Genomic DNA, 132,220 nt, shown 5'->3' on the forward strand with positions numbered 1-132,220 from the left:
AAATGAAAGAGAATGGACGCTCTCCACCTCAATAGACTGTCAGAAAATGAGGGCGATGCATGTGTTACACGAGATGGTAGAGAGTGACTGGTTTACACTCTCCAATCAACTCCACGTGAGATGATTGGAGCGGCTGCATTGATCCGTAGTTAGTTCTCCCTGTTTTTAGACATACTGGGTATGAAGGCTCAAATTAGCTGAAAGTTGGAAGCATGGACTTGAAAGTCCATGACTTCAAACCCGATTATTTCTTCTGGTCCAGATGGTGTTGATCCATCGGTTTCCTCTCCGACGAAACTCGTGTGTCAACACCAATATCTGGGGTCTTCAATTAGTTCGCAGTTGGAACGCATTCAACAGAGACTTCATTAGCTGTCCAGAGAAAAAGAAAACAACAGACTTGCAAGAAGCAAGAAATTAGCAGCACCTCCCCGGTTTATGTTAAGGAACAGAACTGATGTTGTTGAGATTATGCTGAAAAGGTGAAGTGGCTAAACTACTGTACAGAAAGACGCACTTGTTACTTGGTTATTGTGCAATATCCAATTTGCAACAGCAGTACAGGATGGTTTGGAAGGGTGTGAATTTTAACTTTACATACTCAATGCCCACAAAAAACCTCTATGACAACAATATCCAAGGGACAGGAATGGAGGCGATTCCCATCATGCATCTGTGTATTCTAATCTTCAGGTGAAATTCCACAGCTCATATAGAATAAGCTCGCAAGTCACGCTTTCATAGACTGCCGGTGCAAACCTCTACCTTTGCAGAGCCTCATCGAGTTCCGGAGTGATATCACCTCTGCAGAGCCTCGTTGAGTTCTGGAGAGAAATTAGAACGCAGCGCATCAAACAACTTTGCATCAGGGTAACATACAGAAAAATCAGGAGGTACGTAGTTGATTAACAGAGAGGTAGAACCAAATGAGCAAAACAGAAATCAGATTCAACTGAGGAAACTACATTCACAATCGTCCAGTTACGTGCTGTTGAGACGAGATCATGTGTTTGAATCTTCCACCTGCATCAAAACTTCCTCAGGATACTCCAGTTGGCCAGCGAACCTTCTTCTTCATTTTGATTGGTCTCTGGTATCGAATTTGAACTTCCTCAGCCAAGATATCCAGTCCCAGATAAATCGTGTGCTAAAATAATTCCATGACAACAATAGGATCAAACAGGATGCAAACTAATTAGCAAATTCTTGTGCTCCTCGCCCTAGCTTGTTCCACAGAACCGGCAAAATATCATCAGAAGTATGCAAAAGGTCATCAACCAACCAGGAAAACTTAAACCTTTTTTTTTGTGTGTGTGTGTGTGTGTGTGTGGGTTTGGGCTCAGTTTCTCGTACTTGCTGGGAATCCATGCTAGAGGGAACAATAAGAAAGTTGACAGGGTTTCCAATCACCACTGAAGAATTTAAAGGCGTTTGTCCTAAACAGGATATCTGCCATTAGTCAAATTTGACACATAAATGAGCTGACAAAAGGAATTTCAAATGGTGTAGGATCTTTTCAAGGAAAGTACTAGATTGGGACAAAGCTAAAAATCCGATCTCGGCGCAGTTACGGTATTGAGTAGTAGGAGATCATTAAGTCTCCACAGGAAACTTTGAAAAACTGGGTTTACCGAGAGGGAACTGTAAATCACTAAGTAATTATTGTTTACCTTTGCCGATATCCTCATTGCCTCACAAGCTGCTACTCTGCCTGCAACAAGAGCTGCAAATGGAAGGGCAGCTGAAAAACTATTGCCATGATGCAATCAACAGCATGTATATTTAGACAAATCCAGATCCAATAGATACCCAGTGTCGATTTTACCAGATGACCAACGCCTTCTAATTGCAGGTATTTGGAAAGTACAGAAGCCTGTCAAGGAAAACCTTCGCGTCAAAAGAAGATAGTGATCGAAAAGTAGGTTATGAATCTTGGAAGAAAAATTATTTTCTACTAGCTTTCCTCTTACCTCTGTTATGGAAACATGACTCTTCTCACTGTAATGATATGGCTACAAGTATTATCACATCATCATTACCGCAACATAATCATTTGAGGGACATACTTCTTTTCGTAGACAAGTTCACGTCCCCCTCTTTCATTTAGTCTGGAGACGTGTGATATGGCTGATGCCGATATTGTTTCTGCTGAGTCATCTCCCTCCCCATAATGTCTGAAGACGTTTGTTCCTGGTAATTTTGGTAACGTTTGCAATGAGTCGCACCCAGAGATATCCAAAAAATTTAAATCCAACTTTTCCAGTCCTTGAAGCTGAGTCAGTTTCTTGCAATCTCGTACCACTAGAGATTGTAACTTCTCACATCTCGACAAGTCTGGCAAAGTCTCCATTGATTTGCATCCAGCAATATCTATGTATGTTAGAGATCTTGATTTCTCTATCCCAGGAATCTCTGTAACACTATGCGAATAACTCAGAACGAAGTTCTCTAAGCTTTCAAAGTTCGACAAGTCTGGTAGTTTCTCTAGGGATATGCACCCTGTAATGTATATGCTTCGGCAAGACAAGAATCTCTCGAGAATCTCAACATCACGTAGATCGTGACAACAATTGATGTTCAACTGTTCGAGGGTTGCAAAGCATGATAGGTCTGGTAATCTTTTCAATGGCCAACAATGAGAGATATCCAACGCCTTTAAGAACTCTGCCCTATCAAGACCTCGAATTTCCACCAGATTGTGGCAACGGGTAACAGAGAATCGCTTCAAACACTGTAATTCTGGAAGGATCAGGCTTTCAATGGACCCACAGTGGTCTATATCTATGTTCTCCAAGAACTTTAAATTATCATGGCTCTGAATTTCAACTAGATTATCGCAATTCCTTGCATGTAATGTTTTAAGAGTATATAATTTTGAAAGGTCCAATCTTTGAATGGAATTGCAGTCATCTATTGACAACACTTCCAAGTACTTGAATCCATCAAGCCTTGGCGATAACAGCTTAGGAAAATAGTCAACATAAAGGTTCACTAGTCTTGAGGGAAGCTCCGGGATGTATTCAAGGTGATGGCATCCAGTAAGAACAAGTAACTCTAGGTCGATTAGGTAAGAAAGCTGTGGCAACCTAGGACCGTTAAAAGAGAGAACCAGAGATTTTAAGGAGGAAGGAAGCTCTGGCAAAGATCCGAGCTCGTGACAGTACCTTAGGCTAAGTTGTTGGAGAGAAGAAAGATTTCGGAAGCTTTCTGGCAGGTCAGATATTGGTCCACCGATTTTGAGAATCTCAAGGGAAAACAAGTCACCAATTTCACTTGGAATTTCCTGCAGTTCACAATATTGCAGATTTAGCGTTCGCAGTTTTTTCAGCCTTCCAATAGCACTGGCTAACTTTTCAATCTTCGAATAACTCATGTTCAGGTGTTGCAAATTTTGTAAATCCCCAATTGAGCTGGGGATTTCTCTCAATGAATCACAAAGGCTGGCACTTAGTATCTCCAGCTTCCTCAGAGAACCAATTGACGTAGGAATCTTAGTAATACCGGCACGATCTAAAGTGAGTTGCTTTAGTTCTTCTAATTCGCCCAGTTCGTCTGGCAGCTCCTTGAGGCGGGGACAGTTAGTCAAGTCCAAGGAAACGAGGCTCTTAACTTTGCCAATAGAAGGGTCGACTTGCTCCAACTTGGAGCAGTTTTCCAAAATGAGAATCTCCAATTCTGTTAAAGCCGAGAGATCCGGAATACATCTAATATCACAACAAGATCTAAGGTCGAGAACTTTCAGCCGCTTTGCCGCCTATACAAAGGAGAGTAAGTTATCAAAACATGAGTAGATCAACAACAGCGGCAAAACAGACAGAAAATCACAGAGCATGTCTTTTCGAAATCTTACCTTGATTGAACTCCATCCTCCCCAATTTTCTGTGATCGCCTCGTCAAACAAATGCAGCACCACTAACTTCGGCAGATGCAAATTGGTTGCCGAAAAGGGCAAATCGTTTTTAATGCCAAACCACTGAAGCCATCTTAATTCAGAAAACAGCTCGACAAAGTCTCCATTTAGATCCGCCCGCCTCAGTTGGTGGAACCTTAAGGTCCGTAAGTCTTTAAACTGTTCATTTGTGTATGTCTGGAGGTCAGCACGCCCGTAATCCAATGATGGGTCTTGGCGGCGAGAATTAGGGTACTTGTCGAGACAAATTGCCTGGATCCTTTCGGTTCCCTGATGTATACAACATCATAAACCAAGTGTTAGAACCGATTTGTAGCGATGCCCTTCAGTGGGCATCACTACAAACCAGTTATAACTCCTATGGTATAAATACAAGTTTCATTTTCGACCAAAAAAAAAAAAAACCTCACACTCAGTTTTTTTGTAATCTTTTGAAATTTGAACAACATTTCAAGTTTTGACATCAACGTAAAATTAAAAATACTTCTTGCTTTGAAAAATGTAAGGCAACTACACCTCAAAGTTTTGCCTTTTGCATTTTTGGAATTTTGTAGAGCTTGACTTCTATTCAGGGAAAAATACTTGAAACCTTTTACGACATGCACATGTCGACTTCTAGATTTTTTTTTTTCTCATGAAATAGCATAACTTTTTAAAAGAATTGGTTAAACATTGCCCAGGGGTTATTTTTTAAAGAGCACAGGCAGAAAGAGTATTTAGTTTTTTAGAGCCACCTTTTGTAATTCTTGAATTTCTATAGTGGATTTTGCTTATCCTCTTTCCGTGATTTTTCCCACAAGGGTTTTTATGTAAATCTTTGTGTTCGTTTCTTCTTCTCAGTTTTAATTTCGTCATTGTTTTCCACATAACAATTTTGAACCATGAAATCTTCATTTAATTGATCTACGATGTCTATACTTCATCTCTATAATATTTTATCTTTCAGATAACCAATATTTTAAACTAGACATGAAAATTACATATTTCATTAAACAAGATTTTATGTAGAATTGTAATTGAATGATCTTAAATTGATTATATATTAATTTTTGGCAGATTTTATTTATATTAGTGAATTTGAAATAAATCATATAAGTTTTCGAGCCTTGGAGTATCTATAATACAACTAGCTGTCACAATTAATCTGCGATGGACATAATGGATGTTTAAATATACTTATTCTCAAAAAGCAGGAGCATTTGTTTACACTGGAAAAAGGCTTAGAGTTGATCAGATTAAAAGGGAAAGAAAAAGGAGTGCCATGCATTACCTTTTTTTCCATTAGTATCTCGAATGCTTCCTCGCTGTGCCATAGTCTGCTACGTTTCTCTGTTGATCCTTCTTGGCAAATAATACTTCTTCCAAGATCTCTTAGTTGATCATGCATCATAAACTCACCATCATCTCCAATTTTTATTAAGCACCTCAGCTTTAATTCTCGAATTCCTTTACTTGCATAAAACCCACAGTCGTCCCACATGTACATGGCGAATTTACTCTCCTTGCCAATAAAAAAACAAGCAATGTCGAGAAAAATCTCCTTTTGTCCTTCTTCTAATGCATCATAGCTTATCCTCAATATCTTCTGGACATCTTTATGTGGTTTTTCTTTTAATTGGTTCAGGACATCATTCCAAACTTTTTGATCTGTTTCTCCATACAAGTATGAACCCATAACCCGAAGAGCCAAAGGAAGCCCACCCATGGTGGATATGATATCACGAGAGATAACCTCAAAATCACTAGAAGAATGGTCCATACGGAATGCATGTCTTTTAAATAGAAGCAAAGAATGCACCTCATCTAATTCTTCCAATTCATACTTGTACTCTACCTTGAATTCGGATTGATCAATAACAGCTTTATATCTAGTTGTAACAATGATTATACTTCATGTCATGAACCAATTAGGCTCTCTAGCCAAAGCATTTAGTTGATTCTGGTGATCAACATCATCCAAAAGAATGAGAACCTGTTTTCCTTTAAATCTAGATTTGATCAAATTAACTCCATCATCAACTTTACAAACTTGATGCTCATTTGGTTGTATTTCCTTAATTAGTTGATTTTGCAGATAAGGAATACCTTTGTTGCGAGCTGTTTCTCGAATATCCGGAAGAAAGCTACGATGCACAAAATCATTTGATAGCTCATTGAAGATGACCTTGGCAAGAGTCGTTTTGCCGATCCCGCCCATGCCATAGATTCCAATCATTCGAGCATGATTGGAAGGAGTGTTTACCCAACTCCTAATTTTGTTCACAGGATCATCAACTCCAACTAAGTTTTTAGTAACATCAAGCTGAAAATCATGTCGCAACTTGCTCAGAATAGTTTTGATAACTTCTTCCACTAATTCTCCTTCATGCCTGTCAAACAACAAAACTAATGATTTTACCAAAAAAGAAAAAACCAACAAAACTAATGATATCTTCGACGTTATAATTGATCTCATCAAAAGACACCCAGATATTTGTGAAGGATGGATGGGGCCAATTAACATGCAAGATGTTTTGGTTTTACAAATGACAATGGAGCCTGATGGTGTAACAGCCATTTCAATTTTTCCCCTTCCTTTTCTGCCAATATATAAACCTTGTCCAAGTAAAATACGGTGGAGCACCTGGCGCATTAAGATTCTTTAGAAGTATAATGTTTGTTATAAGGCTTAAGGTTCCTGCTAGTTGAAGGATAGGAGGCTGATTTATTTGGTTAAAAAAGTTTAGCAGAAGGGGAGGTTAACCCTCTAAGGCCAAGACACCCCCCAGCCTACATTGAGGACTTCGATGTAGCGGGTATCAAGCATAGACATGGTCAATGTAAAGTGTCCGATCTTTATGAACTGAGCCAATTTTATCTGGGGTGATCAGGCTTTCCAAGACTGAACATTGGAGTCCTTTGTAGGCATCCTGTTCGGTGACTGATACAATTCGCTGGAAGGGCTGTCGTTTCTGTGTTTTTTGCTTTGTACTGGAGAAAATTGTACAATTCTTGCACAGTTTGGTTTTAGTTATCGTTGGTTTAGTTTTCTGGCGCATCTTGGGGAGTACTAGTTCTGTTGTCTTTGGACCATTCCCCATTTCATCGATCTTGTGTGAATAAGAGAACTTACGAAAAAAATAAAGTGGAGATCGAAGTGACGTACCCATCAGCAAATTTCTCAGATTCCCATCCATTTAAGTAACTCACTTCTGTAAGGGCTCGTTCAACTTCTTGAATATCCTTCTTATCAAAACGCTTCTTATGACGGAAGGCCTCCCCAAAATTTCCCTTTAGATACCGTACATTCGAAGGATCCACTTTGTAAAAAATGGGCACCACCACGTGTGACATGCTCTTCTTGCAATCCATGATACGAACAAGCTCGCGGAGGCACCATTTGCTTGAAGCATAATTTTCAGAGAGGATGAGGATCGAAATCCTTGACCGCGTGATGGCATTGAGAATCTCTGAATCAAAATCCTCACCAATTTCGAGGCTGTTATCGTCCTTGAACACAGAAATCGGTACAGTCCCAGCATTGACCAGACTGCGGTAGAGGTGATCGGTGAATCCCTTGCGAGTGTCTGAGCCTCTGAAGCTCAAGAACACGTCGTATTGATCGCTACCTCCTCCCGTGGATATCGGAGGGACGGACGAAGGAACGGATGCTCCCTCAGTGCTCGCTTTGTCTGCACTCTTTTTCTTCTTCTTGAGATGATTGAATACAAGCACAGAGATAATAAGCGGAGCAGCGACCACTGCAAAGGAACGGCCTGAAACGAAACGGCGCATCCCTTTGTTTCCCTTGCTCAGACTTTGCCCTTTCTCCATGGGAAGTCTGACAGGCAAAAATGAACAGAGGATGCCTTCCTGCTGCACAAAGAGATTATAAACAAATGAATAGGCTGGATAGAGAGCACATGCTTTCTGAACGATTCCAAATGCAAAATGTTTAATGAACGAGTCTTTTTAGGCGGGCGTCTATCGGCAAAGCCAATAGCAAAAGTCATTGACTTGGAGCAGTAACATGAACATCTTTCTCTTCTGGGGAGAGTATCAAAAGTTTCAAATATATTGTATTAGTGCTAATTTAATCCTAAACTTTTCATTAGTGTCAATTTAGTCCTAAACATTTTGTATTTGTATCAATTGAGTCCATCCAGCCAATTTTAGTGGGAAATAGTTAACATAGATGTCGGCCGTCCTATTAGATGTGACCGATGCTGACGTGGAATTTATTTATTTAATATTTTTTAAAAAGTATTTTTTTGATAGTTATTTCAATTTTTTCTTTCATTTTGGCAGGCGAGGACCTTCGTGGCATTGCTCACGATCGGCGAGGCCGCAATGACCATGGGAGAGGGCCTTCACGGCCGCAGACGATATAGCCCTCACCCACATCCGGCGAGGGCGTTTTGGGACCTCGTAGGCCAAAAAAAGAGGAAAGAAAAAAATAATTAAAATTTAATTTATTTAAAGAATATATTAGAAAATGTCCATATCGGCGCCGGTCACGCCGGTTAGGAGGGATGGCGTCACACTTCAACGATTTTCTATCAAAATTGACCTGATCTACTTAATTAGCACAAGTACAAAAGGTTTAGGTCTAAATTGACACAATCGAAAGGTTTAGAATTGAATCGATACAAATACAATAAGTTTAGAATGTTTTTGGTACTTTTTCCTTGTCGTTCCATGGAGCCCGCCCTCTAGTCAAGGCAAATATCTGGGGGTTGCGTCCGCTCACGGACAACAAGAAGATGGCCAATCTTTATCTCTAGATGCTCGCTCTCTAGTCAAGGCATGTCATTCAACTTTGTTGGCATACCATTCAACTATTGGAAAATGAGTAAGCAAGTGGGAAAAGGTAGTATCTAAAAAATTTGCCAGACATTAAATGATGGCAAAGGGTCAGAAATCACCTAACATCTTCCCCCCACATCTCCATTTTTTCAATTGCAGCACGCCAAGTTTGGAAGAGGAAAAAAGAAAGCTAAAAGTCACATGTGAAGACGAATTGGAGTAGTTTCCGGTTAAAGCAAAGGTTCTACACGACTATTGTAGAGTATAGACTAGAATGATTGATATTTGGGAAAATCTAATTGTGATCTGTTCTTCTAGAAACATTAATAAAATTTTCTGCAACAATTGAGCATTTTTTTTTAATGTTTCACGGCATTAAGTAACTTTTTGACCTCGCATAGGGCCCAAGGACCCAGGATCGGGTCAAGAAGGGCATCGTAATTTTCTATCTGGTGGACTTCTTGGCCCGAGTGAGTTTCAGTTTAGCCCCTATTTAAAAGAGTGCAATTACTGAAAAAAGAGCAAAAATTTATTGCGTGGATTGGAAGGAATATCAATGTTATGGCATGGGAAGTGCTTTGAGAATTAAGGATGAAAAGTTAGACCATTTTATGGCATCTTACTTTGGATCAAGCAGTGAATGGATTTTCAAGTTGGTTGCTATTTTCGACGTGCATCGAAAATGTTTATGCGGGTAAATTATTTCGGCAAGTTAGATTGTGATATACGGATAGTGGATTTGGGCTCAAGGTAAATCTATGTATTGAGATATAAAACATGTTCATAGACTAGTTCTATTCCGGGGCATCATCATAACCGATGTAATTTTGAGCTTAGCTATAGCCGTTAGTTTCTAGACCTTATTACTTGGCATAGCGTGATGCGATGATTAGGCGACCCTAGCAAGCTTGGTCCCATTATTTAAAAACAAAATTAAAAGTATGTGCGATAATTTTTTTTAAAAAAACTAAAATTTATGATAAATATGTTGGGAAAAAAAAAAACACTTAATCGAGCTTTAACAAAGATTACACTCAAAGACTGTATCCCTCACCGAAATTGGATAATATGGTGTATTCATCGTCATCGACGCCGGTTATTATAAAAAAAATTAATCTGAGAATAAGTAAAATAACTTTTAAGAAATAAAAAAATAATGGGAAATTGGTTGGAAAAAATTAATGAAAAACTTCATTCATTCAACCAAAATTGAAATACAAGTACATCTTGAAATAATGTGAAAAAAAATTACACTTAATGGTGCTCTAATAAAGATTACACTCAAAAGACAATATCATCCATCACTATGATTAAGAGTGGCAAAAGGACATTAAGAGTGCTAATATTTGTGCACGATGCTCACTTCGTGTCAATATTTTTTTTTTTTGGAAAACTTAAATGCTAATTTTTTTTGAAAAACTATTATTTCAATGTCAACTCCTATGAGCTTCGCCGGAAATCTGACGTGGCATTTATGTGGCTTGCCGGATCTTCCAGGTTAGCAATAAAAAAAACCAAAAGTTAAGAAAATTTAAAAACAAAAAAATATGCTAAAAGAATAAAAAAATAAAAAATAAAACTGTTTAAATTGTGAGGACTTGAAACCCTTGTCACTGCCGCCGCCGTCGCCCACCCTCGCCGACAATGCCCTAATGGGGCCTCGCCGTAGGTGGACAAGGTCGGCCTCGCTCGCCCACGGCGAGGCTAGACCTTGCGGACCTCAACCTCGCCTAGATTTGTGACGACGAGGCCTTGCCCGTGGTCGATAGGGGTCGCCGATCACTTGGCGACCTCCGCCACCCATCCCTTACCCTTGCTGGGGTGACGACTTGTCGGCCTCGCTCTACCATAGCGAGGCTAGACCTCGCAGACCTCAACCTCGCCTAGATTTGCGATGGTGAGGCCTTGCCTGTGGCCGATGGGGGTCGCCGATCATTGGGCGACCTCCGACAGCCATCCCCTATTCTTGTCGAGGCGGCAGGAGCATTGCAACACATGAATTTCATTCTCTCTCTTTTTTTTTTTGTATTTTTAGTTAATTTTTAAATTTTAATTTAATTTTTTAAAAATATTTTATCTTATTTTGTAAAAACAATATATTACACGTGGTGTCCACATGGACTGATTTTTAAAAAAAAATTACACATAATATTAAAAAATTAATAAAAAAAAATGCCCCGTGTCTTGTTTAGCCAGAATTGACACTTAAATAATCATTTTTTACTGGAATTACCATTTAAGTGATCGTTTGAGCATCATACACAAATATTAACACTCTTAATTTCTTTTTGCTGATTAAGAGTGATACAATGTAGTCGTTGCCCTCATGTTCATGTTGGACATGTACTTCTAGAGTCAATTCTTTTAAAAATCAATCATGCCCCACGAAAATTATTTCCAAATCTTTTTGTCAAAATAGGGCCCGATTGCTTAACAAATAATTCCTGGTGTTCAAAGCATGCGTCGCATCACTGAAAACCAAGTCCCTAAAGACTTCACAAAACCCCTCCAATCTTGTTGTCACCGGTATAGTAAGTGTACTTTACAACAGCAGAAAACGAAATGAGACATCCAAAGAGTCTCCTAAAGCCTAGGTTGCGTAGGCATGTGGGTGGCCCGTCGCGCGGATGAACCAAACCCTTTAATCAACAAACTGCAATGATCATTCACAGCATTGCGGGCGAATTGTATCTGCTCTCTGCAGCACCGGCCTTCGATTTTGGCCTCTGTGGTTGGTTTTGAAAGAGGATCAAATCTCAAGGTCATGGGCTCAGGGCATGGTGAGGGGAGAGATAGAATATAAGGCTGCAGCACTCCTGAATAACGAATTTGATGCAGCAAGTCTGCCAACCTACAGAAGCATGTTTTAGACTAGATTTTAATGAACATAATCAATAATCATAATGTCTGTTTTATAAGATAATTAGCATGACAAAGCTGTTGGGGAGATAAAAATTTTCTTCAGTACAAGTGCATAATACTTCTTATTTTCATAAAACAAAAAGTAGTATACCATAGATCAAACGGAGAAGCATAACGCGTTATAGACAATAGCACATGCAATGCGGTTGAATAGAGAAGATGCTGTTTGTCTTTAGGAACAGAGCTGATGTTAATAATCTTATGCTGGGTAGCCGAAGTGCCTAAACTACAGAACAGAAAGATTTACTTGTTTATTTCACTATATCCAATAAGTAAAATCAGCAATGCGCGATAGTTTGCAAGGAGGTGAATTTCAACTTTACAAATTCAACGTCGAATACATGAGAACTGAGCTTATCAAATCAGCAATGTATATGACAGCATCAAAAGGATATTATCACACTAATAAAGTGATAGAAAATGGAGGAGATTGTCATCTTGCATCATCGTGTACTTTTTCAGGTGAAATACTAGAGCTCACATAGTATAAGCACACAAGTTAGTCTTTCATAGTTGTGATATGACTGGCATTGCATACCTCCCCTTGCAGAGCTTCATCGAGTTCGGGAGTGATATCATTAGAATGCAACCGCATCAAACAACTCTGCATCAACGTAACATATGGAAAAATCAGCAGGTACATAAATGTAATAGAGAGGTAGCACCTAATGAACATCAGAAAGCAGATTCATTTGAAAAAACTACATACACAATCATTCAGGTATGGGCTGTTGAGACCAGATCAAGTGTTTGGATCTTCATAAGCACCAGAACTTCATCAGGACACTCCAGTTGGCCCATGAGCCTCTTCAAGGTCAACGTGATACAACCTTAAAAGATAGTGAGATCTTCCCAATAAATTTCTTAAGGGGATTTTTGCAAGAGGAAAGAAGACAAAAAAGAGAGATAGAACTAGTTGAAAGAGGGGTTTTTTCCAAATCGAAAGGGAGAAAAGCATATTGAACATTGGTTTCCTAAATCATAAGAGCAACACAATACATCCGGCCATACTAAAAAACACGCACACCTAATAGGACTTTGCTAGCATAACAGTCTTTGGGTAAGTGTGGTAATAACAGTTCGTTATGAGGCACAAATTCTTAAAAGAATGAAACCCACAATAATTTTTAATTAATTATTATTTATTTTTTTGGATCAAAATAGATTGTTAGCATAAAAGCCACCACAGACTGTTATATAATGAATTCCCAACATGATAATGTGAAATTGACACCTTTTTTCTTTTCAATGCTACTGTGTTGCTTAGTTATTAGTTGTTACAATTGGCACATATTATCTATTATTTCTTTGAACCAAGAAATCTTCATGTCTATAATTTTTATACTCCATGTTTATATTATTATGGTCTTTCAGATTATAAATAATTTCAACTAGACATGAAAACTACATACTTTCAGTATACAAGATTTTTAGTGCAGAAGTGTACTTAAAGGATCTTGAATTTATTGTAGATTAGCTTTTTGACATATGCAATTTATATCAATGAATTTGAACTTAATTATATAAATTTTTCATCCTTGGAATATTTATGATTTAATTAGCTGTCATAATTAATCTGCGATGGACATCAATGAATATTTAACTATACTTCTCCATAAAAGTAGGAGCATTTGTTCATGCTAGATAAGATTGGAAAACATTGGATTAAATATTTGAAAATTTGAGGGATAGAGAAAGAAAGAGGAGTTCCATACGTTACCTCTTTCCATGAGTGCGCTGAAGGCTTCCTCGTAATCCCATATTCTGCTACATTCATCACCCGATTATCCTTCACAAATAATGCTTCTTTCAAAAATCAAAATCTCCCAGCTGATCGTGCATCACCATAATCTCTAATTTTTACTAAGCACCTCATCTTCAACTCTTCAATTCCTTGATTTATATAAAACCAACCGCCGTCCCACATGTACGAAATAAGCAATAAAGAAATATTGTGTTCTTTCAAGGGATACAAACAATCACTTTTAGAGAAATTTTTTTCAAATCATTCATTCGGTTAAACAAATAGAGCCTTACAGTTTTTTCATTTCCCAAAAACTCTCACTAAAAGCTTAACTAAAAGAAGCATAAGGTACAAATGGAGACAGAGGCTCAGCAGCGTTTTCAACCGTCCGATAGCACTGAAAGGATTTTCAATGTCAAAATAACCTTGCGAAGCCTGTAAATCCCCCTGAGCGGCAGCGAAACCTGTCAATGACCCACGAGAACATAGATCAAGGTGTAGGAGAGAAGAAAGATTCCCAATTGAGCTAGAGATTTCTCTCAATGATGCACAACCATGCAGGCCAAGGTATTAGAGAGAAGAAATATTACCAATTGAGCTGGGAACTTCTCCCAATGAATGACAATACTGCAGGTTAAGATGTAGAGAGGAAAGATTTCCAAAGCTAGGGATTTCCCGTAATGACCCACAACAATAGGCACTCAATTTCTCCAGCTTGCTCAGAGAGCCAATTGACATAGGAATCTTTGTAACACCAGCATGATCTAAAAGAAGTTCTTTTAGTTCTGCTAATTCGCCCACTTCTTCTGGTAGCTCCTTGAGACCGTGACAGCATCTCAAGTCCAAGGAAACGATTCTCTTGAGTTTGCCAATAGAAGGGTGCACTTGCTTTAGTTTGAAACAATCTTTCAAGATGAGAACCTCCAACTCTGTGTGAGTCGACAAATCATGAGTACCTCTTAAATTTTCGCAACGTGTAAGGTCGAGAACTTTTAACCGTTTTGCTGCCTATAATAAGGAGAACAAGCTGTCAAAACATAAGTTGATCAACAAAACAAAATCAAACAGAAAATCATAGAGGGTGTCTTTTTTCCATCTTACCTTGATTGAACTCCATCCTCTCCATTGCTCTGTGATCTTTTCATCCGACAACTGCAATACCACTAAACTCGAGAGAAGCAAACCGTTTGACGAGAAACACCATTTACTAAATATTGCCAATCTTTTGTTCTTCTTTTCAATTCCAAACCACTGAAGCCACCTTAATTCAGAGAATAGGTTGTTAAAGTCCCCACTTAAGGCCACCCTTCTCAATTGAAGGAACCTTAATCTCTCTAAGTTCTGAAACTGGTCACTTGTGTATGTCTGGTGGTTCACGGAGCCTTTAAATAATGGGCGGTCAGGGTATTTGTCGAGACAAATTGCCTGCACCATATCAGTACCCTGCGTATCAAATCAATCAATTGAAGTTTCTAATGATGAACAATTCCCTCTTTAAAAAGAAACAAGCACGAATTTATTACTATTTTCTGGTTTGACATTGATGAATTATATCTATACAGAAAGTAGTAGCGATTGACAGTGGTTCACTTTTAAGAGGTAAATGATGAAAATAACCCGTGAATTCATTTAAAACTAAATAAAAATTTGTTAGCAAGTTGATTTTGAGGTAATTTAGGTGGAGAGACTAAAAGAGAAATCTCTACCTAGAGAGTAATGTCAAAGGATATATGTGGCAAGTTACGGAGGAGACAATTGATGCATGTGACAAATAACGCATGTGCAAGTTACGCGCAGATGGCCTTGAAACGTGACAAAGTGAAGCTTATCGCCAACAACACAGGAGTTTCAGACAGTGGAGCAAGCCTTACCCATGGCCAGTTCTACGAGAAACCGAAGGACCGACAAGAGGCATTAGTATAAAAGGGTTGTTCCAGGCAAAATCAGAAACGCAAAACACAACAAAGTCTATCAGGCTATATTTACTTTCCTTGTAATTTTGAATTGGCATGAACATTGACAATTTAAGTGAAACATAAACTCTTTCAAAAAATTGGCTTCATGCTTAAAAATTTATAAATAAATAGAAAGGTATCACGTTCGTCTAGCGGTTTTTGGCATAAAAGGGCATTGTCGCATGATATATATGTGCGTGTGTAAAACATAAAACAACTTGGAGAGGAAAGAAATGTTTATTAGAAAAAAAATGACAAGAGAAAGACAACGGCAAGGAAAGAAACAAAGAAAGAAAAATCCACTCTTCGCCACACACTTGACCCAAACCAAGAGATGAACAAGGTCAACGAGATACGATCTTACAAATATAGTGAGATTTCCTTAATATAATTCTTAAAAACATTGGTTTCCTAAATCATAAGAGCACCACATTACATTCGGCCGTACTAGATAGCATGCACACGTGATATGTGTTCCACGTTACTGTATAATTGGCACATATTATCTATTATTGCAGTCTTTCAGATTATCAATTTTTTATACTAGATATGAAAATTACATCGCTTTATAGTGTGGAGTCGTTGTTAAAGGATCTTTAATTGATTGTGGATTAAATTTTTGACGGATGTAAATCATATCAATGAATTTGAACGAAATAATATAAGTTTTCATCCTTGGAATATTTATAATCCAATTAGCTGTCACAACTAATTGGCAATGGACATGAACAGATATTTAGACAAACTTTTTCCTAAGAATAGGAGCATCTGTCCATGCTAGATAAAATATGACAGTAGATCAGATGAAATATATGAAAATATCAGGGAGAGGGAGAAAAAAGGGCGTGCCATATGTTACCTTTTTTCCCATTAGTACTTCAAGGGCTTCCTCGTAGACCCATAATCTGCTGCGTCTCTCGGGCGATCCTTCTCTGCAAACAATGTTCCTTCCAAGATCTCTCAGTTGGTCATGCATCCCTAACTTACCATCATCTCCAATTTTTATTAAGCACCTCTTCTTCAGCTCTTCAATTCCTTGACTAGCATAAAACTCGCAATCCTCCCACATGTAAATGGCAAAATTGCTCTTTTTGCCAATAAGAAAACAAGCAATATCGAGAAAAATCTCCCGATGTTCACGTTCTAATGCATCATAGCTTATCTTTAGTATCTTTTGAACATCTCTGTGTGGTCTTTTTTTTAATTTCATCAGGACATCGTGCCATATTTTTTCATCCTTTTTTCCATACAAGTACGAACCGATAACTTGAAGAGCCAACGGGAGTCCACCCAAGGTGGATATAATATTACAAGATATATCCTCAAAGTCTCTCGGAGGATGGTCCATGCGAAATGCATGTCTGTTAAATAAAAGCAAAGAATGCTTATCATCCATTTCTCTCAATTCATACTTGTATTCTACCTCAAATTCAGATTGATCAAGAACGGCTTCATATCTAGTTGTAACAATTATCAAACTTCCTGCCATAAACCAATTATGTTCTCTAGTCAAAGCATCGAGTTGATCCTTATGATCTATATCATCCAAAATAATGAGAACTTTCTTTTCTTTGAAACCAGATCTGATTATATTAATTCCATCATCAACTCTAGACACTTCACTTTCACTCAGTAGTACATCCGATATTAGTTTACTCTGCAGATACTCAATACCGTGGCGTTTGACAGTTTCTCGAACATCTTGAAGGAAGCTAGTCTTCTCAAATTTATCTGAGAGTTGATTGTAGATGCACTTGGCAAGAGTTGTCTTGCCTATACCGCCCATACCATAAATTCCAATCATTCGAGCACCCACAGAAGGACTATCTGCCCAATTCATAATTTCCTTCAAATGACCTTCAATTCCAACTAGTTCCTTGGGAACATTCAGCTCAAAATATCTCTTTAGCAAGCTTTGAACTTTTTTGACAACAATTTTTATCAATTCTCCCTCACGCCTGTCAAGCAAAAAAAACAATTAGAGATTATGAAATTAGACATAATGCAAAGTGTCGGATTCTTATCAACTAAGCCAACTCCCTTCGGCAACAGGAGGCCGATTTTATCTGGTGGTGATCAAGATTTGGAAGACCGAGCATTGGAGTGCTTTGTAGGCATATTGTTGACCGATGTATACTATTGGCCGGAGGGGTTGTGTATCTTTGTTTTTCACTCTGTATTGGAGACTATTATAAAATTCTTGAGCACTATGAGATACTTTTGGTTTTAGTTGTTGCCTTAATTGTCAGGGGACATGTTGAAAGTGCTAATGGTTGTCATCTTTGGGTCATTATTGTTGTTCATTGGGACATTTGCTCTATGTTTTTGTAAGCTAATGGGGGAAATAGTTCATCCACATTTCATCCATTTTGCATAAATGAGAAAACTCATGGAAGCAAAAAAAAGAAAAAAAAAAGTTCAGGTGGAAGTGAAGTACCCGCTAGCAATATTCTCAGATTCCCATCCGTTCAAGTTGCTCACTTCCTTAAGTGCTTGTGGCCCTTCCTGGACATCCTTCACATCAAAATGCTTCTTATGTGAATCGAAGACCTTCCCAAAGCTTCCTTTTAGATACCGGACATCCGATGGGTTCACCTTATAAAATATGGGCAACACCTCATGTGACGTGCCCTTCTGACAGTCCATCATATGAATGAGCTCGCGGAGGCACCATTTGCTCGAAGCATAATTTTCGGAGATGATGGGGATCGAGATTTTAGATCGTTTGATGGCATCAAGAATCTGTGAACCAAATTCCTTGCCAATCGGAATGCTGTTCTCGTCCCTGAACACGCAGATCCGTATCCCTGCATTGGATAAACTGTGGAAGAGGTGATCGGTGAATCCCTTGCGTGTATCTGAACCTTTGAAACTCAAGAATACGTCATATTGATCGCCATCTCCTCCTGTGGGTGTGGGAGAGACAGACGAAGACGAAGGAGCGGATGCTCCCTCAGTGCTCTCTTTTTCTGCACGCTTTTTCTTTTTCTTGAGATGATTGAATACAAGCATAGAGAGAAAAATTGGCGCAACAAGGACCGCAAAGGAACGACTTGAAATGAAACGGTGCATCCCTTTGTTTGCCTTGCTCTGACTTTGCACTTTCTCCGTGGAAGTCTGATAGGCAAAAAAATGAGAGAGGACGCCCTTCCTGCTGCACAAAAAGATGTAAATTAGCAAATCAAAAGGCTAGATGGCGAGCACATGCTTTCTGGACGATTCTGAATGCAAAATATTGAATGAACAAGTCTTCTCTTTCCAGTGAACCTCGCCCTCCAGTCAAGGCAATATCATTGGGTTGCGTCCGCTCCTGGGCAAGAAGAAAAGGCTAATCTTTATCTTGAGATGCGTGCCCTCTAGTCAAGGCCAATATTCGTCGGAGAGCACATGCTTTTCTGAACGATTGCGAATAGGAAAACATTTGATGAAGAGAAGGTGCCTTCACACTGCACAAAAAGATCAAAATAAACAAGTGAAATGCTGGATGGAGAGCACATGCTTTATAAACGATTCACAATACAGTCTGTTTAATGAACGAGTCTTCCTAGGCGCGTGATTATTGATTAATCCAAAGTTATCGACTTGGTGTAGTGTAATGAACATCATCTCTTTCACATGGACCACGTCCTCTAGATGTGTGCACTTTCCTAACTGAGGACATTATTGTTAACTGTCTTTGATTGGTTGGTTAAAAGTTAAATACATCGTTCACATGTAAAAACTAAAGTTAAAATGTTGATGCCTGTATTTTGTGAGATGTTCTTATGTGCTATATGTGCTTAATGCATTCCAACCTTTAAATTATGTGGGTTTCACATGAGACCCAATAACAATAAAGGTTCAGATGCATTGAGCTCACACGCACCCATGTCCTCTAAGAAATTTTCCATATTTGCTCCCAATCATGCCTTTGATCAGTGGTTCGGTCTAAGCATCCATTCGAAAGCACATGCATACACGTTTATCTATGCCTTCATCAAGCGCTGATTACTGATATTCATATCGAATATTTTCGTAATTGATTAAAAAGGAAATAAATTACTGAGAAGGACAATCAAATTGTGTAAATCGTTAAATAAGAAATTGTCATTTAAAAAATCGGAAAAGTGAAGAGTCGAAAACGTAAACTCTATCTCTCTAAGCATGTTCGCCAATTCGCTCAATCTCAATGAGTTAGCTCTCCCCTAGCAATGGTAGCCTTCCTGAAAAATTCTTGCTAAATGTTATTGACATTTTGGTTGAAAAAAAAACAAAAGTGTTCTTTTTTTTAATTTTTGTCCCACATGAGAAAGACGGGAGAGTGTGAGCCTATATATAAGTGAAATGCATCTCTACTCTTTCAAATGAAGGCAATGGGCTAAGCAGGCTGGCCCTCACTATATCCGTGTGTGCGAGTGCGTGAATAATTTCGTGATTTTTGCTGCACTTAGCACGCTTGCGCAGTCATCCACTTCTGTTTTTTTCTTCATTTTCCCAACCGTTTTCATGTGTATAGGTCAAAAGACTACATTTATTTTTTGCACTACATGATATCATGTAAGGATCTTAAGAAGTATAATACTATGGATTTTGGTAGGTTTGATATTGCGATGATTGAAACTATCATGAGCTGAGATCAGGTAAAAGATAACATTATAGTTAAAAATGCTCGAACCTCCACTGTACTTTTCTATTCCTCATTTACTTCTTGTTATCAGGTAAAGAAATTTTGAAGCTTTGAAGGGAGATAATGAGTTAGAGGTGAAAGGGAATATACTTTTTAGGATCATCTGGTCCAATAATTCCAGGAAAACATAATATTACTTGTTTGGAATGTTCTATAGGGAGGTAAAATTGTCAAAAGAAATCTCATCAAAAGGAAGACTTACTTTCTGGGTGATTAGCTTTAGGATGGGTAAGTTCTAGATCAAGAATCTAGAACTTACCCTGTCAGGATCGGTTACTAATTTTTGAAATCCAGAAGCGAACTAGTCGACCCTAGAACCATGAAGAAACAAAAAGACTCCTCAGCTATTCAGCAGCCACCCACATCCCCGATAGGCAAAAAGGGTCCGGAACAGAACACACTAGTTCAGCTGATTATTCCAATAATGAATCGACGGATCAATCGAAGACGACGCGCTAATAAGAGATGGAAAAATGCGATTACCTTCCGCGAGCTGAGACGCAAAGAGAGGCGCGAGATCGGAGAGAGAAGAACCTCAACAAGCCTGGGCGACAACTTTCGAGAGAGGAAAGATCAAAGAAAGCGAGCGAGGACGATGGTTTCGAATTGTCCTGCAAGCGAGAGGCCCAAATGCGAGAGAGAGAGAAAGAGAAACGAGGGAGCGAGAAGACCAACCAGTAGACGTGAGTCTCGTATTGTTTACTGATTTTCTTTTTCTTTTTTTTTGGGTCGGAAAATTATTGACTGATTGACCGGTAGCACTTATGTTGTTTTGAGGATTGGTTTTATATATATATTGGACCAATTCTGTTCATATCTACTAGTGGTCTATGAAGCATCAATACCTTTCGAAAGCTTCCGTTTCGTATCGTGTTTAAGACATTCTTCGATATGCGACCGACAGGCGATCGGCGCTCCGTAAATGCCAGCAATATGAGAGTCCAGCATCCCGATACACCATTTTAACACTCACGTAATCAATTTTAAGCATTCCCAATAAATTAGGAGTCAAAATGTAAATTTATCAAAAATCTATATACTTAAGTCATATACTCATCCACTCTAAAATTAATATACCTAGCTAGCAAAAAAAAAAAAATCTAATCATGAATCCTAAAAGAAGAAGAAGAAGAAGAAACCCGTCGCCGATATTTTTATATATGCATAATAATTTAGCATGTATATATAAAAATACGCATTTAATATATAACGTGTCCAAACATATTGAAATTTTCTATTTTTTTTAGAATGACGTGTCGTATGGTGTCGTGTCACTTGTAGCATGTCAATATCGGTGCTACTTTTATTTAAAGGAAAATTCAAGATTTGAAAAATATTTTCTAAGAAATGATTGATTATATCTCTTAAAAAAGCTAGTCAACCAAAACTATTTTCTTTATAGATAAAAATCTATGCCTAGTTATTTTTATCGGTCATAAAAATATTTTACATTCATTATTTTATTTATGTGATACAAGCGATTATTTTTTGGAAAATATTTTTCAAATCTTAAGTTTTTCTTGAAACAAACGCACCCTTAAAAAAATAGATAAATGCGGCTCTAACCTGCTATGCTCAAAGACGTTCTTACTCCTATAAACTGCTACATTCTCTCTCACCCAGAACATTACATGCACGTTACTAAGATGACTCCTATTTTCAGGTTCCAAATCATTAACGTCAATACTCCATCGCACGTTCATGGATAGGGATTCGGAGAGGCGGTTTGTTTGCACAAACCACAATGCAAACCTATAGTAGCAACGAGGCTGTTAAATCACATGAAAACCACACTTCTTGACGAGTTTCTCTCGTCCAATCCACAAAGATAATGTAGAAATTGCCCGCACATTAAACTACTTTAGAGTATCTGCACTAAACTTAAAGACGTCACTTATTTCACATGAAGTCGACAATATATCTCCTAGAAATGCAATAATGGATAGGGGACCATCCCATGGTTGAACAATCTACCATAGAGCATTCAAATTTAATCTTTAAACTGATTTGAGCTTGATGACTTTTAACCAAACTAAATTAGGGGGAGACTGGAGGGGACATTGCTGTTATTCACAAACAATGACAGATACCGGAAAACTCGGTTGTCTATATACTCTAAGATGATGACATCTCTCTCTTGATTCGGCAATCATATAAAGCAGTTTTTTTTTACTTCGAATATTGTAGCTCGCAAAGTCATGCCACAGAGAAATTTTCAAAATGACACCATTTCGGTTGGAAGGATTAGTAGATGGAGGTGGAGAGGCGACTTGTCTTTCCATTAAATTAATAGCGAGGGCATTAAAGAATATCGAAAATAAAAGTAGCTGAGTGAAATTTCCTGAAAGTCAATGGAGACTTCTCGAAGCGCAATGTGGGTGATGATGATGGTTGCAAGGAAGATAGAAGCATCCTAGGGCAAATTGTGTGCCGACACTTTTCATGCCATCACATTAATCTTCTTCTCAAAAAGAATCACCGTGATTATTATTTGAAATTAACATTTTAACCGCAGTTAGTAATGTGAATAGAACTTTACGCGTTTCAAGACACACGAAGGCTCTAAAAGTTGATTTGATCACGTGGCGGTTCCTCACAAGACAACGGCCTTAAACTGGTGGTACTTTCTGAATGTTACCTGACAAATTATATGAAGAGGGGAACAACGCGAAATGTTGTGAGTTCTCTATAGAAAACCAGAATCCTTATAATTTCACAAATCTTCGATGACTAGCTTCCAATTTAAGCTAATTCTTAGGGTGCCCATGTATGTGCAATACTTAATCCACATCACACTAAGGGATTATCCAATGGTCACGTTAGCTAGATTTGATACTAGAGAGAGTTAATTAAACATTTTTTGTAAATATGACTCCATCAGAAATATAAAAACTATAGGGACTTTATTAAGAAAAATTATGGGGATGAAAGTCTCCATAAATTTAGGGGAAAAATCCAAAAAAGTGCCTAAAGTCCTCTTGTTTTTTCAAATTAGGGCCCCAAGTGAACTCTGTTGCAAATACGATTCGTCATTTCACATTTTAATTTTTTTGTTCTTTTTTCTTTTTTTTCCTTTTTTATTTATAATTTTTTTTTAAAAAAAAAGGAAAAAAAGCCGCACAGGCAGGATGGCCGCCCCTCCCGTTTGTGTGGCCGTCGGCGCATCGCTTATGGGGGTCAACGAGGGCGGCGAAGGCCGGCGTCACTAGCCAAAGGCGAGGGTTATCGAGAGAGGGTCGGGCCCTCTCCCGGATCTGTGTGGGATCGGCGGCCCCTGCCTGTGTCAGGGGCCCGGGATCGGGTAGGGGTCACCTAAGCAACGACATGGCCTCGGGGCGGCGGTGGGTCGCGACTACGAAGACTAAGGGTGGTGTCGAGTCTCGTAGAGGGCAACCGTGGGGTCCTCCGGTGGCGCGACGGCTCAAGGTATTGGGTCGGGTGCAGATCCGAGCTTCTCGGGCTCGGATCCGGTGGCAAGGGGAAGGCGGGTCGGTGATTGAACGGATGGCTGGTGGCGCGAGGTGGAGTTGGTGGTTGAGTGGGTGGTTGGTGGCGGTGACAAGAGAAGGAGATAGGGGTCGGACCTCACCGAGCTCGTGGGTCTCTCGGCCTCGGGTGCGGGGGCTCAAAACGGTGGCGGCGGTGGTGAGAGGCTTAGACCGACGGTCGAGTGGCGCGGCTGTAGGTGGGTTGAGGTGGATGGTCGGCGGGCATCTATAGATGGAGGGGTGGTCGTGAGCGGCAGAAGGAAGGAGAAAGAGAAGACGAAGACGAAGGAGAAGAAAGAAAAGAAAGAGTAGGGGAGGGCCAGGTCGCATCAGGAAAGAGAGAGAGAGTGAAGGGAAAAAAAGTGTAAAACAGATAAAAAAATTTAAAAAAAGAAAAAATCAAAAAAACAAAAAGACGAAAATGCCCTTAAAATCGGGCCCTTTTTTAAAATTTTATGGTCACTTCAAGCTCTTATTTGAAACAATATTCACTTCAGGTCCTTATTTAAGAAAATGAGGACACTTCGTGCCTTTATTTAAAATAGAGATCATTTTGGGCCATTATTTGAAAAAACAAGAGGATTTCAGGCCCTTTTTTGGATTTTTCCCTAAATTTACAGATTTTTATTGTTATGAACCAATACAAGTTTTGTCAATTTGTATGTAAAAAAATGGTGCTGTGGTAGGATATGACCACGTGACAAGATTATAGGATACCAGATTCGTGTAGCCATTCTCCATACGTATTAGTGAGGAGGTAGAGATGGCAAAATGAATCTAGAACCCATATTTTAACCCATAATTAACAGTGGTGGGTCATAAATGAGTTGCCTTGAATTTTAAAAACAAGTTTAAGTATGTCATAAATGAATTACTTAAAAACTTAATATATCCTAAATGGGTTGCCTTCAATTTTGAAAACTAGCTTAAGTAGGCCATAGAAACTTAATGGGTCATAAAGGGATTTTAAATGGGTCACAAATGGGTAACGTAAGATAATTATCTTAATTGGGTCATAAGTAGGTTTTCTAAATATTTTAAAATTTTTGAATATTTGAATATTTTTATTTTTGATATTTTTTCTTTTTTCTTTTCCTTTCTTTTCTTGCTTTTTCTTTTGCCTCCTACCTTCATCACCACTAGCCGGCAACGGCCACCGGTGAGCTCATGCTTGCCTGGATTGGTCAAGCCTCGAGCTCACCTAGATCGACAGAGCCTCGTGCTTGCTGGCCTTAGGCGAACTCCAACTTGCTAGGATCAATTGCATCTATGGATTGTTGTTGGGCTGTCGGCCATCGCCGAGGCCCTTTGAGTGGACAAAGGAGGAAGAAGGAAGAGAAAAGAAAAAAAAGAAAAAGAAAATTAAATTTTTTTTTAAAAATTATAATTTTGATGAATCTAGGCACAGGCGCTGAGGACACAGGGCTCGGCCTCGATATTACCGGGCTTGGCGTTTCGGCTTTGGTATTACCATGAAGCCCTCCGGCTTTAGAAGATAAAATAAAAAATAAAAATAAAAAAATCAAAGTTTTTTTAAAAAAAAAAATAAAAATTGTCCACAATGTTTTAGAAATATTTTTTTTTCAAAAATGAACAAGAAACAAATTTTCTTACTAAAAATGCAAATTTCTTAACAATATGGTCATGAATCGGGTATGAGCCACAAGATTTGTATTGTATGAAAAAGAGTTAAACTTAGTTTTTAATTTTTGGTCAAAGAGTCAAATTTAGTTAAATAGGTTAATTTGAGTCGGACTATTTTCAACTCGACCCACCTAACAGTTCTACGAGGAGGCAAGAGAGCTGCGCTCCAGGTACCTATTTTAGGATGTTGCCAACATTTTCCAAATTTCTGACGAACTACTTCGTTCCATGTACCTAATTGAACCTTCGTGTCGTCGCGCCACGCGAGGATTGCTTGATTTGAATCCAAATAAGAACTTCAAGATCTTATATCCTTCATAAAAACAAACAGGCCTTAGCGTGATGGGATTGGGATAATCTGAAAACGAATAAAATAAAAGGCGAGTAGTGCTCAAGCATGTGGTACTCCTCTTGCTTTGCCCAATGACGAAAGCCATTGTTATGAATTGGTGTTAGAATTCAAATCAGGGTCATGCACAGAAATTTGAAATGAGTCCACGTTACAGTCATTAGCATATCAGATCGACCAGAGTACGAGTAAATAGGCAAATTCCTTGCATCAACGTGCACAGTTATAATAAGCGCACTCTACACCTGCAGAAAACGAGCCGAGATGTTCGAAGAGTCTCCTAAAGCCTAGATTGCGGAGACTCGTGTGCAGCTCGAACCACTCCCGTCAATGCTTGGCGCGGATGATCCAAATCTTACTGGCCTTGTGGTTGGTCTTGAAAGAAGAATCAAATCTCGCGGTCATGGACTCGAGGCATGGCGAGGGAGAGCAACAGTATAGGTCTGCAGCACTCCTGAATAACGAGTTTAATGCAGCAAGTCTACCAACCTACAGAAGCATGATTTAGATTAATGCATGAAATCAGTAACCATGACGTTGGCTGTGAAAAGAGCCAGGGACTTGCATCAAGAACCGTTCTTGATAATTCTCAAGGAGTAATCACAGAAGCAACATATATGATAATTAGCATGAGAAGCGATTGCTGCAACAATCAGAGGAGAATACCAACTAATATGCGAAAAAGTGACTTGCATAAGAACTGCTGTTTTTAACACTGGTGATGATATAAATGTGTCATCCACTGCTATAGCTGGTCCTCCAAAATAAAATGAAGTCCTTAGCAATAGCAAAGGAAGTGCAGATTAAAGATTGACTTCAGCCGAGAGAATTCTTCCGACTTTGAGCATTTTAAGCTCAGCTAGCAAGATTGATCCCTAGCGGAGCTTCCTCTGGAGTTTTCCAATTTTCAAGCTCAGTCTCTCACAAACAATACGACTTCTGAACAATGGCAAATTCTGCTCCTGCTTCCATCTTTCAGCACCAATGCTGCATCATCAGAGTTTCGACATTGGAGACAAATGCAATGCTGTTAAACAGAGAAAATGTTGTTCCAAAATATAGATTGAAAGCGAAGCAAAGCTTAACTTCACCTACTCATGAGACTCGATCGTCATTGCTACAACCATGACTGACACAAAGAAAATTGGCTCTGCTGGGAGACTCTAGTGGTCCTGCATGTTCTATACAGAATGAATAGAGAGAAGATTAGGATTGATTACTAAATTTGAATAATGTGTATCTATCTCAATTAGTCAAGAAGATACCTTATCTGCGAGAAAAATAATTTGTGTTCACCTCCAACTGATCTAGATCCAGATAGATCATCCAGGAGGGACCTTAGAAATATATCACAAAACAAAGCTTAGGAGAAAAATGAGCTCAACAACACAGCGATTGGCGACAGAAGAAAGGATCTTCAGGTTATCCATATATGTTGGTGAAAATCATTCTATTGCCAGTCTGAATGCAAAGCAGGTGCCTGACATTAAACGGAAACACCTTGAAGTGATCGGCAGAATGGTCGCTATAAACCTATCATTTGTAGGATTAATCAGCCTGGGAGCAACATGCTCCATATTCTACACACAAGGAGTAAATTTAATGATCTAGATTCCCCTTATTCTATTCATAATATCGTGTTAGTACACAGTAATTACAGAGAGACCCATTGTACAAGTAGAGGAACTATTACCCTCTAACTCAGACTTACAGAAGTCTCTCTTTAACCTACAACGTTCATGACTTGACTTGCAAAATGCAAGAACTAACCTACATAAGCTCTAACAGGCTTTAGCAGCAATTTTGTCGCCTCCGCAAAACAGACACGATTAAGCATGTCCTTATGATGAGGATAAGCATGAAAGGAAAAGAAACTACAAATAGCCTCCTTCTTAATTAGCACAAAAAGTATATTTGCTAATGAAAATTTAAAGAGAATGAGCTGTCATTCCCACTTATGTTAAAACCAGAAACAGAGCAGGCTTCACATTTCTAAGACAGGTTTAGCAAATAAAACCAAGGAACTCCGCAGACAAGTAACAAGATTCAGGGTTCCAACTTTTGTAAGCCTACAAACAAATCGTGAGTCTCTTCTGATTTCTGATAGCTATGGCCATCATTCAGCACTCACGGCCATCACACAATATGCAGGGAAGACAATTTCAGCCGCTAATCAGCCTTCAAAGAAACCATACAAAACACAAGAAGCAAAGAAAAAGTATGCACTGGACTTACAAATTCTAGAAATGGAGGAACTTGCAATTTCTAGAAATATGAGCCAATGAGATGCGAAAGGTGAAAAACCTGCAAATCAAGTCCAAGCAGAGGAAATATGAGTAAATCACAGTTAGAGACGTGAGGTCGCAGCAGAGTGTACACTAATGAACACTTTTATGTTTGATTGTAAAATCTTCCAAATGAGAAGCTATTATCTTCTTAGAAACCTTTTCATTCAAACTTTTGCCTGCGATTGACAAATTTTTTGCTGATTCCACGACATTTGCCTTTTCCATGAAAAAGAAAGTTTTTCTTCCAGTCAGAAAATTGTAGCTTGAAGTGGACATCTAAACTGTAACCTGTTAACAAATCACACTTCATTCTGAAAAGGTGGAGTGCCTCAACAACAGAACAGAAAGATCTACTTGTTACTTAGTTAATTTCCCAATATCTAATTAGAAAAATTAGCAGTACAGGATGGCTTGGTAGGGGGTGAATTTCAACTTTGCAGATTCAATGCCACATACATGAGAACTAGGCTCATCGAATCAGAAATCTACATGACAACATTCAATGGATATTATCACGATAATAAACTGACATAAATGGCGGAGATTGTCATCATGCACCCTAGTATATGGAATTTCAGTTGAAATTCGATAGCTCATACAGCATAAGCACACCAAGTCTGTCATAGTTATGGTACGAGTGGCAGTGTATATTTCCTTCTGCAGAGCTTCATCGAGTTTGGGAGTGATATCATTAGAACGCTACCGCATAAAAAAACTCCGCATTAGGGTGACATGCAGAAAGATCAGTAGGTACATACTAAATTGACAGAGAAATAAGCATACATAAAGCAGATTCAATTGGAAATGTGTACACTCACAATCATTGGGGTATGTGTTTTTGAGATCAGATCAAGTGTTTCCATCTTCAAGAGCATTAAAAACTTCCTCAGGACACTCCAGTTGGCCCAGAAGCCTCTTCAAGGTCAGCACACAAGATTGCCCTCAGCTATTTCTGATTTTCTCTCGGCAAAATCCCTCCTCTTCATTTTGATCGGTCTCCGATATGGAATTTGTAGTTCCTCAACCAAGTTAGCCAGACCCAGATCGATCATGTGATAAAAGATAGGATCAAAAGGGATGCAAACCAATTAGCAAATTCTTGAGCTCCTTGCCCCAGCTTGTTTCCCAGAGCAGGAAAAAAATTGTCCGAGTTATGAAAACGTCACTCATACAGCTTATTGAATGGAAGTCCAAAATTAAGCCTTGATCATTACATAGATCAACAGACCTGTCACAAAAGAAGCACCAGTTCACCTCGCTTTATTATCTTTCGAATTGACAGTCTGGCTACTGGTTACAGAAAGCTGGTCTATAATCATGTACGATGGACTATCTACTTCTCATTTACTAACTCCCCCACCAGAAAAACTTGAATCGTGATTTTTATTTTAGCTCATTTCTCATACTTGGAACTCATGCTAGAGGGAACATGAGAAACCAACAGGTTTCCAATCATCACGGGAAATCGAAAGGTGGCTGTTCTAAACAGGATATCCGCTATTAGTCAAATTTGACAAGTCAAAGAGCTCAAAAAAGGAATTTAAAATGGTCACAGATTTTTTCAAGGAAAATAGAAATTTTACTCTATGCGTTCACGGTGACTGTCAAAGGATGAAGAATCTTGCTAGATGACCGATGCTTGCATTGAAAGTAGACTCACATTCGGGTCCACATTTTGATCTTTGCTGGAGCACCATGGCAGCCTCTACGACTAGGAATTTAGGAATTTAGGGAAGTGCAGAACCCTGTCAAGGAAAACCTTCTTGTCAAAAGAAGATAGTAATGAAACGTTGGTCATGAATCTCCAAAGAGAAATGATGAGTTTTCATGCTTACCTCTGTTAAGGAAACACGACTCGTCTGACTGTTGTGACGTGGGTATAAGAGCAATCACATCATAATTACCGCAACATAATACTTCGATGGCAGTTTATCCTTCCATAAATAAGTTCATATCGTGATGCTTCATAATGTCTAAAGACGGTTGTTCCAGGTAATTCTGGCAATGCTTCCAATGAGTAGCACTGATTAATATCCAAATAAATTAGATCCAACTTTTCAAGTCCCCGAAGCTGAGTAAGTTTCTTGCAGCCTTCTACCACTAGAGACTGTAACTTCTCGCACCCCGACAAATCTGGCAGAACCTCTATTGATTTGCATCCGCTGATATCTATGTGCGTTAGAGATTTTGATTTCTCAACCCCAGGAATCTTCGTGATACCATGCGAATCCCTCATCGTGAAATTCTCTAAATTTTCGAATATCGATAGGTCTGGTAGTTTTTCTAGGGATTCACACCCTCGTATATTTATGCTTCGGCAAGACGGGAATCTCTCAAGGATCTCAACATCACGTAGATTGTGACAGTTATGGATGTTCAACTGGCACAGGGTCGCGAAGCATGATAAGTCAGGTAATCTTTCAATGGACTCACAATCAGAGATATCCAGCTCCTCTAACAATTCCGCCCTATCGAGACCTCGAATTTCGACTAGACTGTGGCAATAGTTAGCCTTTAATTGCATCAAACGCCGTAATTCAGGAGGAACATCCTTCGTATGGACCGACAGGCATCTATAACAATCTCTTCCAACAACTCCAAATCATCGTGGCCCTGAATTTCAACTAGATTACAGCAACCGCTAACGTGTAATCGTTTCAGACGATTTAATTGTGAAAGGTCCAATCTTTCAATGGAACTGCATTGTTGTATTGACACCTCTTCCAAGTACTTCAATGCCTCAAGATTTGGCAATATTAGCTTATGACAGGATTCAACCCAAAGACTCGAGAGTCTCGAGGGAATCTCCGGGATGTATTCAAGGAGATCACATTCATAAAGACAGAGTTCTTCTAGGTGGATTAGGCAAGAAAGCTGTGGCAACCTGGGACACTCACAAGAGACCGACAAATTTGTTAAGCTGGAAGGAAGCTGTGGTAACGAGGGGTCGCCGATTTCACTTTTCCCTTTCAGACTAAGGGCGATGAGATTTAGCCTGCGCAATTTTCTCAACCTTCCAATAGAACTGGGTAACTTTTCAATTGGAGAATTATCAAGGTTCAGATGTTGCAAGTTCTGTAAATCCCCAATTGACCAAGGGATTTCCCTCAATGACTTGCAACTGCTGGCGGTCAGTTTCTCCAGCTTCTTCAGAGAACCGATTGACATAGGAATCTCCGTAATAGCAGCATCACGTAGAATAAGTTCTTTTAGTTCTTCTAATTGACCAATTTCCTGTGGGAGCTCCTTGAGTTTCCAACACTGGATCAAGGTCAAGGAAACGAGGCTCTTGACTTTGCCGATGGAAGGGTGGACTTGCTCCAGTATTTGGCAGTTATCCAAGATGATGATCTCCAACTCTGTCAAAGCTGAGAGATCAGGAGTACATTTTAACTTATAGCAACGTTTAAGGTGGAGAACTTTGAGCCGCTTTGCCGCCTATACAAATGGGAACAAACCGTCAAAAAATGAGCCGATCGACAAAACAAAAGAAACGAAAGTCACAGAGGGTGTGCTTTCTCCATCTTACCATGACTAGGCTCCATACTCTCCGGCACTCAGTGACCCATTCGAGTGACAACTCCAGCACGACTAATTTCGGCAGATGCAAATTGGGCAACTGACCGTTTTGAATGTCCCACTGGAGCCATCTTAATTCCGAGAACGGTTTGTTAAAGCGTCCTGTCAAAGCTGCCCATTTCAATTGGAGGAACCTTAAGCTCCCTAAATTCTCAAAATCTTCATTTGCGTATCCCGTGGGACAAGGACTGCTTTCTTCTTGATATGGGACTTGATAGTATTCGTCCAGATGAATTACCTGGATCCTATTAGTTCCCTGCATAATCAAATCATTCGACTAAGTGTTTGGATTGGCTTTCAATTTCTTTTTAATTTTTACCTTTTCAAATCTTGGACTCGCACGTTATAAGTTTTCTACCGCCCTACTATATAAATGTGTACACGTGAATGATTTTTCTATCACAATTACCCTGTAACGGACATGAATCACAGAAGGAAGTTTTTTTTTTCCCCCTAAAAAGTGGGATCGTTTGTGCATACGAGATAAAAGACTATAATTGATCAGACTAAATACACATGAAAATATGAGGGAGGAGGAAAAAAGTTGTGTCATATGGTACCTTTTGCCCCTGTAATACTTTGGAGGCTTCCTTGTGGATCCATAATCTGCTACGGCTCTCAAGCGGTCCTTGGCAAACAATGCTTCTTCCAAGATCCCTAAGTTGATCGTGCATCATGAACTTACCATCGTCTCCAATTTTTATTAAGCACCTCAGCTTCAACTCTTCAATTCCTTGACTTGGATAGAATCCACAGCTGTCCCACATGTACATGGCGTATTCGCTCTCTTTGCCAATAAAGAAACATGCAATGTCGAGAAAAATCTCCTTTTGTCCTTCTTCTAATACATCATAACCGATCTTCAATATTTTTTGGACATCTTTATGGGGTTGTTCTTTTAATTGCTTCAGGATGTCTTCCCACACGGTTAGATTTGTTTTTCTATATAAGTATGAGCCTATAACTTTAAGAGCCAAAGGAAGCCCACCCATGGTGGATATGATATCACGAGACATACCATCAAAATCCCTCGGAGAATTGTCCATATGAAATGCATGTCTGTTAAATAGAAGCAAAGAGTGCACCTTACCCATTCCGTTCAATTCATACTTGTAGACTACCTCAAATTCAGATTGATCGAGAATGGCTTCATACCTAGTTGTAACAATAATCATACTTCCTGTCATAAACCAATTACGTTCTCTAGCCAAAGCATCTAGTTGATCCTTGTGATCTATATCATCCAAAAGAATGAGAACCTTTTTTCCTTTGAATCTAGATTTGATCAAACTGATTCCATCATCAACTTTACGCACTTCACATTCATTTGGCTGTATTTCCTTTATCAATTGATTCTGTAGATGAAGAATACCATTGCGGTGAACCGTTTCTCGAATATCTGCAAGGAAGCTACGATGCATAAAGTTATTCGACAGCTCATTGTAGATGGCCTTGGCAAGAGTCGTTTTACCGATGCCACCCATGCCATAGATTCCAATCATTCGAGCATCACTGGCAGGAGTATCTACCCAATTCCTAATATTGTTTATATGATCATCAATCCCAACTAAGTGCTTAGTAACATCAAGCTGAAAATCATGTCGCAACCTGCTCTGAACAGTTTCAACAACTTTTTTCACCAATTCTCCTTCACACCTGTCAAACAACAAAGCTCACGATAACTTCGTGGCTATAAACTAGAAGGGAAATAGGAGGTCATCAAAGACACGCATCTATGTAGATGGATGGGGCCGACTCATTTCATTGTATTTTCCTGACGTTTTCTGCTAATAGATTGGTCTTGTGGTAATAAAATAAGGTGGTCCACTTGGCTCGTTAAGAACGCGTTTATTATGTGGAAAACCTCATGATAAACAAAAATGTTTTCCATAAAAAATAATTTTAGAAAAAAATAGTTAGTTTTTTATTTATTTAATGGTTTAGAGAAAGCGATTTCTTCCTTACTAGAAGGGAAATACGTTTTCCCCTAATCCAAGCTTGTTGTTTTTAGTTCATGAAAAAGTTTTCCAAATTAATAAGTTTATCGTCATCCAGACACCGGAAAATCGGAAATCGATTTCTTCCTTACTAGAAGGGAAATACGTTTTCCTCTAATCGAAGCTTGTTGTTTTCAGTTCATGAAAAAAGTTTTCCAGATTGATTAGTTTTCCGTTATCTAGATACTGGAAAATCGAAAATCGATTTCTGGGAAAAATTATGTTTGTTATAAGGCTGCTGCTAGTTGAAGCGATTTCTTCCTTCGAAATACGTTTTGCCCTAATCCAAGCTTGTTGTTTTTAGTTCATGAAAAAAGTTTTCCAAATTAATTAGTTTATCATCATCCCGACACTAGAAAATCGGAAATCGATTTCTTCCTTACTAGAAGGAAACACGTTTTCCTTTAATCTAAGCTTGTTGTTTTCAGTTTATGAAAAAAAAAATCCAGATTGATTAGTTTTCCGTCATCCAGATACTGGAAAATCGGAAATCGATTTCTGGGAAAAATTATGTTCGTTGTAAGGCTGCTGCAAGTTGAAGGATAGGTGGTCACTTTTTCATTCACATTTCATCGGTTTTGCGTGGATAAGAAAACTTATGGAAAAAAAGAAAACAATATCAGTTCAGGTTTAAGTGAAGTACCCGGCAGCAAATGTCTCGGATTCCCATCCATGTAAGTAACTCACTTCTTCAAGTGCTCGTTTCCCTTCCTGGATGTCCTTCTTGTCAAAACGCTTCTTCCGCAAATGGAAGGCCTTCCCAAAGTTTCCCTTTAGATACCGAACATCTGATGGATCCACTTTGTAAAAAATGGGCAACACGATCTGTGAGGTGCTCTTCTTGCATTCCATAATATGAATGAGCTCGCGGAGACACCATTTGCTCGAAGCATAATTTTCGGAAATGATGGGGATAGAAATCTTAGACCGTGTGATGGCACCGAGAAGCTGTGAACAAAATTCCTCGCCAATTGGGATGCTGTTGTCGTCCCTGAAGACGCAAATAGGTACGGTCCCCGCGTTGACCAGACTGTGGTAAAGGTGATCGGTGAATGCTTTGCGTGTGTCTGAGCCTCTAAAGCTCAAGAACACATCGTATTGACCTACTCCTGCCGGTATCGGAGAGACGAAGGAAGGAGCGGATGCTCCCTTAGTGCTGTCTTTGTCTGCACTCTTCTTCTTCTTCTTCTTGAGAAGATGGAACGCAAGCATAGAGAGGAGAATCGCGACAAGCACTGCAAAAGCAGAGTCCGAAACGAAACGGTGCAACCCTTTTGCTTTGGTCTGAATCTGCCATTTGTCCATGGCAATCTGAGGGGGGAAGTTGAAACGAAAGTGCTTTTCTGCTGCAGAAGAGGATTTATGACTAGTCTCTTTGAAGAAGAATGAACATGAAATCATTAGCCGAGCAAGGAAAAAATAAACATGAACTCTTTACTTAGTCCTTGCCTTGTCTTCTTTTGGACCTCACCCTCTAGTCAAGTCAAATTTATATGGCTTGGTCCACTCTCGAGTAACGTGTACGTTAAGCATATGTTCGGTTTATTTATTTATTGAAAAGTAGAATTTGGTAACTCATTTTAGAAGCTGACAATCGAGTTGAATCGGAATAGGAAATGTGTGAAAGATGTCAAAAAAAGAACCGCGCTAGTGATAATAATGGGATAAAGTACACAACAATCGTCAAAACTCATGTACGGCCCTCAATTTAGTGCCAAAACTTTCAAAAAAATATTTTATTGCCAAAATTTATTTAAAAACACTCCCATCGGTGCCAACTCTAATTTGAACTAACATGGCTCGTTGGAAATCCGACGTGGCCTATTCTTTTGTTAATATTTGAGCCGACGTGGTTCGCTAAAGTTGGCACCGAAATGAGCGTTTTTCAAAAAAATTTGACACTTAAGTGATCGTTTTGAAAGTTTTGGCATTGAAGTAATCGTTTTTCAAAAAAATTGACACTTAAGTGATCCTTTTAAAAGTTTTGGCACTAAGTGTTGCACACAAATTTTCACGGTTGTAGTGTACTTAAGTCAATAAAAATGAATGCGATTCTACACTTTAATTTTGTTAAAAATTTTCATTTTCTAAATGAAGTGGTAAATTCACACTGCCCCACATGCTATTCAAATAAATAAATAAATCTACGTGAGTGAATGTACTTTAGATTAATATGATATTACCAAGCTATAGGGATAAGAATGGGCGCAACATGCCACGCAAAGGAACGACCTAAAAAGAAATGGCGCATCCCTTTGTTTGGCTTGCTCTGACATTGCCCTTGCTCCAAAATTGGAGAGACGATGCCTTCCTGCTTCACTAAAAGATGTGGATAAACAAATGAAAAAGGTCGATGGAGAGCACATGGTTCCTGAGCGACTCCGAATACAAAATGTCTAATGAACGAGCCTTCCTAGGCGGGTATTGAGTAATCCAACGTCAAAAGTCATCGATTAGGAGCAATGCAATGCACATTTTCTCTTTCCAGTGGACCTCGCCCTCTAGTCCAGGCAACATCATTGCGTTGCGTCGCTCATGGACAAGAAGAAAATGGCTCATCTTTATCTCTAGATGCGTGCCCTCTAGTCATGGCTAATCTTTCGATGGAGAGCACATGCAAGCAAATGTCAATGTGAGCATGCTCAAACATTGAAAAGAGGAGAGAGAAGTTCCAGCCCGAGTTTCAACGACAGCATGCTTCTTGTTCAGTACGTCAAGCAAAGGAGAGACAAGAAGAAGCCCGCTGTTTCCTTTTTAATTTTCCAGCCGGACATGTCAGAAGACATGTGTCGCAATTTAAGTGGACCTTTTGATACTGATTTTTGTGGCCATAACCTCTGCAATTTGCTTGATCTCCTAGCATGACCTGACTTTTTTTCACATGAAGAACAAATGCTTGCTAAATCTAGAGAGACCCCAAAAACAACAATTCACGATACCTCATTACTGAGAATGTAGCTTTGGTTGATACAACTCTTTCTCGTTTGCGCTCTAATTACAGGCTAATAAGAAGAAGAAACAAAAAAAAAAGGAGCAATCTTTTTCATCAAATCGCCAACACGAATAGAAAAAAGAAATGACAAATCAAGAAAAGAATGAACACATGAAATAATCTCTGTAACAGCTAGAAAGCGAAGAAGGAAAACACTAGCTTTTCCGGCTTCGGGTTCACTCACTCCTCTCGCGTACTCTTTGGATTTTTGTTATCGCTTACTAGTGGTAGCTCCACATGTTTGATGAACTCGAAAACATGCATTTAACAAGCTAAACCCTTCCCGTTCTTCATTAAAGTCAACCGGATAAATTCATCCACCTAACTCCCTCGATAAATTAATTACTTCCACCAAAACTACTAAACAATATTGAATATTTTTCTAAAACGGGTAACCAAATTCTACCATGGAACATGTTAATGATCGAAACAAATGAACGTCAATTTTCCTAACAACATTCTCTATTAGATATTTACTGGATACTCAACAACACCCCCCCCCTCCCCACCCCGCACACCCCCCCCAACCTCCAAATCAACTTTCTTGCTTTAGATATTATCCTTATCTTGGACCTTTAGTCCTTAAACTGCTACATCTAAGAGATTCCTTAGATGTAAAATGCTTAGAGGGTATTCCCTGCCTATAGAGACGAAAAAGATATGTTTGGTAATTGAGGAGATGACGATAGGAAAAGTAGACTTTATGTCAACTCCAGTTGGCCACTACTGGATAAGGTCGTATAGAAGCATCTCGCGCCTGGGATGAGTCATTAGAACTTCGATTCCAACGTTGTCGGCCCGCGCTTCGCACAATGCTTGTTAACCAGGGCAACATAACCCTAGTTAATAAGCATTGTTATCCCGTTTAAAAGATTATTAAGCTAGTCATAAGTCTGTTTTGTGATTTATCTTGCGAAGTACATCATTTTTCTAAAAATGGGAAACTAAATTATACTATTGTACATGTTTATGATTGAAAAGAATGAACTTTAATTTTCCTACCTACATTATCTATTAGACATTTGCTGAACACACCCCCCACTCCGTGCAGCAACTTTCTTGCTCTAGATTTAGTCTTCTTTTGGACCTTAGTAAGTCTTTAAACTGTTACATCTAAAGCCCATTTGGACCTCAAGATCCCTTAGATGTAAAACACTCAGAGGCCATTCCCTGTGTACAGGGAAGAAGAAGATATGTTTCGCAATTGGAGGCGGGTAACGTTGGGAAATGCAGATTTCACGTCAATCTAGTTGACTACTGCTGGGTAGGGCTGTGTGTTCAGCAAATATCTAATAGATAATGTTGTTAGGAAAATTGAAGTTCATTCTTTTCAATTATGAACATGGACCGTGGTAGAATTTAGTTTCCCATTTTACAAAAATGATGTATTTTACAAGATAAGTCACAAAGCAGATTTATGACTAGCTTAATAATCTTTTAAATAGGATAACAATGCTTGTTAACTAGGGTTATGTTGCCAATAAGCTGGTTAACAAGCACTGTGTGAAGCACGGACCAACAATGTAAGTCTTTATAGTATAATTGTGGAAGTTTCGATGACTCACCCTGGCGCGAGACGCTACTACATGATCCTACTCGACAGCAGACAATTGAAGTTGGCGTGTACCTGAAGTTAGAAGTTTTTCATGAGACAAAAAGTTTAGAGTATAATTGTGACATGACCTAAAGTTGATTTTTTTTATGAGACCAAAAAAAAAGTTTAGGGTCTAATTAAGATTGGTCCTAAAGTTTGTGGTTTTTTATGACACAAAAGGGTAGAATAGGGATAAGATATAAAGGTGAAGGTTTTTTAGGGTATTAAGCTAATTTGGCAAATTTTAGTAATAATTTCATTTTTTATACTTTTTCAAGCCATTATGAAAAAGGCTTGGAAAACCGGAGACGGGCCTTCCACAACTGGTTGCAAACATCTTGGCTTTCGATCCAAATTTGAGAATTCAAAACGCCTCCTCATTCGTGTGTTTTCTCCCGCTATGTTTTGGTGTCATCTTCTTCATGGCATCCCTGTGAGTGGTTCTCCAAAAATGCAATAGAACTCGTATAAAAGATGTGGAAGAAGTCTTTGACATCGATTGGGAACCCAAAACGTTTTTGTCCAAGTTTGCCCGCAGAATGGTCAATGTGAGGTCGAATCAACCTCTTGTCCCGGGATTCCTTACAGGCCGCGATGATCTCGTTAAGTATGGACTCACATGAAGTATGAACGGCTCCCACGTTGTTATGAGAAAAGTGGCCACTATCATAAGGCTTTGTTTGTTTCGTGAAAAATAAACAATTTTGATAATATTATCTTTAAAATGATTATCTGTATCGCTTGAAATAATTAGTCAATAATTATTACTTTCATTTTTCAAGAAAATATATGTCGAAACACTTTCGTTTTACGATGAATTTATTTTTTATTCATTTTTGTAAACTATGCAAATGTTCATTTTTCAAAAAATATTTTTTTGACTAATTTATTTTTTGTGAAATAAATGAAGCCTAGATATTGTGATAATAGCCTTTCAAATTTTGACCTTAAATTGTCGTGTTTTTGGACCTTGGAGGGCTGAGGTCCAACAGAAGTGGTCCAGGCTGGGATCTTCTTTATAGTGAAACTGTTCCGGTCGAAGAAGAGGAAGCCACTTTGGAAACCTATGATAAGCAGGAAAATCAAAAAAGCCTTAAACCTATTATATTTTTATAATTCAATCATAGATCTTTTAATTTTGCTAATTGAATTCTAAATATTTTTACGTTTTATCAATTTTGGTTGGAAATCATTAACGTAGACGTTGGTCATTTTACATGACACGGCTGACGCTAACATGAATAATTTTTAATAATATTTTAATAATATTTTGAATTTGTTGTTAACTTTTCTTTTATTTTCCTTCTTTTCTTTTTTTATTTTTTATTTTCTTTTCTCTCTTCTCTTTCCCTTTGCCAGGCACTCAGCCTCGTTAATAAAAAGAGAAAGAGAAAAGAATAAAATAAAAATCAATAAAAATTTAAAAAATATTAAAATATCATTAAAATTTACTCATGTTAATGTCGGCCATATCATGTATGACAGTCGGTGTCCATGTCGGCTATTTCATTCCAAAATTAATAGGATTTACTCAATTAATATAATTAAAAAGTTTAGAATTGAATTGACAAAAATATAACAAGTTTAGAATTTTTGAGATAATTTGTTCTTCAACAAGTTTAGAATTTTTTGGGATAGATGGGGCCTCCCTAGTGGACAGTACAGTCGTTTTGCATCAGTCTTAGGCCACAATTTTGACGCAGCAACCTGACACTGCGGATAGCGGTCAGAACAACTCAGCTTCATCCATTGGCAAAAAGGTATTCCTAGATTCAGACAAATTCCCCGTCTACTTGGACCGTGGGAAAAATTCAAGCTCGGGTGGCTAGCGTTAATCAGCCACCGCAGATGCCTTAATCAAGTGCTGGGCAACTCCCTTAGCAGTTCAAGAGTTTAGGAACTTTTTATTTCAGGAAAAGCTCGGTATGATCTTTCCCATGGAGACTAAACGAACTAGTAACGGAGTGGAAGGTGCTTACAGGATTTTGAACTTAAGAAACTGGGTGATTAAAGATCCTAGGGATTTAGCTCTTTCGTGGGTGATCATTTGGATGTGTCTGTATAGTAACAGAGCTGAAGGTGTTTACTGGATTTGAACTTAAAAAACTGGGTGATTAAAGATCCTAGGGATTTAGCTCTTTCGTGGGATGATGATTTGGATGTGTCTGTATGGCGGTCGTAGATAATTTAATTGATACCGTTGCCTGTAGCCATGGCTAGGAAGGTTTGATTAGGATTACATCATCTATGCTCCATGGAGATAGCAAGACCAAGTTGTCTCATGGGACCGGACCAGGCACTTATGATACCATGAGTTTGTATTTGGGGACTTCAATGGAATCCCTCCATCTGTGGGGAAAAGGCAAGTAGAATGTTTGGCTAACGCCTGACGGTACTGATTACACCTTCAGGGAACTTCCTGACGATTGTGCACTAATGGATATTGAATTGAATGGCCGTAAATTCACTCGGTCAAATAATAGGGATGAAGAAGAAAATACTCAAGAAGGAATGACCCTGTCATACTTAATTCTGACGGGAGGATTAAGTTCCCCAATGCGGGGGCCTTTCCTGCCTTTGGGTCGGATCACAAGCCGAATCTTCTCTCATTCAATACTCCGAGCTTGCGACGAAGAAAACTATTTTGATTTGGGGCCTTCTAGGCTGAAGACCCAGAATTTCTACTATGGTGAAGAAGAGTTGGGAAAATGAACTGATTAGACACGACACCTCAGTCTTCAAAATGAATGATGCGGCCCACAATTTGACGAAATGGAGCAAGAAAAAAGTTCAAACATGCTGGTTCTGGGATTTGACAAATCAAAGGCCAGTATAGTTGCTCTTGCTCATGCTGGTCATAACCAGTATTGGAGTCAAGAGGTGAAAGATGTGGCAGCAGCAAATTCAAGCTCTACGGAGGCAAAATGAGTTGCACCGGGGAAGGCCTTCAAGGATTAAGTGGCTGTGCCTCGATTGCAGAAGACTCGTGTACGGCTCAAACTGCTCCCTTCAATGCTTGGCGTGGATCAACCAAACGCTTATATCAACCAACTGCAATGACGACCGTTGCCATTGTAGGGAATGTTTGTCTGCAGCACCAGCCTTCTTACTGGCCTTGTGGTTGGTCTTGAAAGAAGAATCAAATCTCGAGGTCTTGGACTTGAGGCATCGCGAGGAGAGCAACGATATAGGTCTGCAGCACTCCTAAGTAACGAGTTCAATGCTGCAAGTCTACCAACCTACAGAAGCATGATTTAGATTAATGCATGAAATTTATAACCATAGTGTTGGCTATAAGGGAGCCGGGGACTTGCATAAGAACTGTTCTTTATAATTATAATTCTAAAGGAGTAATCACAGAAGCAACGTATAAGATGATCAGCATGACAGGCGATTGGAAAATAAAAATGTCGTTAAGACAAGCGCATGTCTGATTTTTGAGTTCCTATTGCTTGCTTCATGTTTTCAGAAACAAAAAGAAGTAAAACACATTACAGACGTTAGCACATGCATTACACAAACAATCAATACATGTCATCACCTTCACTATAGCCATGAGATATTTCCTCAACTACATATTCTGGACCTTCATCAAGAGTTATTTGTTATCGCAATTCCTTTATGACAAGCATGCTAAATCCATTACATCGAAAACCAGAAGTTACATTGTCCTCCATTTGTCCTTGGAAGTAGGAATGATTGCCGCAACAATCAGAGGAGAATACAAGCCAGTATGCGAAGAAGTGCCAAGCCAGAAGCAATAAAACGAATGAAGTATCAAAGAAAACGAGCCAAGGCGCAGACATAATGTCATGTTTCATTGTCATAAGTGTTTTTACCTCCGGTGATGACGTGATTATGTCATCTACTGCTATAGTAGGTCCTCCAAAAATAAGTAAAGTCCTTAGCAATAGCAAAGAAAGTGCAGATCAAAGAATTGACTATAGCCGAGAGAATTCTTCTGACTTTGAGCATTTTAAGCTCAGCTAGCTAGATTGATCCCTAGCTGGGCTTCATCTGGAGTTTTCCAATTTTTATCTCGGTGAAACATGTGTCCTGAAGTCTCTTACAAACATTAAGACTTCTGAACAATGGCAAATTCTGCTCCTGCTTCCATCTCCTTTCACCACCAACACTGCATCATCATAGATTTGCAACAAAAATTTCACCAAAACAAAAAAGAGTAAAGTACTTCCATAAATAAATTCAACATTGGAGACAAATGCAATGTGGTTGTACAGAAAGATATTGTTCCAGAATGTAGATGGAAAGCAAAGCAAAGCATGACTTCACCTACTCATCAGAATCGATCATGATAGCCACAACGATGTCTGACACAAAAAAAACTGGCTACACAGGGAGACTCTAGGGGTCCTGCAAGGTCTATACAGAATGAGTAGAGATAAGATTAGAATGATTGATTACAAAATAGGAACAATGTGTATCTATCTCAATCAGTCAAGAAGATACCTTATCTACAAGAAAAAGAATTCGTGTTCACATCCAACAGATACTTCATCTAGATCCAGATCGATCCATCCATGAGGAACCTTAGAAGGATATCAGAAAAAAGGGTTAGAGAAAAATGAGCTCAACAACATGGTGACAGAAGAAAGGATCTTCTGGTTATCCATAAATGTTAGTGAAAATCATTCTACGGCCAGTCCAAGTGCAAATCATTCAGTCGCTGATCTGGCTTGAAAAAAAAAAAACATACAAAACACAAGAAGCAAATAAAAAGTACGCAATGGACGTACAAATTCTAGATATGTAGGAACTTGCAATTTCTAGAAATATGAGCTAATGAGACGGGAAAGGTGAAAAACCTGCAAATGTAGACGAAGCAGAGTGTACACTAATGAACACTTCTATTTTGTGTTCTAAATTCTTCCAAATGAGAAACCATTATCCTTTTGGAAAGCTTTTCATTTAAAACTCTCGTGTGACTATTGGGTCCAGACTTGTTGGCGACATTGGCTCTGAAACTAGTATTGGATGATCTTGAGCCTCTCTCACTCCAAAAGCAAGCTCAAAAGATGAAGCTTTCTTGCACACTCGAAACTAATCACCAGCCCCTTCGACAATCGATATGGGATAACTCCAACAAGTATTAAACAACACAGGGCACATGATAAACTCCTATGGTGTTTCCATGATGTCTCATGACATTGCTCATTCCAGCCTGCATCTCCATCCTGTGGTGTTTTGGGACTTTTCCAGATTTCATGAAAGCAGCTTGAATCTACAACAAGAAGGATAGGATCAGATAATTATCAATAAATGAAGATACTTAAGGCCTTATCATTGCAATTTACCCCATGAAAGATAAGGTTCAAATGCATAAATGTCATTTGCACCAACACCAAATTCTGGGGACATACTTTGCTGCGACCCAGGTATCTATGATTAGTTCGAAGTCAGACCACAATTAACAGAGACTTCATTAGCTGTCTGATGAAAAAGGAACAACAGACTTGGGAGAAGTAGGTAATTAGCAACACTTCCCTTGTTTGTGTTTAGGAGCAGAACTAATGGTAATGAGATTATGCTGAATAGATGAAGTGCCTAGACTACTGAACTGAAAGATGTACTTGTTACTTGGTTTTATTTGGCAATATCCAATTAGCAAAATCAGCAATATGAGGCAGTTTGCTAGGAGGTGAATTTCAACTTTACAAGTTCGGCTTTGCATAGACTGAGATTCAGGAACCTACATGACAACATTCGAAGGATATTGTCACACTAGTAAACTGATAAAAGGTATCATGCATCCCTCTATACTGATTTTCAGGTGAAGTTTCACAGCCCACATAATATAAGCACACAAGTTACTTCAATGCATTTCTCCCTCTGCAGAGCCCATCGAGCTCGGGAGTGATATCATTAGAATGCGACCGCATCAAACAACTCCCCATTAGCGTAACATTACAGAAAAATCAGCAGGTACGTACTTGATCAACCCAGAGGTAGAACCTAACGAGCATACCGAAAGCAGATTCTATGGAAAGAACTGCATTCAGAATCATTCGCATATGTGCTGTTGAGACCTGTTCAAGTGGTTGGATCTTCAGAAGCATCAAAACTTCCTCAGGGCACTTCAGCTGTCCCACAAGCCTCTTCAAGGTTGAAACGCAAGATGGCCCTCAACTGTTGTTGATGCTTTCGTCTGCAAAATCCCTCCTCTGCATATTGATCGGTCTCTGGTATGGAATTTGAACTTCCTCAGCCAAGTTAGCCAGAACCAAATTGATCATGTGATGAAACGACTCCATGACAACAATAGGATCAAACAGGATGCAAACTAATTATCAAACTCTTGAGCTCCTCGCCCTAGCTTGTTTCGCAGAACCAGCAAATATTTGTCCTAATTGTGCAAAAGGTCATCCATACAGCTCATTGAATCAAGGTCCAAAAGTAAGGCTGTGATGATAACCAAGACCAACCAGACCTGTCAAAAAAGCAGCATCAGTTTACCTTGCTTGATCATATTTCAAAACAACAGTTTGACTATTGGTTACAAAAAGCTGGTCTACAATCATACAGGGCACAGACTAGCCGAAACTACTTATCATTTTCTTTACATCAACGACTAGACAAACTTCAACCTTGATTTTTATTTTAGCGCAGTTTCTCATACTTACCGGGAATTCATGCTCATCTTGGAAGGTTCAAGAGGAACATCAAGGGAACAAAAAGAAACTTGACAAGGTTTTCAATCATCATGGTAAACCAAAAGGTGTTTGCTCTAAAAAGGAAATCTGTCAATAGTCAAATTTGACATGCAAGAGAACTCGGAAAGGAATTCCGAATGGCCAAGGATTTTTTCAATGAAAGTATTGATATGAGACGGGGGAAAATGGATCATGGGCACAGTTTACCATCTCGAGTAGCCGAAGATCATCAGCCTCAAGATGAAAAATTCATATCCTGGGTATACCAAGAGGGAAACTGTAAAATCGCTAGGTAATTCTTATTTAACTATGTTGTTATTTTCATTCGTTGCCTCACGAACTGCTAATCTGTTTGCAGTCTACAAAAGCTGACAATGGAAGGATAAATGAAGAAACATTTCCATAATGCAATCAATAGCAAATATACGCAGGCAATCCAGAGCTTCCAAACTCATTCTTGAAAAGTATAGCTTCGAGCAAAGTACTACTCTATTCGCCCTCACAGGCTGTTAAAGGATGAAGAATCTTACTAGATGACCAATGCCTTCTATTGTATGTAGACCGGCATCTGTGTCTACACTTCGATCTTGGCTGAAGCATCAAGTCAGCTTCTAAGACCAATTCCCCTACTCCTTCAATTATGTAAGACTAGGAGTTTAGGAAAGTACGGAACCCTGTCAAGGAAAACCTTCTTGTCAAAAGAAAATATTGATGAAAATTAGGTCATTAATCTCAGAAGATAAATGGTAGTTTACTGCTTATTTACCTTTGTCAAGGAAACATGATCGTCTCCTTTCTGTAATATGGGTATAAGATTCATCACATCATTATCACTGCAGTATAATATCTTCAGACTAACCTTCATTTTGCACCCATCCATCATTTCTAACGACTTCTCTTCCAGACAATTTCGGTATAGTTTCCAATGAGCCGCACATCAAAATATCTAAATAAATTAGATTCAACTTTTCAAGCCCCTGCAGCTGAGTAAGTTTCTTGCAGCCTTGTACCACTAGATATTTCAACTTCTCACATCCCGACAAATCTGGCAAAGTCCGCATTGATTGACATCCTACAGTGTTATGACTTTTAGAGATCTTGATTCTTCAATCCCAGGAATCTCTGTAACACAAAGTGAATCCCTCATCGTGAAATACTCTAAATTTTCAAATTTCAACAGGTTTGGTAGTTTCTCTAATTGGCACCACCAAATGTATATGCTTCGGCAAGAGAATAATCTCTCGAGACTCTCAATACTGTGTAGATTGCAACAGCCATGGATGATCAACGTCTTCAAGATTACATAGAAGTGTAGGTCTTCTTTGAATACACGTACCATAGAAATCCAAAGCCTTCAATAAATTTGCCTCCATCAAGACCTTGAACTTCTACTAGATTGCCGCAAAACTTGACGTCTAATAGCTTCAAGCAATGTAATTCCGGAAGGATCACCCTTTGAAGGGACCTGCAGTAACGTATACTTATCTTCTCCAAGGACTCCAAATTATCATGGCCCTGAATTTCAACTAGATTGTCGCAATCCTCAATGTGTAATCGTTTCAGACGATTTAATTTTGAAAGGTCCAATCTTTTAATGGAACCACAGCATTTTATTGACAGCTCTTCCAAGTACTTGAGTCCGTCCAGCTTAGGCATCAGCTTATGACAGGACTCAACATTGAGTTTTAAGGGTCTTGAGGGAAGCTCAGGGATGGATTCAAGTAGATCGCATCCATCAATATAAAGTTCTTCTAGCTTGATTAGGCAAGAAAGCGGTGGCAACCTGGGACTGTGACAAGAGACCATCAGATATGTCAAGCCGGAAGGAAGCTCTGGCAACCACAAGAGCTTGTTACAATACAATAGGTTAAGGTGTTGGAGAGAAGAAAGATTCTGGATGCTTTTTGGCAGGTTATATATCGGTGCCTGAGTGATTTCGAGAATCTTGAGCGAAGTCAAGTCACCAATTTCACTTGGAACTTTCCTTTTCAGGCTATGGCATACTTTGAGAATCAAACTCTGCAGTTTTTTCAACCTACCAATAGCATTGGGTAACCTTTCAATTGGAGAATAACTAATGTCCAGGTGTTGCAAATTCTGTAAATTCCCAATTGAGTTAGGGATTTCTTTCAATGACCCACAACCGCTAAGGTTAAGTCGCTGGAGAGAAGAAAAATTCCCTATTGAGATTTCATTCAATGACTCACAGCCCCTTAGGTTAAGGTGCTGGAGCAAAGAAAGATTCCAACTTGAGCCGGGAAATTCTTTCAAAGAATGACAATCCCTTAGGTCAAGGTATTGGAGAGATGAAAGATTTCCAATTGAGTTAGGGATTTCTCCCAATGATCGACAGTCCCTTAGGTCAAGGTGTTTAAGAGACGAAAGATTCCCAATTGAGTTAGGGAGTTCTCTCAATGACTCACAATCCTCTAGGTAAAGGTGTTGGAGAGAAGAAAGATTCCCAATTGAGCTAGGGAGTTCTCTCAATAACTGACAACCACTTAGGTCAAGGTGTTGGAGAGAGGAAAGATTCCCAATTGAGCTGGGGATTTCTGTCAATGACCAACAATTCAGGTGAAAGCATTGAAGGGAAGAAAGATTCCCAATTGAGCTAGGGATTTCTCCAAATGACTCGCTCAATGGCCTACTCCATAACTCAAGGTCCTCGAGAGAAAAACGACTTTCTCGGATGTGGTTTTCTATCCATGACCCACTCGATAAGCTAAGATGTCGGAGAGAAGAAAGACTCCCGATTGAGCTAGAGATTTCTCTCAAGGACCAACAATTATAGGCACTCAGTTTCTCCAGCTTCCTTAGAGAACCAATTGACATAGGAAATTCTTTAATACCAGCACCATCTAAAATAAGTTCTTTTAGTTCTTCTAATTTGCCCACTTCTTCTGGTAGCTCCTTGAGACTTCTACAGCCAGTCAAGTCCAAGGAAATGAGGCTCTTGAGTTTGCCAATAGAAGGGTGGAGTTGCTCGAGTATGTAACAATGTTTCAAAATGAGAATCTCCAACTCCGTGAAAGCTGAGAGGTCTGGAGTAGATTTTAAAGTGCAGTTTGAAAGGTCAAGAACTTTCACTCGCTCTGCTGCCTATACAAAAAACATTGAGTTGATAGACAAAGGAAAATAAACAAAAAAATCACAGAGAGCGTCTTTTTTCCATCTTACCATGATTGGACTCCATCTTCCCCAATGCTCTGTGATGTCCATTTTTGACAACTGTAGCACCACTAATTTCGGTAGATACAAATTGGTTGCCGAAAGGATTGTTTGTCTTTTCTCCTCTTCAATGCCAAACCAGTGAAGCCATCTTATTTTGGAAAACAGTTTATTAAAGTTCCCACTTAAAGCCACCCGCCCCAATTGAAGGTACGTTAAGCTCCGCAAGTCTTTAAACTGTTTATTTGTATATGTATGGAGATGGCCACCGTCTTTCTTGAGACAAAATGCTTGGATCCTTTCAGTTCCCTGTGTATCAAATTAGTCAATCAAATACTTAAATTGGCTATTAATTTTTTAGTGTTTGCTTTTTTAGATCTTGGACACGCACAATTTGTCATCTTTGTATATTTGTAGTATATAAATGTTGACACATAAAGTCGCGTTTAATTTTTTAATAATCTTTTGAAATTTGAGCAATATTTCAAGTTTTGACATGAAAGTGAAAACAAAAATACCTCTTGCTTTAGAAAACCTTAGACAAACACTCCAAAATATTTTGTGTATTTTGCTTTTATTGAATTGTATTATGTATGTGTTTCGACTTTTAGCCATGGTGAATTACATGCAACCTTTTAAAACTTATAAATATTGACCTGTAAATTTTCATAAATATTTTAGCAAGGGTGGCTTTGAGAGTTTAAGAAGAAAGAAATGTTTAGTAAGAAAAGTGAAAAGGAAAAGGCAGTGGCGATGAAAGAATCAAAGGAAAGAGAAATAAGAAAATCCATTCTCTTATCATACACCTAACCTAGTCCACGAGATGAACAAGTTCAACTTGATACTATTACTACCTTAAAAACAGTAATAAGATTTTCTTAATTTGATTCTTTTAGGGAATTTACTGAAACAAAAAAGATATAACTAGAAACTAGAAAGCAAGCACACGTGATCAGTGTGAATTTGAGGCTTTTTTTCAATGTTGATGTTTTGCCTAATTATTACTTATTATAATTGGCACCTATTGAAATCTTCATTTATTTGATCGTCAATGTTTATACTTCATCGCTATTTATTATTGTAGCCTTTCATATTATCAATATTTCAACAAAATACGAAAATACATACTTTTGGTAAATGAGATTTTTAGTGTAGAATCACACTGAAGTTAGTTTAAACATTTGTAAATTAAACTTTTGAAGATATAACTTGCATCAATGAATTTGAATAACATCCTATTTGGTAACCGTGCAAGATAATATAGCTTTTTCATTCTTGCATGTATTATAAAATTAGCTGTTAACAATTACTCTATTGTAGATATGAATCGTGAATGAAATGTTTTTCTTACATGTAGAAGCATTTCTTCATAGTAGATAAAAGATATGAATAGATCGGATTAAATATATGAAAATATGAGGGAGAGGGAAAGAAAAAGTAGTGCCTACCTTTTCTCCCATCAGTACTTCATAGGCTTCCTCATAGAGCCATAATCTACTACGTCTCTCGGGAGGTCCTTCTTTCTGAACAATGTTCCTTCCAAGATCTCTCAATTGATCGTGCATCCTTAACTTACCATCATCATCAATTTTTATTAAGCACCTCAGCTTCAGCTCTTCAATTCCTAGACTTGCATAAAACCCACAGTCCTCCCACATGTAAATGGCGAATTTGCTCTCTTTACCAATAAGGAAACAAGCAATATCAAGAAAAATCTCTTTATGTGGATTTTCTAATGCCTCATAGCTTATCTTCAATATTTCTTCAACATCTCTATGTGGCTCTTTGTTTAATTTTCTCAACATATCTTCCCATACTTTTCGATCTACTTTACCATACAAGTACGAACCTATCACCTCAAGAGCCAAGGGAAGGCCACCCACGGTGGATATGATGTTATGAGAGATATCCCTAAACTCCCTTGGAGGACGGTCCGTACGAAATGCATGCCTGCTAAATAAAAGCAAAGAATGCTCCTTATCTATTTCATTCAATTCATACTTATTGTCTACCTCGAATTCAGATTGATCAAGAACGGCTTTATTTCTAGTTGTGACAATGATAATACTTCCTGAAGCAAACCAGCTACGTTCTCCGGCCAAAGCATTTAGTTGATCCTTGTGATCTATGTCATCCAAAAGAATGAGAACTTTTTTTCCTTTAAATCTAGATTTGATTATGTTAATTCCATCATCAAATCTAGATACTTCAATTGTGCTTTGTACTATATCAGATATTAATTGGCTCTGTAGATACTCGATACCATGGCGACGGGTCGTTTCTCGAATATCCGGAAGGAAGCTGGCATGCATGAATCTTCTCGAAAGTTCATTGTAGATGTACTTGGCAAGAGTTGTCTTCCCTATCCCGCCCATGCCATAAATTCCAATCATTCGAGCATTGACTGAAGGACTGTCTATCCAAGTCATAATTCCCATCAGATGACCATCAAGTCCAACTAGTTGCTTAGGAACATCCAGCTGAAAATGTTTCCGTAACTCGCTTAGAACAGTTTTGACCACAAGCTTTATCAGTTCTCCCTCATGCCTGTCAAACAACAAAAGAAATGAGAAATTAAACCTAGACATGCTCAATACCAGATGTTTGATCCTTATCAACTGATCCAATCCTACGTTGGCAATAGGTCAATTTTATCTGGTGGTGATCAAGCTTTGGAAGGCTGAGCATTGGAGCCTTTCGTGGGCATATTGCTATTGGTTGGAGGGGTTGTCGTGGTCTTTGTCTTGTGCTCTATACCAGAGACGATTGAAAAATTCTTGGGTACAATGGGGATATGTTGGTTTCAGTTGTTGTTAGTTTAGTTTTCAGGGGACATCTTGGGGATTTTTCTGAGCTTGCAGTGAAAGAAGTTCGTCCATGTTTCATGGCATTTTCGTGAGTAAGAAAAGTTACTTATAAGGAGAAAAAATTCTGGTGGAAATGAAGTACCCGTTAGCAATTTTCTCGGATTCCCATCCATTCAAGTAACTGACTTCTTCGAGTGCTTGCTGCCCTTCCTCGATATCTTCCCTATGAAAACTCTCTTGACAGGAATAGAATGCCTTTCCAAAACTTCCTTTTAGATGGCGCACGTCTGACGGGGCAACTTTGTAAAAAATGGGCAAAACCACTTGTGACTTGCTTTTCTTGTGGTCCATGATATGAATGAGCTCGCGGAGGCACCATTTGCTTGAAGCATAATTTTCAGAGATGATGGGGATCGAAATCTTAGACCGCGAGATGGCATCAAGAATCTGTGACCCAAATTCCTCGCCAATGGAGATGCTGTTCTCGTCCCTGAACACGTGAATCGGCATAATCCCTGCATTGACCAGACTGTGGTAGAGGTGATCGGTGAACTCCTTGCGAGTATCTGTGCCTCTAAAGCTCAAGAACACGTCGTATTGATCGCCACCTTCTCCCGTGTGTATCGGAGAGATGAACGAGGGATTGGATGCCGAGATGCCAAAGTTGAAACCAGTTTCCCTCTTCACTCCAATGGCGAAGTTGAGTGCTAACCGACCGGAGCTGCTTGGAAACAACCGGGACAGACGCTGCCGGGGGGGTCCAAATGGATGGCCGGGACTGGAAGATGCGTGAACTCGGACGGGACGTCCATGGCGGGAGCGCTTGGGAGGAAGGCAGGAAGGAAATGGAGGGGAAGGAGAAGGAAAAAGGAGTGGATTTGGAGAGGGAAGGAAAGCGACCGCCATTTCTTTCGGTCGAGAGGGTGATGAAGAAGATGGAGACGGTGGTTGTATGGGAGGATTATCTTTTTCTCTTCCCTTCGCACTCTGCGTTCTTTCAATGGCAATCACAGATGGGGGGGCGTATTTAAAACGAAGGATGCTTCTCTGCTGAATAAAAGGAGGACTGATAAATAACGAAAGATGCTTTTTCTGCGAATGCTGTTAGTCCTTGCCTTGTTTTCTTTGAGACCTCGCCCTCTAGTAAAGTCAAAACTTGTTGGACTAGTCCACTCAAGAATAAGTCAACAATTCTATTATCGAAAATAATTTCTAAATAAAAATAATTTTTTTTAATTCTGTTTCGAGAAATAGAGAAGTAGATTTTTTTTTGTTTCTTATTTCTATTTCAAATGTGCTCCTTACTACTGATCTATTCTCAAAAAAAAGAAAAACTAATTGAGGCTACCAAATAGATTTCTGTTTTGTTTTTTTGTATTTTTTAAAATAAAAGAGCGTGAATGAAAAAAGGAAAAATACCACCAAAAACTCCGAACTATGCCCATGGCGACACATTTATTATGAACATTTTTGTTTTGTGAAGACAAAAAATCTCAAATTATGTCCACTGTGATACATTTACCTTAAACTTTTTCTTTATGACATCAAAAACCGCAAAATTGCGTTTGTGCGACATACTTACCCTTCGTTAGGGTTATGTCGAAATTGACCATTAAAAAGCCAACATGAATCCGGCGTGGTGCTGATATGGCGCCATGCAACCGCCACATGAAAAAAATATGAAAAAAAGAAAAGAAAAAGTAAAGGAAAGTTCGAAGTTATCGTTCATTATCTTCAACCTGGTGAGATCCTCTGTCGCTACCCACTTCTATCTAGAATCTCGCGGCCTTCATTTGCCCTTGCTTGACTACATCCATCGGACCTGATCATGGCAACCGCAAGCTTTGAGGTCTGATTTAGGTTCGAAGCTCGCAGCTACCATGACCGCTCGAGCTCCATGCCTAGTTTGTGAATTTCGTCCGTTTATGCGTATGTTGCATCCATTTCTGGGTATGTGTTATTTCAGCCCCTTTCTTCGAAAATTCGCCTGCACAGGTTGCTTTCAATCTGGAATTTGTCTATCTGAATTTGATTTACCTTTTTTGTATTTGCATATTGTTTTCAACCTTTTTCGTAGCTCCGCACCACTACCCTCACTATGTGCCCCTCTTACGAGTGCGTAACCACCATCTCCGCCTCTGCTGCTGTCACCACCCCACCCCTCGCGAAAAGGCGAGATCCGCAAATCCATTCCCTTGCAAAAGCGACGAAATCCACAGACCTTAGGCCAAGCTTCAATCTTGAGTGGCCATGGCGACTGCAAACTTCGAAGCCAAATCCGAGGTCGAAGCTCGTGGCCGCCATGACCTTATATGAATGGTGGTCAAGTAGGGTTGACGAACGTCGCCGGGAGATTTAGGTGCCAATGGACAGCAACGACAGCACTAGACAAGTTTTGGCCGAGTGATCTCTAAGTCGAAGATGATGAATAGTAAATTTCATTTTTTTTATTTTAAATTTTCGTTGTAACTTTTATTTACATGGCGCTGACATGGCACCATATCAGATTTTTATTGAAGATTTTTAACGAAATCTCAACGGAGAATGTATCGCAAGGTATAAATTTGGGATTTTTTATGTAAAAAAAATATTTAGGATAAATGTATAATAGTGTGTATAGTTTAGGGTTTTTGACGTCACGAAAAAAAATTCACAACGAACATAATTCAAGATTTTTGGTGATATTTTTTTCTAAAAAACAATAAGAACATTGTCAAATAAGCCTTTAATTTCTCTTCTTGGGTATGCCGAAGAAGGCTGGTGTTTGTTTGAGAGAGAGAGAGAGAGTTAAGGAGAGGGGGGGGTGGGTGTGTGACGGCGGGGGGGGGCGTTGTGACGGGCCACATCAATACCTTGTCAGAAAGTCAGGAGCCGGACCAGAAATCGTGGAAAGCTACACCAGACTGAAGAAGTAATTCAACGTGAAGTCGAAATGCCAATTGACTTCCCTTAAAGCGCATATTCGAGCAACTACATAACTTCATCCACATGCCTATGCATTGGACAGGCTAAGATAGAAAGCACATGCTTTCTGAACGATGCCGGATACAAAATGTTCAATGAACGAGTCTTCCTAGGTGGGTGTCTATTGATTAGTCCAATATTAAAAGTTTTATTGCCTTGGAGTAGTGCGATGCACATCCTTCTCTTTCTTGTGTACCTTGTCCTCAGGTCAAGGCATTGTCATCGGGTTGTGTCCGCTCGCGGACAAGAAGAAAATGGATATTCTTTTGTCTTTAAATGCGTGCCCTCTGGTCAAGGCTAATCTATCAATGAAGAGCACATGCCATCCTGAACGATTAAGAAAATAGAAATATTTAATGAGAAGATGCCTTTTTGTTGCAACAAAAAATGATGTAGCTGAACAAGTGAAAATACAGGGTAGAGAGCACACACTTTCTAAACGAATTCCTAACACACAATGGTTAATGCACGAGTCTTCCTAGGGGAGCGCCTATTGATAAATTCCAATATCAATAGTTATTGACTTGGAGTAGTTTAACATGGGGTAACATTGTAATATTTGGCCCTTGTTTTGACTAGGTCAAACAAGGTGGTGGATCTGTAAGGGAATCAATTCAAAATTCAAATTGTCCTCCGTAATTTCAGCCTTTCTCATTATTGTTAATAGCTGTCAATTAGTCGAGATTTTCTAGATGTCAATTAGTCGAGATTCTAGCTGTCAATTAGTCGAGATTTTCTACCTGTCATTTAGTCGAAATTTTCTAGTTGTCAATTAGTAAGATTTTCTCTATATCTTTTAGTTATTGCCATACTTGTATATGTACTATAAATATCTTAGGAATACAGCAATGAAAGTCATCCTAGAAAACATTATACAACAATGAAAGTCATCCTAGAAAACATTCTCTTAATCTCTCTCTTTATGGTATCGGAGCGAATCTGCTCCTAAGAGCCTTCTCTCTTTTTTAAAATCTTTTTGCCTCCCTTTTAATCTTAGTCATGTCTATTGCAAACTTTGCTTCTGAAACAACACTCCCCGAAAATTCTGCAACCATTTCAACTGAAATTCCTACAACCACTTCAACTGGACTTATTGTAATCTTTGCTGGTGCGCAGCTTCCCATGAAGCTAACTTTCACCAACTATGCTTCTTGGCGGGCTCAATTCATGTCCTTGCTAGTCGGATATGACCTTAAAGGATTTATCAACGGAACGCGTCCTTGCCCACCGGAAGAAATTACCCGCGGCAATCAAATAGTCCCAAATGCCGCCCACCTTCATTGGATTAGACAAGATCGACTCTTACTTAATGGGATTTTCGCTTCCACTTCCGAAGCCATCATCCCCCCTATTGTCTCTTGTGTCACATCTCAAAGTGCATGAAACAAACTTGCAACACTTTACGCAAGCAAATCCCGATCCCGCGTCATGCATCTCAAGGACCAATTATCAACGGTTAAACGCAACTCTCGTTCCATTTCTGATTTTTTTACAGTAACTAAAATCTATTCCATATGAGTTGGCAATGATTGATTCACCTCTCCATGATAATGACCTTGTCATCCACTCTCTCCGGGGATTAAGGCTGGAATACCGTGAAATCGCAGCAGCAATTTGTGCTCGTGAAAATACAATTACTTTCGAGGAACTTTACGAAAAATTAGTTGCCCATGAAATGTTTCTTCAACATGAAGAAATGGCAGTTGAAGTCCTACCGATAACAGCCAATTTTAGAACTCGAAACACTCGAGGTCGTAGAGCTCCATCCCGATGGAACGACTACGGCCGTTCGGGACAGCTCACTGGAGACTACAGAAATTCTCTTGACACCCGCAATTCAGACCGGAGGAGAGATCACAGAAGCGGTGACTCACAATCTCCAGAGTACAACAGCCCCCGACCCGTTTGTCAATACCGTGATCACATGGGACACCTTGCCAAAAATTGTTTCCGCATTTGAGATGCAATCCGTGCTTCGGTTGCAAATGTTGTCACTGGCCCAAGTTCAACCCAAGAAGAGGGTTGGTTGATTGATTCGGGAACCTCACATCATGTTACAAGTGATCTCGCTAATTTATCTTTGCATAGCGAGTATGAAGGCCCGGATGAGATAGTTATTGGCGATGGCTCGGGTTTGAGTATCACTCACATTGGTTCTACTACATTAAATTACCCGCATACTTCCTTGCAATTATCTAATGTTTTACACACTCCTCACATAGCCAAAGATTTAATTTCGGTTTCGCAATTTTGTGGTACTAACCAAGCCTCCATTGAATTCTTTGCCACTCATTTTTTGGTGAAGGAACTTTGCACAGGGGCGACGCAACTTCAAGGAGAACTTAGATGTCACGCCCCGACTCTCGAGCTCGCGACATCCCTACCTTACTCGCCTCAAGTCATGAATGATAGCGTCCCATGTAGGCTATCGACCTACGAAAATTTTGGCGCATACGGAACGTGCAAATCTCTCAGACAATCAAAACAGCGGGATAGTATAGTAGGAAAATTAACACAATCAATTCACAAAACATAACTTCATTCAAAAGCCAGAACAGACGAATCTTAACCCTACTAAGTTACAATAAATATGTACAACCCCATACTTCGGGGAGGCTCACTAGGACCTCAAAAAGACACCGGGTCGGGTAAAGTTAATCCCTCGTCTACTCTCAAAATCCTACCACAATCCTCTCGGTTCAACATCCACGGCCTTCAGCACTACTTGAAAATTGTTAACCACGACGGGGTGAGAAATTAATCTCGGTGAGCCAACGCCTAAGCCCGATTAGGACGTTGATTCGCTCGAACACCCTAAAAATTATCACATCAGCATAGAGCAAATATTTCAATCACAGGAAAACTTACCCTCCAAGCCACACATAATGCAATGCGGACTCGACTCAACAGTCCACCAACCAAATCAATTCAGCCCACCGCAAAGCATCAGAGCACTTACATGCATAGGACACCACACGTAGTCCATTTATTATCGGATCGACCCGTAGGTCCAGCACACTTGTCGGTTGGTGCTCAGCATACTAGTCGGTTGGTGCTCTCCTGGCATGACCAAGCATCGTCTCTTACTTGCGACGACGGCGTCTGATAGTCCATGTGACTCCGCTTGACCAACCATAAGACAATGATTGTCGACACGGTACGGAGCTAACGGGAATCCTAAAAAAGGTTTCGGCCCATCACAAGCTGCGACCGGCAAACGTACAGCCAGAAGACAATGACCGACGCGTATCCAGCAACTAGAAGACAATGATTGCCAGGACCGATCGACCGGAAGACAACGATCGTCGGAATTATCCCATTATATGACTACTCGGGCACTTCGACAACCAGCCGGTTTATTTATTGGATTTAGGTCGAATGCTCATACTCGCATGTTCAAATACTTGGCCCAAGGCCGTTTTCGTGCGAAAAACATGCAATTTTATCTCATACGTGGGTACATGAATGCGTAATTAAATTGACCGACACACTAGGCAATTTGGGGTGGTTAACCTCTAATCGGACCCTCACGGCAATCAATAGCCAAACTAGCACTCACTGCCAACAATTCAATAATTCAATTAATCAATTGCAGCCAGTCAATTATTAATCCCAATTTCAATTCCAATTGCGCACTCGTCTCTGACCTATCGCTCGCTCGTGATCAATCAATTTAATCAGTCAAATCAATCAATCTCATCTTATTAGGCATAGAATCCTAACTAATTAGACTAACTTAACCAATTAGGGCCATTGAACCTAAACCAAGTTTCTAACCTAAACTTGCCCTAATCGAGCTACCTAAATACCTAATAATCTAATTAAACTAATCTGAACGCAATTAGCGTCCTAACCAAGAGTTAGGGGCTAACTCACAATTTAAAATTAGCTCGGGCACTAGACTTCGGATGAAGCCAATACTGTGCATGGGGGATCGGTACTGTTCACCCGTACTGTTCACCAGCACTGTTCACCCGTACTGTTCACCGAACACTGTTCACCCAAACGGAAATCTCGACTCCACGCTCTCGGGAAGACGGCGGGGCTGCGATTCCGGCGGCCGGGACACCCAGATCTAAAACCATTACATCGAAAACCAGAAGTTACATTGTCCTCCATTTGTCCTTGGAAGTAGGAATGATTGCCGCAACAATCAGAGGAGAATACAAGCTAGTATGCGAAGAAGTGCCAAGCCAGAAGCAATAAAAAGAATGAAGTATCAGAGAAAACGAGCCAAGGCGCAGACATAATGTCATGTTTCATTGTCATAAGTGTTTTTACCTCCGGTGATGACGTGATTGTGTCATCTACTGCTATAGTAGGTCCTCCAAAAATAAGTAAAGTCCTTAGCAATAGCAAAGAAAGTTCAGATCAAAGAATTGACTTTAGCCGAGAGAATTCTTCTGACTTTGAGCATTTTAAGCTCAGCTAGCTAGATTGATCCATAGCTCGGCTTCATCTGGAGTTTTCCAATTTTTAGCTCAGTGAAACATGTATCCTGAAGTCACTTACAAACATTAAGACTTCTGGACAATGGCAAATTCTGCTCCTGCTTCCATCTCCTTTCACCACCAACACTGCATCATCATAGATTCGCAACAAAATTTTCACCAAAACAAAAAAGAGTAAAGTACTTCCATACATAAATTCAACATTGGAGACAAATGCAATGTGGTTATACAGAAAGATGTTCCAGAATGTAGATGGAAAGCAAAGCAAAGCATGACTTCACCTACTCATCAGAATCGATCATCATCCCCACAACGATGTCTGACACAAAGAAAACTGGCTCCACAGGGAGACTCTAGGGGTCCTGCTAGTCCTATACAGAATGAGTAGAGATAAGATTGGAATGATTGATTACAAAATAGGAACAATGTATATCTATCTCAATCAGTCAAGAAGATACCTTATCTACAAGAAAAAGAATTCGTGTTCACATCCAACAGATGCTTCATCTAGATCCAGATCGATCCATCCATGAGGAACCTTAGAAGGATATCACAAAAAAGGGTTAGAGAAAATTGAGCTCAACAACATGGTGACAGAAGAAAGGATCTTCTGGTTATCCATAAATGTTAGTGAAAATCATTCTACGGCCTGTACGGTTGCTCAATTCTATCTTTCTTTTTTTTATTATTCTTTATCTCTTCTCCTCACCTCATCATGCGAGATAGAGGAACCATTTGTTATATTATTAGGGTAATGATACATCAACCTGCGAGTTCTTTTTATAAGGTTCTTTTTATAAGGCACAAACGGGAGAATTTATCCTGGAAGCAGAAGAAATACTAAAACTACGCGAAACCATCACAAGAGTTTATGTACAAGGAACGGGCTTGATAAAAAAAACATACAAAACACAAGAAGCAAATAAAAAGTACGCAATGGACGTACAAATTCTAGATATGTAGGAACTTGCAATTTCTAGAAATATGAGCTAATGAGACGGGAAAGGTGAAAAACCTGCAAATGTGGACGAAGCAGAGTGTACACTAATGAACACTTCTATTTTGTGTTCTAAATTCTTCCAAATGAGAAACCATTATCCTTTTGGAAAGCTTTTCATTTAAAACTCTCATGTGACTGTTGGATCCAGACTTGTTGGCAACTTCGGCTCTGAAACTAGTACTGGATGATCTTGAGCCTCTCTCACCCTAAAAGCTAGCTCAAAAGATGAAGCTTTCTTACACACTTGAAACTAACCACCAGTCCCTTCCACAATCGATACGGGATAACTCCAACAAGTATTAAACAACACAGGGCATGTGATAAACGCCTATGGTGTTTCCATGATGTCTCATGACATTGCTCATTCCAGCCTGCATCTCCATCCCGTGGTGTTTTGGGACTTTTCCAGATTTCATGAAATGCAGCTTGAATCTACACAAGAAGGATAGGATCAAATAATTATCAACAAATGAAGATACTTAAGGCCTTATCATTGCAATTTACCCCATGAAAGATAAGGTTCAAATGCATATACGTCATTTGCACTGACACCAAATTCTGGGGACATACTTTGCCACGACCCAGGTATCTATGATTAGTTCGCAGTTGGACCACAATTAACAGAGACTTAATTAGCTGTCCGATGAAAAAGAGAACAACAGACTTGGGAGAAGTAAACAATTAGCAACACTTCCTTTGTTTGTGTTTAGGAACAGAACTAATGGTAATGAGACTATGCTGAAAAGATGAAGTGCCTAGACTACTGAACTGAAAGATGTACTTGTTACTTGGTTTTATTTGGCAATATCCAATTAGCAAAATCAGCAATACGAGGCAGTTTGCTAGGAGGTGAATTTCAACTTTACAAATTCGGCTTTGCATAGACTGAGATTCAGAAACCTAAATGACAACATTCAAAGGATATTATCACGCTAATAAACTGATAAAAAGTTTGAGGAGATTGTCATCATGCATCCCTCTATACTGATTTTCATGTGAAGTTCCACAGCCCATATAGTATAAGCACACGAGTTACTTCAAAGTATTTTTCCCTCTGCAGAGCCCATCGAGCTTGGGAGTGATATCATTGGAATGCGACCACATCAAACAACTCTCCATCAGCGTAATATACAGAAAAATCAGCAGTTACGTACTTGATCAACCCTGAGGTAGAACCTAATGAGCATACCAAAAGCAGATTCAATGGAAAAAACTACATTCAGAATCAATTCACGTATGTGCTGCTAAGACCTGATCAAGTGGTTGGATCTTCAGAAGCATCAAAACTTCCTCAGGGCACTCCAGCCGTCCCACAAGCCTCTTCAAGGTTGCCACGCAAGATGGCCCTCAACTATTGATACTTTCCTCTGCAAAATCCCTCCTCAGCCAAGTTAGCCAGACCCAAATCGATCATGTGATAAAACGATTCCATGACAACAAGAGGATCAAACAGGATGTTCAACTAATTATCAAACTCTTGAGCTCCTCGCCCCAGCTTGTTTTGCAGAACCAGCAAAAATTTGTCCTAATTGTGCGAAAGGTCATGGATACAGCTCATTGAATCTAGGTCCCAAAGTAAGCCTTTGATGATAACCTAGACCAACCAGACCTGTCACAAAAGCAGCATCAGTTTACATTGCTTGATTGTCTTTCAAAACAACAGTTGGACTATTGGTTATCAAAAGCTAGTCTACAATCATATATGACAGACTAGCCAAAACTACTCATCATTTTTTTATCACCAAAGTTTCTCAAACTTACTGGGAATTCGTGCATGTCTTGGAAGGATCAAGAGGAACATCAAGGTAAATAGAAAGATGTTTGTTCTAAACAGGAAATTTGCCATTGGTCATATTTGACACTCGAAAGAACTTACTAGATGACCATTGCCTTCCAATGTGCATAGACCCATACGTAAATCCGCACTTTGATCTTTGCTGAAGCCTTAGTCCTTCCATTATGTAAGACTAGGAATTTAGGAATGTACGGAACCCTGTCAAGGAAAACCTTTTGAGAAAAGATAGTGATGAAAAGTAGGTCATGAATCTCAGAAGAAAAATGATACTTCACTGCTTATTTACCTCTGTTATGGAAACATGACTCGTCTAACATTTGTAATATGGGTAAAAGATTCACCACATCAATATCACTGCGACATAGTACCTCCGAAGTAACCTCTATAATCACCTTTCCACAATTCCTGATGACCTTTGTTAAGGTAATTTCGGTACCATTTCCAATGAGTCGCACCCCGAAATATCCAAATAAGTTGGATCCCACTTCTCAAGCCCCGTAGCTGACTAAAATTCTTGCAGTCTTGCACCACTAGAGATTTCAACTTCTTACAGCCTGACCCTGACAAATATAGAAAAAGCTTGCACTGATTTGCATCCTGCGATATCCATAAGCAAATACCTCATCGTGGAATACGGTAAAGTTTCAAATTTTGACAGGTTTGGTAGTTTTTCAAGGGATTTGCACCCTTTATGCATATGCTTCAGCAAGGCAACAATCAGTGGCGGTTGTCAGCACCAGACCCATGTAGATTGTAACAGCCATAGGTGTTCAATGTTTTCAGGGTTGCGAAGGATGATAGGTGAGGTAATCTTTCAATGGACTCACAATTAGAGATATCCAACACCTCTAAGAACTTTGCCTTATCAAGACCTTGAATTTCTGCTAGACTGCCACAAAAGTTAACCTTTAATATCTTCAAGCACCGTAATTCTTGAAGGATCAGCCTTCGAATTGACTTGCAGTTACGTATAACTATCTTCTCCAAGCACTCCAAATTACCATGGCCCTGAATTTCAACTAGATCATCGCAATCCTCAATCTGTAATCGTTCAAGATGATGTGATTGTGAAAGGTCCAATCTTTCAATGGATCTGCATCTGACTATTGACAACACTTCCAAGTACTTGAATCCATCAAGCTTAGGCATGAGCTTATGACAGGAGTCAACATAAAGTTTTAAGGGTCTTGAGGGAAGCTCCGGAATGCATTCAAGGAGATCACATTCATCAAGAAAAAGTTCTTCTAGGTGGATTAGGGAAGAAAGCTGTGGCAATCTGCGACTGCGGCAAGAGACCGTCAAATGTATTAAGCCAGAAGGAAGCTCTGGCAGCGATCGGAGATTGTTACAGCGCCATAGGTTAAGGTGTTGGAGAGAAGAAAGACTCCAGATACTTTCTGGCAAGTAATATATCGGAGCGTGAGTAATTTCAAGAATCTCGAGCGAAAGCAAGTCACCGATTTCACATGGAATTTCCCTTTTTAGGCTACGACAAAATTGGAGAATTAGCCTCCGTAGATTTTTCAGCCTACCAATAGTACTAGGCAACTTTTCAATCGCAGAATGACTAATGTCCAGATCTTGCAAATTCTGTAAATCCCCAATTGAGCTAGGGATTTCTCTCAATGACCGACAATTCCATAGTTTAAGGTGCCGGAGAGAAGAAAGATCCCAAAATTGAGCTAGGGATTTCTCTCAATGACCAACAATCCCTTAGGTTGAGACATTGGAGAGAAGATAGATTCCCAATTGAGCTAGGGATTTCTTCCAATGACCGACAATCCCCTAGGTAAAGAGATTGGAGAGAAGAAAGATTCCCAATCGAGGTAGGGAGTTCTCGCAATGACTCACAACCCTCTAGGTTAAGGCATTGGAGAGAAGAAAGATTTCCAATCGAGCTAGGGAGTTCTCGCAATGACTCACAACCCTCTAGGTTAAGGCGTTGGAGAGAAGAAAGATTTCCAATCGAGCTAGGGAGTTCTCTCAATGATTGACAATCCCATAGCCATAGGTCAAGGTGTTTGAGAGAAGAAAGATTCCCAATTGAGCTAGGGATTTCTACCAATGACCAGCACTCCGCACTCAGTTTCTCCAGCTTCCTTAGAGAACCGATTGAGGTAGGAATCTTTACAATTTCAGTAGAATTAAAGCTGAGTTCTCTCAGTTCTTCTAATTCACCCACTTCTTCTGGAAGCTCCATGAGGCTGTCACAGTCATTCAAGTCCAAGGAAACGAGGCTCTTAAGTTTTCCAATAGAAGGGTCGATTCGCTCCAAGCTGGAACAACCATTCAAGATGAGAATCTCCAACTCAGTGAAAGCTGATAGATTAGGAATAAATCTTAAATTACGGCAATATGCAAGGTCGAGAACTTTGAGTTGCTTTGCCGCCTGTACAAATGAGAATAAGCCGTCAAAAATTAAGTTGATGGACAAAACCAATCAATCAAAAAGATCACAGCAGACGACTTTTTTCCATCTTACCAGGATTGAACTCCATCCTCTCCAATACTCTGTGATCTTGTAGTTTGACAACTGTAGCACCACTAGTTTCGGTAGACGCAAATTGGTTGGCAGAAAAGACCCTTCGTTGTATATTGTCCACATTTCCTGCTCTTCAATGCCAAGCAACTCAAACCAGTGAAGCCATCTCAATTCAGAAAATAGTTCCTTAAAATCTCCAATTATGGTCATCCGCCTTAATTCAAGGAACCTTAAGCTCTGTAAGTTTTTAAACTGTTTATTGGTGTATGTGTGGCGATGGCCTCGGCCTTCGTAGAGAGAAATTGCTTGGATCCTATCAGTTCCCTGCATGTCAAATAAATCAATCGAGTGTCTAAATTGCCATTTAATTTTTGGTCTTTTCCTTTTCAGATCTTGGACGCTCACAATTTGCCATTTTCTATCCTCGCCATATATAAATGTTGACACGTAAACGCGTATTTAATTTTTGTATAATCTTTTTAAATTTGAACACTATTTCAAGTTTTGACATGAACGTAATAAGAAAATTAATTATTGCTTAAAAAACCTATGCCAACCGCCCCTCAACATTTCATCTTTTGCCTTTTTTGAATTTTGCAGCTCATGCGCTTCGAGTATTATCAGCGGACTACACGAATCCCTTTTAAAACACGTAAATGTTGATTTGTAAATTGTCAAATGTATCTTCCATAATTTTTTTTTACAAGAATTTGCTAAAGAGTGCCCATGGGTCACTTGTTAAGTGGCTAATGGAGCATCCGATTTTCAATTCATTAGAGTACTCTCGGTAAGAAAGAGACATGATGACGTTCGTTAGCAATACTCAGCGAAAAATTTTGTTCTCAGAACAACTGAAATTGAACTACTTAAATTCCTCTCGAGGTATTAAGGTTAGATTAAGCTTTCTAACATGTGGGACAATAGGGTTGTCGATTCTGGGCAATATCTTTTAGCAAACTCTACCATTTGAAAAAATACATATGTCTGTTTGCAAAAGATTGGCACCCTTTCTTGTTGCATCTTATAAGTCAAAACACACTGTTTAACTTTCCTGCTGGAACAGACCATTAATTAGTAGAAGAAGGTGAAAAAATCATATATGGTTTGATTGACTTTATTAAAGAAATTTAAGGCATAGTGAACGTCGTTTCACTAAAAGATGAGTAAAACACACTCTCTCTCCCTAAAAAAACTACCTTTCTCCCCTTACTTCACAACATGGAACTAAGGGGAGAGTTACCAAAAATGTCCTAAACTAATTGCAATTGTGCTAATTCATTTCTAAACTTTTTTTTTTTTTTTTGCCAATTGAGTCCTAAACCTTTGTAATTGTGCTAATTCAGTCAACTTTACCAGGTGGCGCTAATGTGGCGGGGAGCACGTCGGCCACGAGAGAAGTAGGAACTAGAAAGGAAAAAAAAAAAAAAGAGAAAAAATAAGGGAAAAAATAAAAAATATATATTAAAATATTATTAAAAATTATCCATGTCGGTGCCAGCCAGCAAAATAAACCGAATTGGCACCAGCCGGCAAAATAAACTGCATTGGCATAGTTACAAAAGGTTTAAGACGACTCAATTGGCAAAAAAAAAAAAAAGGACTGAATGAACACAATTGCAATAGGTTTAGGACTTTTTTTATTATTTTCCCTTGAACTAAGAACTAATTCAAGAATCTGTGTACTACTGTTAACAAAACAAATGAAGGGAAAATCACGAGGATAGACAGAAAACTAAAAGAAGAGTTTGGCTTTGCGTCGAAAAGAGGTGTGGATCTGAGGAAGCCAAATAAAAAGAGTTGAGCAAGGAATCCTGTAAGTTCGGTGCAATCGCCAGACCCAGCTTTGTTCGAGTATAACTTACGTCAATGAATTTGAATGACAATCTATTTGGTAACCACATGAGATAATATAGCTTTTTTATCCTTGGATGTGTAATAAGATTAGCTGTTACAATTATCCTATGATGGGCATGAATCATGAATGGAACTTTTTCCTAACATGTTGGAGCATTTCTCCATATTGTATGAAAGATTAGAACAGAACGCATTGAATATACGAAAATATGAGGGAGAAAGAAGAAAAAGGACGATATGTTACCTTTTCTCCCATCAGTACTTCGGATGCTTCCTTGTAGAGCCATAATCTACTACGTCTCTCAGGCGGTCCTTCTTTATGAACAATGTTCCTTCCAAGATCTCTCAATTGATCATGCATCCTTAAGTAACCACGATCATCAATTTTTATTAAGCATCTTAGCTTCAACTCTTCAATTCCTAGACTTGCATAAAACCCATAGTCCTCCCACATGTAAATGGCGTATTTGCTCTTTTTACCAATAAAGAAACAAGCAATATCGAGAAAAATTTCCTTATGTTCATCTTCTAGTACATCATAACTTATCTTCAATATCGCTTCAACATCTCTATGTGGCATTTTTCTTAATTTCCTCAACATATCTTCCCACACTTTTCGATCTGATTTTCCATACAAGTATGAACCTATAACCTTGAGAGCCAAGGGAAGGCCACCGGTGGTGAGTATGATATTACAAGAGATTTCCTCGAACTCCCTTGGAGGACGGTCTATACGAAATGCATGTCTGCTAAATAAAAGCAAAGATTGCTTCTTATCTATCTCATTCAGTTCATACTTGTTATCTACCTCGAATTCAGATTGATCAAGAACAACTTTATTTCTAGTTGTGACAATGATAATACTTCCCGAACTAAACCATTTACATTCTCTAGCCAGAGCATTTAGTTGATCCTTGTGATCTATATCATCCAAAAGAATCGGAACCTTTTTTCCTTTGAATCGAGATTTGATTGTGTTAATCCCATCATCAACTTTAGATACTTTGTCTTTGCTCTGTAGTATATCAGATATTAGCTGGCTCTGTAGATACTCAATACCATGGCGACGGGTAGTTTCTCCAATATCCGGAAGGAAGCTAACATGCACAAATTTATCCGAGAGTTGATTGTAGATGCACTTGGCAAGAGTTGTCTTGCCTATCCCGCCCATGCCACAAATACCAATCATTCGAGCATTAACAGAAGGGCTGTCTATCCAAGTCATAATGTCCTTCAGATGACCATCAAGTCCAACTAATTCCTTAGGAACATCCAGCGGAAAATGTTTCCGCAACTCACTTAGAACAGTTTTGACCACAAGCTTTATCAATTCTCCCTCATGCCTGTCAAACAACGGGGAAAAAACAAACAAGAAGGCAATCAAACCTAGACATGGTTCGACCAAAAAAAAAAAAAAACTAGACATGGTCAATATCAAATGTTTGATCCTTATCAACTGATCCAACCCTACGTTGGCAATAGGAGGTCAATTTTATCTGGTGGTGATCAAGCTTTGGAAGACTGAGCATTGGAGTGTTTCGTGGGAATAAGAAAAGTAACTTATAAGGGGAAAAAAAATTCAGGCGAGAGAGAAGTACCCGTTAGCAATTTTGTTGGATTCCCATCCATGTAAGTCACACACTTCTTTGAGTGCTTGTTGCCCTTCCTCGATATCCTTCTTATCAAAACGCTCTTGCCGCGAATAGAAAGCCTCTCCGAAGTTTCCTTTTAGATGCCGCACATCCGATGGGGCTACTTTGTAAAAAATGGGCAAGACCATGTGTGAAGTGCTCCGCTTCCAGTACATGATACGAATGAGCTCGCGGAGGCACCATTTGCTTGAAGCATAATTCTCGGAAATGATAGGGATTGAAATCTTAGATCGCGAGATGGCATCGAGAATCCATGAACCAAATTCCTCGCCAATGGGAGTGCTGTTCTCATCCCTGAACATGCCAATCGGCACAATCCCTGCATTGACCAAACTGTGGTAGAGCTGATCGGTGAATCCCTTTCGGGTATCTGAGCCTCTAAAGCTCAAGAACACATCGTATTGATCGCTACCTTCTCCTCCGCTAAGTATCGGAGAGATGAACGAGGGATTGGATGCTGAGACGCCGAAGTTGAAGCCAGTTTCCTTCTTCACCGCAGCGCCGAAGTTGAGCCCTAGCCGACCGGAGCCCCGTGGAAACGACCGGGACAGACACTGCCAGGGGAGTCCAAATGGAGGGCCAGGATTGGAGGACGCGCAAACTCGGAAGGGGTGTCCATGGCGGGAGCATTTGGGAGTGAGGTTGAAAGGAAGTGGAGGGGAAGGAGAAGGAGAAAGGAGTGGATTTGGAGAGGGAAGGAAAGCCAGCTCCATTTTTTTTTTGGTGGAGAGGGAGATGAAGAAGATGGAGGCGGTGGTTCTATCAGAGGATTATCGTTTTCTCTTCCTTTCGCGCCCTGCGTTCTGTCAATGGCAATCTGAGGGGGGGAATATTTAAAACGACGGATGCGTTTTCTGTTGAATAAAAGGAAGATTGATGATGAATAACCGAAGATGCTTTTTTTTCTGCGGATGCTGCTAGTCCTTGACAATGTTTTCTTTGAGACCCCGCCCTCTAGTCAAGTCAAACTTGTCGGACTAGTCCCCTATTTGATAACAATTCTATTTTTAAGAATAATTTTTAAGTAAAAGTAATTTCTTTCAATTTTGTTCCCAAAAATAGAAAAGTAGTTTTTTTATTTCTTATTTCTATTTCAAATCTGTTCCATGCTGCTGATTTGTTCTCGAAAATATAAAAATTAATTGAAGTTATCGAATAAATTTCTGTTTTTTTTTTCTGCTTTTTAAAATAAAAGAACATGAATAAAAAAAATAAAAACGTTATTAAACAACCCGTAATTTCTCTTCTTGGAAATGTCGAAGAAGGTTCGTGTTTGAGAGAGAGAGAGAGAGAGAGAGAGAGAGAGGGGTGTAACAGGGACACCCCCAGAAAATCCACATCAATACAAAATGTTTAATGAACTAGTCTTCCTAGGCGGGTGTCTATTGATTAGTCTAATATTATAAGTTCTATTGCCTTGGAGTATAGCAATGCACGTCTTTCTCTTTCCAGTGTACCTCGCCCTCAAGTCAAGGCCTTGTCATCGGGTTGTGTCCGCACTCGGACAAGAAGAAAATGGTTATTCTTTTGTCTCTAGGTGCGTGCCCTCTAGTCACGGCTGATCTATCGCTGAAGAGCACTTGCATCCTGAATGATTATACGAAAACCCAAATATTTAATGAGAAGTTGCCTTCCTGCCGCAACAAAAAAACCAAACGAAAAAAAGGTGTAGCTAAACAAGTGAAAATGCAGGGTAGATATACCACATGCTTTCTGAACGAATTCCTAACACACAATGTTTAATGCACGAGTCTTCCTAGGCGAGCGTCTATTGACAAATCCAATATCAGTAGTTATTGACTTGGAACGGCGTAATATGGTGACGATGCATTATGCTACGGGAGACATTATTAAGTGTGCAGGTGCCTAGTGCATCCCAACCCTTAAATCATGCGGGGTTTTGTACGAGACCCATAGATGTTAAGGGTCAGATCGATGCAATGGACTCTCATGTGCACCCAGATCAGCTAAGATTTTCTATATTTGCTCCAAACATGCCTTTGATTGGTTTAAAGATGAACATTGTCGTGTCTTTGGACCTAGGATGAGGGCTGAGGTCCATCGAAAATAATCCGGCATAGGATCTTTTTGACAATAAAGCTGCAGTGGTTGAAGAAGAGAAGGAAACCGCGATGGAAACCCATGACATGCATATAGTTTCCTGTCGACGGAATGCTCAAGGTTCACCTTCCCCGGGGGGAAGATCTAGGAAGAGATTTGTCCTGAGCAATGAGAAGGGATAGATGGTGCCTCCCTAGTGGATCGTACAGTCCATTTGCATCAGTCTTAGGCCACAATTTTGACGCAACAATCTTGACGCTCTCCGTGTGGCCTAACGATTCCCAAGACACAATGTTTAATGCACGAGATTCGATAATCAGCCATCAATTGAGCTATGAAGCTGTAACGAATCTGTTCTTGTGAAAGGAAAGAGTTATAACAAATTATACCAAGTTGATCTATTTTTTAGATTTGCATTGAATTGTAATGCTTTGTGAGTAATTTTATTTTCAAGTTATGTACCTATCTTTTAAGTGAAATAAAAATTTCATTATGATCCAAAAATAATAATAATAATAATAATAATTCCTTGACACTCTCAGTATTACTAGGATAGGGGTCAGGACAGCTCAGCCTCATCTGCTGGCAGAAATATATTCCTAGATTCAGACAAATTCCCCTTCTACTTGGGCTGTGGGAAAAAAAAAAAAAAAAAGTCCAAGGGCTTTACCTTCCCTTAACTCTGACAAAGGGGAATCCATTTTGAATCCCCAAGTTAAGTCCAAGTTGTGGTTAAACCCATCTTTGAGCCCAAATTTGGACAAGGATGGGCCCCTCATATAGCTCGGGAAAAAAAAACCTGTGGAGGCCCGGCTTCAAAATGAGAAGAAGAAGAAGAAGAAGAGTTGTTAACCGTAGAGTTCCCTTGGCTGCATGAATCAGCTCTCTCAGATGTCGGAAGCTGAATTTCCTAATCAAGCTCGGTGGCTAGCCTTAATCAACCACAACAAATGCCTTAATCAAGTGTTTGTAAGCCGCGAAAACGGCACCCCAAGATCACAATAATTCTAATTTAGAATACAATAATGAAGGAAAAAGGGTATTTGTGTACCTGAATTTGAATTCATCACTCTTAGTGCGAAACAACGACCGTCCATGACTCAAGTGCTTCTCCTCTATTGCCCTCTATATCACTGGTTCGATGAGACTGGTTCGATGAGACTGCCTCTTATGAATCTTTTTTTATGTGAGGTTAATTAAGTATCATGGTTAGAGGAGAGACTTGAGCATTATCTATAAAGTTTTCAACCACGGATCCTCTCATCACAGATTGAGCCTTACTCATCCTACACAAACTACCCTCATCTTAGAGTGATTAAGAATATTTATATCTTACCCTCGGCCGGACGGCTTGAATGGTATATTATATATTCAAAAGAGTTGATATACGATCAGAGAAAGTTCTCTCTGAAGAGACCCAACAACTGCTTCTATTTGGTGCTCTTGACCCACTATTTTAATCGGATGCACATAACACTTTGTCCCCAAACCTTAACCTCGATAATATGTTCGTTGTGGAAAGAAAGTGCTTCATCACTTAGGATGCGCAGAAAGGCATATGACAGAGCGGAGTGAGATTTCTTGGAGGCGTGTTTGAAAACAGGTGGGCTTTCATGACAAATGGATCTCTTGGACGATTCAAAGTGTCGTGAATGTTTGCGAACATTGCTATCCACGTTGAAATTTTTGAGGATGATCTAAAGGGGCAGCGAACCTTCTTGGGAGCGGCGGAGTCTCCTGGTGGGAAGAAACTTGTTAGCTCCTCATATCCTGATGTGGCGCCAAACGAGCAACAAAAATAACAACTTAGGAAACCCTAATTTGACAAATTATGTTACAATGGGTAAGCAAACCACTTAATTGCGCAAATGAAACAAGCTATACGACTTGACTGAGTAGATAAAACTTGGAGGGTGAAATCGCACAAGTCAAGAAAATATGATGGCCTGATTGCACACAATGAAAGTCAAAAACCAAATCGCAAAATGGTAAAACTCAAAGAGTGTACTTAACCTGAGCCGAAAAATCATAAACGTTCTTACTCCACTAAATTGCTGCATTCTCTCTCATTCAAGACAATACATACATGGCGTCAAATCCATCGTAGTTCAGTACCTTTCTCTTGCATACATGCATATCATACACAAAGTTTCATTTTGTCTAGTATATGAAAAAGCAAAAGTTATGTCTTTGCTATAAACCGTTAAATCACATGTAGACCACACATCATACCGAGTTTCTCTCGTCCGATCCGCGAAGATAAGGTCTACCTAAAAATGGACCACGCATTAAAACTACTCTAGAGGATTTGGACTAAACTTAAAGAAAGTCACCTACTTCACATGAAGTTTCATGACGTGTCCTAGAAAAGCAAATAATAGATAGGGGGGACCATCTCATGGAAGAACAATCTACAACAAGAGCATTTTAACTTAATCTTCAAAATCGATTGGAGCAAAGAAGAATTTCAACCAAACTAAATTGGCGGGAGACTGGAGGGGCGGCATTGCTGTACCACGAGTAATGACAGTCTTCACCTGCAATTGTCAAATAGGTATCAAACGAAAAACAAAAAAAATATAAAGCAATGACTAATTCCAAATTGCGTGCCTCTCCAGTCAAGAATGGTGGGTGCCTTATCTTTTCCAAGAGGGTCTCGTGCCATCAATACGGACCATATAAAGATTAAGGCCCAAGTTGTTTTAACGTTTTTATCTTTTGTGATGGGATTTGTCCCCCTTGTCTGAAGTCGCAAGAAAAGCACTTGAATCATATTCTCAGCACTTTGCTGTTAATTACAAAAAGATAAAAGAGAAAAGCCCCGAAAATAAATAAGTAAATAAATGAAAAAGGACACGTTTCGAATCTTTAATTGGTGTTTAGAAAGAAAAAAAAAAGGAGCATAGCTGGGAATTTGCTCGCATAAAATATATCATATGTCAGTAATTACATATTAGCGATTAGAGTGATTGTGAAATTTGTAAAATTTACAAAATAGTTGTGAAGAGCACTCCGCAAATGTGATTAAACTTCGCACTACATTCGGCAATCATATAAGTTCCATTTGTTTGCGAAAAATAATTAATTTTAAAAATATTTTCTTAATATGATCACTGGTATCAAATAAAAAAGAACAAACAGGAAGCAATTTCATAGTCAACGTAAATATTTAGACATAAATTGTTGTAGATAATAAAAATATTTTTCATTGACTAATTATTTCAGCCGATACAAGTGATAATTTTTAGGAAAATATTTCTCAAATTATTTATTTTTCGCTTAAATAAATGGAGTGAAAGTGTTGGTTTGTACTTCAGGACTATAAGTCGCAAACTCATGCCGTTGAAAAAAAAACAAAAACTTTCAAAATGACACCGTTTGGCTTTACAATAAGTTGATAGTGGACACCTGTCCCAGTGCAATGTGAGTGATGATGATGACGGCAGCGAAAACTCCATTGCAAGGAAGATGGAAGCAGCCACATCGAATTGGATACCCGTTCTTTTCGTGTCATCACATTAATCTTCTTATCACAAAAGAATCACGACGATTTTTTTTATTTTTTTGGGGTCGTTGGAAAGTACTTCAATTTTCAAATTTTAACTCAATTAATAACGTGAATAGAACTTCACGTGTTTGAAGACACATGAAGGCTCTAAATTCTGATCTGATCCTAGGTAATTTCTTCAATTTTCAAATTTTAATAAAGGGACGGCGCCGTTTTACAAACCCTAGGTAATTTCTTCATGATCATACCAAGATGTGGGATGTAATTTTTTTCCTTTACGAAAAAGAGCACAAGCAAGCCTCGTTGTGGGCATGCGGGCGCCTCTCCACTTTTCATCTTAGAAGTTGGCACATCGGTAATCTCTGTAACCGCCCATCGAGAAGCCGTCGGTGTTGCTACGAAACCTCAACATCATTTGAATAGTCGGAATGAAAGAGTCAAGAATCGAAAGGCACGTTCTTTTGATCACATTATCATGTAGAAGCTGTGGTCCGAAAGGGTTGAATTTAATTGAAAGCATCGTGATCTCGCCGCCTCGTTAATCTTGCGATTAATTACAAACTGTCCTAATTAATCGATCTCTCGTGTCGAATGTTGACTACGGCCGAAAGGACATTACAAAACGATCGGGATTGTTCCGAGAGAAGTTTAAGTTTACTCAACGGATGTGTGCCTAATGATAGTATTGATAATAACAATAAACATGCGATGCATCCGAGAAATTCTAGAAAAGAAGACGGATAAATCCGGAGAATACTCCAAAGTTGAATACAAAACCAAGATCTCCATTATCTTATATTGTCCGAACGAATGATGCCTCTTGACCCAGTCAACAACGCGGACCAAGAATGGGTCTATCTCGTCGGTGTCTCTCGGATTATTAGGGAAGACCTTTGGAGTGACTATACCAAGCTGTGTGCCCGCTATGAGGCCACAAATAAGTTGCATAATATATGTAAGAGCATTTTTGCGACATACATAATGTGGCGCACTAGAGGAAAAGAAGAATAATTGTTCAAAAAATCTTAAATTTATTGGAAAGTGACCAACTCAATCCTAAATTTTTTTAATTTGGCCAATTTAACTTTAAATTTTCTAACTTTAATCTTTTCAATTTGACCAACTCAGTCATAACAGCAAATTTTGACCATAAATTAGTAACACAGATGTCAATCTTCCTATATGGCAGGTGGTATTAACTTGGACAATTTTCATAATTTATTTTTAAAAAATTAATTTTTTTCCTTTCATTTTTTACTTTTTTACTCTCTTTTTTTTTTTTTCCTATTTCCCAATTTCTCTCTACCGATTGCTGACCATAGGCAGAGATTGCCCTCGTCGGCCTTGGGTGTGGGGCTTCGCTAACCTTGCCGCCTAGCCCATTGCCAATGCCCGAAGACTATAGGGAAAAATAGAAGCAAAAGAAAAGAAAAAATTCAGCAAAAATCTATAAAAACCAACGCTGGTTGGACTGCCAAAATAATAATTTTGTCCCAAAATTGATCAAAAAGAGTACATTGGCAATTTGTTAGAAGGTTCATGACTAAATCGATCAAATTGAAAAGTTTAGAATTGAATTGGACGTCCTACAATATATTTAAGATATTTCGAAGAATTTCCATAGAGAAAATAAAAAAAGCTTCACAAATGACTATAGTATGTGCTAACGACATGATGATGTCAACGTTCTTTCAAGACTAAAAGCCAAAGTAGTTTCCTTCATCGATCCACTAGAATTGTTCAATTAATTAAACAAAAAGGATAATAAAATAAATGGTTCTTAAACTTTGACCAAATATGCATTATGATCTACGAACTTTAAATTTGTTCGATATGATCCTTGAACTTTAGCATAATATTCAACATGGTCCCTAAACTTTTAGTTTGTTCAGCTATATGTTCAATATAGTCTTTGAACTATATGAAAATATTCAATGTAAACCTTCTATTAATTTAAGATCATAGACAATAATGAACATCCTCATATGGTCTGAGGATTAAATTGAACATGTACTAAAAGTTCGAGAACTACAATGAACAAGTTAAAAGCTTAGGGACCAAATTGCATGTTGGGCTAAAGTTTAGGGACTACATTTAGCAAATCAAAAGTTCAGAAAACACATTACATATTGGGCCAAAATTCAAGAACAATTTGTGTCATTTTCCCTAAACAAAACTATAGACTGATTAGTGATTTCCAAAGCATTTGATGAAATATCTGAAATGATCCCTTCATAACCAAACCATAAAAAGGTTGTTACTCGAAAACCAGACTAGCTCAAGCTTAGCTTAGGCTCAAGCTCAAACTGTACGAATGTCACATGCTCATGACAGAAACCCCAGTCTGCTTTTCATTAACTTGGCTGTTGGCCATGCCCCAGACTCACGGGCCCCATGTAGAGACAAAAAAAAAAAAAAGGAAACTAAAGTACATGAAAAAGGAAAAAAAGAAAAACAAAACTAAAGAATCGGCATTTTACAAGTTGAGAAAGCCGTGAACGATGCCAGCTACGGTGGAGGAAAAAAGAATGGAGCTTAGCGGCAATTAAACCGGCGGGCGAGGCGGTGCACCGTTCGATGTAGCCGCCTCCGTCCCACCCTGCTGGGAACCCAAGCTTCCTCCGTCGTCATGGGCTGCCGCCACCCTCGGCGACCTCAACGATGGTGCTCTCGAGAACATCGGCGGGACTCTCCCGAAGAACCATCGGTCCGACTTAGCTCCGCGCTCGGACCGGTCCAGCCGCTGGACGCCGAAGTACCTGCCGAACCTACTGCTCCCTTCTCCGGCACCGGCCCGATAACCTCTGCGCGAGCTGCCTTCCCTGGGCAACACCACCATGCTCATCGCCCGGCTCAGCTGCTGCCGGTTCACAATCTGCTTCCTCACCTCGGCCGGCAACCTGAGCGTGAACCGCTCCGTGTCCTCCCCCGGTTGGACCAGCGAATGCCCGGTCGAGTGGGACCTCGGGAACAAGAGCCTCCGCGCCATCCTGCTCGATCGCGACCCTCCGCGTGTACGGTTCCGATTTAGCGTCTTGTTCAGATCTACCACTTCAGGTGGTGGCTCAGCCGCTTGGTGGTCCACGGCGACTTCAACTTCATCGTCTTCGCGCTCCAACGTCGCAATCGCTCGCTCCAAATCCCCATCCCCATCCCGATTTCGATTCTCCTCGTCCTCTCCGGCGTGCTCCGACTCGTGAGTCAACTCAGGGAGCTCGAACGGAGTCTCGCCGGGCTGAGGCACCAGGTTCGCGCGACACACCGGGCAGGTCACGTGAGAGGCCAGCCACGCGTCGACGCATTGCGGGTGGAACACGTGATCGCACTTCGGGATCAGCCGGAGCGTCTCGTCGTCCTCGAACTCGTTCAAGCACACCGCGCACTCCAGCGCGCCCTTCCCGATCTTGAGGCCCTTCACGTCGGAGTACACGAGCGTCGGGAAGGTCTCGATGACGGCCGGGTCGAGGCCACGGGAGGCCCCGCCGCGGCGCGACCGGCCAGTCCCGGCCGGCACGCCGAGGCGGATGCTGGCGGAGTTGGCGTCGGCGCAGTGGCGGATGTAGATGGAGAAGAAGGCCATGAAGAAGAGGGCGGCGATGAGGACGACGATGATGACCGCCATGGAGGGGCTGAAGCGGGTGTAGCTGTACGGGTTCTGGCTGTCGGTCGGCGTGCCGCTGGGCGTCTGCGCGACGGCGCACGGCGCGGAAGCGCAGGACAGCAGAAGCAGGAGCGCGAGCGACAAGCGCGAGGGAGACAGATTCTCGGAGGAGCTCATCCCGAAGAGGCCGAGCGTCGTCGTCTGTGCGCCCGTAGGTGGTCAGTCGGAGTGCGTTCGCTAACTTGGGTCGGAGAGAGCGCGGCAGTTGAAGGCCGCGTGCGGCGGCGCAGAGAGAGAGAGAGAGAGTTGTGGATGGTCCGTGCGACTGCCTTCCTGTTCTGTCAGCATATAAACGACGAAGAGAGAGACGGGGCGTGTTGAACGAGAGCGGAGGAGGAGAGAGAAAGAATGTTGAATTTTTGGCATGTGGGGCCCGGGGAACAGCTCGTGGTGTGAATTTCTCATTTTCGTATGGAGTTGATCCCCAAAAGTGATGGGTCAGTAATGATGTGCCACGTGGGCTCGGGGAGGGGATGCTGCGGAAGGTTCCAAGTGAAGACATTAGACATTATAGGTGTTTTTTATTATTCTTAATTTATACTTTTCCAAAGTGAGGATCGAGTGCTTATTCGGACTTGTAATTACGCCACCTCTGTAACATATATGTTTTTCGAATTTTTCTTCGGCTTAAATATTCCACTTCATGTAACGGTCAGAATTGGGTACATCCGACAAGTTTTTTAGCTTAGATGTTCCCAAATTATGGGTCTATTCCCGTTAGTCCTAATCCTAAGTCCCTGTTATAAAAAAAAAAAAAAAATGCTCCATGTAAGCGATTTTTCATTGAAAAAAAGAAGAAGCTTATAATACACTGTTTTTCTAACAAGTGGATAGCATGAGAAATAAGGTACAAACATATTTTAGGATGCGCAATATCGGATTTAGGACGTAATCGCTTGTCTCGATAAAGGTTTTAATACTTAATTGAATGACCAAAAAGTTTAGGACTTAATCACGCTTCTTCGTTGTAGTGAAATCCTCTTGTTAGATGGTAGTTGATATTGGAGTTGAAAAGTTTAGTGGATTTGAAATGCAAAGTTGTCCCCACAAGGCATGCTTCCTTGCGGTCAAATTGGGCCATATTTCATTTGATATACTGACTCGCGATCTTCAACAATGTGCCCACTTCTGGAATGAGAGAACTCATAACTTACTTGCAAAAGAAAATAGTAATCACATGTTACAGTATGTCCTATGACATATCCTTTAAATTATTAGACTTCACATATTATTAATCTCATGTTACATTATGTCCTATTTCAAAAAAAAAAATTCCCTATTTAGAACAAAAGCAATCTCGGAGTCCCTTTCCATGATAAGAAAGAATTTTGACAAAAATAAATAAATAAACATATATTCCCTTCAATAACGGTGGAAAAGTCAACAATTTTGGCTGACTTTATGGAAATGGAAGTATCAAGAGTCTCCAAGATAAGCCCCATCTAGAAGAGGGTGGGACCCTCTCATCTACCACACGATTCAGACAGGTCGATGCGCTGTGGATCACTTCTCGGAACATCGCAGCCGCTGCGATGGACCACGTTCGCCGCCGCCGCCTAGATGAGCCCCCCCACAATTTTAGCCGTCGCTAATGAATGACAAATTCTCGTTAAAACCGACATGTTGTGTTTCTCTCTCTTGTTCTTGATGGTCCAATGGATTCCCTCTTAGAAAGTATTGTTGAGCCTATGGTGGGTGATCTTGATTTGGGTTTTGAGTAGGTTGCTGTTTTCGAATTGATGAACTGTATTGGTTGGAATGTCTGCCCCCTAGTGCTACAATTAATGTTTTGGTTGATGGTGGAGCACAGGTTAATTAAGCCCGACACATTATTGAAATGAAGCTTACGATTCTCTTAGTGAGAAGCTTGGTTCCACTTTAATTACGGCCGACAAGTGGGCATGAGAATTTCCGCGTCTGGTTGAATGTTTTTCCTCTTCCTTACGGTCGAGCCAATTCACTGATATTGAAAAGCAAAGCGCCTTTTGAATCAAAATAGCGGGGGCCTTGCTCAAATGGATGATTGATAGTTTTCGATAAGAAGAAAGGTGTTGATGTGTAATTAGAGGGATGGTGTCGGGCTTAATTAACCTACGCTCCACCATCGACCAAAATATTAATTATAGCTCTATATATAGCCGATTAAAATGACATGAACAAATGTATTCGAGTGAGACAAATGATTTCACCTAACAAAGAAGTTCGTCTAGGCCACAACCGCAATATCGGGAAAATTATCCAAAAAGTCTTAAAAAGGTTTGGAAAACTATCCAAAAAAGAAAAGAAAAGAAAAAGTGGAAAAGTAGAAAAGGAAAGAAGGGAAAAAAAATTAACAAAACTCGAAAAAAAAAACGTTAATATGATATTCAGAATAGTCCACATCAACACCGGCGGTGCCACGTCGACGACTTTCGGCTAATTTGACAAAATGTGAAAAGATTTTGGACTCGATCAGCAAAAAAATTAAAAAGATTTAGGAATGAACTGACAAAAGAGCAATAAATTTAAGACTTTGTGGACAATTTCTCCACCACAAAATCCAATGCGACTACTGAAAATTGTAAAAATAAATACCACACTAATCGGAACCGATGTCGAAATTCAAATTTTCTCTTGCTAATAAAATAGATTTGATGTAGAGTTTCAAAGTACGTGTCTATATGTGTCCCTTTGTCAACGAATCGATGGAATCATCCATAGCAACGCCTAATTTTTTTTTCTTGGGTCCTCTCCTAACTTTCGGCTTTTGGGAAGTTGGTGCGCGTTTGAAAATTGGGGAGACTTTCACATGCAAATCTCGGTCAACTTATTGGATGGTTGAACAGTGAACACATTGATACAAAAGATATATGATAAGAGCGTGGATAACCAACACCAAAAAGATGTTTGTGTCCGAATGCAAATAAACAAGTAGATGCCACATACGACCGTGGTACAAGTTACAACAGGAAGAAACCAAAAAGGAAAGTACAAAACATGGGTTAACTCCTGTAGATGACTCCTTCCGAAAAAGGAAATATACGTAATAAGAACTTGTTATGCGCGACATGCCGATTGCTCACTATTGGGAATCGGGGGTGCTGTAGAGTTTTAAAAAAATAAAATAGGGAAAACCGAAATGACAATTTTCTATACTGCAAATCTATTCCTTGGAATACGAGAAGAACTTTATCATTGAACTACTGGATTTAGGCGATCGATGGAGAGTGAGAGCTTAACTCTCATAAGCAAGGCTCGAAAAGATCGGTGACTTCTATATGATAAACCGATGGTGTAAGAATATGACACTCAAAGCCGGGTTAAGACACTTGCATGTATATGATTTCTACTTTGATGACTACATTCATATTCCAAACCAATAGTAGAGAAGAAAGTTCACATTTCAATCTCTCTACGTGTTTTACATATTACAAAAGCAATCACATTTATCTCTCTCTCTCTCTCTCTCTCTCTCTCTCTCTCTCTCTCTCTCTCTCTCTCTCTCTCTCTCTCTCTCTCTATATATATATATATATATATATATATATATATATATTAATCATATTCAAAGGCATAAGCGCAGAGATCCGACTACATGGAGTTGTGTAAAGTATTCACAACATTACATTTGATTGGGTATGATAAAAGTATACTTCAATAGTTGCCAAGCGAGACTTTTTCCATTGCCTTAGCATATTTTCTTCCTAACATTACTATAGCACCTGTGTCATTCGGGTTCGCATGTCCAACTTGTCATGGGGTGCTTATCACCTATTCTATTTCTCTTTGAAGCATGAAATAGTCAGCTTATTATTAGCACAAAGCCATCTTAGTATGTATTTTAACCATTGGATGTACAACAATAGTACAAGGTGGACCAAAGAATTTATTAACTTGAAGGGAACTCTCACGTGAACACTTCAAATATGGTCGGCTCAAGGACCCCATGCCTGCTGAATACTAATTCACTGAACAAGAAGTCCAAGATTGCATGGAGTAGAATAAGTGTAAAACCATAAAAATTACCAAAAAATCAAAATATTATTAAGAAAAACACCCACATCATCGTCGGCCGTGCCACCTACGACGGTTAAGGCTTCCACATTAGTGATTTTCGGCCAATTGACCTGATGGACTCAATTGGTACCAATGCAAAAAGGTTTATGACTGAATTGGTCAAACTAAAAATTTTATGATTGAATTGGTACTAATTCAATATATTTATGACCATTTTTTATATTTTTCCCCTAGAGGAGACGATGTGACTTTTCTACCATTGAAGTACGAATGAAAATTGAAGGAACCATGCATAGGCTGTCATTGCCATTGGATTTGTTATCCTAACGAGATGCTATTAATAATGGTAAAGGATAGAAAAGTAAGTCAATCATGCCTCCTACATCTTAAGTTCATAGATTATCTCAACCTCATCTTACTTGTTTTAGCTAATCTTGGATTAAGTACACAAAAGCCCCCGTGTCGATGATGGTACTTGCGGCTAGAGGCAAAGGATTGGTGAGATGGTGGCGATTGCGATGATGGAGGCAGTGGCGAGTTCAACTCTGTGCACACAATATGACGTTAGGGTTATCGTTCATTACCAAAGAGGAAAAACAGAAAAGAAAAGAAAAGAAAAGAAAAGTGGTTGGTATTTTGTTTGTAAAACAAATGAAGAGGTATCTTCTTCCACTTTGGCAATTACTTATTAGTGGTTATTTCAGAAAGAAGCAACATTTGAAATGTCGTTTCCATTTAGATATAACTCATTAACCTTCGAAATGTTGTGTCTATTCTGACATAACTCCTCAACCTTCGAAAAGTTATATCTATTCAAATATTTTCTTTATATATCACTAAACTTTTCTATTCAATTTACAAGAACTTCATCTTCCATTTTTTTTTCCTTTCAAGAAAAATATAACCACTCTTTCCAATTGTTTCCCTAGATAGATCCTGAAGAAATATCAGAATTGCTATTTGCTATTCTCACCGAGACTTTGTTGTATCCTGAAAGATATTTACCAAAAACTATTAGCAACGTTGTGGGGCAAATAAATCCTTAAAGAGAATGTTGTCACGCCTCAAAGTCTGATTCCATTGTTCATCCCATTCAATGATATTTTCCCAATAAAAGTGAAAGAGAATAGAAGAAAGGAAAGAAATAGTAGACTTGAGCCATCAAACTTAGGTATACTTACAGTTTTAAGATACGAATACCCCGAAGAGTCCATTCCTTATATTATCAGTCTTAACGTTGAGGAACCTAAAGTTCAATGACTTAAGGGGATCTTAGATGCATTTTCCCCCTCAAAACCTTTGATCTATGAAATATCATGTAAGCCAACAGCTATAGGTTGGCACTTTTCAATCTCCATGTTCCCATGTTGCATACCATAGTCCTTATTCTATGATATTCTCTAAAGTAGTAAAATAAATGGTGGCACGATCAATCATCGGACGTTATACCAAAGTTTTAGAAGACAACCTCGTGCACATCTAATTAAGTATCTCAATTTGCCATTTCGATATAGTAGCAGAAAGTCTCGAGTTCAATTTTCGTTGTTAAATTGTTTCTTATGAACTTTAATTTCTTTACATCATAGTTTGAACCGACTACAAAATTCATAATTTCTTTACCACAATCCTTCATCTATTATTCATAGTCAATGTGATTTTTCACATTATTTTCTAGTCATTGACTCAAAAGGCCAAGCCTGTTTCCACGAAGGGTACCCAACAAACAAACCCCCTCGAAATGACGAATGCCCCAGTCTTCTGGTCATGAGGTCATCCATTACCACACAAACTTTGACTAGACGAGCTTGAAGAACAAGTCAAGGAAAAACAAAGCAAACGAAAAGAGGGTCTCCGTATTGCCTTTTTTGATCGGTTGCCCACCAAGGGCTTGAAGTCCAAGGAAGCTCAAAATATTGATGTGGGGGAGATTCAATTTGGAAAGTCAAAACAGGTTCTGGAAACCAACATCTCGAACTTGTTCATCGACCTTGACTATGCATATTACAATGTTATACAGAGAGAGGACTTGAGAACTCCTCCTTTGGTACGTCTGGACTGGTTTTCGCTCATCACGACTGATCCACCTTTCTGAGTAATCTTAAAGGGTGCACTCCTTACACCGGCCTAGTATATTCAGGAATTTATTGATTGGTCTTAAGACCGCAATGAGAGGGACAAACTCTTTTGCCATCTAAGCCAACACCTTATTGGTAAAAAAGAAGAAGAATTAACTACAAAGGTTCCGTTTGTTTCAAGAAAAATGTAAGTGTTGCTAGAAAATATTTTCTCGGAAGTCGTTTTCTAAGAAAATAGAGATGTTTTCCGGTGTTTGGCTGAAACCTGAAAATGAATTGGAAAATATTTTCCGCCGTTTGGTAAGAAAAATCAATTTCTGTCGCACCTAATTTTCTTTATTTTTTAAATAATTTCTTTAGTTATATTTTACTTTTTTCATTTTTTCGATTTTTTTTGTTAATCTTTTTAATTTTCTTTTCTCTTTCTTCTTCCTCCTTCCTTCCTATGCTGCTGCTTCATCCTCCCCTGCTGCTCCTTCCTCCTTCCTTAGCCCGTCATCGACCATGACACAGGCGGGCGAGCTCGAGGCTCGGCTGGTCCCAGTGAGTCCCGAGCTCAAACGAGCGGCCACGGCGGGCGAGTGAGGAAGTTGAATGCAGAGGGAACCTAGGCGATGGACTCCACAGCGTCGAGGAACGGCTCCACCGGCACCCGCTCGTGGCGGCGGACGAGGCCAAGCTCGGGAATGGCGAGGTGCCGGATCTAGCGAGATCGTGGCTCGCCTCACCCGGGAGGCGAAGATTCCAGGTTGGGAAAAAAAATTTGGACTATGACATAATGTGATTTTTAGAAGTCAACCTTTGGGGACAACACGAGAGAATTCCCCAATGTTGGTTCAGCTCCGTCGAGGATGGAGGAGAGAGAATGGGGATGGAGGAGAGAGAATGTGGATTGAGGAGAGAGAAAGGAAATTTTTTCCAATTTCCTGAAACTTACGTGCCTAAAAGAAGCTTGAAATGGTGGGGGAAAATGATTTCTGCATCTCAAAATGAGGAAATCATTTTCCTCAGTTTTAGAAGGTTTTTTTTGTTGACCAGAAATTTTTTTCCATGGAACATTCATTTTCCGCCCCCCAAACATCGAAAATTGGGATAAATATTTTCCGTGAAACAAACGGAGCCAAAGAGAGAATAAGTTTTCCATAAGGAGGGCACACTTAATTTCTTTTTGATAATTCAAAGGCACGAGCGTCGAGACCCTATTATCGGAAGACTTGTGAAAAACGCGGCAAGTCTCGGGAACCGGTTAAATCTAGACCTTTAGCCTTTCCATTAGCCTTTGGGCTTTGCATGTGGCATTGGGCTTTGCATGTGCTATCGAAACGAAGAACTGCTGACTACTAGAGAGGCAATGTGGTTTTTCTACCATCAATGTGCAAAAAAATTGAAGCTATCATTATGAGATGCTGTTAACAATGTCAAAGGATAGAAAAGTGAGTCAATCATGCCTAATTTTATAGAAATCACAACCTCATCTTACTTGTTCTAGTTAATCTTGGGTTAAGCACATGAAAGCGGCTGTGCCGATGGTAGTAATGGCGGCTAGGGGCAAAGGATTGGTGAGATGGCGGCGGTTGCAACAACGGAGGCAGCGGTGAGTTCAGTTCTGTGCACGATATGACGTTAGGGTCATTGTTCATTGCCGAAGAGGAAAAGTAGAAAAAAGAAAGTGAAAGAGAGTAGAAGAAATGAAACAAATAGCACACTTGAGCCACTGAACTTAAGTATACTTACAGTCTCGACGTTGAGGAACCTAAAGTTCAATGACTTGAGGGGATCTTAGATACATTTTTTCCTCCACGACTTAGGTATGAAATTCCATGTAATCCAATATTTGGAATCTCAATGTGCCCATGTTGCATATTGATGTCCTTACTTTACGATACAAAAACATAAGTTCTGTCATTCTCTACGATTTTAAAGTAGTAAAACAGACGGCGGCATGTTCAATTCGGCATGATACCAAAGCTTTAGAAGACTGCCGTGAGCATCCACTTTAGTATCTCGATTGCCATTAACGATATCGTAGTAGAAGGGCTCAAATTCAATTTTCGATCTTAATTAGATTCAATCGCGGATGTGCTTTCTTGCTATTTAGTTTGAACCAATTATTTCACCTATTTCATAAGTTGGTCATCTTATCACCGTTCTCTAACGTATTAGACTTTTGCGACAAACACTTATGTGCTATATGTAACACTATTGTTTATCTATTATCATAATTAATATGATTTTCATGAATTTTTTTTTTCCCAAAGGCCAAGCTAGTTTCCCCGAATAGCACCCACAAGCCACTCGAAAGAACAGATATGCCCTCGTTCTTCTGGTGATGCGGTCACCCATTACCACACCAACATTGACCACGCGAACTTGATGAATACGTCAAGGATATAAAAAGAAGGAATAAAAGACGAAAAGAAGGTGTCCATATTGCATTTTACCCCGTTTACCTACCAAAGGCTTGAAGTTCAAGTAAGCTCGAAGCATTCATGTGGGGAGATTCAATTTGAAAAAGTCAAACAGATTCGTCTTGACTATGCATATATTACATGTAGAGGACTGGAAAACTCCTTTTTGTTATTATTTGTGTAGCATTCGGATGGTGTCTTGATCAACTTTCGCGAATCTCGTGTGGTCCACCCGTCTGGATGATCTTGAGGGCGCACTCCCTATCGTCGGCCCGACGCATTCATGATTTTGCTCTTGGAGTGCTCTCGACAAGTTTTGAACTCGAGACCACGAGAAGAAATAAAAACTTTCTCTTCACATCTATGCCAACTAATTATTGGTAAAAAAAAAGAAAAGGAAATTTGAAAGACAAGTTAAGTTTTCATATAAAGAGGGCACATTTTACTTCTTTTGATAATGCAGGAGCATGAGCGTCGAGACCCTTCTACCTAGAGACCCTTAGAACACCCTATAAATGTTTTCACAGACTGGTTAAATCCAGGCCTTTGCAGATGACTCTGACACGGAGTAGTCTGCACGCAATTGGTGAGATTCGAATAAGTAACCTCTAGCTTTTAAATTGAAAATTTCTTGGCATCCCAACTATCCGCATCAATCCTGTATTTACTTTATTTCAATGTAATGGGAGTAAGAACCTTTGCGCACATGAATCGTAAACTAGTTTACAGCTTATCCTTTTGCCACGGAAACATCACATCTTATCCTTTTGCCAAAGAATCAATTTTCAGCTTATCCTTTTGTATGGAGGTTTTCACCGGTGGCCAACGGCTTATTAATAAGAGAATGCCATTGTTCCCTTCGAAATGGACTAAAATAATGTTGATTAGGCCACGGTATCCAAATTAGTGTCAATTTAGCCCCTAGATCAACCTATATTAACTTCAATTCACCCCCAACATGCCAAAATTGTCTCATCATCAAAGCCTTCAATCGCACGCATATTCGCAAAGGAATAGCGAGAGAAAACACGAGACATTTCGATTACGACACGAGTTATATTTCGAAGATTGGATCGTCCAGATCAGTAGCGGTTCGGTCGACTCCGAGGACACAGAAAGGCTTGGATCAGGAGTCAAGTTGAGAGTATCATCATCCCCCCAAATGCTTCTCCAGAAACTTGTATGCTGAGTTCAGAGGCCTTTTGAGAAGTAGCCCATGATTTCAGGCCCTCTCCTTAAGTACCGACGGCCCTTATCAACTTCAGATGCCGATGAAGATTTTCCATTTTTCTGGTCCTGCAGATGCTGTGAAGATTAAGGAGCCGTTGCTACGAAGAATCCCATAATGTCGACAAGCTATTCTGCACATCCATTGGCTTCTCCGTGAACATGTGGCAACCGAAACTGTTCAGTATGATCCACGAGCAAACGGATACCTCTCCACAAGCTAATCCGACGTAAAGGTACGAGTCCATGCGATTGTAGCAAAAAAGATTTCATCTCGATAACGATCGTGCAGAACGGATACCTACCTAGCCGACGAAATTAGGAGACAGTGATCACGGCGAGGACTATCTTACGTGTTCATTGGAGAATCCTAGGTCTCTGAACAAGGTATGAGAATCTCACACAAAGGATTGTTCATGTCTTGACGCAGCGTTCAGTGAGTATAATAAGCAAATCTTACTTAGGAAGGAATCTCAAAGTCTAATAATCAATAATAATCATCAAAAACGTTATAATAACACCTCTATAGGGTGTTAACCCTAAACCTAACCCTAGTAGGATTATAAACAGCAAAATCCAAAATTACAAAACTGTCATTAATAGTAAAATAAATCTAAAAATACTATAAAAAAATAGAAAAATCCATCTAGATATTCTCGAATCGCCAAAATCCATCGTTAATTATAGCTAAAGGCTGTAAATATTGATCGGGACGCCATTTCGCTTTAGCGGACCGAATTTGAGCACGATCCAATGTCGTCGACCCGATTCGCCGGTTCTTGGCACATTACCGTTTCGCTTTCTAATTGGATTTCTGCCTGTCCAATCGGTCCAGAAACACACTACCAATACATTACGCATCATTCTCCTCCACATGATAAAAACTCGTCCTCGAGTTAGAAATAGGATCCGGATGCAACGGATCAATGGACTCATGAAACGGCGACAAGTCGACAACATTGAAAGTGTTGGATATGCCCATGTTATGTGGAAGGTCTATAACATAAGCATTATCGTTGATCTTCCCGCTAAAAGTATAAGACCCATACTTCTTTTGTTGCAATTTGTTGTAAGAGCCAGCTGGTGACCGCTCTTTACGAAGAAACACCATGACTTGATTACCAACTACGAATACCTGCTTGCGCTTGTGTTTATCGGTTGCAGCTTTGTAATTTTTATTAGCTTCCTCTAGTTTTCGTCCGACTTCATGATGCACCTCTACAACCTGTTTAGCCATATGATCCGTTGCTACACTCTTGTCTGCTTGCTTAGGCAATTGCACCAAATCCAGAGTATGCTGAGGCGTCTTTGTATACATAACGGAAAAGGTTGACTGTCGAGTAGAATGATGGATTGCATTATTATAAGCAAACTCCGCTTAAAATAAAGCAATATCCCACTGCTTCGGCTTGTCTCCACATATGCTTCGAATTAAGTTGCGCAGAGTTCTATTGACCACCTCTGTCTGTCCATCGATCTGCGAGTATGTTGTGCTACCGAAATTCAAAGAAGAGTCAAAGAGCTTCCACAAAGTCCTCCAAAAATGCCCTAGAAATTTGCTATCCCAATCCGAGGTAATAGACTTAGGGACTCCATGCAAACGAACCACTTCTTTAAAGAATAATTGGGCCACGCCTATCGCATCAGAAGTCTTCCTACAAGGAATGAAGTGTGCCATCTTGGAAAATTTGTCAACCACAACAAAAACAGAATCGATGCTTCTTTAGTTCCTGGCAAACCAAGCACAAAATCCATGGACAGATCTTCCTATATGTTTTCGGGGATAGGTAAAGGCATATACAGACCAGTATTTTTAGATCGCCCCTTAGTAGTCCGGCAAACATAACACTTACGCACATACCTATTGACATCTCTATGCAATTGGGGCCAATAAAATCGCTCTCGGTTTGCGGCGACAGTTTTATCACTACCCAAATATGCAGCTAATCCACCTTCATGTAAACCATGAATTACCTTCTCTCGTAATGAGGTCCGAGGAAGGCAAAGCCGACTACCTCACATCATATAATCATCCATGGCATAGAACTCCCGCACGGGTTGACCAGTAGCACATGTCTCCCAAATCTGCCCAAAGTTATCATCGCTTGCATAACAGTCTTTCATCTACTCAAATCTTAGAATATCTTGGCTCAATGTAATCAACAAGTCGGCTCTCCCGCTAAGTGCATCCGCCATTATATTCTGCACACTTGACTTGTGCTGTAATCTGAAAGGAAACTTTTGTAAAAATTGACACCATCACGCATGCATATCTTTGCTAATCCTCTTCTAACTATTCGGATACTTCAAAGCTTCATAATCAGAATATAGCACGAATTCTTTTCCAATCGGATAATGCTCCCAGGTCTTTAAAACCCTTACGACAGAATAAAATTCTTTGTCATAAGCATTTCACTTCTGCCTCGCGTCTCTAAGCTTCTCACTGAAATAGCAAACCGGTTTGCGCTCCCGAGATAAAATAGCTCCTATGCCCACTCCACTAGCATCACAATCCACTTTAAACAGTTTATCAAAATCAAGTAAGGCAAGAACATGTGCAGTACATAACTTTTCTTTTAATATAGCAAAACTGTCCTCTGCTTCTACCCCCCATACAAATTTACCTTTCTTCATACAGTCAATAATTTGGGCTGCAATAGTACTGAAATTCTTAATAAATCACCTATAAAAGGTAGCCAATCCATGGAAACTCCTAACTTCGAAAACTGTTTTATGAGTTGGCCACTCTCTTATTGCTCTTACTTTTGCCTCATCCATCTCTATTCCCTTAGTAATGATAATAAATCCCAAGAATAGCAGTTTATTAGTCAGAAAACTACACTTCTTAACATTTATATGCAACTTATAATCTGCAAAGCTGTCAAAACCTCCCTCAAGTGCATCAAGTGATCCTCCTCGGTCTTGCTATAAATCATGATATCATCAAAATAAAATACGATAAATTTGCCAATAAAAGATTTCAGAACCCGATTCATAAGTCTCATGAAAGTGCTTGGAGCATTAGAAAGCCCGAACAACATCACCAACCACTCGTAGAGCCCCTCTTTTATCTTGAAAGATGCCTTCCACTCATCTTCAAACCGAATACGAATCGATGATATCGAGTTCTTCAAATCTAGCTTCGAAAACCACTTAGCTTCATACAATCTATCTAGCATGTCATCTAATCTCGGAATTAGAAACTTGTAGCCAACAGTTATCATGTTGATGGCTCTGCTATCTACACACATTCTCCAACTCTCATCTTTCTTAGGAGTTAACAGAGCTGAAACAACACATGGGCTCATACTATTCTGAATATGCCCCTTCCGCAATAATTCTTCCACCTTCTCCTTTAGAATCTCGCTCTCTTTCGAACTCATCCTATAGTGCAGTAGATTAGACGGACTAGCACCGGGAATTAAGTCTATATGGTGTTGAATATCGTGCATAGGAGGCAACTCGTCTGGAATCTCTTCGGGCATCGGCTCGCTAAATTCCTTTAAAAAGGCCCTAAGCTTTTTCAGCTGCTCCTCCACTTATAACTCAGCCTCTGTCTCGCTTGCCTGCTTCACTATCAAAACGTGAATTTGTTTGATCTCCTTAACTTCAAACTTAAATTTCCTTGTAAGGGTAAGGAAATTACTCTCAGCAACCTGCTTTCTTTTGCCCTTCAAGGGCAGCAATGTATACTTCACTCCATCCTTCACTAGATTGTACCGATTGCTCCTCCTCGAATGCTGAGCATCTACATCAAATTGTCACGGCCTCCCAAACAACACGTGACATACATCCATGTCTACCACATCACAATACAACTCATCGTGATATTTTTCAATGGAAAATGAAATTTTACATCGCTCATTCACCTGAATGCTTTCCGCTCTAGATTTAATCCATCCTAACATATATGGGTTAAGATGCTTCTCCACAGATATTCCCATCTTCTTCGGTGCCTCCTTCCCGATAATGTTCTCAATGCTCCCACTATCAATGACCACAACAAAGATCTTTCCCAAAATAGTGCATCCGGTTTGGAATAAGCGATGGCGCCGTGAATCATTCTCCTGTTTTAGGGCTAACATCATTTCTTCTTCTTCTTCCTCATCTTCAAAACCTTCTTCCTCACCATCCGGCTCACAACAATATCCATCTTCCTCCTCTTCTCTTGCCGCCATGTTCACCGACTTCCTCCGAGGGCATTCATTAGACCGGTGCCCTGGTTGATTACACCTGTAGCACTTTATCGTTGATGGTTTAGCATAAGGGTTAGGGTTCGCGGTTTTCTGAGCTTGCGTTCCCTTATCTCTCGGTTCGTTCATGGGGCGTTTTTACGCCGCCTTATCTTCCCGACTACACCCTGGGTTATAGCGGTTGTTGAAATTGCCCTTTTTTTATCGAACTATTTGAACCGCTACCTCGATAATTTTCATAGCCCCTTTTACCTCGTTCTTGCCGCATCAATTCTGCCTTCATCGCCATGTTCTTCGCTTCAGACAGATTCCGCAAAAATTGCACTCCAATTTTATCTCGAATGAAGGGCTTAACTCATCGAGATACCTAGCCACCTGTTGTCTCTCCATCTCCAACAGATTATTCCGCTTCGTCAATCTCATAAATTCCGTCGTATACTCATGTATAGTCCGGTTGCCCTACCGACAACATTGGTATTGCTGAAACATTATCTATTCATAATTAGGAGAAAGGAACTCCTGCTTCAGCGATCTCTTCATCCTCTGCCAAGTTCGAACCCTTTCTTTTCCTTCTTGCTCTCTGATGGGGTTTCGGGATTGTCAAAAACACGGCGAAATATAATTCTAAACCCACACCCTAGATAGGATCCATGCGTATATTGAAATCAATAGGAGTTCAAGACATACCTTTTGCGAGATCGAAGATAAATTGACAATCGGTTGTGTTTGGATTAGCGCCCCTAGTGTTGTGTCTCTACCGATATCCACACACACGAACTAAAGTCTCCAACGATCCAAGTGCTAGCTTATAGATCTTGGAGCTTCTCTTGCTATATTGCCTTTGATCTTTGAGACTCTCTCAAAGATCTAAGAATAGAGAACGATTCTCCGTGTTTTCCCCTCTGTTCTCCTTCGGAATAAGACTCTTTTTATTCCAATCGGCATATCTAGGGTTTTTCCCTTGTCTATATATATAGCCTCAATATTTATGCATAATAAAGAAGTGAGGTCGGGCGATTCGAGCCCGCTAAACCGCCTATCTCCAATCGTGCGTTCAATCATTAGCTAATAACATGCACGATCGCGTAAATATTTAGAATAGGAGAATAAATTAAAATCTACTTCTTAAGTAGATTAAGGCGTAGAGAAAATATAAACTCGGTTCGCTATTGCGTGCGACCCCGTAGGTTCATTAGACATTAGCGGTGTGCTCAAAACCCTTTTGGGCCCACAAGTCATAAGCAGTCTTTAGTAACACATTATGACTACCTAAGTATAGCGAATGTCGTTTTCGACACAACCTAATCCACAACTAATGTTAGAGTATCAACCTTGATTGGTTCCTAGGGCGGACCGCTAGACCGCCGACACTCTCTCCTATTCTGCAATCTCTCTCACCATGCGGACGCAGCCCTCCTTCAATCTACAAGCTACTAATCGCACTCGTTTCTCACTAGGGGTCTCCATATAATCGAAGAATTTATTAATATCCGCAATTCAATCCAAAAAATCCTCTATTCCTAAACCTCCATTAAAATAATGGATATCAACCTTTAGTTTAAAGTCGTTACCTTCACGATCGTCATAGCGTTGTCGGCCATCTCTTCTATCACGATCGTCGTAAATTCCCCTTCGAATTCCTCCATAGTGATTTCTATTTGCATAATCGGCATGTTCTTCATTCGAAAATCCGTTCTCCTCTTCTTCCGAGCTCTCTGAATATAGAGGGTTATTCTGCCTGCGGACAAGAACAAGCCTATCGACGGGGTCACCGCGAGCAAAATCTGCACTCGGCCTTCTGCCATGCCGCCGATTCCGGTTCACATCAACGCCGAGACCTTCGAATCGATCTGCTATCTCGTCAAATCGCTCTTCAAAACGACGAAGGCTTTAATCAAATCGTTGATCCATGCATTCCATTAAACATTGCTCCAAATGTTGCAACGTGTTGTCCCCAAGGATTGGGGCTTGAGTCTCCTAAGCATCGTCACGAAGACCACCGCCAATCGCCATAGGCTCTGATACCACCCGACGCGGCGTTCAACAAGTATAACAAGCAAATCTTGCTTAGGGAGGGATCTCAAAGTCTAATAATCAATAATAATCCTCAAAAATATTATAATAACACTTTTTATAGGGTGTTAACCCTAAACCTAACCATAGTAGGATTCTAAACGTCAAAATCCAAAATTACAAAACTGCCATTAATAGTAAAATAAATCTCGAAAATACTAAAAAAAATAGAAAAATCCATCTAGACATTCCCGAATCATCAAAATCCATCATTAGTCACAGCCAAAGGCTGTGTATATTGATCAAGACGCCGTTTCGCTTCAGCCGACCGAATTTGAGCACAATCCGATGCCGTCAACCCCGATCCGCCGATTCTTGGCACATCACCGTTTCGCCTTCCGATTGGATTTTTGTCTATCCAATTGATCCGTAAATGCACTACCAATACAGTCCGCATCATGTACCGAGACATTCCTACTCCTTTCAATGTGACAAAGAGTGGCATTATCAAATTGTCGCGTATCGCCACACACAGAAGATATAAAAGCGATATCTAGGTATATACGGCCGGAGTTTGAGACTAGCTTATGACAATCCATTCTAGACCCCCCGGGCTTGGTGGTTTCCCAAGGAAAAATCAGCCATTGTTCGTTTTCCGTGAAACCTATTTCAGCAGAGCGTACGATGTCGAATGCTCGAGCATCGGATCATCGCTATCTGCCCAAGGTAGACCGATCGTCTCTCTCTCTCTTTAGGATTTGATTTGGAACTTAGCTTAGATTCAGAGCAACCATTATCGATGTCATTATCATGCTTTATTATGGTAAATCAATAAACATTATCGATTTCTATTGCCTACCAACTTTCACTTTTTACCAGGAGGAGCGTCCCATCGTCACCAATTCCTGTGGATCGAAACGTGAATTGTTTTTTTTTTTCCAAAACCAGCTGAGATGGGCCCATAATTGCTCCTGAAATCCTAAATTCGTTAGATTACAAACTACAGCTAAAAACTTCACGTGGGGTGCGACTTTTCGCATATGAAATCTGGTTGTTTGTCGTCATTATTATCAACATTTGATGGGCCTGAGAGTTCTTTTACAGGTTCGTTTCTTTTTTATTTTTGGCCAATGATCTCCTTTGGGTTGGCTGCTTTTTCTTGTGACGATAATGAATCATTTGATGAAGTCAGTAAAATGATCGAGCATTATGTTCCACCCATATTTCAAATTTGATTTCTGCCGAGGCACAGCTTTTGAGGATGGAAGAGGAGTGACCTATTAATTGCATTGTGATATCCTTACTTTCAATACATACGATGGCTTCAGGCGAAAAAAGCCCTCATTAACTTGATGTAAAGTGAAGCAATTAATATATTTATATTTGGTGTAGCTCGTCGATTTAAACTTTTGACTAAATATGAGTTCAGTAAACTTTGATACAAAGTGAAGCAGTTAATATGTTCATATTGGACCGTAGCTCGTTGGTTTAAGCTTTTGAATAAATATGAGTTTAATAAAGCATGAGAGCCGATGGTTAATTGGTAACCCACTTCCAAATATGTATTGAGTAAAAAAAAAAAAATCCGAACGCAAATCCCTGGTCGAGGTGGTAGATGGTGTTTCCCTACCTTCCCCAAGCTTGGCTAGGCCAAGATTTATTGAGGTGGAGTCTGAATGGTTGATTTGTCCTAGCCAACATCTGTTACGTTGACCCAACAGGCGAAGGTACATTTTACTCGGATAAATCGACCGTCCGCCATTTTGGGAATTTTGCTGCAACATTAGACAAAAAAAAAATGTCTAATTTCTTTGAGAAGCAACTTGGAATAATCGGACGTGACAAAGAAAATCCCTCGAATCTCCGTAAACCTTCTCTGGGCTACTTTAGATAAAATTCAATAACTAACTATTCCACTTGAAAATTTCTAATCACCAGTTTGATGATGAGTTTAATCTGTCAAACACAATTTCCTTTGACAATTTGGGTCAACTCCTGTTCCAACTAATTTTTCTGAATTGGATCGAATTTTCAATTGTTCGAGAATCGATCGAGAAAACGGATGACCACGATTCAAACTGAAGCAACCCTTTCTTTCTACGGTTTCACCTAGAATCCTTAGTCTAGACATCGCACCTAATCGAAAGAGATATTTGTAAAATTATTTGACAAGCAAAGGAAAAAAGAAAATGTGCAACAACATAGAATCTCATTCTAAATTCCTAGTCAAGACCGTCACAAACCTTCTCTCAAGCTCGCACGTTAGAGAGGGAATCCCCAGTCCGACGTGGCGATTTCCAGTCCACGGGTTCATGCAAACACTGAAAAACCCCCGGGAAAGAGAGAGAGATAGAGAGAGAGAAACAGGACAGCCAAAAAAAAAAAAAAAAAGTCCAAAGAAACATCGTTGGCCTCATAAGATTCTGCCATGTCCTTGCCGATGCTGTCTCCGCTGTTCTCAGGAAGCGGTTTTTGTTGCGCCGCTGTTTCGGCTCTGAAGAGGAATCTGCAAGCCTCACATCCTTGTTTAGCCTGATCATGACCAAAAAAAAAAAAAAAACAAAGAAGGAAAAGAAGAAAAATATTTACGTCAAGATAATTAGTTTCTACTCAGACAGTCAAAAAATTGGAAAATTATACACTTTTAACATTGAACTGATTGTATATTTATTCGTTTTTATTTCTATTTTTTTTTTCCTCCTACTTTCACCAAACTTTCAAAGTTCCGGTAAATCTATTGGCGAACTCAATAAGTACTTCATAAGTGCTGTAGTTTCATATGTACGGGGTGATGATGGACCTGTCAGAATTGAATTTACATTATTGGAAACTTGAAACAAACCTACTCCGCATATCTTGAAACCTGAAATCTACCCTGTCATTGGTTTCGGGATCTACCCAGTTTCCCCATGTATTCTTGATTGGACGATCACAATGACCACCATTTGCTGCTGCTGCAATCTACTAACCGTAATTAATGTTGATAAAGTAAAAGTGATCGTCGAAAATGAAAACTTAGACTAATGGTTCCAGATCGGACACTCATCATCGGATGTAATAGAATACAACAGGCTCGTACGAAGACAAAGAATAAGAAAAACACACAAAATTATTTTGAAATTAGTTCTTCAATTTTTGGAAACTGAAACCCAACCTGAATACCCTAAACCTACTCTGTTTCCATCGGTTCAGTTCTCGGTTCCCAATTCCACCTCGGAACCATGCTCACCCCTACTCCCTCTCATGCTTTGATCTTTCCTGCAGGGCTGTGCATCTGAGTTGCAAGAGACTTCCAGGCCGTGCTTAATCTTTCCTCTGCTTGCCCAGCATCATTCCTTGTATGAATTGGAGGACTGATATAACCATCAATTACGGTAAAAACAAACCCTTTGTGAAGAACATATGAGTTAAAGATTTCATCTTTTTTCTGCAAAAATTACAGCTTTAGAGAGAGACTCTAGAACTAAGAGGTGGTAGCCAGTGGATTCGTAAGTGACAAAGTGACGAGTTCACTGGATCTGCTAGATTATGTTATAGCAAAGCCTCTTTTCTAGCCATGATTACATACACAATGCAACCAAGCAACTGCCGCGCCTGCATTAGTCACTCCTTATAGAAGTCTACTGGGCACTTAAGATCTGATTTTGTCCAAGTTTCAGCTTTCCTAACTTATTATCAAGGGCAGCTTCTATGGAAAGCTGAAGGCAAGTGCCAAATATGGGACTCCACGGTGCAAAATACTTTGTTTGGACAAAGATACATCACGAATCCAGACAACTAGTCTTAACCCCGAGTGCAAGTTTTTCTCGCCAGCGACAGACATAAAGGGTTTAGATTTAGCTTTTGGGGGAAGATGATCTTGCCTCTCTTTCTGTCCGAGGGCACATCACGAATGAGAATCTTTTTTGTGATTTCCATGGCTGAATTTCATTGCTCCTGAAGTGGACATTTGAGGGTTTGATTCAGTGGAACCATCTGACTGCATGTCCTTATTATCTGCATCAGCCTTTCCTTAGATTGAAGGTATAAAGATCAAAATTAAAGGGATGGAGACCCCACAAAAGGGCGGTGATGTCTTCAAGTGAAGATCAAAAGTGGCATGTAAAACTTTATTCAGATGGTTTTGCTTCTTCTTTTTTTTTTTACCCCTTGTTCTATAGCTTTTGGAATTAGAATAGGGAAGTCTTTGTCCTATGCATGCAACCAACAACTATTGGATAAGTAAAACATTTCTTTGTTTTTTTAGCTGTTATCAATGAAGGTAATAGAATATATTTTCTATCAACGAAGAATTCAAAAAATCTAAATAAATTGAAAGCTAAGCGGTGGTAATTTGAAAGATTCCCTGGGAGAAAGAAAAGAACGAATAATAATATAATTAAAAAAAATGATACCCTACAATACCCGGTCAGAAAGCCAAAATAAATGGTTTGTTGTGTTGGATCCATAATTAATCTTATGGGTTTTTAGGGATTAGCGACTTACTCACTTCAACGACTTTTTTATGACATTTCAATCTCAAAAGAGTGACCTAGCGAGACAATTGAAAAAAAAAAATTCATTGCTAAATCAACTATATTTTTTCCTATCCACATAAGAAGTTTTATAAACTTGGCTATCTTTCACAGAACGAAAAGGTCAACGTTTTACCAAGAACAGTTTGAATGAGTTCTTGCAAAATCTTAAAATAAGCAACACTTTTCCCCCCTGAATAGACAACCTTGTTCTCCACAAGAGAGTAGACTTTCAATAATGTGATTTGGTATTGTAAATCAACGTGCCATTCGACATTCGCTACGAGCTCAAGCCAGTATCATTTTTATTTTTTTTTTAACATGGCAAAAGAATTCAACATTTGTTGATCCGATGATTTGTTTATGGGACCTCTAACTCTGAAGGGGCCATGAACATGTTCCTTGCAAACATTGTCAATGCCTTCTCCTCCTAAGATATGTAAGAGAAACAAAATCTTATGATCCTTTGTCTTTATTCATGATCTTTCGGGTGGGCTTTTCACGTGGAATGTGCTGTACAAAAAATAGGAAAAAAAAAATTGAAAAAAAAAAAAAAGAACTCGTTCAATAACAGTGTCTTTTAAAAAGCTTCAAACCTTCCCATCCTAAAGCAAAAGGGCAGGACACTTTTCTTCGGATCTCCCCCACATTAAACTAATCTATCAGCTTTTTGACATTGCCTTGATTGAGAGAGAGAGAGAGAGAGAGAGAGAGAGAGAGAGAGGGAATGGCACTTGAAGCAGTGGTGTTTCCAGAAGACCCATTTACTTATTATAATTGCAAAGAAGTCCAAAGCCTGTTGGGAGAGAGTTGGAGCTTTGACTTTGGTGGTCAAGAGCAGTGTGAGAACAACCATTTCCTTAGTATTCCAGAGAGCCAAGCAGAAGACCATCGATGTAGTGAGTGGAATCATCAGCCAAATGTATCATCAACTGCTGTGATCGACCGGCCGAAGCGGCGTCGGCGCAAGAGCAGGAAGAATAAGAGAGAGATGGAGAGTCAGAGGATGGCTCACATTGCCACTGAGAGGAATAGAAGAAAGCAGATGAATGAGCATCTCTCCGTTTTGCGTTCTCTCATGCCTGACTCCCATGTCCGAAAGGTAAACAATCTCTCTCTCTCTCTCTCTCTCTCTCTCTCTCTCTCTCTTCTCCATTTGCTTGCCAATGCTTCTTAGGAAACTTCATGTCGCACAGTCATGAGTGGAAATATTATAAACATAAAGTTCACTTATTTAACGGAAGTCAAGAGTGAATTGCACATTGCTCTTGGACAATCCATAGGCAGTGGCAGCATAATCCTGTGAACCAGCATTATTCTACTCTTTATCTTCAGAGATAGTCTTACCATATTTGGTAAAATCAGAGAGTGCGTTTCTTAAAAAAGATGGCTAGTCAAAATTAAAATTCAAGTGGACTATCATGTTGGTTGTGGTAATTTTCTTATGCTTCTTTCGGGTTAATGTTTATTCGACTCGAAGTATTTTGTACTGTGAAATTGATCAGGTCGATCAAGCATCGATCATAGGAGGCGCCATCAATTATGTCAAAGAGCTAGAGCAGCAATTGCAGCAGCTTGGTGCTCACAAAGAAACTGAAGGACAAAAATCAAAATTTGAAGATCACACCTCCTCTCCTTTCTCTGAATTCTTCACCTGTCCACAGTACATGACAAGCCCGGGTGAAGGCAGTGACTCGGTGCCCATGAACGGCTGGATGACCCTCCCTCAGTCTGCAATCGCTGACATTGAAGTGACCATGGTGGAGACCCATGCAAATCTCAAGGTGAGGTCAAAGAGACGACCCAAGCAGCTGCTGAGGTTGGTCTCTGGGCTGCAGAGTGTGGGACTCACTGTGCTTCACCTCAATGTGACCACAGCTGAACATTTTGTTCTCTATTGTCTCACTCTCAAGGTACGATCTTAATTCTTCTTTTTTTAAACCTTAATATGCTCTTACACGTTTCGTTGATGTGGTGTCAAGTTGGTGCTAATTCATTAGTGCTTGTCAAAATTTGGTAACATCGATAAAAACCGGTGACGCAAGGGCGAAATTGTGCAAACGCTGAGCATTAGAGGACTAGATTAGAAAGGAAGTTAAATGGGAAGGAGTGAAAAACACCGGCAGTAAATGGACAGCAAATCCAGAACATGGTTCTTGAGATTTTGAAGATTCACGATTTAGAATTTGAGGGGTGTGAGATTTGAAACTTGAATGTGCAGGTTGAAGATGATTGCAAGCTGACTCTAGGGGATGAAATTGCCGCGGCTGCAAACCAGATTTTAAGCAGCATTCAAGAGTGAGTCTTTCTTTGATCTTGAGAACCTTGAAGATGGATTCATGCTTTAGTCTCTCTCCCTCTCTCCCTCTCTCTGAATTCAATATTTTGTGAATCATGAGATGAGATGCGGATCTTATAGAATCTCAAGTCTGTACCAAGTTGCAGTTAACTGGCAACTGACAACTGATGTCATTTTGCACACGATTTCTGTTGAGTCTCTTGAAGTGGCACTCTTGGTTGCTGTTTAACTTGTGGAATGCGAACCTCCAGCAACACCTGCCATCCTAAAATCATTGAAAGCTCATGCAGACCATTAATCTTAACTGGGTTTCCCGAAATTTCAACAGACAAAATATGTTTATGTGGCATGTTCATGTTTGGCCCATTCTTTGGAACAGCTGACATTCTCTACCTAAAAGCTAGTGAAACTACAGCACCACTTGACTAAATGACGACTTTCCCTACTTCCCTTGAAGAACGGAGAGAGTGGTGAGATTTGAGAGACAGCAGGTTACATCAACTCCTTCAATCAATCTGAATCTGAGGATCATGGTCCGCGCTTAGTTAGCCTTTTTAACTAAAGAGTATTCTCAGGTGGACACAAGTGGTTGGATCTGCTTCTGCCCCATTTGAATTCGAAGTGAGCATGTAATGCGCACCGAGTTTGTTCCAAGACACGTTCAACAGATAACCAACAGGAAGTGAATGTCCTCGATGGAAAACAACGAAGGGTGTCTTCATTTTATAGAGAGGAGCAAAAGCTTTGTAGCAATTACAGATATTTATACCTGTTATTTAACAGACAATGACCATAACATCATTATTATAATTGAACATCATCTTTATGTGGGAGAGCTTGAAACTCCACATTTCAACAGTTTTACGTAGTTGTAGGCATTCTTCATGACCTGATCGCCTTCTGCATCTAGTTTCATAGGTCCCTCCCATTCAATTCCCTCAACATGCGCAGCCACAAACACCATATGCAGGAAATAAACACAAACCAGAGAAGTTTTGTTGACCCATTTTACAGAGGTCAGGTTGACAACTCATAGTAAACTCAACACAGTTTAATTCTAGAAAGATATGATTTGCACCTGTTTTTCCAGCAATGGTGTAATATCTTTCTATAACAGGACAATTACAACTTGTTGGAAGTTGGTATAGGCACTCCAGATTCTCCCCTCAGATTTTTGTACGCACCCTGTAATCTTCGAGTCACCGGACCTACTTTTCCATCACCAATTATCCGTCCGTCAATCTTCACAACCTGGTAGGCATTATTAAACAGGTATTACTGTAAATGTCAAGCAGAAACAATGCTTGGCCATCGTCCTTATATTAGGATTGGTGTCTCAAGACGAAAGACAAGATCCTAGTTATCTAAGTGAACTCACAACTTTAAATAAGCAATATTGCAGAACGCTCCATGAAGCATAATTACTGTAAATAGATGATTTACAGCTTCTCTGCCACTAATATTTTGCAGCATAAAGACAGTAGCAGTGACTAAATTCACCCCTTATGAACTTTACTTGTTATGCTTTAGATTGTCATTAGCGGAGTTGCTTAACCAAGCCATCTTCAGTAATCAGACAAGCTCACTTGGAAGGGCCATCACTAGGGCTAATTCATCACAACTTACAACTAAAACTAGCTCACCGACCATATCCAACCAATCCATCACCAAGCCACACAGCACGAATGCTAAGCTCAATGCACTCAGGTCATTTCCTTATATGGAGTTGAATGCAACAAGCAGAAACTAAAAGGTGGCATCCAGGGCAGTGCTACCAGGCCAGACCCATGAATCGGCCAACATATCTAGGATAACGTATGAGGGACTTCTGCTAGATTAAGAAGTATGTAGATCCTCAGGAATCAAATGTTATCCGGATTAAGTACAAGTCAAAGGTAGAATTCTGCCCATGTAGATCAGCTCACAAGAAACCTACTTCCTAAACCAAGTAAATGAACATAGGGCAGTACAATGTAACTGTAACTGTGCCAAGCACCATAAAAAAGGCATAATGTTTATAGACATCCAAACAGCACTTTAGTCGTGATTAACCACAGGATTATCAGAGATATCTGGGACTTACTGGACTAATTTCTCCCATGGTGCCTGTTGTCCATACCTGCAATTGGTTGCAAGAATAAGGATGAAAAGCACAAGCTAGAACAATGAGGGAATTTGATTCGATCAAAACATGGAAGGAATAAAACAAGAAACAGGGATCTGAAACCACGACTATCATTAAAGGGTTGTAAATGTCATATTTAGTTAACAACTTTGGCACAAAGGCGTGAGGCCTTGAAGTCTTCCAATCTTAACATTTCAAGCAGTGATACATGTTTTACACGTTCTCCAAAATTCCATGCATAGCTTCTAACATCTTCCGGTTCATCTATTGCAAGTAGGGAGGGCATCTTTCCAGGCATTTTACACTACCCAAACATGTTGCCAGGAAGGAGCCAAACACTAATTTAATAGGCATCTAAAGTATCCCAAAGAAAACTAATGGAGAAAAATGAACTGATAAATCTAACATACTTGAATTTTAACATGTCATACACCTTATGGTGTTCAAAATTATCATTGACAAGGTTTCTCAGCATATTAACAACCCAAGAAATGTATTCTTAATAGTGGTGGAGCATGTCTATGCTATCTATACAATAAAGTCCAATTTAAACTCAAAAAGAGGGAATGCAAACCTCATCAGCTGTGTGGAATTCTGATAAGCTGATTCTCCGTTCCTCTAAGATCAGATTTTCCTTAACCACTAGTTCCATGACCTGAAACATCAATAAAAGGCTTGGTGAAACATGCTTCATCAAACAAATACGTCACTTATGAATGCAAGGAAGCAGAGTCACATGCTCAATCTATTAATCAATTTAGGAGGGTTAAAGAAGGAAAACATAAAGCCAACTGTGAATTGACTCCATGTTGATACAGATATCATAAGGTATCGGTCTGCTGATAATATTCCTAGTGCAGCATAAAACTTGAGCAGAAAAAATATTGACATACTTATGCAAAAGTCTACCTTGGAGCTCTTATCTACAATAGCATGCATTTACTGGATCACAAATAATCCTATCGACCATTTCATTATTGTTCCAGGAACTTGAAGAGTAAACCAGCTTATAATTCAACAGTACGATGATGATTTATAGACTCCTGCACTTAGTTTTTTACAATTTTCCTTTTCTAAGTTTCCACAATTCTGGCCCCCTCTACAGAGCTTTCCCCTAAAAAAAAGGCTCTTAAGACTTACAGTTGCTCGAGTAATGCCAGGAAGGCAGTAATCAGCATGAGGTGTCAAAACACGGCCTTTCTTTATTAAAAACTGCATTACAACAGGAAAAGGGCTTTCCAGTCAGTAACTCATGGTATAAAACAAGCGGAATTGGAGACATTGCCTTCATTCCTAATGAAAGCAGCTCTATAAATCTTTTAGGACTGAGCCTCCTGTGCCGTAACCTGAACACCACTTGCTTGCATTAGAATAAGCTTACGATGTTAGTAGCGTTTGTTTCTGACACATAACCATCCTTGTCGAGCATGATGGCGTCATCAGCATTTGCATTGTTCCCTTCTACCTGCATCATTTTCACTATTCAAATTGTATCAATCTGTTGATCAGAAGAACTAGCACCCACTTGCGAAACACAGGCTGCGCAGTGTTTTTTATGTGAATAGAGCACGATCCACATGCTCATAAATCCCCACTCCATGGGGCAAATATTGTCAATTAGAAATAAATGATGACTATATGATCTCACCAAAGAAAACCACCCTAGAATACTGACATTAAGTAAACAACCTATTGGTTTAGAACTGCAAACAAAAAACTTTCACTGTCAAAGATGAAACCAGTGTAGGGTGAACCCTGGACTTCAGGTTCATGGGATAAAGAAGATACCAATTATATTGATGCCACAGAAAAGTTCACCAGGTCATTTTCCAGTAAAAAGTTAGCATGGAATGACAATCCAGTTTATGCTGTGAAAAGCAACGTTACCTTCGCAAGTATGTTATTCAGAAGATTGTTGTGGTGAATCTTGGAATCCAAGTTCTGAAATACAAACAGTAGATCAAAACCAACCACAAAGACGAAAGGATGAGAAATCAAGAACGTGCTATCGTCTATTTTGGTAAATATAACGTCAACTCACACTAGTCAAACTGAAATTCCTAAAAGTACACCCTACCCTAGATCAATATTACAAGTTCGACAAAACATTTCAGAGGCATCTGGATGCTGGCATCATAAGAGCACAATCTCATTAGATTGCTTTCCTGCAAAGAGTTTCCCAGTAGAAGAAGGCCGAACATGAATTACAGGGAATGGGAACCAATCTTCAATGCTTGGTGCACATAGAAGTTGCTTCTGAATATGTATAAAAGCATAATGACCACAATATGATTGAGCATTGTTCACTGAGTGGCACCAGCCTCAAGGAATGATGATGATGATACAGTGAACCTGTTTGTACTCAGGTGATGGTCATTTCTACTGAAAAGGAAAAAAAAAATTCAGGAGGTTGCAAGCGAACTCCTACAAAAAGTGGCTGCTTCACTGCTTACAAGTTGATGGCATTTGTGATGGTACTCTTAATTGGTTGAGGGTAAAGAGGAAGAACAACATCATCTAACGAAAGAAGCCTTGAGGTTTCAGTGAACGACCTAACCTTCTAAGGGTGGATTTCTTAGGATTATGAGAACTGAGTCTCCTTTAAGTAAAACTGACACAATCAATTGATCAATTCTCAGTGGCATTGCAAAAAAAATGAAAATAATAAAAAAAGAAAGAAAGAAAAGTTTGGACACAGTTTTGTAATAATAGTTTTCTGGGAAAAAAATTACTCCTACTCATGCATTTTTGTCACCATATAACTTAGCAAGAATAAAATTGAGAAGCTGCAAAATCCACGTAACTTCTTTTGTGAGAAGAGACAAAGTTGATGCTTTTATGAACATAAGGACAAGACAATGATCTGATAAACAGCATTTGAGGGCAGATCTTCACAAGCAAGGCTAGATAAAGATCGAAGCTCTTTTACGGTATTACCTAACTCCAGTGGTGAAAAAGAAACTCTTTTACTGGTAACTTTCAAGAGCTCAATCACTGAATTAAAAGGACAATAGAAGCAAAAGGATAATTTTTTTTGTCGTTTCCACTTTCTCGGTAAGTCAAGATATAAGAAATAACCTAGGCGTATGATTAGCAGCCAAGTTTCCGCTATAATACATGCCAGCACCCAAATTATGGAGATCATTCCTGATCAAGGCCTTCAAATCTCGTTCCACACTAAGATTTTAAATAAAACTGTACTGCACAAGAATCAGTAGACTGTTTAACCTACTGAAGTTAGATATACATATATCCCCTACAAGATATTGTTACCCCCCAAGGGAATGCAGGCACAGCACTCCCACCGACGACTAAAACAGGAACAAAATGAGAATATTTTACTAATTCCAATCACATGAAAACAATAACAACCTCAGGATCCACAATGATTCTACATTGTTATACCAATGTATCTTACGTTGGGCGAGTTGCGTCGCGTTGTGGCTGTTACCAGGGTAATTCCATGTGTATTGTCATACACAGGGGGTTTCCATTCAGGGAGCACTGAATTATCAAGAAAGCAGGAATGCAGCATCAGAATGCATACAGAGAGTAGAATAGAAACGAAAAAGAAAGTGAAATTTAAAAGGCAATAGGGTTTTGCCACAGTACGCAGTATTGAAAACTTTTTCACTTTGCAATCTCTCATTAGCACATCAAACTTGCAAATGAAAGAGGATATGAAAAAGCCACAGAATTAGATTAGCATACAAGCCAGAAGCTACAACGTAAACAGGGAATTAGAAAACTGGATCAGTAAAGAAGAAGAAAATGCCCTGCAGATACTGAGCTTAGTATGACTAAAAAATGCTTGTTTTCCGGCGATGAGGTGAGATTTTCCACTTAGAAGCCTCACAATCAGAAAACAGAGAACTAAGAACAGCTAAAGCACCTTAACCCAGAATCAACTTAAGAGATCGTGAATTGCTGGTGAAGACAGAAAAAAAAAAAAAAGAGAGTTCTTGAAAACTTGGAAACAACCACAGGAAGAGATGGACCAATGGTGATGCTCAAGATATATGGACAAACGGGGAAAAAAAAAACTACCTAACCAGCAATATGCAGTTCATGCTTGTGAGAAACAACTTCAAACAAAAAACAGCAATTACGCTTCAAATTAGAGCAAAAGCATGAGCAATTGACGGTACCTATTAACGTACAACCATATAGATTGAATGCGGGACTCATGCCAGAAGTAACCTGACAAAATCAGAATAATCTGAAAAAGTCACTGCCCTGAAATGTCAACAACAAAGGTCCATGACATTCAAGATAGACAAGTGAATGCAACCACGAGTAGCACGGCATATTAGGATGTCAATGCAGAAACTTGTTCATCCAAATATAAATTTGTGTCGATAAGGGTTTCAGACCTCCATTTCATCGGCGAAACAAGGACAACGACAACCAGAATGTAGTGTCTGTGCACTTCTTCATGCATGCAGTGTGTGTGTGAGCTTGTTGAGAGAGAGAGAGAGAGAGAGAGAAAGGACCTTCTTGCCACGCGTTAGAGACAAACGAATGTGCGCATTATCAACCATCCCGTTCCTAATAAGAGTCTTGAAGATCGCATCCTTAACCTATAATAGGCATTCAGCCAACATAAGATAAACTAGACAAATGCGGGCTGATGAATGTATATAGATATGTCTCCATCAATGCTTGTAAACTGGCTTATGTAGGCAAACAAAATCCTCCAAGCAAAGAGATATAAGAATTTGCTCGTCTTTCAAATCCTTACCTGTTCACGTGTCGGAACATTGCTGAAAGCCAGAGCTTTGGCTGAGTCAAACAACCTAATATAAAAGCAAATAAAAACATAAGTGCAGCTATTACACATCAAACCATTATCCCTCAAATTGACATTTCTAATGTCATATTTACAAAGACAGGGAGAGCAATACAGGTGCACATAGAAATTAATAGAGAGCGAGAGAGAGGTTGACAGACATTAAGGTCCATGACACGTCATTCATATTTGGAACTAGTTCATTAGACTGCAGGCAGTATAACTAAACTCTGGTACTCACAAAATGGAACACGAGAGACCATGTGTAGCATCCTTCTTTCCTTGTCACTAATAAGTTTTTAAATGTACTTTGTATTGCAAACAACTTAATCAGCATGACAATGCATTGAAAAATTGAATTGCTGGGGATTCTTGTACAGACCTATCCAAGTGTTCCTCAAGTTTAAAAATCTTCCCGTCGTAAACTCGAAGACCCTCCCACACGGAATCACCACCTTGGACTACTGAATCAAAGACAGAAACCTGACATATTTACAATGTAAGCATCAGGAACCAAGAAAACTTTGTTAAACAAGACAAAGATTCAGCTTACTAACAGCAAATTAACATTCCGTATAACCTTTGCACTGTCACGCGGGAAAATCTCATCACCAACCCAAGCAAGTAGCTTTTCATTAGCTGGTACTGGAAGATCAGGGGCAGGCTCTGATGGCCTTCGCCTCACTTGGCGTTTTAGCAGGTTGTAAAAGGGTAAACTTTGCTCCAGCAAGTAATAGAGGGACATAGGGAATTGCTGAAATAGTTGCAAGTATGATTAGTACAACCAGTGCTAAATATTAATAAGCTATGAAAAGGACAATGGAAAAGTGTTTCTAGATGGGAAAAAGGAAAAAAAAAAAAAAAGAACCGCTGTTTTCCTTCTGGCCAGTGCAAGAAAATCTATTCATGCTTTGTGTCTTTTTGGATTTTGTAGAGCTAAAGTATTTCTGTCATCCAATTTCTAGAAAGGCTCATGAGAGCCACCTCAACCATAAGATTCTGACTGCAAGAAACAGGAAAGACTTGGCTTCGCTGGACACTTTCAGCAAGATAATTAGTTAAAGACTTGGCTTCGCTGGACACTTTCAGCAAGATAATTAGTTGCATGCTAAAAAGCAATATATGCTGTCCATTCAAGCCAAAGAATTTGTGCAGGAAGCAACTGTGTGCTTCAAGAAAGATGCTGGAAGCTGATTAATGATACTTAAAGCTTTGCCTTAGGGGAATGCTGCAGGTGTATATGGGTTGTCAGTCACGTTCCGTAATATGTATTTTAATTATGCACAAGATTGTGAAGCACGAGAAATAGATGAAACATATTGCTCTGGAGAAATTAACTTCATATGGATAAAAAGCCAGACCAAACAAGTTTGAACTGTGATTCTATTTAGTGACCCCTGAAGTGATGATATGAGAAATGTAGCTGCTTTCTGGTATCATAACGAAACAAAATTTAAGAACCCCAAACTGCATACCGAGGGATACTTTTCAGGTGGATCAAAGCATGTAGACTTGCGTACACTCTTGTACCACCATGGAGCCCATATGCCATCTATAGGCTTTGGACCAGCTTCCCATCTGAAAATTCTCAGGTTAGTATCTCTTCAAAAGCAAATGGAAATGGAAAATGAAGAATTTGTTAAATTGAATATTAAGTAAGACTCAAAATTAATTAAGAACAAAAAGTAACTCAATACTATAAAACTACACGATCAGCATACTTGAGCATAGCAGCTTGAAAAGGAATATCTAGGTCTTCGCAAAGACCATGCAAAGTAGCCTGCAAAATGAATAGAAGACCATTAAAAGGCTATGCAACTTAGGCTATAGAAATTTAGCTACCCAACAAAAAATTAGAAAATAAGAGGGGAAAGAGGAAAAGAACTACAGAATTATGAGGGGAAACTTGCAAGTTACATAGGAGGATAATATGTTAAACAAAAAGCAATAGATGGTCCCAGAAAAAAAAGTGCTCAGAGTCAATCGTGCAATGTAAGGAGTCATCTCAATTCCAGACAGTAATGTGAATACTCTGACCTTCTGCAAAATCCACATACGTATTGATTTCTCTATTACACCTAACCACTTTATTTCCAGATTTCTTTACAGAAGAAAGCCCATAACTCATTGTTACTGACATCATTGTCTTACTCTTTGCATCCTCAAAGTTTACGACCAAAAACCTGAACAAGGCCAAAGGTACCCTCTAAAATCATGAGCTTGGTTCCTAAGTTGTTGCTTTTACATGCTTCATTCAAAAGGAATGTTTACATGGGTATCAATTGCAATGGCTAAGAGGGATGGGGTTTCTTGATACAAAAGGAACAACACTTTACCGAGGATCTTTATGGACATACATGCTCAGCTCAACAGAAAACACCATACACCCATGCAAGAGACAAGAACTTTGTGAACCAGAGTGATCCACCAATCACTGGAAATACATATATGCAGGGAATGCAATTCATTGTCTATGATTGTACAAGCACAATAAAATAACAGAGTACAGCATAATAGGTACTTCTACTACCTCAGGATCCTGTTGCAGATCTGCAACATCAATAACTGCCGGGGGATTCCCCAGCTCACAGAGCTCATTGTATATGGAGACTAACTCTGCCAGGCCTAACTCGAGAAAGGATGGAGGAACGACCTTGCCAAAGGATGCCTGACACAATTATTCAAACCAAACAATGTCATGGTGGACAGAGCAACATGTGGTAAAGGTAAACAGACACAACTAATAACTTCACTACCTGATATTTCAAACCAAACAATGTTATGGTGGACGGATCAACATGTGGAAAATGTAAATGGAGATAACTCAACTGCATGATTTAAGTAGCAATTTTCTTAGATAGCACTTGCAAGCATGTCTTATCCCTTTCCTTTTCTCAGAAAAGCTAAGGAATAGAATATATTAGCAGGATTAAAGTCTTCTTTGGCAAAGTTAATAGAAAGTTGGAAATGCACTTTTCAAGTGGAACACTTGCAAGCTAGCATGTTACATTAAAGAAACGCCATCTTCTTTTGTTTTGTTCATGAGATCTTTATTGATTTAGAAGAGAGCTTTTTCTACATGGCCCAACTCTACCTTGAAGCTCTGTAAATGATCTTGCACCAATCTAAAAAGGTTTTACTCCATCATGGAGGTATGTGTGACTTGCATTTAATGCACTCACAGCACATGAAGATAATTCATGAAGTACTTTACCAATACATCCATGGGATGACGAATCAATATGAAATGCTTTCCTTGCTTCATCAGATCATTTGAAATACCAGGCACCCGTTGCTTTGCAATATGCTGTTGAAAATGAGACAAACAGGCAAAGTCAAAACATTGGTTCAAATCTAATGAATTGGTCCCATGATTATGACGTGTGACAATTTTCTTTGATGATTAAAACTTGAGAACACATAAGCTATTTCTCTTTCGTCCTTGCTTAAGTGATTAGGTGAGAGACCAAAATTAGGAAGTTCAATGACGTGGAAAAAAAAAAACATCAATCTTAAACCAGAAGAACCACACTAAGCAAAAGTATAATTTGCACTATGGACGGATTTTGTAAAATAAGATGAGCAAGATTACTTATTGCATTTCCAATATTCCATCTCAAAAAAGTTGATGCTCATAGAGCCTTAACTCGAAGCACTAAAGAGTGAAGACCATATAGATTGAGAACGACCTATCCTGCTTGTTGGGCATGTGAACTTAATACCTTACAATAACGGTATCTCTTGCTCCTGGGACCAAATATGATATCTTTTACAACTTTGTTGCCATCAGACTCCTGTTCAATTCAAATGGTTGAGATTGTCAATTGAGGACATGAGTACGAAAAACAATATCACATGAGTAAAAAGCATGCAAGTTGACAATTTCAGAAGAGCACACAGTGACAGCAACTTAATGAGAGAACAGGTAATGTTAGTCATTTAAAGCAAAACCACAAATGGTTTTCTATAACACAACGTTAAAGTACTTAAAAGTCTAATACTCTCTCTCTCTCTCTCTCTCTCTCACTCACACACACACACACAGTACTTTGAAGCAAATCAAACATTTCGGAAATAAAAGGAAGCTGCTACAGTCATCCCGTACACCTGTAGCAGCGGGAGAGCGAAATCATGAATAATAAGACGCATATAATAGTGCAATCTACTCAACTAGGGGGAGTTCTTCAGTGAATTATCGTTGCAAGGAAACAGTAGCTGCCAGAACATCCAGCCAGTATAGGCTTCATTATCTTTTAATGAGAGTAGCACATATTATCGTAATAAAGAAAGGATCAATTTAATCTAGAGGCTATTTGACACAATCAAGATGATCGTTATGTCAAATTCACCAAGAACAAGGAAATAGAGAATTATGTCGAGCTTCAGTGACACATCTATGGCAACACTTTAGAGCTGTGCCAGTGTTATACTACTCTATTTAACATACCATTTTGGACAAAAGATCCTCCCGGTAAGGCCTGTCTATACCCGTCGCCCGAAGGAAATTTGCATAAAGAGGTTCATCAAGCACTTCCATGTCATCCCTCTGAGAACAAGCACATGTATTTAAGAAAGTTAGTAGAGAAGCAGTTAGGCAACAGCATTTCAACTCGTAATGACCATATACATAGAAGGTTCTTCTTTAGTGGATTTGTTCTCCACTTCTGTAAGAACAGAAAAGCAGGAAACGAAGATCACGACCAAAGCTAAGACACCCAAAAACTTCTATTTTATTTTCCTTAAAATCGCAAAACATTTCATGTAAAAGTGCTTAGAACAAAAATGTTGTTCCTCCGCTCTTCTCTGAATGAACAGAAAGGTATTTTACCACACAGCAATTACATTAGACAGGGTATTCATCTAAAATATATACAATTTCCAAGTTATAATGTCAAGCTCCATCTAGAAGCTGCAGCTCTATCTTCTGAAATATCATCTTAGAAATTACTTTAAGATGTAAAGGCAGTATACTTTATCCTGACTCTGATTAAGATAGAAGCCATATATCTTTCGGCAAAAGAACTAATCAAAATGCTATTGCTTGCCGAAACAAATGTTGCCCTTTACAGAACCTCAACGAGAAACATCACCGTTCATCAATTTAATAAAGATCAGGCCAAAAGAAATGACTGCTAAGACAACATTCAGACCTAAATTTAAAGTGGACACCATTTAAACCTGAACCACTCCCTCAATATGTAGGCCCCTGCATTAACTTGACAGATACAGGGCTATATCACAGTAAATAACAAATGCTTCAAGACAAACTGAGAAGCAGGTCCTATGCGAGCATGACAGCTACCGTCACCTTGTACATACAGCAATATGTAACACACGTGAGTGTTTATCCATATTGGTAAGCCAGTCTCACTGAATCTCCAGGCTCTTTGTCGAATTCATTTTTCATCAAAAATACATGTATATTATGTACCTAAGGCTAAGTTTATTTCGTGAAAAGATGAATAATTTGAAACACATTTTCCTAAAAATGGTTTTTCCAACTTCAAATCCCAACATTACAAATGACGATGCAAGTCTCAGAGCAAGAACGGACCATACAGATAGAGAACCGCTTCAAACATAAAACCGTCACCGGCAAAACACGAAGGAATGACAAACCCACTATTTCGCAGCCCACTGTCGACGCTACGCGAGATCTAACGCCCGAACAGCTAACTAACCGACGCATGATCAATATCTCACCCAAAAAAACATGTTCCGGCCTCGCACTAGTCCACGATTATGGAAGCATCTACCATGGAAGGACTCAACAGCAGCGACCCAACAACAAAGCACGACGCTTTACGCAGAGACAAGAAAGAACAGAGGGAAAGGCGAAGGACCCACCTGAGCGAAGGAGTACATGACGCCAGTGCTGAGCGACCTGGGAGCAGACCACGAATGAATCACCTCCACATCACCTCCTTGGTCTGGCCCTCCTTCCATTTCTCGATGTTCGTATCAATCCGTCGCAAGTGCACGAGTGAGTACGACGGGTCTGATTCCGAGGGAGAGAGAGAGAGAGAGGTCTTGAAGAATATTGACGGTGAATGTGCGGTGATGAGACGGAGAGGGAGATTCCCGAGGATGACAGCTGGCGCTGACGATTGATTGCCTATGCTCCCGAATCTTCGGTTCTTGTCGTGTAGGAAGTACTTACCATTTATGGTTAAGTTCGTGTCCTGGACAAAGAAATAAAAGAAAACAATTTTCATTTTACACTCCTCTTTTACTTAACATTCAAAAGTCACACTTTACTTAATATTAAAAAGTCACACTTTAATTAACCTTCAAAAGTTACACTACACTTAAAAAAATTTACACTTATTTGTTACGGTGATTAACCACCCGTTTGACAATTTTTTTTCCTTTGTTATATACCGTTGGTGTTCAAATGAAAAACTAAGGATAAAGTGAAACTTCTTCTTGTTCTTTTGTATCAAGTGCCCTCTTGCCATTGTTTCGACTAAAAGTAAAAATTTCAAAGTTAACCGTCGACTATGTCGTTTCAACTTATTTGGTTAACTAATAAAAATGAAATTTTGTGAGGGGCAAGTACAAAGATGATCAATTGATGTCAAACGTGGATGAGGAAAAAGATATTTCGAGATTTTTTAACCGTCAATTGTAATTAATTCTGTGATTTCGATGGTAATTAATTGTGTGATTCTGAAATAACTTCTTTCCATTCTTTGCCATTTTAATATCATCTATAAAGTGCTTTTGACAAGATACCAAGATGTCTTGTTTTTGCATAATAATTTGGTGTATCTCCTAAGAATTTATATAATTTCTTACATATTTTGTATAAAAATATCTCGCCAATAATAAGAAAAAAAGATAAATAGTTTAATATAGTTAGTAAAGAGACGATAGATATTTTACACTAATGAAATTGAAAATTACCATTAAGCAAAAAAGTCAGCTTTTGAGATAAAAGAGATAAAAACAGATATGATGATAAAGAGTTTTTTAATTTTTTTTATTATATCAAAGTATAAGTCTTTTTTTTCTTATTATCAGCGAGAAGCTTTTACACGGAGCATGTAAAAAGTCATAGGAATATACTAAAAAATCAAAACATGTAAAACGATCAATTATGGCAACTATATCCCGAACAGAAATAGAAAAAAATAAAAGAAATGAGCCATTACTTTGCAATTAAATGATTGAGCGTAAATGTGGTGGATTTAATAATATAGGAAGTAAATTAGCGCTGCCCCTGCAAACATCTAGATACTTGTCATGTCTATGTCGGTAAATATGCATATGTTTTATGGTAAATCGTTGGCGATCGTCGAATTAAAAAGATTGATTTATTGTCAAAAGGCAAGTTCTATTATAAACCCAATCTTCCACAAATGTCAAGTATCATAAATCACAAATGACACAAAACGCATTTATTTAAAAAAAGGTAAGATATGATTTTGTGGGTGTCGATTGATTTTGTATTGAGCGTATCGTAGAGAAAACACGTTCGAGATTTTCTTTGGTAAATTTAAAGATAGAGGGTAGAGGTGGGCAAATGGACCCGTGGGCCCGGAACCGGCCCGTTGACCGGGCCCACGGTTCCAACCCGGAACCGGAACCGGCCCTCCGCCGGTTCCAACCCGGTTTTAAAAAAAAAAACGGAAGGAGGCCGGGTGAAAAGAGCAATTGGGCCTTGGAACCGGCGGTTCCGAACCGGAACCGACTCGGAACCGGCGGTTCCACCTTTTTTAAGAACCGGAACCAGTACTTCCGTGAAACCGGCCACCTATAATAGAGGGAGATTTGCATTTTTAAGGATTATAAAGAGGTTGGGCCTGATTTGATATCTTCTTTTTTTTTATATATAGTTATATAACTTCTTTCTCGCACTCTCCTTTCTGTTCGTGTTCATGTGATATCATGGACGCGTAGCGTCAGCTTAGGTCCGATCAAGGAAACTAGCCCCTCGCCTTGGCGGCCGATGGCAACCTCCCCTTTGCTCCTCTCTTCCGATTTCTCTATCCATTTTCCTTTTTTACTGAATTAGTTTTTTCTTGTTTTGGAAAATTTTGTTTTTATGGTTTTTACTGTCATTTCATGTGCGTGGGTTGTAACTCAACAGTCACAGGTTTTCGTTTACTGCACGAACAGAGGGACAAATATGGGAAAAAGAAAAACACAGAAAGGACCCAATCGAAAATTTAAAATTCAGGGCCGGGATTCAATATATTTCCCGAAACTGAAGGGGCAGATGTAGAAAAAGGAGAAAATGTACGCAACTGCACCGTGCGATGGACTGCGGGAACGCAAAATTCATTCTCCTTAAACCCTTCCAAAAGCCCTGCAGCTCCTCTGACGCTGAGCGTTCGGGTGCTCGCGATATCTTCTAGATCGAGCAATGTCTATGGTCTGAAATCGAACTAGAAGGGCGACCCAACAATGGCGTACAGAGCACAACACATGTTTCGGGCTCTTCTCAGGACCTCGCATGATCGAGGACTTTCACAACTGTGAGTCGCTTCTTCTCGATTTGTTCTACGCTTTTCGCTTGATTCTCGACGAAACGATGGGGAAGAATGCTTATTGAATTGGGTCGTTTTTCCTTCGGTGAAAGAATTGAATGGTTTGATTAGGCTTTCTATGCGCAAGAATGGTTTTTTTTGGAGACAGAGCAAAATTAAGTCTTTTTGAATTACTGAAGGAACGGCATCCCCTTCGGAGTACGCGTCTGAGCTGAAGTGAGGCACCTTTTCACTTTTGTGGTTCGAGTAGGACTGTCGTGAGCTGGTATTTGGAAATGAGGATTAGAAATTGTATTGAAGTAATCCGATATCTCAAATGTGGATGTTGGCCCTGAAGTTTTTAGTTTTCAACTTAATGTTTCCTGTTATGCGTAGTGAAATAAGATTGAGTAATGAATTTGCAGGCTTGGGAGCTCAAGGACCTATTCACGCGTGATTCAAAATGGTAGTTGTTTCTTGGTCAGGCGATTTATTTATTTATGTAATTTATTAATGTTCAAGTTTTTACATTGCTCAATAACAAAGCATGGTTGATTGCGTTAAGGATAGGTTGATATGGTAGCATCGGATAGATAAAACCTACGAGTAGTTTGTTGGGCACGTAATGGTCTTCCTAAATAGATTGTCCTGGAGGTTGCCCGGTACTCATCTTTAGATGCATTGCCGGTCGTTGAGACTGTTCATAGGGAATCTCAGTGTTTATACATTCCTGTCGAGTATACATCTGTATGCATGCTGCATTTCAACTTTGAATTTTTCTCCTCCAGTTATGAGAATCATTGCCTCCTTTAATCCTTTTCAAGAATGTGAGTTGGCTGACATGCTTTAGTGATTGTCCTCTGTAATTTTAGTTCCTGAGTTTAATTGCCGGGGTATTTCGTCTTTCTCACATAAGGGGCAGAGTACTTTTGTTTTGACTCGTGCAAGTGCCTTGAGTCTTCAGAATAAAAAGGTAACTCCTGGAAGCTAAGTTTACGTGTCCATTGGTCATGAGTAGTATTCTGCTTCTGATTTATTCCTTCAGAAGTTGTATGTTTCTGATATTTTCTTGTGGAGATGGTATTCACTAGATCTATTGTCTTGTCTTTAGAGTGCCGAATTCTTAATTTTTTCGAATTGGGCAAGGTTTATGACGACACAAGTAAAAGCTCCTCCACAAGCTCAACGGATGGTATATTTGCCTTTCTCACTACTCTGGCAGTGCAGCATTTCTTTTGCATGCTTAGCAGTTAGCACAAAATATAATTGCTTTCTACAATGTTTAATCATGGCTTACAACCTCGTGTAACTTGTAATAAATTTCTTCTTGGTGTCCAAACCGTACAATATGATAAATTTAAATGACTGGCAATACTACAAACAATGGAATAGCCCTATTTCTCATAAAAAGAATTAATTAAATTACTCTTATCAAACTTCTCAAGGAAACTTACATGGAAAGAGCTTGATGAACTATTGGGAGTTCTTATGTCAGGAAAAGCGTATCCAACTTTCTGAATGGAATCATTAGAACTTCATGCTTCTCTGAGAAAGTGTCATATCATGAATTGGTACTGCATTGTCTGGTATGCAGGGTGGTCTTCAAGTCACCATGTTGAGTCCAGGGATTGTCTATGAACCATATGCCCTGCGCGAACCGATTCCATTTTGGAAGAGGTAGGTTTTTGAAGTTTTTTTTTTTTTTTTAGTTGAACTTAGCTGAGCAAGTCGAATCTTGTTCAGATGGTTGTTTTGAGCTGTACTGTGAATCCTATTTAGGGAAGAGTGTCACATTTTGAATCTCTTTGTATTGTAAAATTCTTATCAAATGTTTGAGCTTTAAACAATAATGCATTGTTAGGTGAATAGTCAGTGTTACTTAGTAAAAGGACATAAAAAAAAAATTATTTCTGCTGCTTTCATATGGCTATGGTCGTCTGGCAGATACTTTTGCCCTTCTATGCAGATTTTGATTTATTGTCTCTCAGATGGTTCACTCGGACTGGTTGGCGGAGAACCAAGGAGGATATCATCTTAGAGGTGATATTTTGTATGGCACTCGTGTTTACTTCTCACTGCTTTTCATTTAATACACCTCTCACCCAGATCAATTTTTTTTTTTTTTTTTTCTGATTTTTTCTCTAAAGCTTAAAAGTGCATATGCCGTCGCTAAGTTAAGGAAGTCCGGATACTCAAAAAATGAGTTCTATAAGGAGGCCATAAAGTTATATAAGGAGGTATCTTCTCTTAATTTCATAATTTGTCTGAAAATTATATTTCTGCAGCTCATACTTTGTATACGGTTTCTATAAGTTGAAAATGGTCTGGCGTACTTTGTTGCTGGTCAATGCAAATGCATTCCAAGATACGGCAGTCATATGCTATTAGTTATGAAGTTCTTGAGTTAATTTCCTAATCCAACCCGCGTTTGTTAGAATTTCTGGCTTTTATGCAGCAAGTTTGACTTTTTCCGGAATTGCAATCTTTTTTCTTTTCCTTTTCCTCCAGATAAATTATCTATTAGCCCACGGTGATAAAAAGTTGTTGAGGAAGGCAGTTACAGAGAAGATGTACTCTGTATGCTTCTAGTCTCCAATCTCCATGCCCTCTTAATGCTGAATCATTTCATTTTGTTCAATCATTTTCTTGTGATATTCTGTCTACGTGAAGTACAATGCCTTATCTGGAACATCATTTGTCTTTGTTTGACAGACTCTTAAAAATGACATTAAGATGAGGGAATCCATGTGGAGTAAGGTTTATTGGGAAATGATTGAACCAGTTGTGAAGATACGAACTTTGCGAGCGAGGCTGGCAAGTATTCAGCTTTCACTTATCGAGTTCAATCTTACTTATGCCCAAATTTGTAAAATATCGTTAATTCTGTGTGTATTGAAGTTTGTGAACGTTGAAAGTATATGTAAGCAATCAAAAATGAATTCCAGTACGATGTTTACATATTATGAATTGTGATGTATATGTGTGAAAGCTGGTCCACTGGCTGTTTCATTGTTCAAGGAGAGTGAAGCATCCATGCAAATGGTTGGAGCAGAGGAGGAAGCAGCACTAGTTGGCTTTACCTATGAAAGAAAGAAAAAGAAACGAAGCAGTAATAGTTGACTCATTGCTTGGCTAGTTATCCATTGGATCTCTTGGGGAAGTTCCAACCACTTTTATAAACATCATGAAGTTGGTGAATGATTCATGCGCTGGGTGAATGTTTAGCTGAATTCTTCATGATCAATTGTGTAAAAATAACGAGTAACAAGAATCAAAATTGATGAAAAGCGCTCCCAAGTACGAACTAAATACTGCTTATACTCTTCTCTTCTCCAGTATATATCATTATTGCCTTTGGTCAGTCATAGAGATATGACGGGGTTTTGTATGCCAGCTCAGTACTATACATCATTAGCCTTTTTCATGAACATCTGTTTCAATGATATCCATGCTTGTATTTTGCTTTCCTTCTGGCCCATGAGATTTGTATCGTATGGCCTCTGAAATTTGTTGATGTCGACATCCTTCTCTTTAAGGCAGGTTATTTTAGTTTGTTTCATTGGTATTTTCAGTATACCGAAAGAGTGCTATGCTAATTTATGGGCAAGCTATTTGTTACTTTTGAATTCTCTTAGTGCATTTGAAGTCAGCTCATGTGCTTTTATTTTCAGATTGGTGTTGACCGGAAGGACATCAACAAAGTTTTCATTCAGCTTACTCTTGAGTTCATGACTAAGCAGGTGCAGTTCACTGATTGGGGACTTTGCTTCTCATTTTACTTGTGTCTTCGGCAATTTCATCAATCCATCTGTTTGTACTCTTATATCATAGCCACCTGGTCTATGTTGGGTTCCTCTTTTGGAAAATTTTGGGAGGGTTTTAGTACCTTAAGAGGTTCATCAGTGTCTTAGTATTTACTTGGTAATGATGATCCCAATCATTTCAATGGTCAGTGTTAAGTGTGATAAACAAAGAGGAAGATCGTGAATCAGTGTGCCTGTTTAACAAGTAAAATACGAGTATTATGTAGTATAAAGTGAGAAAATGAAGAGCAGAGAGGAATTCAGAACCTAGTTACAAAAGCTAAGATAAATGGATATAGTTCCCTGATTCTTCTCTTGCCAACCTTCTCTGACAAATATTCTATTACTACAAACATTTCAAGTGCGTTGTGCATGAATGAAAGAAGATGTGGGTTGATGTTGCTCATGCTGCCTGTCTTATGCTCTAAATAAATTGGCTAAGTGAGAAGTTTTGTGTTCATTTTTATAGTTCATGCACATTGTTTTTTGCAGAAGTTTGAAGCATATGATTCCAATGGTAATGTGGTGGCAGGCGATAAAAATAAGGAGGTTGGTGCTACATCTTTTTTCTCTAGGAGGCCTGCTGTCCTTGAGTAATTGCTTTTCTGAAACTTTTTAAATGCTACAGATTGGGTACAAGTGCTTTGTTCGTGAAGAACAAAGAACAGAACAATGCGTCATGCTTTGTTCGACTTTTCTGTTACTTTAGTAATTTTAGATTGTTTATGAAATAGCTGTTCTATTTGACATTGTGCTTGCTTCATTACCATTTTCAGTCACGGAACTCTTGGTGCTTGTTGCATTTTTCTAGGTCCTTGTGCGGGATATCTGGGTATTCGAGAAATCCCTCTTCCACCCTGGATCTTACTGGCGTCTTTGTGGGAAGATCGTATTATAACCAGACTATTGTCAGTTAGAAACTGGTTGAGGGGATATTCGAAAAGAAGTGGTCGCCGATTGTTGGAAACTTCCCAGGCTGATACTTCTCCCGGAGAAGAAGCTTGTAGCGATATCCATTTTGATATTTGATGGCGAGATCTAGACTTTGCATTATCCTTTCATAGGGTCATTATTGTATGCTTTCGAGTGCATATCTTTTTTTAATCATATCAACAATCATCACTACGGTTTTGCGGCGTTGTTGTCCGAAGTTCATCTTCTGTACCAGGGAAATAAATGAGAAATTGTTCTTTGCATACCATTGTCTGTCTTTCACATGGTTCTTTAGTTCCCGTTCGGAGACCTTTTACCTTCTATAATTTGAGCTTTGACTTTTATTTGGTACTTAACACCCCAAATCTCTAAGTACATATTTTTATGGTCGATTGGACAAAATAAGCCGAACCAAGCGGCTGAAGATTCTTGTCCCCGCCTATGTGAGATGATGTGACAGCGGCTATGTTAAGAAATTTAGGACAGAAGAAGCTACTCGTCAAGCTTTAGATTGTGTCAATGACAACGTGATGCTGCAATATCAAATTCCCACGAAGGATTCGGATGCTACAGTTGTTCCTGAAAGAGAGAGAATTGCTACTGAAGAAATTCTACCAAAAACTCAGAGCAACCTCTCCGTCGTGGATCAGCAATTCAAGTTCAATATTATATGTTGCCCTCAAAACAGAGCAGCTAGTAGATAACCAGTAGTTGTGAGAACTGCACAAAAGAGTAGACCTACACATTAATCTAACCCTTATAAAGAATGCACCCTCTTTCCAACTCATATTCACCTGGCAAAACTATCAAAGGTGTGATACTTTACACAAGGCTTCATGAATCCTCTATATAATTGCCCTATAATCAAGAACCTAGCTGCTATGGTTATGTTCCATGTTCCCTTCATCTGTTCAAGTATACTTTATTGCTGTCCTTCCACCCTCTTTCTCGGGCTCGTTTCTCCCACAGTGCTGCGAGCTTACACTCCTCCACGAACCCAGCTTCGGCCCTTTCTCTGCCTAGCTCACAAGCCACCACCCCGGCAGTGCACTTCTCGGCCTCGGCGCTGAATCTCAGCGAGGTCTTCTTAGCATCCCCCATTGATGCTTTGGTGCGCGCCAAAGTTTCCTTTGCCACAGTTACTTGTAAGCTCAGTTGCTCCTTCAACAAATCCAATCTGCTCTCCTTCACATCATTCTCGCCACATTCTGCGTAAGAAAGAAGAGAGAGAATTTGACGAATTCCCAACTTTAGACGCAAGATTAGCCCAGACAAGATACAGTCTTACCAGCAACGCTACAGTAAGATGAAACACAAACATGCTAACTCGCCTACAAGCCATCAAACGCATGGAGGTGCCAATGCAATCATAAAAGACTACAACTTGTTCATGATCAATTAATCTTAACAAGAAAAAAAAAAAGCATTGAGAAAAAGGAAAATGGCTTCCGACCATCATGAAAACATGTACTTCCGATCGTGAAGTGGGAAAGCTCTTCAACGTACTTACTGGATTTCTACTGTCCAGACTTACCCGAAGCCAAGGGAAACATTCCTTTCTCTGAAGGGCAAACGCAAGAGCACAAACCGCAAGGAGCTTGCGCGCGCGAACTGTAATTCAAGCGCCTGTAGTTGAATAATATTGATGATGCCACGATGAACACAAGTAGAGAAACACCCAACAGAACTACAGCTCCTTTGAGCAACTTTTGATTATTGCAGTGTGCACGAACTCTTTGCCAAACCATAATTCCCCAGAAATCCTCAAAGGAAAACAAAAAAAACCTTATTTGCAAAACTCAAACTGAGATTAGCGTTGTTAATCTAGTACTAGCGGCACTCTTGCTTTGAGAAGAAGTGATGTGAGCCCCTGCCATGCACAGAAATCTAAAGCCAGAAGGAGCAAGAAAAGGCAAAGAAGAGAGAGAGCCAGAGGACCCAGCAGAACTTTGAATTTAAAGGTTACGTATAAGTATAGAATCCTAGAGAGCAAAAAAACAGAAACTTAATCGGAATAAAAGCAGAGTATATCCTTTGCTCTCTTTTTCCTTTCATCTTTTTTTGAATCCACCAGTAATTTACGTCAAATAGGCTTAAGCCTCATCTCGTTATCTATGCGATTGTATCGGTCCAACGGCTCGTGTACGTTCTTTCATTGGAGTTTGTTTAGAATGTCAAAAATGTCTTGTCTTGATATATATCACAAACCATCACTAATTCGATGTTTAGATTATGGTTATCTTGATTTGCTGATCGAATCGATAATTACAAGCCGGGATGATGGTACGCAATGCAAATAAAGTTCCGTTTCTTTCGCAAAAAATAAATGATTTAAAAAATATTTTCGCTTGCATTACTTGCAAGAATAAATAAATCAAATATATTTTCATTGTCCATGAAAACATTTACACATAAGTTGTTATTGATAATGAAAATATTATATATTAGCTAATTTTTTCAAAAAATACAAGCGATCATTTTTTAGAAAATATTTTCTAAGTCATTTATTTTCCGCAAAACAAACCGAGCCTAAGACCTAATGGTTAAAATATCTTTTTTTTCCCATTGACTTGTATCTTAATTTCTTCTTCCTTTTTTTTTTTTTTTTTTGCATTTTAAGTAATGGATTACTTGCAGGTGAGGCAAGTTGATTACAACAATTTGAGAAAAACATGTCGAGTTATCTATCGTTCTAAAATTTGAATCATTTTTCACCTACTTATAAAATATTTTTCTTTTGGGGTAGGAAATCCATATGGATCCATCCAAGTGGGTCGTTCAAATGATTTTTTGGTATAAGAATTTACGATTATGCTTATCACATATTATCCATTAAGTGGGGCCGTTTCTAATTTTTATCTTATCTGATATGTAGAATTTGTGATACATTAATATCCTATACTCTTTATATGGTTATAACACAACATCCACTTGTAATTTGAAGTTATGATTATGGATCTCTCTTCGTCGACTCAACAAATATATTTCTAAACGATTAGAACATGTTGTATAAAAACGGTTGAACGGCAAATTCTTTCCCATGACTGGTGAGATTAATTTCCTTCAGATAAGTTGGTCACAACAAATTGAGAAATCCATGTCCACAGTCGGTCTTTTTAGAATTTATAAAATTTTCTCTTCTTTTGATAAATATTGTATTTTCAGAACATGATAGTCATGTATCATTGATTCGGGTCATATGTAACTAGTTTATGCATAGAATAATTTGGGATGTAAACATTTTCTACCCTCAAATTTAGGGGTGTGCAAAGGAATCGGGAATTGCTCGAGCCGCTCAAAACCAGATCGAATCGGCCCAGAACTTGTTGGTTCCAGTTTCTAATGAACTGGAACTGGTGGGTACCAATTCGGTTCCCGATTCCAAGATGGAACCACCCACCCACCCACCCACCTACTTGGATCTAACTGGTAAATAAATAAATAAATATAATGAGAAACATAAAAACTTAAATACCTTATCTCGCTTGTGTGTCGTCTCGTCTCATCTCAACTTTCTCAAGAAACTTCCTCGGTCTTTCCATCTCTTGACTCTCAACTCCCATCAGCTCACGATTGCATCTCTAGCCATACCTCGCGGACATGACTCATGGCCTCGCCTCCCTCTCTTGCTCTCGATCGCCTCCATTTGTTGCAAATTGGAAACCTAATGTTGCTACTTGCCTTTTTAAGTTTCTTTGATCTGCTCATTGTGTCACGCCCCACACCCATTGGAACGCCAACATCCCATCCTTAGTCGTAGTGTTGTGACGTCCCAAGACGCACCACCGACTCAATTAAAATTTTCTTTCAATTAAATGCACATGGAAGCGATTTACTTCCCAGGACAAATACAATGGTAGGGATAGTCAAAAGGAAAATCTCAAACAACATATATCAAAAGCACTTTTTATTTATTTACTGTTAACCCTAAGAGGACTATAATATTTATAAGCCTATCGCGAGGCCACTCCCTACTAACCACGTACTCAAAAAGGGATGGGTGGATGGGTTAACCAAACTTCTCTATCTTGTGCCAGCCACAAAAAAAACAAGTATACAGAGTTTATACCACATCCGGCCATAGCTCGCGGGAGGCTCCGAATCCGACTCGCCCTCTTCTACCTCACCCGGACCAGTATCCGGATCTATAATAGCTCCATCGGGAGGGTCAAGGTTCATGGGGTTCTAAATCTCCTCTCTCGACGCCACCACCGGGGGTGGGGGTCCATCAAAACCTCCGACTGGGCCATACAACTTGAGTCCATCCTTGAGGAACCACACCAGGAATTCGTGCGGCTACCATATCTCATATTCCTCATCAACCCAAACAGTAGTCATGTGCTTTAGATATAACTTCTCCTGTCCTACCGGATTTCTACTACTATAGTACCCATGTCCATGTCCATGGGTAACCCAAAACGAGTAAGCAAAGGGGGACGATTCATGCTCGGGGGTCTGAAAATATTTAGAACAATAACAATGAGATAAATCTCAACGAGTTAACAACCTAAGCCTAGGTTAGGAGGTCAACTCAGCTTGGATGCATTTAGAGCCTACAATGCAACACAGTATAAATATGCGAGTATGTTATCACATGATCATAGGCAACCTTTCTTGCCTTGGCACACGCCTTGCACGTTACAATTTCTTGTAAGTAACACATTGTAATAAATAAATGCATAATCAGAACATATGTCACTTTTTCATGCACAATACGATCAAGCATACTCTCATCATTATGGCTATTTATGGCACACTCGTTCTCACACGGGGATTTTTCGGTTCTGCTGGCATCTATTCATTAGATCAATTACCTCCGATCAAGGGCACGCCCATATTTCTACGGGGGTCTTCCGCTCAAATTTATCCAGTTGATCAATTATGGCCAATTGAGGGCACGTTCATCTTCCTACGGGGGTCTTCTGACTCATTCGGGTATTTATAATTTCGATCAATTACGGCCGATCAAGGGCACGCTTGTCTTCCTATGAGGGTCTTCTGACTCATTCGGGTATTCTCATACTAACTCAACTCTCATGTAATGTATGCAGTAAATAAATTGCATGTGACTAAATACTTAGTAAATAAATTGCACGTGATCGAATACTGAATAAATAAATTATACGTGACCAAATACTTAGTAAATGAATTGCACGTGACCAAATACACGCAATTCAATCACCGTCCTTGTACATTGTCAAACAATTTATTAAAAATGTCAATTTATATGGTTATTCCCATTAGCTACTTCATAACATAATAGTAAATATTATACTAGAGCATATTAATAAATAGAATATCTAATTACTAAAATTTAATTTACTTAATTAGAGAATAATAATTAATTATCAAAATACCGATAGCTTATTGTTGAATTTGATTGCTTATCATAAAAATATGCGATAGCTTATCATTAAAATAGGTGATAGCTTATAATATTTTTGATAACTTATCAAATCCACTTATCACTTATCAAGATAGCTTATCAATCACGGTTAATTAATCCAACCATAGTTAACAAAAGTAACCCTGGTTAATTAACCTAATCAAGGTTAACTAACTCAACCATGGTTAACTAATCCAGTTATAGTTAATCAACCCAACCATGGTCTATTAGATTAGTACTAAGCATATTTAGACTAATCTAAATACATCCTAATTAAGTTTAACATACTAATCCAGGGATTAGGGCGATAACTCACCCCTATTGCAAAATCGAGAACATCGGCACGTCGGTGGCGGCGAGGGCTACTCGGAACTTGGTCCGACAACAACTTGGAATCACTTAGTACGGCTGACCAGCAGCAAACAAAACTGGAGGGGTGCTATTTTTGGCTCAATGAGGCTCGATTTGGCACGGAAATGAAGCACGTATGGCAACGGGAGGTCACGGCATCGCTTGGGGGCAGCTAGGCCGGCCAAGCAACAACAAAATGGGCTGATTTGGTGCTGTTTTGGGTAGCTGCCGAAAATGAGAAAGGGGAGGATGTGGTGGCCAAAATAACGAGAGAGAGAGAGAGAGAGAGAGAGAGAGAGAGAGAGAGAGAGAGAGAGAGAGAGAGAGAGAGAGAGAGAGAGAGAGAGATTACAAAAAGGCTTCTTGCAAGTTGATCAAGGTGAATTCCCCTCATAAATAACATGCCACAAAATTCTTCATCCCATTTAATACTTTTTGTTTTTTGCTAATTATGCAAGAAGGGCAATTTGGTCTTTTCACAAGGCAAGGGCATTTTAGTAATTTCACAAAGTATAGTATGAAGTACTATACGCGTATTTGAGCTAGTATTTTGTACGAATTTGTATAAATTGGAATTGAGCTTAAATGAATAAAATTTGGGCTTTAAAATGGCTTAACGGGCTTTAGAATGCTTAATGGGCTTTAGTGGGCTCAGCAAGGCCCAGTTGGGTTACTCTTGGGCCAAAATGGCAAACCACATTGGGCTTGAGGCCCAATGTGTCCTCGTCCGGTCCGCTCCCCGTAATCTCCAAATCTTGACCCGTTGATCCTTCATCCGAGAGTTTTGAGAAAACCAATAAATTGATAGTTCAATGAGACGACATCCAATAATTTAGTCATGAGACCCTCGAAGATTCAAAATCCACATTCGGATTCTAATCTATGGTTAAAATTGATCGATTGCAACAATAGTTCATCTCCAGTTAATGGGCGGCTTCTAGGAGTTACGTGTATTTGACCCGTAGTTGATTTGATATCAATATACGTTTAAGCTATCTCAAACCATGAATGACTTAGGTTGTCATGTAACTGCGATGGATCAATCACTAGTTTCAATTTACTCGATTACCAGGAATTAGTTTAAGATCGTTCACAATCCATACAATGGTCATGCAAAATCACTCGTGATCCGATTGTATACTATTATCAAGACGTTCTATAGTCATTCCTTGATCGGTCCTTAATGGCTCAAAATTGTCCCTCGTTAATCCTTATGGTCGAATTGTCAATCCATAGTTGAGTTCTTAAGTCAAGCATATCTATATTCCTAATGGCCTTTCCCTTTTGGTTAGCCTCTTGTAAGTGATCAATTCAGAGCAAGAATTACTAACGGTACATCGATTAAAATAAATTATTTCATTACATCCCGAATATGGTCGAATTTGAGGATTTCACACGTTGTACGAAGTACCGAGAAGAAAGTGAAGTATTCTTTGCACGTGTTTGATTTTTTTTTTTTTTACATACAATAGGGCAATTAAAGAACATGGAATTCTTTTTTGCCTAAAAAAAGAAGCTCGATGAGACCGGTTTCATGGATCCACTCGGGAATCGAATCGGACCGGCGGTGCGGTTTCTGGGGGGGGTCCATGGAACCAACACGCAATTCATGGTTCTAATTTTTCGGAATTGGTCCCGCATTCGGGAACGGCCCATTGTGAAATCGATCACTCCTATTCAATTGACCAAAAAAAAAAAAAAAAAGAAGGGAAGAGTCGATTTTCAAAGATTTAATCATTTTAAAGTGTGATTGAATTCAAATAAAAACTAACGACACTGCAAGCTTATCGGTGGCTTCGAAAAAGTACTCGGGGTCCACTTCTTGAAAGTATGTTATAAGTTGATGCTTCGTTTGTTTCGCCAAAAATGAATGAATCGCAATATATACATAACGAGAGATGTTTTCATTGTTGACAATAATTTATATCTAAATATTTTGGTGGATGATGAAAATATTTTATCGTTCTTTCATTTTTGTGGGTGATGCGGTCGATCACTTTAGGAAAGTATTTTACAAATTATTTATTTTTCGCAAAACAAATGCACCCTAAAATTCACTTTAGTTTACAAGTTTCTGGTTCGCTACCATTAAAAAAAAAGATAAAAAGAAATAAAAGAAGTGGAGACACGAGAATCGAAACCCCAGACATTAGCACAACCGATGAGCTACGTCAGCATTTGCCATATTCTAGATAAAGTAAACCATTTAACCATATTAACTCTTATGTCGTGGTTCATTGATAAATCAAACCCCATCTGACCTCTTCAAAATTATTTATTTTTAAAAACAATTTAGAGAAACAAAGTATCTACAAAATTCTGTTGATTACAATCTATGTTTTAAAGAAAGATTATAATTGCAACCTTCAATTTTACTTGAACATTTGCGAAATCCCGCGCGTGATGTTGTAATTGTAACGCAATAAAAAATTATAATTTGAAATATTTAAGATGATTGCCTTATGAATCTGTTGCATACTTGTGTTGAATTTGAATTTTTTTATTGTTTTACAAATTATTCAAGGTAGTTTTTCAAAATCTATAGGAATAACTTTTTATTGTTCGAAACCCAAAAAAGAACAGGACAAATAAGACAATTCAGAAAAGGAGTGCATCATATTTCAAATAGAATTTGTTTTTTCAACAGCACAATAATTAAATGGGATTACTAATTGGACCAAACTAGTACTTCTCTAACTTAATTTTTCTTAAGTTATTAGGTTAAGAAGTCGAGATAGAAAGAGTTTTTAGTTTTCGCAAGCCACCTTTGTAATCCTTATTATTATTATTTTTTTTTTATGAATTTACATAGTGGATTTTGTTTCTACTCTTCCCATGATTTTCCCCACAAGGATTTCCCACACAAATCTATATGTTCTTTTATTCATCTTAGTTTTACTTTCACTGTAGCTTTTGCATTGGTCATAACAGAAACACCCAACGAAACTATTGCTCCTTCGAGCAACTTTTGGTTGTAGGGTACACGAACTCTTCTCAAAATCATAATTCTCCAAAAATCCTTAAAGAAACACAAATAAAAAGAAAGAAACTAATTTGCAAACCCAAATTGAGATTAGCGTTATTGATCTAGGATTAGCGGCATTCTCGCCTGAGAAGAAGTGATGTGAGCATGCCTGCCATGCACAGAAATATAAAGCCAAAAGGAGCAAGAAAAGGTAAAGAAGAGAGAAAGCCGGAGGACCGGGCAAAATTTTGAATTTAAATGTTACGAATTGAATCAAAGTATAGAATCCTAGATAAGAAAAAAAAGGAATTAATTGGAATAAAAGCATAATGAAAATCAATAAACTGATTTCGATAGTCTATTTCATGTGTTAAGGAGCGCGCAGCAGAAACCCGATACATTTTGCTTGAAGATATCACGAAGAAGGAGTCCAAGTCTAAGCTCATTAATATATCCAGTTGGATCTATTTTCGCTCAAAAGCTTAAGCCGGTGAGTTCTGGGCCAACTAAGATATATTAATTATTTTAGTCCATACCAATTATTCGATATGGGATTCATCTAGCATAACTCATATGTGTATATCTTCCACACCAAAATTTCACCCAAAAAAAAAACACAAAAGGGAAGCGTAGATTTTCAAAGATTTAATTTGATGGAACTCGGAACAATGATTTTAAAAAGTGAACCAATTCAAATACAAACTAAACCGGGCACTCGTGAGTGGCTTCGGAAACATACATGGGGCCCACTTCTTGAAAGTATCTTATAAGTAGTTCAACTTTAATTGAAAAAAAGGAAAAAGACGAAGGAAATAAAAGATGTGGATCAACTTTAATTTACAAGTTTCAGGTTGTCAATGAAACTTGTATCGTCATAAAAAGATTTAACAATTTAAGCAGAAAAAGAAAGAAAAAGACGACGGAAATAAAAGATGTGGAGATGCGGGGAGTCGAACCCCGATGTCATGTCATGAGCTCAACCATTCGAGCTACATCCCCATTTGCAGTTTTCTTAAGAAACTAGAAAATTTAACCAAATTAGCTCTTATGTCGTGTTAATTGGCAAATCAAATCCCACCTTATCTCTTCAAAAAAATATCTTTTTAACAACCTTTTCGGGTAACGATATATCTAAAAAATTCTGCTGACTTGCGTCATTTCTTGTGATTGTGGTTACTAATTAACTCTTGCGAAGCAATTGATAGAGACGATAGTGATGTGTTTGACACGTCAAGTTTTTTCAACAGTACAACAATTAAATGTTAATATCGAAAATGTCTTGTCTTGGTATACCTCATAAAGCAACTATTCAGATAAAAATCATGATTATATCGATTTGATGATTTGATTGATAATTACAATTGGGATAAATCACTCAATAAATATACTTGGATCGATGATGAAACACCATTAAAATAAGATCTAATGCTAAGACGATAGCGATGTGTTTGACACGTCAAGGTTTTCAATAGTGCAAAAATTAAATGTGAATATCGAAAATGTCTTGTCTTGCATATCTCACACAGCAATGATTTAGATAAAAATCATGATTATCTCGATTCGTTAATCGGATCGATAATTACAATCAGGATAAATCACTTGATAAATATACTTGGATTGGTGATGGAACATCCTTAAAATAAGATCTAATGCTTAATTTTTTTCTCGTTGACTTTTATCTTAATTTCATATTAGTCTTCTTTTTTCTTTTTCCTTTTTTTTTACTCTAAAATAATGGCTTAGTTGCGTGAGAGGCTGGTTATTTACGGCAATTTGAAAAGCCCTGTACAATTGTCTGCCCTTCTAAAATTTAATTCTTATTTCACCTACTTATACAACATCTTTTCTTTTGGGGTAGGAAATCCACATGGATCCATCCAACTGGGTCATTGCATAAATAAATTGCAATAATTCAAGCCACATATATCCATTAAGATGGGCCATTTCTAATTATTATCTGGTATGAAGAATTCGAGATAAATAGATATTCAATATTCTTTTTATGGTTATATTATTAACTTCACTTGCTAATTAAAATTGTAATTGCAAATAAGCATCAACTCAATAATTATACTTTGAACTATTATGACACTCCATATAAACACGACGAACCATCCAATATCTTTCTAGTTGCAAGTGAGATTAGTTTACTTCATGTAAGTTACTCACGACAAATTGAGAAATCCATGATTTCAGAGATTTAATTTGATGGAATTCGGAACAATGATTTTAAGAAGTGAACCAATTCAAATACAAACTAAGCTGGGCACTCATGAGTGGCTTCGGAAAAATACATGGCGCCCACTTCTTGAAAGTATGTTATAAGTAGTTTGACTTTAATTTGCAACTTGTATTCGCATAAATAGATTTAATACTTTAAGCAGAAAAGAAAAAGAAAAAGATGAAAGATATAAAAGATGTGGATCAGCTTTAATTTGCAAGTTGTATTCTACGCAGGGAGTCGAACACCAGTGTTATAAATTCAACCATATGACCTACATCCCCATTTACAATATCCTTAAGAAACTAAAATATTTAACCAAATTAGTTATTTACGACGTGGTTTGTTGGCAAATCAAACCCCATCTTATCTCTTCAAAACAATATCTTTTTAACAACCTTTTCGGGAAACAATATATCTAAAAAATATTGTTGACTTATGTCATCTCTTGTGATTGTGACTACTAATTAACTCTTGCGAAACAATTGATAGAGACGATAGTGATGTGTTTCATATGTCAAGTTTTTTCAACAGTACAACTATTAAATTTGAATATAAAAAATAACTTGTCTTGGTATATCTCACAAAAGCACTATTTAGATAAAAAATCATGATTATCTCGATTTGTTGATCGGAATGATAATTACAATAGGTGTAAATCCCTCGATAAATATACTTGAATCGATGATGGAACGCCATTAAATAAGATCTTTTAACCAATTTTTTTTCATGTTGGCTTGTATCTTAATTTCATATTCGTCTTCTTTTTTCTTTGTCCTTTTTTAAGTAATGGGTTACTTGCGTGAGAGGCAATTTATTTACGACAATTTGAAAAGCCCATGTGCAGTTGTCTGCGGTTCTAAAATTTAACTCTTATTTCACCTGCTTATACAATATCTTTTCTTTTGGGGTAGAAAATCGACATGGATCCATCCAATTGGGTCGTTACATAAATAACTTGCGATAATTCAAGCCACATATATCCATTAAGATGGGTCGTTTCTAATTATTATCTGATATGAAGAATTCGGGATATATAGATATTCAATATTCTTTTTATGGTTATAACATGAACTTCACTTGTTAATTGAAATTATAATTACGAATCAGCGTCAACCCAATAATTATACATTGAACTATTATAACACTCCGTATAAACACAATCAAACCATCCAATATCTTTCTAGTTACAAGTTAGATTATTTTCCTTCAGGTAAGTAACTCACAACAAATTGAGAAATCCATGTCCACGTTCGGTCTTTTTAGAATTTTTATTTTTTTTCTCCTCTTTGATATATGTTGTATTTTCGGAACATGATATTCATGTATATCCATTTAGTGAGGTCATATGTAATTTTTTGTCTAGAATAATTGGGACGACATATATCTTTCACACTAAAATTTCATAAATAAAAAAAAAAAGACAAAAGGGAAGCATAGATTTTCAGTGATTTAATTTGATGGAAGTCGGAACAATGATTTTTAAAAGCGAACCAAGTCAAATACAAACTAAACTGGGCACTCGTGAGTGGCTTTGGAAACATACATGGGGCCCACTTCTTGAATGTACGTTATAAGTAGTTCAACTTTAATTGAAAAAAAAAGAGAGAAAAAGACGAAGGAAATAAAAGATGTGGATCAACTTTGATTTACAAGTATGAGGTTATCAATGAAACTTGTATTGTCATAAAAAGATTTAACAATTTAAGCAGAAAAAGAAAGAAAAAGACGAAGGAAATAAAAGATGTGGAGATGCGGGGAGTCGAACCCCGATACCATGAACTCAACCATATGAGCTACATCCCCATTTGCGGTATTCTTAAGAAACTAAAAACCTTAACCAAATTAGTTCTTATCTCGTGGTTAATTGACAAATCAAACCCCACCTTATCTCTTCAAAACAATATCTTTTTAACAACCTTTTCGGGTAACAATATATCTAAAAAATTCTGCTGACTTGCGTCATTTCTTGTGATTGTGGTTACTAATTAACTCTTGCAAAGCAATTAATAGAGACAATAGTGATGCGTTTGACATGTCAAGTTTTTTCAACATGTGAATATAAAAAAATGTCTTGTCTTGGTATATCTCATAAACCAATTGTTTAGATAAAAATCATGGTTATCTCAATTTGTTGATTGGATCGATAATTACAGTCAGGATAAATCATTCTGATAAATATACTTGGATCAATGATGAAACACCATTAAAATAAGATCTAATGCTTAATAGAGACTATAGTGATGTGTTTGACACATCAAGTTTTTTCAATAGTACAACAATTAAATGTGAATATTGAAAATGTCTTGTCTTTGTATACCTCACAAAGCAACAATTTAGATAAAGATCATGATTATCACGATTTTTTATCGGAGCGATAATTACAATCGGGATAAATCACTGATAAAAATGCTTGGATCGATGATGGAACACCCTTAAAATATGATCTAATGCTTAATTTTAT

The 132,220-nt window shown here is 39.0% G+C and overlaps 7 protein-coding genes and 2 long non-coding RNA genes across 9 annotated transcripts; 3 read left to right on the forward strand and 6 right to left on the reverse strand.

Annotated features, from left to right (window-relative positions):
• Positions 1-1,039: 1,039 nt before the first annotated feature.
• On the reverse strand, positions 1,040-51,465 carry LOC115751706 (TMV resistance protein N-like). The gene is made up of 11 exons (XM_048280707.1): positions 50,702-51,465; positions 50,115-50,299; positions 16,709-17,089; positions 5,181-5,713; positions 3,851-4,180; positions 2,040-3,754; positions 1,971-1,998; positions 1,810-1,873; positions 1,671-1,723; positions 1,354-1,449; positions 1,040-1,147 (listed from the first exon to the last, which is right to left on the reverse strand). Exons 1-11 carry the CDS (start codon positions 51,463-51,465, stop codon positions 1,040-1,042), a joined length of 4,257 nt encoding a protein of 1,418 aa, XP_048136664.1.
• On the reverse strand, positions 12,121-12,441 carry LOC115751705. Its single transcript, XR_007198712.1, has 2 exons — positions 12,323-12,441; positions 12,121-12,221 (listed from the first exon to the last, which is right to left on the reverse strand). It is a non-coding gene; the product is annotated as an uncharacterized LOC115751705 (long non-coding RNA).
• LOC125315449 lies at positions 46,602-47,651 on the forward strand. Its single transcript, XR_007198715.1, has 3 exons — positions 46,602-46,735; positions 47,090-47,158; positions 47,376-47,651. It is a non-coding gene; the product is annotated as an uncharacterized LOC125315449 (long non-coding RNA).
• A 10,021-nt stretch (positions 51,466-61,486) lies between the features above and the next one.
• Positions 61,487-67,601, reverse strand: LOC115751708 (disease resistance protein TAO1-like). Its single transcript, XM_048280708.1, is given in 5 exon segments — positions 61,487-62,443; positions 62,445-63,158; positions 63,252-63,575; positions 65,350-66,448; positions 66,704-67,601. Coding segments are annotated over 5 exon segments (3,861 nt in total). The 5' UTR covers positions 67,471-67,601.
• A 6,959-nt stretch (positions 67,602-74,560) lies between these two features.
• LOC115751667 (E3 ubiquitin-protein ligase ATL6-like) lies at positions 74,561-76,278 on the reverse strand. Its single transcript, XM_030689614.2, has one exon. It carries the CDS (start codon positions 76,102-76,104, stop codon positions 74,872-74,874), a length of 1,233 nt encoding a protein of 410 aa, XP_030545474.1. The 5' UTR covers positions 76,105-76,278; the 3' UTR covers positions 74,561-74,871.
• A 20,747-nt stretch (positions 76,279-97,025) lies between these two features.
• LOC115751668 (transcription factor bHLH94-like) lies at positions 97,026-98,983 on the forward strand. The gene is made up of 3 exons (XM_030689615.2): positions 97,026-97,515; positions 97,919-98,326; positions 98,635-98,983. The coding sequence occupies exons 1-3, from the start codon at positions 97,141-97,143 to the stop codon at positions 98,713-98,715; spliced, it is 864 nt and encodes a 287-aa protein (XP_030545475.1). The 5' UTR covers positions 97,026-97,140; the 3' UTR covers positions 98,716-98,983.
• A 425-nt stretch (positions 98,984-99,408) lies between these two features.
• Positions 99,409-111,700, reverse strand: LOC115751665 (branched-chain-amino-acid aminotransferase-like protein 1). The gene is made up of 20 exons (XM_048280283.1): positions 111,682-111,700; positions 111,474-111,615; positions 110,074-110,172; positions 109,349-109,420; positions 108,841-108,933; positions 108,157-108,294; positions 107,348-107,406; positions 107,102-107,204; positions 106,207-106,380; positions 106,009-106,109; positions 105,579-105,633; positions 105,331-105,417; positions 104,986-105,037; positions 104,256-104,341; positions 102,725-102,778; positions 102,219-102,302; positions 101,978-102,049; positions 101,412-101,492; positions 100,796-100,831; positions 99,409-99,963 (listed from the first exon to the last, which is right to left on the reverse strand). Exons 2-20 carry the CDS (start codon positions 111,570-111,572, stop codon positions 99,835-99,837), a joined length of 1,674 nt encoding a protein of 557 aa, XP_048136240.1. The 5' UTR covers positions 111,573-111,615; positions 111,682-111,700; the 3' UTR covers positions 99,409-99,834.
• Positions 111,701-113,895: 2,195 nt separating this feature from the next.
• LOC115751728 (39S ribosomal protein L45, mitochondrial) lies at positions 113,896-119,132 on the forward strand. Its single transcript, XM_030689694.2, has 12 exons — positions 113,896-114,106; positions 114,523-114,563; positions 114,970-115,070; positions 115,209-115,289; positions 115,692-115,774; positions 116,086-116,137; positions 116,245-116,334; positions 116,606-116,674; positions 116,810-116,911; positions 117,769-117,837; positions 118,393-118,449; positions 118,712-119,132. The coding sequence occupies exons 1-12, from the start codon at positions 114,036-114,038 to the stop codon at positions 118,796-118,798; spliced, it is 903 nt and encodes a 300-aa protein (XP_030545554.1). The 5' UTR covers positions 113,896-114,035; the 3' UTR covers positions 118,799-119,132.
• A 378-nt stretch (positions 119,133-119,510) lies between these two features.
• On the reverse strand, positions 119,511-120,753 carry LOC115751713. The gene is made up of 2 exons (XM_030689677.2): positions 120,368-120,753; positions 119,511-120,041 (listed from the first exon to the last, which is right to left on the reverse strand). Exons 1-2 carry the CDS (start codon positions 120,579-120,581, stop codon positions 119,737-119,739), a joined length of 519 nt encoding a protein of 172 aa, XP_030545537.1. The 5' UTR covers positions 120,582-120,753; the 3' UTR covers positions 119,511-119,736.
• Positions 120,754-132,220: the final 11,467 nt, after the last annotated feature.

Source organism: Rhodamnia argentea, chromosome 6, assembly GCF_020921035.1.
Source record: "Rhodamnia argentea isolate NSW1041297 chromosome 6, ASM2092103v1, whole genome shotgun sequence".
Lineage (NCBI taxonomy): Eukaryota > Viridiplantae > Streptophyta > Magnoliopsida > Myrtales > Myrtaceae > Rhodamnia > Rhodamnia argentea.

Bases quoted from the DNA above. Each gene is read 5' to 3' on its own strand.
- LOC115751713 (XM_030689677.2), bottom strand. From the start codon at position 120,581: ATGGTTTGGCAAAGAGTTCGTGCACACTGCAATAATCAAAAGTTGCTC. The intron at 120,042-120,367 runs GTAAGTCTGGAC...TTTCTTACGCAG, and splicing joins AATGTTTCCCTTGGCTTCGG to AATGTGGCGAGAATGATGTG.
- LOC115751728 (XM_030689694.2), top strand. From the start codon at position 114,036: ATGGCGTACAGAGCACAACACATGTTTCGGGCTCTTCTCAGGACCTCG. The intron at 116,912-117,768 runs GCAAGTATTCAG...TTTTATTTTCAG, and splicing joins GAACTTTGCGAGCGAGGCTG to ATTGGTGTTGACCGGAAGGA. The intron at 118,450-118,711 runs GTTGGTGCTACA...GCATTTTTCTAG, and splicing joins CAGGCGATAAAAATAAGGAG to GTCCTTGTGCGGGATATCTG.
- LOC115751665 (XM_048280283.1), bottom strand. From the start codon at position 111,572: ATGGAAGGAGGGCCAGACCAAGGAGGTGATGTGGAGGTGATTCATTCG. The intron at 108,295-108,840 runs GTAAAGTACTTC...TAATTGTGTCAG, and splicing joins GTCATCCCATGGATGTATTG to GCATCCTTTGGCAAGGTCGT. The intron at 107,407-108,156 runs GTAGTAGAAGTA...TTCATTTTGCAG, and splicing joins ATCTGCAACAGGATCCTGAG to GCTACTTTGCATGGTCTTTG.
- LOC115751706 (XM_048280707.1), bottom strand. From the start codon at position 51,465: ATGGCGGTCGCTTTCCTTCCCTCTCCAAATCCACTCCTTTTTCCTTCT. The intron at 3,755-3,850 runs GTAAGATTTCGA...TCCTTTGTATAG, and splicing joins GAGGATGGAGTTCAATCAAG to GCGGCAAAGCGGCTGAAAGT. The intron at 1,148-1,353 runs GTACGAGAAACT...GAATTATTTTAG, and splicing joins CTAGCATGGATTCCCAGCAA to CACACGATTTATCTGGGACT.
- LOC115751668 (XM_030689615.2), top strand. From the start codon at position 97,141: ATGGCACTTGAAGCAGTGGTGTTTCCAGAAGACCCATTTACTTATTAT. The intron at 97,516-97,918 runs GTAAACAATCTC...GAAATTGATCAG, and splicing joins CTGACTCCCATGTCCGAAAG to GTCGATCAAGCATCGATCAT. The intron at 98,327-98,634 runs GTACGATCTTAA...TTGAATGTGCAG, and splicing joins TCTATTGTCTCACTCTCAAG to GTTGAAGATGATTGCAAGCT.
- LOC115751667 (XM_030689614.2), bottom strand. From the start codon at position 76,104: ATGAGCTCCTCCGAGAATCTGTCTCCCTCGCGCTTGTCGCTCGCGCTC.